The 140,885-nt window shown below is 32.9% G+C and overlaps 12 protein-coding genes and 2 long non-coding RNA genes across 33 annotated transcripts; 2 read left to right on the top strand and 12 right to left on the bottom strand.

Annotated features, from left to right (window-relative positions):
- Positions 1 to 14,344: 14,344 nt before the first annotated feature.
- Positions 14,345 to 15,633, bottom strand: LOC126666788 (nuclear transcription factor Y subunit B-3-like). Its single transcript, XM_050359654.2, has one exon. The coding sequence runs from the start codon at positions 15,148 to 15,150 to the stop codon at positions 14,608 to 14,610; it is 543 nt and encodes a 180-aa protein (XP_050215611.1). The 5' UTR covers positions 15,151 to 15,633; the 3' UTR covers positions 14,345 to 14,607.
- Positions 15,634 to 19,831: 4,198 nt separating this feature from the next.
- LOC126669142 (DEK domain-containing chromatin-associated protein 3) lies at positions 19,832 to 27,806 on the bottom strand. 3 transcript variants are annotated; one of them, XM_050362500.2, is made up of 12 exons: positions 27,693 to 27,806; positions 24,904 to 26,891; positions 24,764 to 24,797; positions 24,098 to 24,177; positions 23,908 to 23,967; positions 23,671 to 23,781; positions 23,181 to 23,261; positions 22,998 to 23,075; positions 21,699 to 22,164; positions 21,495 to 21,613; positions 20,900 to 20,930; positions 19,832 to 20,270 (listed from the first exon to the last, which is right to left on the bottom strand). In XM_050362500.2, the coding sequence occupies exons 2-12, from the start codon at positions 26,821 to 26,823 to the stop codon at positions 20,110 to 20,112; spliced, it is 3,141 nt and encodes a 1,046-aa protein (XP_050218457.1). In that variant the 5' UTR covers positions 26,824 to 26,891; positions 27,693 to 27,806; the 3' UTR covers positions 19,832 to 20,109. The 3 variants fall into 3 exon arrangements, with proteins under 3 accessions (XP_050218457.1, XP_050218459.1, XP_050218458.1); XM_050362502.2 differs by having other exon boundaries at positions 24,904 to 26,860; positions 27,693 to 27,795; XM_050362501.2 differs by having other exon boundaries at positions 24,904 to 26,884; positions 27,693 to 27,793.
- A 6,052-nt stretch (positions 27,807 to 33,858) lies between these two features.
- Positions 33,859 to 35,994, bottom strand: LOC126670436 (uncharacterized). 2 transcript variants are annotated; one of them, XM_050364164.2, is made up of 3 exons: positions 35,663 to 35,994; positions 34,443 to 34,599; positions 33,859 to 34,321 (listed from the first exon to the last, which is right to left on the bottom strand). In XM_050364164.2, the coding sequence occupies exons 1-3, from the start codon at positions 35,665 to 35,667 to the stop codon at positions 34,043 to 34,045; spliced, it is 441 nt and encodes a 146-aa protein (XP_050220121.1). In that variant the 5' UTR covers positions 35,668 to 35,994; the 3' UTR covers positions 33,859 to 34,042. The 2 variants fall into 2 exon arrangements, with proteins under 2 accessions (XP_050220121.1, XP_050220122.1); XM_050364165.2 differs by having other exon boundaries at positions 34,443 to 34,543; positions 35,663 to 35,992.
- Positions 35,995 to 39,391: 3,397 nt separating this feature from the next.
- On the bottom strand, positions 39,392 to 45,061 carry LOC126670221 (cysteine synthase 2). 3 transcript variants are annotated; one of them, XM_050363900.2, is made up of 6 exons: positions 44,796 to 45,061; positions 44,308 to 44,382; positions 43,517 to 43,660; positions 40,825 to 41,214; positions 40,507 to 40,742; positions 39,392 to 39,967 (listed from the first exon to the last, which is right to left on the bottom strand). In XM_050363900.2, exons 1-6 carry the CDS (start codon positions 45,012 to 45,014, stop codon positions 39,745 to 39,747), a joined length of 1,287 nt encoding a protein of 428 aa, XP_050219857.1. In that variant the 5' UTR covers positions 45,015 to 45,061; the 3' UTR covers positions 39,392 to 39,744. The 3 variants fall into 3 exon arrangements, 2 of the variants coding, with proteins under 2 accessions (XP_050219857.1, XP_050219858.1); XR_007638685.2 differs by having other exon boundaries at positions 39,875 to 39,967; positions 40,448 to 40,742; XM_050363901.2 differs by lacking the exon at positions 44,308 to 44,382.
- An 18,169-nt stretch (positions 45,062 to 63,230) lies between these two features.
- On the bottom strand, positions 63,231 to 66,527 carry LOC126669829 (two-pore potassium channel 1). 2 transcript variants are annotated; one of them, XM_050363393.2, is made up of 3 exons: positions 66,199 to 66,527; positions 64,188 to 65,127; positions 63,231 to 63,730 (listed from the first exon to the last, which is right to left on the bottom strand). In XM_050363393.2, the coding sequence occupies exons 2-3, from the start codon at positions 65,087 to 65,089 to the stop codon at positions 63,577 to 63,579; spliced, it is 1,056 nt and encodes a 351-aa protein (XP_050219350.1). In that variant the 5' UTR covers positions 65,090 to 65,127; positions 66,199 to 66,527; the 3' UTR covers positions 63,231 to 63,576. The 2 variants fall into 2 exon arrangements, with proteins under 2 accessions (XP_050219350.1, XP_050219351.1); XM_050363394.1 differs by lacking the exon at positions 66,199 to 66,527 and adding an exon at positions 65,746 to 65,852.
- A 2,364-nt stretch (positions 66,528 to 68,891) lies between these two features.
- Positions 68,892 to 78,491, top strand: LOC126668888 (meiotic recombination protein SPO11-1). Of its 9 annotated transcripts, XR_008790042.1 has the most exons (19): positions 68,892 to 68,993; positions 69,093 to 69,192; positions 69,307 to 69,380; positions 69,460 to 69,561; positions 69,808 to 69,881; positions 70,543 to 70,559; positions 71,013 to 71,082; positions 71,155 to 71,191; positions 71,783 to 71,830; positions 71,922 to 71,980; positions 72,288 to 72,319; positions 72,437 to 72,542; positions 72,699 to 72,819; positions 72,898 to 72,961; positions 73,066 to 73,175; positions 73,557 to 74,185; positions 74,345 to 75,275; positions 76,193 to 76,301; positions 76,382 to 78,491. XR_008790042.1 is itself a non-coding variant. In XM_050362107.2 (16 exons), exons 1-16 carry the CDS (start codon positions 68,933 to 68,935, stop codon positions 76,423 to 76,425), a joined length of 1,119 nt encoding a protein of 372 aa, XP_050218064.1. In that variant the 5' UTR covers positions 68,892 to 68,932; the 3' UTR covers positions 76,426 to 78,491. The 9 variants fall into 9 exon arrangements, 3 of the variants coding, with proteins under 3 accessions (XP_050218064.1, XP_050218065.1, XP_055960422.1); XR_008790041.1 differs by lacking the exon at positions 76,193 to 76,301; XR_007638379.2 differs by lacking the exons at positions 76,193 to 76,301; positions 76,382 to 78,491 and having other exon boundaries at positions 74,345 to 75,418.
- A 170-nt stretch (positions 78,492 to 78,661) lies between these two features.
- Positions 78,662 to 80,483, bottom strand: LOC126668891 (uncharacterized). 2 transcript variants are annotated; one of them, XR_007638391.2, is made up of 3 exons: positions 80,061 to 80,468; positions 79,643 to 79,883; positions 78,662 to 79,311 (listed from the first exon to the last, which is right to left on the bottom strand). It is a non-coding gene; the product is annotated as an uncharacterized LOC126668891 (long non-coding RNA). The 2 variants fall into 2 exon arrangements; XR_007638390.2 differs by having other exon boundaries at positions 78,662 to 79,883; positions 80,061 to 80,483.
- A 510-nt stretch (positions 80,484 to 80,993) lies between these two features.
- LOC130014687 (desmethyl-deoxy-podophyllotoxin synthase-like) lies at positions 80,994 to 82,885 on the bottom strand. The gene is made up of 2 exons (XM_050362101.2): positions 81,843 to 82,885; positions 80,994 to 81,771 (listed from the first exon to the last, which is right to left on the bottom strand). Exons 1-2 carry the CDS (start codon positions 82,743 to 82,745, stop codon positions 81,148 to 81,150), a joined length of 1,527 nt encoding a protein of 508 aa, XP_050218058.2. The 5' UTR covers positions 82,746 to 82,885; the 3' UTR covers positions 80,994 to 81,147.
- A 6,263-nt stretch (positions 82,886 to 89,148) lies between these two features.
- Positions 89,149 to 91,207, bottom strand: LOC130014684 (premnaspirodiene oxygenase-like). The gene is made up of 2 exons (XM_050362104.2): positions 90,180 to 91,207; positions 89,149 to 90,029 (listed from the first exon to the last, which is right to left on the bottom strand). Exons 1-2 carry the CDS (start codon positions 91,077 to 91,079, stop codon positions 89,406 to 89,408), a joined length of 1,524 nt encoding a protein of 507 aa, XP_050218061.2. The 5' UTR covers positions 91,080 to 91,207; the 3' UTR covers positions 89,149 to 89,405.
- Positions 91,208 to 101,803: 10,596 nt separating this feature from the next.
- On the bottom strand, positions 101,804 to 103,567 carry LOC126668884 (desmethyl-deoxy-podophyllotoxin synthase-like). Its single transcript, XM_050362103.2, has 2 exons — positions 102,665 to 103,567; positions 101,804 to 102,427 (listed from the first exon to the last, which is right to left on the bottom strand). The coding sequence occupies exons 1-2, from the start codon at positions 103,565 to 103,567 to the stop codon at positions 101,804 to 101,806; spliced, it is 1,527 nt and encodes a 508-aa protein (XP_050218060.1).
- Positions 103,568 to 109,972: 6,405 nt separating this feature from the next.
- LOC126668890 (uncharacterized) lies at positions 109,973 to 117,101 on the top strand. Of its 5 annotated transcripts, XR_008790117.1 has the most exons (7): positions 109,974 to 110,194; positions 110,532 to 110,625; positions 112,350 to 112,410; positions 112,509 to 113,274; positions 114,722 to 114,840; positions 116,836 to 116,906; positions 117,012 to 117,101. It is a non-coding gene; the product is annotated as an uncharacterized LOC126668890 (long non-coding RNA). The 5 variants fall into 5 exon arrangements; XR_008790118.1 differs by lacking the exons at positions 116,836 to 116,906; positions 117,012 to 117,101 and having other exon boundaries at positions 109,973 to 110,194; positions 112,509 to 112,604; positions 112,674 to 113,274; positions 114,722 to 115,586; XR_008790116.1 differs by lacking the exons at positions 116,836 to 116,906; positions 117,012 to 117,101 and having other exon boundaries at positions 109,978 to 110,194; positions 112,509 to 113,084; positions 113,155 to 113,274; positions 114,722 to 115,586.
- Positions 111,069 to 113,217, bottom strand: LOC126668883 (desmethyl-deoxy-podophyllotoxin synthase-like). Its single transcript, XM_050362099.1, has 2 exons — positions 112,315 to 113,217; positions 111,069 to 111,949 (listed from the first exon to the last, which is right to left on the bottom strand). The coding sequence occupies exons 1-2, from the start codon at positions 113,215 to 113,217 to the stop codon at positions 111,326 to 111,328; spliced, it is 1,527 nt and encodes a 508-aa protein (XP_050218056.1). The 3' UTR covers positions 111,069 to 111,325.
- Positions 114,725 to 117,510, bottom strand: LOC126668886 (cytochrome P450 71D445-like). The gene is made up of 2 exons (XM_050362105.2): positions 116,617 to 117,510; positions 114,725 to 115,348 (listed from the first exon to the last, which is right to left on the bottom strand). The coding sequence occupies exons 1-2, from the start codon at positions 117,508 to 117,510 to the stop codon at positions 114,725 to 114,727; spliced, it is 1,518 nt and encodes a 505-aa protein (XP_050218062.1).
- Positions 117,511 to 122,150: 4,640 nt separating this feature from the next.
- LOC126668887 (cytochrome P450 71D445-like) lies at positions 122,151 to 125,053 on the bottom strand. Its single transcript, XM_050362106.2, has 2 exons — positions 124,093 to 125,053; positions 122,151 to 122,960 (listed from the first exon to the last, which is right to left on the bottom strand). Exons 1-2 carry the CDS (start codon positions 124,975 to 124,977, stop codon positions 122,337 to 122,339), a joined length of 1,509 nt encoding a protein of 502 aa, XP_050218063.1. The 5' UTR covers positions 124,978 to 125,053; the 3' UTR covers positions 122,151 to 122,336.
- Positions 125,054 to 140,885: the final 15,832 nt, after the last annotated feature.

Raw genomic sequence — 140,885 nt, 5'->3', positions numbered from 1 at the left:
CGCGCCACCTGCAGGGATATTCTCCCACGTGAGCATAACCGAATTCTGGGACCACTGGGCTCACAGCCTGCCAGCAAGGCAGGTTTGTCCTTAAACCCTAACTATAAATAGAGGGTTTAAGGACAAACCCTAGGTAATTCTCTTTTTCTCAACTGAAAACTCACTCTTTTCTCTTCTTCTTCTTCCTCTACTTCAATACCTTACTTGAGCGTCGGAGCGAACGTCCGGTGACCCCCACCGGAGTTCCTTCTGACCTCTGTTTGCTTGTGGTGTGCAGGTCGGAAAAGCTTGGATCCTGTTTGGTGATTTATCAGTTATGCTCACGTGGGAGAATATCCCTGCAGGTGGCGCGGTTTGTTAGGTGTGTCAGAGGGAACATTCCTCACGTACCTGTCAGAAGATCTTCTGTGGTCCCAGGATCCGGTACACGAGTGAGCGCTTCTGGGCAGGACCTCGGAGCCCGGTCAAGCCTTGAAGCCCGGATAACTTGGGAGTCAAGTTATCATGGTTCTTGTATCTGAGAGTAGCTCAGAGCTCGGACTAGATGGTCCAGTCTTTCGGACTTAGGAGCTCGGAGCTCGGCCTGGGTCTGATTTGAACCTAGCTCAGAGCCCGGATAGGATCATTGGTCCGACCTTGTCAGGTATGATTGTCTCGGATGATGTTTGAATTTCCATCGATCCGGTGACCCCCCAAGTCATGTGCTCTATGATTTCGAGAAGGTCGGACATTGTTACCAGGTCGGTGAAATGCTTGACTTAGTGATGTTCGTTCCTGGCGAGGTTGCTTCGCCCCTACTAGATGTGCTACGTTATCACTAGTCCCCCCTCAGTATGTCGGATATTTATGTCCGAGCTGGTAGTCTGTACCTAGGTCTCAGGTCACGTGATTTTCTTATGGTCAACTAACTCTGACACCGAGCCGTATGCCAGGGGGAGCAGCTGGAAGTGATATGGTGAGGTGAAAGGACCTGTCCTTTCGAGTTGGTGTGCCTGACAGCTGTTTGGGTGTGTCCTGGATGGCGGTTGCGTTTCTATGCACGTTTTAGCCACGTGTAAAGCTGTTATTGCTGGTGCGATTTTCTAGGAGACGCCTTGAGTGAGGAGAGAGAAAAAATTGAATGCGTGCCGTTTCATTTTTCCCTCTCTTTCTCACTTATATACTTTATTTGTTCAAAGTTTTTAAACTTTCCAACTTCTCATTTCTCTGTTTTTCTTTCGTTTTTGGCGAATCACTGAGTCTTTGTTCTTCGTCTTCTCCAACTGTCTGTACTCATTTTCCGGTTGCTGGAGTTTTTACTGTTGCGTTTACCTCCTTTGCCGACAGATTCTCTGTGTTTGCACTCATCTTCTCCAGAATTCTTGTTCTTCATACAAGTAAGTGCCTCTGATATGTTTGCTTGCTAGTTTCCTGTTGTGATTTCTGGCTTTAATGTCTGCGTTCTTAGTGATATTCAACTGTATGCTGTTTTTGATTTCCTTTTTTCTTGTGGTTGTTCCTGAGTTAGCGTATCTGGTTTTGCTGAATTTTGTTTATTTATTATGTTTTTTGTGTTTCTTATTTGGCGACATGGATTTCCAGAATTCTGGAGGTTCATGCGTGTTCTTCGTGTTCTTGTTTGGGGTATGAATTTCCAGAAATCTGGAAATTCATGTTCGTTGTTTTCGTGTTTCTGATGGTGTCACCCTCTAAAATTTTCTTTTGATTCGCACTTTTGAGTCTTAGCTAGTTTATTTTTGTTAGTGAAGCTTGTCTCATCCGAGCTGGTTTCTGTGTCTCTAGGTATGTCGGGTGACCCATCAGATCGCGAGGAAGGGGTGGGTTATGATGATAATGATCAAGGGACGGCTGAGGCGTCTGTTGAATTTCACGTTGTTCGCTCCAGCCGAGCTAATTTCTCGGAGGCGGAGGAGGTGGGGACCTCCCGACCTCAAGTCTCGAAGAAAGCAAAAGGGAAAAGCACGACTATAGATGCTAGTGGCCGACCTGATGACCGGGATATCGAAGTGTCTCGGTGCACTAGTGGGTTTTTGGAGGCCGTGAGGGCCACTTTTGGTATCCCGGTGGAGTACCAGCTGTCCCTGATCCCGGAGGGGAAAAAACTGAACGACGTGCCTCCGAAGGACATTATCATGCTGACCCTGGAGCATCTCCAGTCCGGAATCCGCTTTCCTATCTCGGAGCAATACAAGCGGTTAAGTAATTATTTCGAAGTGCCGCTGTCTCAGATTCATCCGAACGGAGTTCGGCATTATTCTTGCTTCCTGGAGTTGTGTCGGCAGACCGGGGTGGTAGATTCTATGCGACTTTTTTGCTGCTTGTACCATATGTCGTTAAAAGACCGGAATCACTTCGCGTACATCCGGTTTCGAGGAGAGAGAGGAAAGAGGTGGTAGGAGGTTTAGTTACTGGGATAACTTACTCCTTAAGGGACTTCAAAGAGGATTACTTCCAGATCAGCCACCCGACTGCTTTTGAGGGGATGGTGACTACTTGGCGGGACAAGTGTTATAAACCGGATAAATGGTTCCATATCCCTGCCCCTCTGGAACGGGCTGATATTATTAAGCTTCGAGATGCTGCTCCCGCGGGGGACAAAGCTCATGCTGATGATCTTTGTCCGAAGAAGTTTTTTTATAACCTTGCTTGTCTTTATTTTGATTATTGTTAATTGTTTTCTGCAGTGAATAATATTGATGTGGCCAAGCTTGCTAGTAAGAAACGCAAGAGACCGGCAGCCCGAGCTGCCACTCCGGCGCCCCCGTCTGTTTCCAAGGTTGCTGCGGATGCGACCTCGGCTCCGCGGGTTGCGGGTGATAAAGAGGCCCCGGCGGCTGGTATTCATGTTATCCCGCTTCGGGTGCAGCTGCCCGGAGGGATTGAGGTTCCCCCTACTGCGGAACCCGTGGGGGATATTCCGTTTGTGGACCTAGGGTCGGCTGAGACCGTGATGGGGCCGAGGCGAGCTGAGGAGGTTCCCGAGGGAGGAGCTCCTGGGGGAGGTGGCGAGAGCGCTCACAGGCCTAGGCGCGAGATCCCGGATCTGCCGGAGATTTCTTCTGATAAGAGCACCACCGCTCCTGGTCCTCAGACGATAACTAGGACCAGCTTTGCCGAGTGGGTGAGCCGTCATAACGATGGGGCCCGCCCGACGTTGACCGAGCTGCCCATTGCGGGGGACGTAGCCCGGGTGACCACGCTGCCCATAGACCTGGCCCACTACAAGACGCATAAGCCCGAGAACCTATTGGCTGCGGTCTCCTCTCTCTGCCTTCAGGTATTCTCTAGTTTTACTAAAATTTTCTAAGTGTTTGCTTTTATCTAGCCTTTAGTCATGTTTTGTTTGTATTGCAGGCTGCGCAGATGTCTTACTTGGCTGATCAAAACGCCAATAAGAACGAGGTTGACCTTCTTCTGGCCAAGGACCTTCTGCTGTCTGTGAGATCTGATCTCCGGGATGCTGAGAAGCGAGCTGCCGAGGCGGAGAGGAGGGCCTCGGAAGGGGCTTCCTTGGTGGCAAGTTTAGAAAACCAGCTGAAGGAGTCCGAGGACCGGCGCGCCGAGGACTTGGGAGTCCTGGAGTCTTTGCGGAAAGATGTTGGTCGGCTGGAGACCGAGAAGGCTGTTGAAAAAGAAGATTTTTCAAAGCAGCTGGCTGACATAACTCGCCGGAATGAGTTGGCGAGCAAAGGGCTCCGGGACACCGTGGACGACCAGAAGAAAAAGCTGGAGGAGGCCACCAAGCGGGTCGGGGATGCTGAGGCTAAAGTTGCCGAGTCGGCAGCTCGGGAAGAAGGTCTGTATGAAGACTTCCGAAAAATGCTGTATATCGGGGAGGTCCAGGCCGGGGAGTATGTGAGAGGCCGGTTTGGAGCCGACGTTGATGTTTCGGACTTCAAACTGGACGTGCTGGAGCTGCATCGCCGAGCTAAGGAGCTGCCCGAAGATTATGACATGCCAGCAGATATCGAAGATTATCTTGCTGATGATCAAGACCAGGGGCCGAACTGATGCAGCAGTTTATTACTTGTAATAGTTGAACAATTTGGTTTTTTGTTTCATAGTTTTGAACAATTTTTCTGTGCCTTTGTAAATTTTTGGGCTTTGAGCTCTCTTTGCCAATTTGAATATTTTTTGCAAAGTTTGATCACTTTGGCCTTTGTATATATATCTTGTTTTTTACTTGCCGGTATGCCTATGTTTCCTTTTTATCTGAATGAAGTTTTTCCTTTTGAGAATTTTGACTAAGTACGTGACAACATGTTTTTCATAGCTAACTTAGCTTAGTTTCCGAGCTGGTTCCAGTAGTGTAAATTTTCTAGTTTCTATGTTGTTTTTATACATGGGCCCTTGACTCAGACTTGGGATAAAAAATGCTAGGGTAGGTTCTTGGTTGTTCATAGATCGAGCTTGATCAAGTTGCTCGGCGTGGATAACCTGTTATCTCTGGATGACCCGGGATTATCATAGCTCGCAGGTGGCACATAGCCCGTGGGTGGCACATAGCCCGTTGGTGGCACATAGCCCACTGGTGGCACATAGCCCGTAGATGGCACATAGCCCGCTGTGGCACATAGCCCGTAGATGGCACATAGCCCGCTGTGGCACATAGCCCGTAGATGGCACATAGCCCGCTGGTGGCACATAGGCCGTAGATGGCACATAGCCCGCTGTGGCACATAGCCCGTAGATGGCACATAGCCCGCTGGTGGCACATAGCCCGTAGATGGCACCTAGCCCGCTGGTGGCACATAGCCCGTAGATGGCACATAGCCCGCTGGTGGCACATAGCCCGTAGATGGCACATAGCCCGCTGGTGGCACATAGCCCGTAGATGGCACATAGCCCGCGGATGGCACATAGCCCGTGGATGGCACATAGCCCGTGGATGGCACATAGCCCGTGGATTTTTTACCGAGTAGAGTGCTCGGGTTTTGGAAAAGACATGAATTCTTTTTAATCTTTTTTATTCATTGAGGGGAAAAACTTATGTTTGAGTTTTACAAAAGCCTAACTCAAAGATAAGTGAAAAAACCCCTAGGTACCTCGAAAATGAAAACAAGTAACTATTGATAGTATTTCCGAAGAACCTGGGAGTTCCAAGTTCTCGGGAGCACTCTGCCCGACATGTGTGCTATCTTGTAAGCTCCTGCTCGCCCGACCTCAGTGACTCGATAGGGGCCTTCCCAATTGGGTTCGAGCTTTCCCACTCCAGCGTTTCCCTTAGCGATGTCTGCCCGCCTCAGGACCAGATCGCCAACCTGGAAACTCAGGGGTTTAACTCTCTTGTTATGATACTTAGCCATTCTTTGTTTGTATGCTTCAATTCTCAGCGCTGCTTGCTCTCTTCGTTCTTCCAGCAGGTCTAGGCATAACTTCTGTTCTTCTTCGTTCTTAGCCTCATCAAAGAACTGGACCCTTAGAGTCGGCATCCCGATTTCCACAGGTATCATTGCCTCGCACCCGTATGTCAAAGAAAATGGGGTGTCTCCTGTGCCTGCCCTTGGCGTGGTTCGGTAAGCCCATATGACCTTTGGTAGCTCTTCCAGCCACTGTCTATCGATCTCCCCTAGCCTGGCCTTGAGCCCTTTTAGGATCGTCCGGTTGGTTACTTCGGTCATCCCATTGCTCTGCGGGTGAACTACTGAAGTGAAACGCAGGTCAATGTGCAAGTCGTTGCAAAATTCCTTGAAGGCTCGGCAGTTGAACTGCTTTCCGTTATCAGTTACCAACGCTCTGGGTATACCGAAGCGACACACAATTTGCCTCCAGAAGAAATCCCGGATCCGAGCTTCTGTGATGGTGCTCACTGCCTCTACCTCGATCCACTTTGTAAAGTGATCTACTGCCACTATCAAGAACTTTTTCTGCCCCTTGGTTGGCGTGAAAGGTCCCAGGATGTCAATTCCCCAAGTTGCAAATGGCCAAGGACTGGTAATAGGACACTGCTCTGTAGTAGGAGCATGTCGGATGTTCTGGTGCCTCTGACAGTTTTCACACTTCTTTACTATCTCCTCTGCTTGCCTGACCATTAGAGGCCAGTAGTAGCCCTGCAACACTGCTTTCTTGGCCAACATGCGAGGAGCTATGTGTGCCCCACAAATACCTTCATGTATTTCTCTCAGCACATACTCCCCTTCCTCAGCTGTCAAGCATCTCGACCACGGATGGGTGAATGACTTTCTGTACAAGACTCCGTCGAGGAACGCGTAGTACGGAGCTTGTCGCAAGATTTTGTAGGCTTTATCTTTGTTTTCTGGCAGAGTTCCATCCATCAGGTAGTGGGCTATACCTTGCATCCAATTTTCCAAAGGCTGAGTTAGAAAAATGGTTTCATGGTTGTCGATACTGGAATGCTTTTGAACAGAGAAATGGACCCCCGGTATCTTTTCGTTCACTGTTGCTGCTTTGGCTAGTACATCGGCCTCTTGATTTTCCAAACGAGGAACTTGCTCTATCACCCATTTTCCTCCGAGCTCCTGAATCTTGTTCAAGAAGAACTTGACTCTGTCCACGTATCTCCTCATTTCCGAATCCCGAGCTTCAAAAGTACCCAAGATTTGGCAAACGACTAACTGAGAATCACTCCTTATTGTTACGTGCTCGGCCTTGACCACGTTTACCATTCTCAATCCGATCAACAGAGCCTCATACTCCGCGGCATTGTTGGATGCCGAGAAATCGAATTTTACCGAGCTTCGGAGTGTGACTCCGTGAGGGCCTTTCAAGACTACGCCTGCCCCAGATCCATCCAGATTTGATGCCCCGTCGACTTCTAATACCCACCGTAGAAGTTGTTCGTCAGGTTCCTCAGGTTGGTCGCTTGCTGTGGTCTCGGCTATGAAATCTGCCAATACTTGTGCTTTCAGAGCCGGTCTGGGCTCATATCGGATGTCATATCCTCCCAGCTGGACCGACCAGCTGACCAGCCGTCCCGACATCTCTGGCCTCTGCAGCGCCTTTCTCAGAGGTTGGTTCGTACGTACTACAATGATGTGAGCCTCGAAATATCTCCTTAGCTTTTCCGCCGCCACTTTCAATGCCAAAGCAAATTTCTCAATTTTTGGGTATCTGACCTCCGGGCCTTTCAAAACCCTGCTGAGATAGTAAACTGGGGTTTGCAGACCCTTATCCTCCTTCACCAGGACTGCCGCTGCTGTCTCGTCATTCACCGAGAGATACAAGTATAAGATTTCCCCGGGCTCAGGTCTACCTAGCACCGGGGGTGTGCTGAGGTAAACCTTCAGCTCCTCAAAAGCTGTGTTACACTCCTCTGTCCACTTGAAATTCTTCGTATTCTTCAGGATTTTGAAAAATGGCAAACATCGTTTGGCCGAACAACTCATGAATCTTCCCAACGCCGTTATTCTTCCGTTCAACTTTTGTACTTCTTTCACCGAGCTGGGTGCTTTCATGTTCATTAATGCCTCGATTTTCTCCGGGTTCGCCTCGATGCCTTTCTCCGAGATGAGGTGCCCTAGAAATTTCCCCGAGCGTACTGCGAAAACGCACTTTTCTGGGTTCAGCTTGAGGTTAAAACCTTTCAGCTTTTCAAAAGTTTCTGCCAGATCCTCTGCATGTTCCTCGATCCCTTTAGATTTCACGACTATGTCATCCACATAAACCTCGACATTCTTGCCCAGTTGATCTTTAAAAACATGATTCATGAGTCTTTGATAAGTTGCCCCAGCATTTTTCAAACCAAAAGGCATCTTCTGGTAGCAATAAGTCCCCAGGTCCGTTGTGAAAGCTGTCTTTTCTTCGTCATCTTTACTCATCGGGATCTGGTGATATCCCTGAGAAGCATCTAAGAATGCATAGACCGCAAATCCGCACGTCGCGTCCACCAGTTGGTCAATGTTTGGCAGAGGAAAACTGTCCTTTGGGCAGGCATTGTTTAGATCGGTGAAATCTATACAAAGCCTCCATCTACCGTTGGACTTCTTGATCAAAACCACATTAGCCAGCCACTCCGGATAATCTACTTTCCTGATGAATCCAGCTTTCAAAAGCTTTTCCACTTCGTCTCGGATAGCGATCTGTTTCTCCAGAGAGAAAGTTCTTTTCTTTTGCTTGACAGGCTTGAATTTAGCATCCACGTTTAACTTGTGCGAGATGATCTTAGGGTCTACCCCCCCAATATCCTCTGGCTTGTTGGTAAACTCCTCCACATACTGTTTTATCCGAGCTATGATAGCTTCCCGGTGCTCGTTTGGCCAATCTACCCCCAGCTTTACACACATCTCGGATCCCTCTGTGAGTTCAATTGTTTCCAGGTTTTCTCGGGGTTTCTGAGCTTTCTTCTCTCTGAGGAGCAGCTCCGGTGTATCGATGTTCATCGTTTCAACCGTGCTGCCCATAGTGGCCATGTAACATTGCCTAGACAGGGTTTGGTTTCCCCTGATAGTTATAACCTCGTTTTCCACTGGGATTTTCATCATCAAGTAACGAATACTAGTCACTGCACCTGTGCTATACAACATAGGTCTACCAAGAATACCATTATACGCAAGAGGCATGTCAACTATCATGAACAGTGAACGTACCTTCCGTGTTGGTTCCGCCAGGACTCCCTCTGTTCCGTCCTCCTGAGGTGTTTCGATGCCGAGCTCCAAATCTAGCTCGACCATGCCCTCCGGGGTGACCGGAGCTCCCCCCAGCCCCAGGAGGGGAATGTTCACAGGTTTGAGGTCAGTCTTGGATCCTCCCATTGTCAAAAAAACTGACAGAGTCAACAAGTTAACCGAGCTACCATCGTCTACCAGCAATCGTTTTACCCATTTCGATCCAATGATGGCTGATACAATCAAAGCGTCTTCATGAGGAAAATCTACTCCTTTCGCATCCTCTGGCCCGAAAACAATGTTAGGCCATGGCGACCCGGTAGATACCGACATGACCATCTTTTGCTTTTTCTTTCTGCGTTTTCGACTGTACTCAGATTCCGAAGTTCCTCCTGAGATTGTGTTAATTACCCCCGTGACCTGTGTCTTTTTTGATGGGGATTGGGCTTCCCTGCTCCCCCCGGGCTCTGACCTGACCGAGTTGACCCTCGTATTTCCTCGGTCTTGGCCCTCCTTGGCCACGACAAAATGTTGTAATCGCCCCTGGCAGACTAACTTGTCTATCTCACTTCGCAAACGTCCACATTCCTCTGTTTCGTGGCCATAACCATCATGAAAATCACAGAACTTGGATCGGTCTCCATCTTTCACTAGCCTCGGTGGATAACGAATCTCTTCGTTGTTGTGCTTGATCCAGGATAGAATCTGCTCCCTCGGTGTGTTAAGTGGTACGTATTGTCTCGGTACTCCAGCTCGATCCACATATCCTTCCGTTCCTCCTCCAATACTGAAACTTGGCTTAGTACCAGGCCCCGTACTGGGCGGACTGGTTTGAGCATTGAACGGCTTGTTACCCCTGTACCCCGAAGTCTCGTTCAGAGGCCGGTACCGATCTTGACTACGGTTAGATCCCTGAGTATTCTGCGTTTTACTGGGAACTGGGCTAGCCGTCCCGTAAGACTTCCTCTGCCTTTCCTCGTCGAGATTGATATAATTCCAAGCCCTGTCCATCAACTCGGTGTAAGTGTCGACCGGGTTGGTGATCAGGCTGTCTCGGAAGACTTGCATGCTGGTGTTATCTTTCATAGCATCGATGGCGGTATCATCGTTCAAATCTTCTATCATGATTGCCTCGGCATTGAACCGAGCAATGTAAGCTTTCAAACTTTCTCCCTGCTTTTGAAAACATTTCTTCAAATCACTGGATCTTTTCTTTCGTTCGATGCTCGGGGCAAAATGAGTTTTGAAAGCCATAGCGAGCTCCCTGAAACTAGTAATAGAGCCCTCCTTGAGGTTCTGGTACCACTTTTGCGCCGCATCACTCAACGTTGAAGGGAACACTTTGCACACCGTGGCGTCCGAGACACTTTGAACTCCCATGGCAACCTGAAAGCAACTTAAATGAGTCATGGGGTCGGATTTACCGTTATATCTGTCAATGGGCGGATATTTAAACTTATCTGGAAATGGGTCATCCCATATAGCCTTTGACAAAGGGCTAGCAATGCCACAGGTAGTAAAAGGTCGAGACTCTGCCTTGTGCCCCTTGTGCCTGTCCAGCTCGGCCTGGACCAGACGAGTAACTTCGTCATGCAAAGTTTTCTGATGCTGTGACGCTGCACCCGAGCTGTGAACACTTTCTGCCCCGTTTCTCCTGACCGGTGGGACTCCTGCCCTTGCGGTCCGCAGAGGATCTGCCTCCGGGTCTGGGTCTCCCCTCCCCAAACCAGCGTCACCGCGCTGTGTCCCCGGTGGTAGATTCTCGTCTTGCACCCCCTCCCTTCGAGGAGGAGGAGGATCATTCCGACCTTCGTCTCTCGGAAAAGGGCGATCATGCCGACCTTCGTCTCTCGGCAGAGGGCGATCATGCCGACCTTCGTCTCTCGGCAGAGGGCGATCATGCCGACCTTCGTCTCTCGGCAAATTAGTGTCACGATTATCTTCGCCTCTCGGTGCCTGATACTCTGCGGGGCCCCTAGGTCTGGGTCGTGGGTGATCGCTCCGACCTTCCTCTCTCGGAGGACGACCATCCTGAAACTCAGCAGCTTGGGGTGGAGGGGCCACGGGGGTGGCCGAGGGATTGTAACTTGGGTAATACTGGGACATGACTGCAAAATGCATCTGCTGGGCCTGGTGCAGTTGGCGAGCCATGTATTCTAAATATTCTTGAGCTTGTAAGACCGCCGGAGGTATATCCTGCCCAGAAGTTGTTCCTGTTCCCGTAGCCACCAGTGTAGCGTCTACCGGGAAGTTGAGTTGAGTGGGAGACAAGGTATTGTGGAGGAAACTCTGAGGCACGGTGGTTCCTGGGGTTGATAAGTGGGGGTGACTTGCATCTGAAGCAAAAGGGTTCGCCCTAGGATAGTTTTCCAACCCATATAAAGGCACAAATCCAGCTCCACTGCCGGAGGCCCTGGATCCTCCCACCTGAGCATTCGCCGGAGGAGTTAAACCAGTGATCACAGAGGTCCGACCACTAGCAGAGACTCCACCAACCAAGTTAGTGTCGGTAACCGTAGTTCCCAGAGGATCTACCCTGTCCAAAACAGGATCATCAGCCATTGTTTCTTGTCAAGATCTGATCAGCAACGTCAAGAGAACCAGAGTAGAACAGGGGAATACAAAACGAATTCCCACAGACGGCGCCAAGTGATGAATCACCAAACTAAATCCGAGCTGTAACGACCTGCACACCACAAGCAGACAGAGGTCAGAAAGAACTCCGGTGGGGGTCATCGGACGTTCACTCCGACGCTTAAGTAAGATTTGAGGTAAAGGAAGAAGAAGAAGAGAAAAGAGAGTGCTTAGAGTAGAGAAAAAGAAATTACCTAGGGTTTGTCCTTAAACCCTCTATTTATAGTTAGGGTTTAAGGACAAACCTGCCTTGCTGGCAGGCTGTGAGCCCAGTGGTCCCAGAATTCGGTTATGCTCACGTGGGAGAATATCCCTGCAGGTGGCGCGGTTTGTTAGGTGTGTCAGAGGGAACATTCCTCACGTACCTGTCAGAAGATCTTCTGTGGTCCCAGGATCCGGTACACGAGTGAGCGCTTCTGGGCAGGACCTCAGAGCCCGGTCAAGCCTTGAAGCCCGGATAACTTGGGAGTCAAGTTATCATGGTTCTTGTATCTGAGAGTAGCTCAGAGCTCGGACTAGATGGTCCAGTCTTTCGGACTTAGGAGCTCGGAGCTCGGCCTGGGTCTGATTTGAACCTAGCTCAGAGCCCGGATAGGATCATTGGTCCGACCTTGTCAGGCATGATTGTCTCGGATGATGTTTGAATTTCCATCGATCCGGTGACCCCCCAAGTCATGTGCTCTATGATTTCGAGAAGGTCGGACATTGTTACCAGGTCGGTGAAATGCTTGACTTAGTGATGTTCGTTCCTGGCGAGGTTGCTTCGCCCCTACTAGATGTGCTACGTTATCAAGAGGTGTAAATAATATTCCACCTAGTTATGATGATGCTCCCCACAGTGGATCGCATAATTCAACATGATATTTCAGAAATTATATACATGGAAGCTGCTGCTGAAGCTTCAGCACATCATCTTCCTGTTCAAGTTGACTACTACATATTGGTAATTTTTATTCGCAGTTCTTCAACGCTTATCTTGTTACAATTATAGTCCCTAAACTTTAATTAGTAATTATATTCTCCCTCAATTTTAATTTTAAATTTGTATTTTCTCTGATGTTACTCTACTCCAAACTTATTTCTAGCAAATTCAATGACGTTGCGGCTATGTGTTATGAAAAAAGAGCATTGACATGGCACTACGTCGTGAAATTATCGATTCGTATAAAACTTTATATGGCTGCCACGTCATTAAGTTTTAATAGAAATGAAACTGGAAGGACGTCGTGAATAATACGTATATAATTAGAAGTTAACAAAGAATATAATAATAAATTAAAATTTAAAATAATTGGAAGATGGATAAAAATTGAGGGAATGTAAATAAAATTTACCCCCTCCATTTTTTGGAACAATACATATCATACCACTCAACTTTTACAATCTAATCGGATGGAGTGAGCAGTGATGTAAAAATATGGGTGGAATCACTGTTCAAAACCAATGAATCATCAACCTACTTTTCACAGTTCTTCGTCTTCTTCTATTATTTAATCCACGTCCAAATAATAAAATTTTATATCTTAAATTCAAAATCATTACAAAACAACGCAACAAGAAAAAAAATACTTCACAATTCAAATTTTGTGTTATTTAAGTAATTAAAATATTATTATATATCCGATAAAAACATGCTCAACCTAGCGTATTATAAATTTATAAACACTAAACATAAGATCTTTTTTATATGTAACAATTTTTTTTTATGAAAATTAGTAGCAACAAATAGAAAAGAGACATTTTAACAATAAGGTGCATTTATGTGAAATATATTTAATTTTATAAAGTAATTTTATTTTTGTATTAATATTTCAATTAAAAATATTTAGAGTTTTAAATTTGTTTTTTTAATGAAAATTTGCTTATCTTTTTTAATTAATTTTTTTCCATAAAAATTAAGAAAATATTAATTGTATTGTTTTAGTTAAGCAATTATGTAATTTGACTTTTAATTTTATTAGATGATCTGCGAATATTATTACGTATATCTTGTTGTATGTTAGGTCGGCAGAAATGCATTCATAACTTTTATAATTGCTTTCGATACGGATTAATAAACATTTACTGTAAAAAAACTACTAACAATAATTTAATTATACAAAATTTAAGTTGAGGATCATATACTATCATTTGTGAACATATAATGTTCTTATATTTAATTTTTTTTAATATGCTGTTATATGTATTTTACATATATCATACGCCCTAAGTTAGAGATGCATATAAAATAATTACTATAATATAATAACATCTCCTTTTGTCAAATAAATTATTATTACTATTATTTAAAAAATTTATCTACAATACATGCGCGCGTACGTCTATTAAAACAAGAGTTAAGTACCCAAGTCAGTAAAATAATCTTTTTTTATTGAACAATACATCGTTCGGTCTATTTTTGGGCCGAACGATACTTTAAGTGACTTTAAAAAAATAAACGAAATAACATATTTTTAGACTGAACGACAATGTCGTTTAGCTCAAACTTTTCAAAAATATAATAATTCGATCGTCTTTAAAATAATTATTCGGTACTCATTAATCTCTAAGATTTCGACCGGAATGGGACGATAGTCCCACCTCACCTCCTCCCATTTTCGTCTCTAGATGCGCATGTTCTTGCTCAACTGTCTCATTTTATGTTAGGTCGAGAGAAACACAACCATGATATTTTATAATTGCTTTTAATATGGCTTACAAAAATTACTATACTTTAAAAAAAACAACTGACAATAATTTAACTAAATAAAATTTAAGTTGATGATCTCTTTTTTAATTTCATTTGTGAGCATACTAATAATTTTAGATTTCGAAAAAAAAAGAATAAAATATGATACAGATTTTACATAAAAGAATATCTCCTATTTGTCAAATAAATTACTACTATTATTTAAGAACTTATCTATAATACGCCAAATATATAGAAAATAGTTGAATATTCAATAACAATAAGATTACGAAAAATCAATGAGCTATATCTCAAATGTTATAAGTATTAAGCATCATTCTGTAAGGTTGTTAGTTTAATTACTTTCACAAACGTCATTCCTTTCCAATTATCGAAAAAAAAATTAGAAATATGAAGGCAAAATCAATTAAAACAACATTCTAAGTACCCAAGTCATTTCAAAAAAGAAGTACCCAAGTCAGTAACATAGTTTAATTAAAACAACAAAAATGATATACAATACACAATTATCCTATTATATGATTATCTTTGGCTTTCTATCACCATATATCTATATTTACATGTATATACACATAATGCATCGAAGAAATCTGATTACTTACAAGAACCGTACACGTGTACATCATCTGATGATATTGTACCTCATCAGCCAATCAAATCACAGTAACATGGGCCAAGATTATCACACCCAGTTCCTAACAAACAGGCCATCAATAAAACCTACCTGGGCCTACCCAAACTAGCACCAGGCCCACTATACTCCGGCCCACCACCACCACTCATCTGATTAAAGTACCCTCCACCGGAACCGTACACGTATCCTCCAAAGCCACCATATCCATCAACACCATACCCACCTCCATTAGCAGGCGCGTCCTTATCACGCACTACAGCATTCTTCTCCCCTTCCATTTCTCTGAACCTCTGCAAGTAAACTTTCAAGGGATCAACGTAATCCTCAAACCCTAACGTAGTCATTGCCCACAGAAGATCATCGCCGTTGATCGTCTTCCGCTTCTCCCGCTGACATTTGTCGGAGGCTTCTCCGGTGACGAAGCTGATGAACTCCGACACACATTCTTGAAGTGTTTCTTTAGCATCTTTGGAGATTTTAGCGTTCGCCGGAAGCGCTTTCTTCATTATCCGGCTAACATTTGCTATCGGTAAGAAACGGTCTTGCTCTCTCGGAGATAACACGTAGTCATTGTTTGATGAGTTCGTCGGGTTTTGAGTTCCTCCTGACTCGTTGTCCGAGTCTGCCATAACTAATACGTATCAAGTTTAGGGTTTTTTTTTTATCGTAGAGACTGATATTATTAAAAATATATTTTGAGGAGATGAAAACTATATATTACATCAAGAAGAATGGAAGAATTAAGATCAAGAAAGCTATATTTTCTTTGATGAAGTAAAATCAAGAAAGCTTAAAGAGATTAATCTACGTAACTATAGGGTTAAAACAATTCGGAAATGATATTTTAGACACTAAATATAGAGATCGGAATCAAGAATCGAATCGAATCGAGCTCTATATACAGTTTTGGCAGTGACACTGAAAATAAATTTAAATAAACTACAAAATGTTTAATTGCAGAAAAATAATAACTGATCAAAGCAAAATTACTGAATTTAATGCAGAATGACTTACAAGAAATGTAGAATTAATTAATTCTCCAAATATAATATACATACATACTCACGTATGTATATATATTATCACAAGAACACGAAGATAATTTACGAGCTGAGAAAAAGATTTAAAAACACGAATTTTAATTGGAGAAGTGAGTGAGAGTAAATTATGGGAGCTGATATATAATTGGTTGGATCAGTTTAATAACTAGTGCAGTTTATCACACGTGGCGAGCTATACACCGTTGTTTATCGATAAGTGGGTTTTTTGTACCTTCTGCTTCTATGTCACACGATTGATTTGGTTGTTGTAATTTTAACCGTTGATTATGCATATGGCGCTTTATGTTTGTTTTTCTTTTATCCGCTGAGAGGCTAACAATATATACTTGTTTATACTGAATTTTGCTAATTTTAATGTTTTATTTATTTAAATAAACTAACATCTATGTGTGATGCAAATTGATAAGTACAATTACGAAATTGTTTTTATTAATTTTTTGATTAAATACTATGCCATTTTTTTATGTCAAATAATTTCAAAAATATTGATTATAATTAAATTTAATATGTTCAATTTATTTAGTATTAAAAAATATTAGATAATAAACTAGATTTAGAGTTTGTCGGAGTTTCTTTTTGGATTCACAGAAAAACTTTTATAATTTTTTGAATTAATTATTCAGTGTCTTTTTAAATCTATTTTCCTCAAACAATAGTTTTAAAAGCTCAAAAAGTTAATTTTTTTTAAAAAAAAAAAAAACAATCTAAAGTGTAAAGTAGAATAATCAAGGATTAAAAGCTTAAGTCATGCCATGCATGAAAATAACATAAATATTAAAAAATATAGAATTAATCTCAAAAACAGCAATAATATTTTGGATAGGTATATATATTCTTGCCTTGTCATGCATGCAACTAGTTAGCTAGAATAGTAGAATGAATGTGTGGAAAATTAAGTCATGAAAGGTACAATTCTATTCTTTTATAAATGCGTCTAGACAGATTATAAATACATATACAAGATTATGACCCTTCCTTCTATTGTATTATAAGAAATTTTTATATAGACTCTCTGTATATATCACCTCATTTGCGATAAAAACTAATAGTATTATAATATATATTATTAATAAATATAAAACGATAAACTAAATTATAATATCATTGTCATTATATTCACAAATAATGCGGTGTACAGAGTCCAAATTTTATAGCCGGTTTTTATTTTAGGTGTCTCAAATTATAAGTTTATTTTTATTTTTAGAAGTTAGTTAATTAATTAAATAAACATCTAAAATATCACTAATTGAATTAGTTATGTTCAACCAAATTTAAATGAATTATAATTTAATAACACGATTATTAAAAATTTAATTTCTCTAAATAAAATAAGTTAATTTATATAAAAAAAATTAATGCGGTATTACTATTATCTTTTTATATTTTCTCCTCTTTTTAATATATTCAACTATAATTAATAATGATATAGTATATGACAACTACTCATTAGAGTTATAATCGAGTATCTATAATTTGAGATAAAAAAAAAACTTGAAATAGTGCTTATCAATATGAAAAAAATTATATAAAAAAAAAGACCTGGACATCTACCATTATACTCATAATAATCGGCCATACTAAGCTATTCATAATGAAAAGAAGCATTTACTTAATTATATATTTTTATAGTTTTAATATTAAAATAGTAATTTTATATGCATTTTATGAGTAATTCTATATTATTATTTAATAAAAATATACCGGAGTGTTGAATTATTTATTTAAACATAAATATATAGTTAGTAAAACACTACAACAAAAATGATTTATTGTAACATTAACGAAATGTTACTTAATGCTAAATAAGCGTCGTTTGAAATTTATACCAACATTTTTCACAAATGTCATTAGAATGTTACATTTTCCGGTGTCGTACTAATGATTGTAAGTTGAACGAACCTTTTTTTTAATACAGAGTTCATGAAGTTTTATGAAGGAGTTCCAATTATAAGACGACAATTTTAAATCTTGCACACTCAAGCCGTGTAGGTCTTTTGTGGTAGGTAAACTTTAGTCTCAAGTTTTAAACCACTTCATACACGAGTATGGTTTGAACCCGCAACCTCACTTGATGTCGCAATGCCAAATAAAATATATATTTTTTAGTAAAAGTAGCCTCCATTTATTCGATTATTTTAAGCTATTTTTGAAATTAGATTTTAAAAAAATCATTTTCTCTTAAAACTCATTTTCATGTGATGCCGAACATAAGTTTAGGTTTGTTAATTTTGGCAACATATATTTATCTTAAAGAAGCAAACCAAACTAAATCCTTTATTGTTCAAAAAGGTATCATTAAGTTTACCATGTATAATCTGCAATAAAAATAGTTTTAGAGCTTAAATTTAAAAAGAAAACGAATTGAAATTTTGGAGAATCAAAAACAACTTTGATTGCTAGACAATAATTAAAATACAAAACATCATTATCAGCTAAACACAAGTTGACACTTGACACGCATGTGCTGCTTAATTCTGATTAGTTATGATTAATATAATTAGACATTTTGATGATTAATTAAACAAGTGCTCCACTGCTAAGTGGAGCATTAGTCTTGAGTAGCAAGATTTTGACATTTTATTTTTAAATATATTTCTAGCTCCCTGTTTGTGGGAAAGTAATAGTAGCTTTTTCTCTAGTGACTTTTGAATGTCAGAAATTTTACATGATACGTTCTCAATACTTAAATATATAAGCAAACTACTTTGAAGCTCTAATATTTATCATAATTCATATTTACATCCATTTTGTATCGGATCAAACAATGTATTTCTACAATTTTTGATAATATAAATAACTAAAATATTATGTTAAATTTTATAATTTCATTGTTAGACGAATAAATATGATCCATAATTTTATCTTATTCAATGCTTTAGTTCTTTTTTGTAAAACGTTTCAACAACTTAATTCTTGTCTTTTTTAATCATAAATATTAATATTTTTCATTTACATAAGATTGTTAATGGAATTAAAACTTAAAAAGAGCATTGTTAGATTTTAAAATAAGAGAGATCCAAGTGTGAATTATAATAAATGTAAGAGATATCTAAATAATAGCGCATTCACTTTTTTCTATTATAATCGATAGGAATAACAAAAAAAATATTTCCCCTAGTTCTTAATACTTGCCGTTTTGAACTATTTCACATAAATTAAAAAAAATTAATTTATATATTTTTAATAAATTATCCATATCAATTATTATTTTTATGTTTATGTTTAATTATTTGTTTACTCTTGCTAATATAGTTGAAATTTGTTTAAATAACAACAAATACCCTTTTGATATCCAAATACGATGAGTATCATAAACTAAATTTATTCTCCAAAGCGACAAATATTAGGACCGGCGAGACCAGTGGCGGATCTTCTTGAAGACATGGAGGGGTAATAGCCCCTGCAAATTTTTAAAAAGTTACTAAATACTACCTTAACTTTTTAGTTTTTAAAAGTAACTAAGCACTGATTTATCTCTTTAACTCTTAATAATACACCTAAACAATCTCAACCTTCCATTCTCATTAAGCCTAATTCATCCAAAACCTTTCATTAACACTGAGTCTAATTACCATCTAGAACCAATACAAACGAGCAAGTTTGTATTTTATTTGTCTTTCTTAAAAAAAATAAAGGTTAGAATTTATGTCTAAAAATTTTTGTATTTATAATTTTATTTATTTGTGTTTAAATTATATTTTTTAACATTTAATTTGTATACATTTAATCTGGCCCCCCCAAAAATTATAGTCAAGCTCCGCCACTGGGCGAGACTATTCGTTAATAACTAATCATGCTTGATTATAATGCCCTCAATCAAACGCTGTGTTAGTCATGTAATTTGAAATGATATTAAGACTAGCATTAATAGTCTTCAATTGCTTAAAAATTAAGTTCGACTTCCTTTACTTTTTCTTTAATCATAATGCTTGGATGACAAGGGCCAATGTCGACCATGAACACAGCCCTCCAACCCAACCCGTTTTGACACTCCTAGACTCGACCATGGAAAAGACGGTGCAGTAAAGGCAGCGGGGGTGGAATTGAGGCAAGACGGGCTATCATACTTTGGCTATCAATTACCGGCGTCTCTTTGCCCCTTCCTATATCTTCATTGACAGGACCAAGCAACAGAATGGTATTAAATTACACTCAAATTCAGTGCACGTAAAGACGGCCAGCTCGGATCAACTGCAATCTCCAAGTTAACTCAGATAAAAATTGATTTGAAACGTTAAAAACTGTTAAATACAGGGGCAAAAAGTTCTCTACATATGAAGTTAAGGCGTACATACACAGTATTAGCTATCCAGCAATACAATTCCTAATAAATACTAGCTTCTGTAACCCCAAAAACAAGATAATGAAAACTAGTTTTGCCCTGCCAGCGAATTTAACACCAACAGTTAATTATATGGACAGACTAAACAGTTATATATGTAAGCAAAAGCTACGTAAAAACTCGGTTGATAATTCTTAAATAACTGCACAGTTTTCTTGCAATAATAATTATACAGGTTTCAGGCTTCAGGCTTCAACCTCTTGATGTGAAAGCTGAATTTCATCCTTGTCAGCATCATCTTCTCCATCTTCATCCTCAGCCGCATCAGCTAATTTGGTGAGCTCATCTTGAATGATTAGTTTAATGGACGACTTTCTTGACATGAGATCGGCATTAAATTGCTTAACTGAAATGCAACCCATCAACTTTTAAGCAAGGGATAAAATCACAAGCTTTCATATTCTACGCAACAACTTCCAAAACAAAAAATTTAAAAAGAAATTATTTTCATTTGAAGGCAATTACTCCCCGAGAATGTTTATGATGTTCCGATCCTTTATTTAGAATTTATCTTAAGACTAAAAAAATTCCGGTCATTTCAAGCAAAGCAAAAGAAACTGCAACACCACCATGCAACTTTCTTCCCACAAAACCACCCGTACCCAATTCAGTAAGAAGCTGCTTCAGATTTTATCATTCCAAAGTTCTAGTCTGTCATACATGCAATTCATCAATCATAATCACTTGCTTTTCCACTAAGAGTCATTTTTGTTCTTCTCTTTTAAAGGATTAACTTCAATTTATAACAAGAGATATGTGTGCTTTCATCTTTTAACTCTCATTAACATACCGGTCAATACTTTCTAAATATTACAAAATCAAGAGCTATGTTGACCCAAAACATTAGAATCATTAACAAAAACCTATTAAATGCATCTACCATTGGCCAGCAGACGTAATGTTTTAAAGTCCATTCACTTAGAGACAAAAAAAACCACAAAATTTGTTCAAACAGCAGAAATGAAGAACACATACCAAGTTGCTTTAGAATGTCGGTGAACGTAGCCTGCAAAAAAATATACAAATAAAATTGCATAACGAAACCAATTAAAGAACTGGCAAGCACAAATTGATAATCTATGCCAATCTGATCCAGAAAATAAATAGCAGATTAATAAGATGCACTTTCAGAATATTACAAAGACAAGTCACAGCCCTGCATGAAACACAAGTAATCTGAATTTCTTTAAAATGATAAAACAAATGGTTCAATTTCTACTCTATTAGATAAGCCTTGGTGGCTGGTGCATATCAATGTTTTGCCAGTTTCCGAGCATCATACAGTGAACAATATATCTTGGGATAAGTAATGCTGCTTCACGGAACAGTAGAGGAAGCATTTTAGGAGTATGCAACCCATTGGTTTATAGCAACTCTATGCAAAGACAAGAACCAAAGTTCAGGAATTGCCTAGGACCAGATCTTTATAAATTGTTTAGGAGAATCACAGCAGCCATGACAAAAATGCTATCAGGAAAGCTACCTTAAATGGCCTTTTAAGGGTGAAACCAGCTGGCTTCTTTAGGTCAAGTCACTAAAAGAAGTAGTTAATTAATATTTTAGATCTTACCGTATTGAAGTCGACCTCCTTGAGAATTTCACAAATGGCATCTCTAAGATCATCATTAGATGGCTTCAGTTCCTCGTCTTTCACTTTAACCTTTTCCTTACCTTTTGTAGCCTTTTTACCTTCAAATGACGAATAAGTTTTAGTATGCTTTTCATAAAAAAAATTCAACACTGCAGATTAACCAAAGAAACAAATGAAAATTACGCGTTCTCTCCTTGGCAGGCGACTTTTTAGGAGGGGATGACTTTTCCTTCACTGGTTTTCCAATTTTCTTCTTCCTTGAAAAAACTTTCGGACTAGCATCACTGTCATCATCAGCTTCAGAGCGTTTTGATGAAGATTTTTTAACTGCTATTTTTGGTGGAGGGCTGGATTTACTGGAAATAATTACACTCTTCTTGGTATTGGCTTTTTCAGCAGATGCCTTCTTTATGGAGGAAGTTTTTGATCTCTTGCGTTTAGCAGTATCTTCTTCAGATTCTTGTTCAGACTCAGTTTTTTCTTTTTCGGACTGTTCGGACATCTCAGCATCAGATTCTTCTGCAACGCCATTTCCGTTTTCCTCTTCTACCATATCTTCTTTTTCTTCATCATCATCCTCTTCCTTTTCTTCTTCCGTCTCATCTTCTGAATCAGTTGTTTTTGAGGAACCCTCAGAGCGTTTCCGACTCTGCAAAATTCATGCATATTTGTAAAAGATAATAACAAAACATATAAATTAATCTTTATAAAGATGAAGAAAGAATTATCAAATTGGAATAATCAAGCTTTGGTTAGTAGAAGCAATGATGGTACTTCAACTCCAACTTACACTTACTGTACTTGGAATAGATTTGAGAACAGCACGATAGATATACAGCACAAGTAGTGCAAATTGCAAAATCTAATACATATACTCTATCCATCTCATAACGATAGAAAAATATACTTTCACAAGTATTGAGAAATTAGTTAATTATAGTTAAGTACTTAAGATTATTATAATGTTCTCAAAATACCCTTTTAATTTTTTAAAGTAATAATGATTTAAAAAACCAAAGCTACTGTATTTAATATATATAATAAGTTCAGATGGGTAATTTGATAATTTTGTCTTCAACTAACATAAAAAGTAGCAAGTGTTTCTATCTCTATGCCTTTATGGAACACCAAAAGTAGTAATTTTTCCAATTTTATGAGATGGAGGGAGTATAAAGATAAGTTCTTCATTAAGTTTGACAAAGGGCATCCAACATTTTGCAAGAAATATCAAAATGTAGGGAAGGTCTTATACTCATTCACACTTTGATGTAGACATCTAAAGAAGAGAAGAAATATTTGCAATAACAGCTGAGAGAATAATGATCTCTCATCTCTTCCCAAAGAAGCGCAATGGGTTGTCCAACACAAATTATAAAACAAATGGAGGCAATAGCTTTTCTGCTTTATAATGAGAATGTACAATACATTTCCAACCAGATATAACAATAAACCATTAATCTAACAGTACCAAAAGAAACAGACCTTTGATGAGCGTTTTGAAGATGCGTTCCCAGAGGCCGAGCTTTTGGTTGCCCTCTTCCGCTTTTTGCTTTTACTTGCCTAATGATGATATATAATAATGTCACAAGAAGTAGTCACCAAGCTGAAATATTGTACATCTTAGAATGTTTAACTTATAAGAAATGATAAAATAGCCCAGCAAACCTTCTCTCTTTCTGCAAGTAGTGCAGTAGTCGTAGGATGAGGGGCCACCAAAAAGTCTATCAGTTTTGCAACAATATCTTCCTGCATGCACATTTAGAGATCATCAGAAACACGTCACTGAACCAAACAGTCGAAACAAAAACAAAACGGAAGCATAAATATTTAGGCACAAACACAACAAGTTAACTGCAAGATCACGCCGCTGCATCATAATAATAGTAGAGAACAAGCAGATGGCAAGTGAAAGTATAATGCATATTACTAGTCACTGGAGCTGCTAAGAATTGTTAATTGAATCATTTCCCAGTTTGTCTTCATGGTTGTTACTTAAAACAGACATACACAGTAGAAAATCATTGTTAAGCTAGTTTAAAATAAAATAATTAAATCTGAAGCTCAGAAGTTAGCAGAAACCATGGAAAACTATAATATATATTTGGACACATTAACAGTTGATGCCTACAATGAGATAGAAACTTTATTAATGCACCTTCTTGGTGGTAGTCTTGGCAATTGATATATCAAACACATCACAGAATTCCAATAGTTTCTCTTTGTTACACTTGTCAAATTTCTCTCTCACTTTACTCTTTTGCTTCTCCTGCAACAATGACGAGACCATATAGAAATTTAATCAGGATACCAACAGCAATCAGAAACCTCCTCCAGCCCTACAAATACTCAATACATAGAACCTTTTTTTCATAAGAAACAAAATATACGTCACCTCATTTTCACGCCAAACAAATCCAGAAAAGCGAGATACATTGCTCTTGAACTCAACAGCCTGCAACAGCAAGGAACTGAAGTTGCATAAGGGAAAGGTAGAGAAATACCATCAATGTGCTTTTGCATCCCATTGACAAATATTATAGAAAGTTAAATATTATGTCTTTGCTAAAAGTAAATGAAATTACCTTCCCCCTTCTTCCATAAAGAATTGTATGAAGCAGCCTGACGTTATCATCATTCTTTTTTCTGGATAACTTAAATGCAACTGAAAAATCAAAAAGATTTCAAGTTCAGTACAGTAATGTAAAACAGATTGGTAATTGCATCTGAATAAGTTTACCACTTCTTTAGTAATCTATATAACATCACATTATGATTGAAACTTTCCCAATTCATACACAAGTTTTCCAGTTCTGATAAACCTAAACCCCATTTATAGAAATAGCAGCGAGAGCATTGATTATGATGGGAAGTTCCATAGAAATAAAACTAAATAAAAGGAAGCTATAATCAACAAAATATCTTCTGAACAACCATCAGAGTATCATATACATAATGTTTTTTTATTGGAAATTAGAACACAACCATCAATGCTTTGGAAGTTAATATCTGAGAAATTGCCGTCTTTACTTCCCATCAGTTGCTTATCTGGCCAACTAAACAATTGAGCTACCCATTTGAGCTATATTTCAGACTTCCAAACCTTTCATTACCCACATAACCAACCCACACCGATGCATCACTACAGGTGAACATACATAACCAAAACTGAAGCACATTGATGATTAAACTATGAGAGAGCAAGAGCAGCCCTTAACAACCAAATAAGCATGAACAAAATGCAACCGTACCGTTAGGAATATCTTTTAGAGGCGTACCACTGCCCTGCAATTTCCAAAGCGGAAAAGAATTATTAAATTACCGAATGGTAAATAAGTCGTTTCTTAGGAAAATGGAATCCATAAAAAAAATTGAAAAAGACAAAAAGCACCTTCTCGATGTGGAATTCTTTAGCAGCATCTTTGTCAATAGTCGCTACCAGCCTTTCAACCGATTTTCTCTCACGCTGCGGTCTATTAGTGGTAGGGGTCCTTGGCTCTAGATCCTTCTTTGCTTCCACCACCTTCTTCTTCTTTTCAGTTTTGGACCCACGTCTCTTTCGTTTCTTGTTTCCATTCCGCCCCTTCTCTTTGCTTCCTTTTGCCTTCTCACCTTTCTCCTCGGATCCATCAACCTCCTCTTCCAAGTCTTCTTCAGAGTCGTCCTTTTCTTCAATCTCTGTATCTTCCTTTGAGCCAGTCGCTTCATCAACTGCTTCAGTTTGAGTTTCTTTCTTTTCTTCTTCTTCAGGCTCTTCCTTTTCTTTGACTTCTTCTTCCACATATTCTTTTTCTTGCTCTTCCAAGTCTTCTTCAGAGTCGTCCTTTTCTTCAATCTCTGTATCTTCCTTTGAGCCAGTCGCTTCATCAACTGCTTCAGTTTGAGTTTCCTTCTTTTCTTCTTCTTCAGGCTCTTCCTTTTCTTTGACTTCTTCTTCCACATATTCTTTTTCTTGCTCTTCTACCTCTTCCTTTTCATTCTCTTCTGCTTGTTCCGTTTCTTTTTCTTCTTCTTCTGCTCCTACCTCTTCCGTTTCCTTTTCTTTCTCTTTCGCCAAATTCATTTCTTTTTCTTCCTCAACTTCCACCTCTTTCTTCTCCTTTTCTTTCTCTTCTACCAATTCTTTTTCCTCCTCTGCTTCTACCTCTTCCTTCTCTTCCACCAATTCCGTTTCTTTTTCTTCATCTACGTCTACCTCTTCCTTCTCTTTTTCTTTCTCTTCCACCAATTCCATTTCTTTTTCTTCATCTGCTTCTACCTCTTCCTTCTCCTTTTCTTTCTCTTCCACCAATTCCATTTCTTTGTCTTCCTCTGCTTCTACCTCTTCCTTTTCTTTCTCTTTCACCAATTCCATTTCTTTTTCTTGCACTGCTTCTACCTCTTCCTTTTCCTTTTCTTTCTCTTCCACTAATTCCATTTCTTTTTCTTCCTCTGCTTCTACCGTTTCCTTTTCCTTTTTTTCCTCTTCTACCTGTTCCTTTTCTACTTCCTCCTTTTCCTTCGCTTTCTGTTCCACCGGTTCCTGTTCTTTTTCTTCCTCAGCTTCTACCTCTTTTTTCTCTTCCACCGGTTCCTTTTCTTTTTCTTCCTCTGCTTCTACCTCTTCCTTCTCTTTCTCTTCCACCTGTTCCTTTTCTTTTTCTTTCTCTGCTTCTACCTTTTCCTTTTTCTTTTCTATGTTGTTTCCATTTTCTTCATTCACCTTGGGGTCTTCATCCATCTTCTCAGTGCCACTTTCCCCATTATCAACTTTATCTGCATCCATGGCTTTCACTTCATTATTTTCCTCTTCCTTATTCCCAATTACAACTTCAACAGATTTATCTGGTCCAGCACTCCCATTTTCTGCTACCTCTTGAACTTCAGTTGATGTTTCTTCCTCATTATCAACTTTATCTTCATCCATGGATTTCACTTCATTATTTTCCTCTTCCTTATTCCCAGTTACAACTTCAACAGATCTATCTGGTCCAGCACCCCCATTTACTGCTACCACTTGAACTTCAGTTGCTGTTTCTTCCTCATTATCAACTTTATCTGCATCCATGGCTTTCACTTCATTATTTTCCTCTTCCTTATTCCCAGTTACAACTTCAACAGATTTATCTGATCCAGCACTTCCATTTTCTGCTACCTCCTGAACTTCAGTTGCTATTTCTTCCTCATTATCAACTTTATCTGCATCCATGGCTTTCACTTCAATATTTTCCTCTTCCCTTTTCCCAGTTACAACCTCAACAGACTTATCTGGTGCAGCACTCCCATTTGCTGCTACCTCTTGAACTTCAGCTGCTGTTTCTTCTTCACCCATTAGCAGTCCAATATACAACAGAGATCAAACTTCAGACCTGCCAGTAGAAATCTTTTTACGCCTTAAAGCTGTATTCACGCAAAATAAAAAAAAGGACTCAATTAGAAAAAAGGAAATAATCATTCACAGATCAACAAAAAAGAAAAAAAACGTGCACCTAGAAAAACTAAAATCAGAGCCTTACTAACTCCTTGGCAGAGATTTATCCAAAATAATTAGAGGTCAGAATTAGCTAGGTAAATTTCTAAAAAGAACATACAAATGCCATGATATATATATATATATATATATATATATATTAATTAAAGGTTAAATCTTCATACAATACAACAACAGCAAGCAACAATTTTCTTTTCAAAATTCAAGTGAACCATATTTGATCTACAGCCCCACCCACCTAAAATAATTCAGTAGAAAATCCCCATAAAAATATAAGCAAAACATTTAAATTAAAAGCAGAAAATAAAGGACTGGCCTGTATAAAACAAAAAAATGAAGTCAACAGATCATATAAAATTCAAAAGATCTACAAGAGCTTGAACTAATTCATACAAAAAGGAAATAGTACAACGAATCAGAATTCTGCATACTTTGCAAATATCTTTACAGAATGTACAAATTAAGCTAAATAAAGACTACAAGTACTTAAATTAACCTCAATTTAGCCCTAATTACAAGTTCATAATAAATTCCCCTCGATTATTAAAGAACAAAAAAACTAAATTCAACTTTTTTTAAGAACCCTAAACTTAAACCACCAATTCCGTACTACAATGAAATTAACAAAAGGTCAACTAAAACCCGACAAGATAACAATTCAGCTGAAATTAGAAAAACGAAATAAATTAAGACAAAATTGAGGAACTTACAGAGATTTTACAAACCCTAATTTCTTCGATTTGGAAAAACGAGCTCACTCACTCACTCTCTCAGCTTCGGTTTTTCGTTAATTGAAAGTGAAATATTGAAGAAAAAACAAAAGGAAAATAAAATGGGAATTTTATAGGACGGACTTGAAATGCGGATTTAAAATGCGATTAAATTACACGTAGGATTATTGAAGAGTTAAGTGCTAGACGTGGGGAGTGTGAGGATCGAGATTGGGGTAAGTGATGGACGGTTGAAAGTTAGTGATGGTGGGAATACTGTTAATGGACGGCTGTGATTTGAGATTCGACCACGTTTCGTTTGCTTAGTAAAGTGAAGTGGCAACATTTTTTTTGGAAAAAGAATAATAAATTGGCATCATTTAGGATGAGTGGGATCATCCAAATGGATCATAAATCATAATCTCGTTATTAGTAGTTTATATTTTATAACTTCAATAAATCCTTTGTTCTAAAAAAAATCTATAAATCCATAATTTGTAATCTCTAAGTTACTCCATAATATTATTTTTAATCTATAAATCCATAATTTGTAATCTCTAAATGGATTATAAATCCAAATGGAGTATTTTTTATTATTTTTTTGGATCCATAATATTTACTGCATCTAAAAAATGATTTATAATACTTGTTACTTTAAAATATTAAAAGAGCATTTATTGCTATTCTCCATCAACAAATAATTTAATAAAATTAAAAATATTAATCAAATGTAAAAATAATAGTAATAGTTCCTATGGATAATTTGATAAAAAATATATTTAAATCAAGACATATTTGTTATTTTTTAATTTATGTAAAATAGAATCAACCGAAAGAAATAATTTATTAGTTAAAGAATTGCTTTCAGTTAAATATAAAATTAATTTACTTATTAAATAAAAATTATTCCTTCTGATTCATAACGTTTCTTCACTTTGAAGTTAAAAATTTAGTCCACGATGAAATTATTTCTTCGGACCATAACATTTGTTGCTATTTTCAAGTTTATTCCTATGAATAAACAACCTTGTGAAACTAAGGAAAATAATCAAATATAAAAGTAATTGTAATTAAATATGAAAAATTTAATAAAATATATATAAATCAACACATACTATCTATTATTTTCGTAATTTGTATGAAATAGTCAAAACGACGCATATTATGTAATGTAGGGAGTATAAAAATTATAAAATTAAATAAATTTACATTTCAGATCCATAATAATAAATTTATTTTATTTTATAGGTTGTCTGTATTTCTTTATTTTGAAATAATAATTAAATTTACTCATTAAAAAAGAACATATTGCTATATTTATAATTATACGAGTCAATAATATTTATGAATGTTAAATTAATTTCTTTTAATAAAAATAATATTGAAACTATTATTGCAATCATATTATTTTTAGTACATCAAAAATTATATTAAAAATATAAAAAATATTTATTTATCAAATACTAATTTACCAAAATCATACAAGCAATCTGACATTACAAAAATAATAAAAGTGAGCAAAGGGTCAGTGTTATTAAAATCCAACCTATTTAAATGAAATGAAATTATTTAATTTTAAATAATTATATCAGCTAAATTAACCAAATTAATTAAAATCTAATTAATTTAATTAATCAAAATCATAATGATACAAAGCCAAATTTATAAATTTTGTCTATTTATTTTGTTATTAATTCGGTTAAACTTATGAAAACATAAAAAAACAATTCTTAAAAACAATTTTAAAAAAAAGCTAAAAAGTAATAATTACTTTTGTTAACTGATTTGTGGAACTCTTAGTCGGAGTTGAACTAAATTTTTTATTTATCAAGTTAATCACATTAATCAAACTAACCGAATTTTTGCTCACTCCTACTTAGAAAATATGCCTAGAGCAAGTCAACAAGGACGTAAAAATGATTTGGTCTGCATAATATTATTTGCATGGAAAGGTTGCAGTTAATTTATTTTTACCTTACTTTGTTCATTTAACCGTTTGATGAATGTGATAAAAATTCATCCAACTTTGATAGGTGAACAATGTAAGATTTACTTTGCTAAAAATAAAATAACCATAGAAAGACTCATTTTTTGCAACATGTAATAGAAATTAGTTTTCTACATGTGCCTATATCGTGAATAAGATCTCAAAAATGAAAAACTTTTAAGAGCTTTTTTATATGAAATACTGTTTTTTCTCCAACATTTACTTTTTTACCACCCTTTCTAAATCTTTACATTTCATACCAGTTTTTTTACCACCTTTTTTAAATCTTTACATTTCATACCAGCTTTCTTTTCTTTTATATTACTTTTTGCAAACTTTAGTTTTTATATTAATTCACATTTTCCATCGTTTTCTTTCATCATTTTTAATTATTATTTTCACCATTATATTCTTGCACTTAATATTTATCACATATTTTAATTTCAATTTTTTCAATTTTTTTTATTTTTTTGGATTTTGACTTTTTTTTACTGCTGATGTTTTTCGTCAGTTTTAATATCAACATGAAATCAACACGAAATCAACATATGTATTAAATTCACTAATTTAAATTGGGGTATTTCTATTAAATAGCACCACCTTTAGCGTTTTTTGCGATTTAAGCCACTACTACAAATTGTCTCAATTATTAGCCCAAACTTTCCAATCTTTTTAATTATTAGCCCAGGTCCCAATTCCGGCATCTGAAATCCCACGTGGCTCGCCGGATTGCCTTGTCAGCGCCAGCGTGGCCTCTTTATGCGACGTCGTTTTGGATTATTTCTACCAAATAACACGAACTACCATTTTGTCTCAAATATTAGCACAATCTTTTAAATATTTTTAAATTTTAGCCTAAAATCTGTTTTCAGCTATTGGAATCCAATGTGCACATTTAAGAATAACTAATGTCGTTTCATGTGTTTCACATTTGGCTCGCAGTGTGACTCGTCAAATTATTAAATAATATTTAAAATAATAGTTAATTAGGAATAATTTATCTTATATAATACTTTGGATGATTAATTTAATAGTTTAACATTTTAAATTGATAATAAATTTTATAATCATATATAAAGAATTTAAATAAAAAAATCAAATAATAATTAAAATATTAATTTTTTGAAAGTAGTTTTCCTTATTTAGAGTTTTATATGATTTACATATAATTAAAATAGTAATTGTTAAATATTTATAATAGTTTATTTTAATTAGTACTCTAAACAATTATCTTAATATAGTAGTTTAATTTAATTAGTACTTTTCTAATAATTATCTCAATAATTTTTAATTAATAATTATATTTTATAAAGTGAAGAAGATAATAACGTAAATGTGCCTGTCCCTCCCCCCTCCCCCGTGGTTTTATACATAGTATTAGCGTTTCGCCACGTGTTACAAATGTGAGCGACACTTACATGATCCGTTATTTAAATTTTAAATTAATTAAAATATTATATATAATATTTTATTTGTAAATAAATTATTATAATTATTTTTATTTAAATATAAACTATGCCACGTTTGTGATATTAATTAATAAGACCCCTTATATATAATATTAATTTATTATTATCACATGTTACGCACATGAGCGACATTTTTATGTCTCGTTATATGTATTAATGTTAATTAAGATATTTACATGAGCCGTTATTTAACTTTAAAATTAATCAAAATATCAAATATAATACTTTGTTTTTAAATAAATTATTTTCATTTACAATTAAAATTAATTAAAATATCAAAATATAATATTCATTTTTAAATAGTAATTGTTTGCATGAGAGCGACATTTATATAACCCGTAAATATATTTATACCAATTAAACTAATTTGTTGCACTTATATGACCCATTATTAAGATGAAGTAGATGCTATTAACTCAGCTACTAATTTATTGTACTTATATGGCTTGACAGTTGATAACATACATAGCATTCAGTAGCTGTGAATAACAATTGATAACATACATAGCATTCTGTAACAGTTGATAGTAACATAGCATACATAGCATTTAGAGTTTGTGACTTTATGGTTGTGATTTTAGGATTGTAAATTTATAACTGTGACGTAGGGTTAGTTGTGATTCCAATAGCCGAAAACAGATTTTAGGCTAAAATTTAAAAATATTTAAAAGGTTGTGCTAATATTTGAGATAAAATGGTAGTTCGTGTTATTTGGTAGAAATAATCCAAAACGACGTCGCATAAAGAGGCCACGCTGGCGCTGACAAGGCAATCCGGCGAGCCACGTGGGATTTCAGATGCCGGAATTGGGACCTGAGCTATTAATTAAAAAGATTGGAAAGTTTGGGCTAATAATTGAGACAATTTGTAGTAGTGGCTTAAATCGCAAAAAACGCTAAAGGTGGTGCTATTTAATAGAAATACCCCATTTAAATTTTTCAATCTTTTTTTGCACTAATTTTTATTTTTTAAACATTTTTGCAATTTGATATCAATATTTTTATTTTATTTCACATATAATGTGTTCTTTTTCGTTAATGTTAAATCAAGTAAATATCAACATAATATCAACACAATATCAACATAAGATCAACATTGTAACATTACAATAATTTAACATCATTATTGTCTTCTTCACCGATGATAAAATCAACAAAATATCAACCGAAAATCAACACAATATCAACACTGTAATATTACAAATAATTCAACATCATTATATGTCTTCTCCTTGATGCTACCATATCATTTCTAGTCTCAATTTAATTTAATTTAATTTTTTTAGTTGATTTCACAGACAATATTATCTTATTTTTCAATATTAAAATATAAAAAAATCAGTTGATATCAACATAAAGTCAACATAAAATCAACAACATTGTAACATTACAATAATTCAGCAATCAATTATCGTCAAGAATTTGTTTTGCAGAATAAAAAAATGCAGAAACACAAAAAAATGCAGAAATAACAGAATTTTATTCTATAAAATCACAGAATTATTCTACATTACATAAAATGAGTTTAGATTCTTTAAATAAACTCTTTATACATGTTTGATGGTGAAAAACAGTAATAAATAAACAAATTACAGATCTGAAAAATAAAAGAAAGAACAAAAAATTTCAGATCTGAAATCAAAACGATAAAAGAAAGCTAACGGCGAGACGAAAGCGGAACGACGAAAATGGAACAGCGGAGGCGGATTGATGCAAAGAACAAAAGGTGAGTTGAGAGAGAAAGGATAGAAAAATCTGAAGAGAGAGTTTTGTGCTATTAGGGTTCTATTTAGATGAATAGTATAAAAGTAATAAATTCTTTTTTATATGGTAGTTTTAAAATATCAAACATGAATCAGTATAAAAGTAAATCAAACTTGAATGTTGGTTATTTGAGTAAAAAGCCCAACTTTTAACCCGCCCACAATAGCGCATATGCATCTTTAGCAGAGACATGAACTAGTCGAGTCAAATTGAAACGCATCGAGAAGTTTTTAGCGAGTATTTTCGAGCTTATCAAAAACTCACAAGTTTAACGAGTTTGACTGAATCCTATTGTTATTTAGAAATTTAAATCAAACTAAATTATTCAACAATGTAATAAAAAAATTAATAATACATTTATTTATATGTAAAAATAAATTTAAATTATCCATAATATATTTTTTTAACAAAAAATATATAAATTAATTTTTCAAAGATTAAAAATTAAAATTTAATATATCAAATTAACATATAAATATATGAACGAGACTCGTTTACTAAACAAGCCTTAAAATTTCAAGCTCAGGTCAAGTTTATCAAAAAGAGTTTCGCATAGCTAGCGAGCAACATTGAAATCAGTTATACCCCTAATCATTAGCCAGTAGCTATTTATCTGAAATTTTACATATGTATAAGTTGTGATTAAATATAGAGATTTTTTAAAAATAAAATAAATAGTAGCATTAAGAACTTTTTAATCTCAATCAATTGACCAAAACAAATGTGCTCAAAGTTGTAGCTGTGTGTTTATCATCCTATAATTCTAATTTTAACACTTCAAGTTTTCTTTTTTAATTGAACAATTCAAAATTCTGATATTGGAATTTATTCCTCTTCTAAAAATTAATTAAACAAATCAAAAAGGTTCGAAATTTAAAGCAAGAGTAAATAATTCATAGGTTTTGCATGTTAGTACACCAAAACAATATTTGCTTTTCACTTGTACGTAGGAAGCATAATTAGACCTAGCATTTCCATTTATATTTTGCATAAGCAGCAACAAAAACAAATGGTGCATTTGATAATCCATTATTGTCACAATACATACGGATTCAATAAATATCAGTATATCCAAATATGTGAAACTTGCAATAGATTTAGACTAGATAAGAGAAGGTACCAACAAGAACCTCATTGAGAGGACCACTTTTCAAACTCTGATTCATGGCAATGTTGGTCTAACCAGTCTCGAGGAGAGCCTTTTGACACGTTGGCATTTCCCCTCCCAGCGCCCACGAGGTCTCGCAAATTTTCTAACTTATTTTCCCTTCCTGCTCCAGTAGTTCGCCTATCTGCTTCCTTCAGTTTCTGCTTGAAACGCTGTTTACGACCAGATGGGTTCAGATCTTGCAGCTTTGATTGAGGAGGAGCCCCGTGAGGTCCTAGGTATATGTTCTCTTCCTTTTTGGTCTGCACAAACACAATAACCAAATATATTGGTTGTAGTTTATAATCGTCACGGTAAAAAAATGTAACAGCCAAATCAAAAAGTGACTTTTGAGCAAATAAAGCTATAATTACTGCAGCTGACCTTCGGAGAAGGAGGTTTTGAAGGTTCTACTTCAGAAGCATGAAGTGTACTCCAATCTGGGTCTTCTATTCCCAAACTTGGTAACACAAATCCATCGGTGTCTAGCACACAGCATTCCAGTTCAGAGATTTCGAGTGAAAAAGGTGAATCTTTAACTCTTAAAAGAAAATAAAAGACACAGATGCACAAAACAACATCAATGAGATTTGACAAAAATATCTAGCTCCCTCTCTCTCACTCTCTTTGAACAACTCCGCATCTGAAAGATCGACAAATTCACCTAATGTCTCAAAAAATTGGGTTAAAAAGAAAACACATTCAGTTCTTTTGTCCCCACTTCCCACAGGTTCATGCCATTCAAATGGCCATAGCATAATAGTAACAAACAAGGTAAACAAAAATAGACAGGATAAGGACTTGTTGGCCTATTATTCTAACACCTATACAAGTCATTACAGGGAGAATGGATCATTTAACTATATCACTAACTTGACAACCATTTAGGAACGTACATCACCATTTAAGGACTTATATATCCAATGTAATGAAGTGCTTAATCATGTTTGACATACAAGAAACCTCTAACAGATGCAAATTTTTCATCGTAGAAACCAGACTACCAACTTCATTTGAAAATGAATGCATAAAAATGGGGAGGGGGGAAGCATGCAGGGAAGACACTGAAAAAATGAAACGGAGGACAAAGTAATGCTTGTAATGTATCCATACAGTCTCTATTTGTCACAAAAAGTTCATCAATTATAAGTCATAGATAACATGTTCAAAATGCGTATATGTAAATGTTAGTTGCAAACACTGTCCAGTATTACAGCTGATGGTAAACTATTGACGAAAAGACAGTTACTAATTAATGAAACAAGTCAATGAAGTAATCAAATTCAAGATACTCAAAGATGAAGTCCTTGTAGGTCACCCGCTTATTAATTGTTGCACCGCGTCATAATCATGAGAAATAAGCAGTCTTTTAAACAAATAAACTGCCTCAATAACTACAAAATAATACTGCCAAATCAAATTCACTTCCTGTGTATCTGAAAATAAAGACTTCGCAGCTACTAAAACTAACAAAACAAAGACACCAATCTATCAAAACTAATAAAATCATAACATAACCAATAATACAATTCACTAAAAGCACAAAAAAAACTCAATAAACCATAAAAATCAAACTTTTTACTTTTGGGAAAAAAATTAAATACCCCATTCATCTGCTTGATCATTGAGTGGAAGAGAATTATCCAATTGAGAGGTGTCCATGAGAAACGCTGACGATCATCGATTTTAATGGCAACAGGGCGCTAAAGCCCAGATTTGGATTAATCAATCAAAGATCAGAGGGATTTTTTTATTATTATTTATTATGAAATCCAACGAACAACAAAATTTATTATTGTATGTAGACAAAAATAGAAACTTAACTGAGAATAAATACAAATTGAAATGTCAATTAAAATTAAAAACCCTAACCCTAACCCTAAAGAAGAATAGTACGGAACCAGAAACCTCCTTTTGGTTGTCTTTTGAGCGAGAGGGTTGTCCCGTGGACCCGTGCACAGCTGCTCTTTGATTTAGGGGAAAAGGTTTGTTTATGCCCTTAATGTTTATCCTAAGACCGGAATTTTCCCCGACGTTTGATTTTGGTTGAAATACACTCCTGGCATTTCAAAACTGATCTATCTATGCCGTTATTTTTGACGCGGTTAAATATTTCAAATTTTCCGTCATCTCTTTTCTACGTGGATGATGACATGAATGTCATGGCTAGTACAACTAAGCGCAGGTTTACTTATGCCTCTAATGTTTACCTCAAGGTCCGGATCTGCCTTTATATTAAACATTATTTTATAAAAATTAAAGATTTTTTTTTTTAAATTTACACTCCGTAACTTGGGCGAGTTCATCGAAATAAAAGTTGATATAAATACTATAAGTAATTCTTATTTAATCTCTAATTAACTTAATTAATTATAATTATTCTAATTTAATCTATAATTATAACCTAATTGATATTCTTATTTATCCTTTTTTTCTAAAAAAATAATTAATTTTCTTTAAAATAAAATTTGGTACTCATTGAAACTACATTTTGAAAACATAATATGACATCCACCCCACCATGGTTCCCACAAAACTGAATCGAATCAAAAAAAAAATTGAAACAAAACGAACTAGAAGGGTCGGTTAATTTTTTTTGTTCGGTTCTATTTCATTAAAACTTTATTAAAATTTTATCTTTATAATCAATTCGAACCGAAAAAATAACTTTTTATAATATCAAAGTAAACCAAACCGAATCTGTTAGTTCAATTCCATTATCCGATTCGGTTGTTGCACACCCCTACATGCAGGCAGTGGAATGCAATCAATGTCTGTTTACAGTGCCTACTTTGAACCTGACCATCTTATTTCAACAACTCCATTAGCTTGTCTGAAACACAAGGCTAAATGTTGTCTCCTTGGCATCAATCCAAAAAATATAAAACTCTTTGAAGTAATGGGATTCCATCAAGAGGGGCATGCACTAGCACAAATGACTGATATCATTACACTTTGATGCTATAATTGCAGACAATACAAAATGGGTCATCATTACTTCTTACTGTTCTCGTTTGAGCAACCGGTTAACCGGTGGCAGAACTTGTGATTCGAAGTAAAATGATTTAAGTAGCAATTTTCCATCTCGACTTATAAGTATGGATAATTAGTATATAAATTAATTTTATAGACAAAATTGTCACACTAGCAATAAAAAATCTATAGTGCGGATGTAAACGTAACAAATTTTAAATTAGGAAACATGTCTACAACAATAGTATTATCACATTGAGCAACAATTGATAGTTTTTTTTGGATAATTGGGGAGGAGGGAGCGCTTGTGGGAGGATTAGAACCCACGACCTTGGCATTTGCTGCCCAGCGTTTATACCATTTGAGTTACAGCTCGTTGGTAGCAACAATTCATAGTTATTGATGTAAGTTATTTAGAATGGGTTTTTATTTGTTGCCATATGGGTAAAAAGAGAATAACAATGTGAAAAAGACATTGTTAAGAAGGATGAAATTTTTTTGGTTGGTGAGTTTTAGGTGTTGATGGGTTCAGTGGGGGAACCGAGGTGGGGCGACCGTCGCATCCGGTTCCAAAATGATCGAGACCATAGAAATACCAATCAATCATTTTAAAGACAATCGAATAATTTTTTTAAAATTTTAGTCAAATAACATAATTAACATATAGTTCGGTCTAAAAGGATAGCCGAACCACATATGATTCAATCAAGAAACTTATTTTTCCCACCTGCACAAAAATTGTAGTTTGGCCACTAGATGGGATCCATGGTGTGGCATGTGGAGAGCACATATGTGATAGATGTTATACTATAGCACATGGATATGGTCATTTTAGAGCTTAGAGATTGAGAAATGATCTCTATTTTGTTCTTTTCAAGAGAATCAGAGTTACTCAGCAGTAGCAGATGAGAACAAACAAACAAACAGTTTGTGTTATTTAAGAGATAAATAAATTAATTCTGAATCAAAAGTTTTATATTATCTCTCTTTTCTTTTATTATCTCATGTCAAGAAGCTGTTTCTGATCCCTGAAAACAAAAATGAAAAACTCAAATGAGAGACAAATCTCTAATTTCAAGTGTTTTCTCAAACTCTCATTACTTTTTTTTGCAGTCCTTGTCACTAGTTTAATCTTTATCTGTTTTATAAGCTGTTTTGGGTTCTTTAATTTTCCTGCTACAGTCTCTATTTTGCTTTTGTCAACTATTTTCATTTTTGCTTTAAAGAAAAATGTGACTGTTGTTGAGAATCCTGCTCAAGATGAGGGTTCAATGTGTAGCCCAAGCAGCTTACTTGCAGAAGAAGTTAGTGAACTGAAGCCAAGTTCTGATAATGAACTGGAAGCTGCTACGTTTTGTAATGCTGCCGAAAAAAGTGAAGTCAGTGAGTATCAAGTTGAGTCCATGGATTTTCCATCAGCTAGTGAGAGTAGTGATGGCTTCTTAGCTAGTGAAAATTTTGATCTTGGTTGGATGAATTTCGATAATGTGGGTAAAACGATCACTGATTGTTCGATTTCTGATGATGATGGTGGTGAAGATGATAATCTCATTGAAATCAGTTTTCCAGATAGTAGTTCGTCCGAAATGAATGAAGATTCGGAGGAGAAACTGCAGACGGGTTTAGCAGAGTACTTTTCTGAATCCGTTTTTAGGCAAGATGGACTAATGGAGTTATTAGCAGAGTTCAATGAGGTGAATGAGGAGGAGAATTTGATTGAGATTGACCTTTCTGTGGGATCCATCAAAGGTTCCGGTTTAGAGATTCAAGGATAGGCAAGCAAAGGCGGCAGGCGCCTGGCGAACCTTAACGGCCAATCACCGTTAGCTTTTTGGCATCATCTTCATATTAATCATTTCATCCTGCCTCTTCTCCCGTCGCCAGTCGTTTTAAATTTCTAATTCCGCCACTAAATATTGTCATTTTTTGATTCTGCCAACTAGACAAGCCTGTATGTAATGTAAGAGTGCATTTTTGTATTATCCTTGTATTTTATGAAGCTTCTGCAGATTATAATTAACTTGCCTTATCTTAAAATGTTTCGGCATCAAGTGTTATATATTTTCAGCAAATTACATATTTAGATTCTGCTCTATCACCCTTTTTAAAATGGATCCCTCCACAACAATTTGTATAGATCGAGTCCTTACATTTTAAAGTTTGTAGGCGCTAAGTCCCTCTATTACAAAAAGCGTTAACAGTGTCAAATTAGGCCGGAAAAAAGCCGATTGACGGACTTAATTTCAACAAAAATAGAAGTGCATGAACCCAATATTCAAAATAAGATAATGTAAAAAGCGAATAATAAATTTATCTAACGGCACAAGAAAACTGTAATTGCGCTAGAATACAAATATGGATTTTGCAAATGTTTGTTGAATATCCATCAAAGTATCATAAGTTTGTAATTGTTCATACATTCATCAAAGTATTGTACACAGAGAACACACCAGCACTGAACATTTTGTGACCAATGCCATTTCAATTTCAATATGTCAAAATAATAATCAGAATAAATCTACAGAATCATGTTCCTGGCTAAAACTAACAGTTATCAATCTTCAATAAAATATTGTATAAATCATGTTCCTGGCTAAAACTAATAGTTATCAACCTAATTTCACTGCTTAATTATCTAACTGCCAAAATTTCCAAGTCAAACCTTAAGAGGACAGTCTGAAAAATCGTAGTTGTAGCTGCAAAGCTCAAATATTTATTTGATACCTAGAAACTCCAATCCAGTAGCTGTGGGCGTTAAACCGTGCTGTGACAGATACTCGGCGCTGTGAAACTTACTTAGATGCCTCATCCCACTATCGCAAAGAATGGTTACAATTGTGTGACCAGGGCCAATCGACTGCGCAACTCTAACAGCCCCAACACAATTCATGGCTGAAGAACTACCCAAAAAGAGGCCATCATTCTTCAGAAGAAAACTGAAAAAGTCAAGTTACAGTACACACTCAGAAAATTTTGTTTGGATAATGATCATTGAAACAGCTTTTGTTTAGACATAGCAAGTAAATTAACAGGGATAACTCCTGAAATATCATGGTCAGTAGTCGGGGTGTGCATTTAGTTCAAACCGGACTAAAACTAGAAATTTAAATTTTTTCAAAACTGAACCAAATTTATAAAGATCTAAGATATTTCAAACCAAAATAAACCAAACCAGTCAGTTCGATTCGGTTTCAGTAAACGAAACTGAAAGGGAACGATATTAAGCACTGAAAGAAGTCATTTCATTGAAAAAGCCAAAGATAACAGAATCTACAGATATTCTAGAAGATTTTAGGTTAACGAAAACTATCAATTAGTTTCTAATAGGAGTAAATAAGAAGTCAAACAAAGGAAAGATTCAAAGAAGACATGTTAGGACATTGGCACATCATTTATAGGTGATTATGCGTTCTTACTGCTTGGCGAAAAGGAAAAATGGCTCGAAAGAGATCTCAAGCGCAGAGCAAGGGCTCACCTTGACATTTCCACAGCCTCCTTATCTGTGCCTCTAAAAGCACCATCAAGTTTTGCCATCATAAAATTATCTGTTATTCTATTAATTCCTATTCCTTCTGTTATCGTGTCAAATGGATTCTTCAGCCTTTTTCCTTCAGCCTCCTCTTTAGAGTACATAACCCCCCTTGTTATCTTATTGAACAAACCAGAACCAGGAGGATCTATAAGAAAGCACTTGATGTTTGAATTCTTTTCCTGTAGATAATGTAACATGTATTTACGATACTATCCTAAAAATATGTAATACTAAAATTTTAAAAAGGGAAAAGAGTTTAACCTTTAGAAACCTCGAAACACCAGCTACAGTACCACCGGTGCCTGCAGCTGCCACAAATGCATCTAAACTACCCTTAGTTTGTTCCCAAATTTCACGCCCAGTGCCCTCATAATGGGCTCGAGAGTTTGCCAGATTTTCGAACTGGTCAGCAAAGAAGCCGCCGCTGCTATGTTTTGGGAAAACTGAACCCTGTTTTTCTCCTTCAGATAAGTACCCGTTAATTTGTTTAGGATCTTTGCCATCAACTTGATCATAATTCCTACACTCTGAAGCTAACTCGTTTGCTTCCTGTGCCCGTTGCCTTGCAACATTTACGAAGTGGTCTTTGTGGGTAATTGATACCGGTCTTACCCTTTCAACAGTAGCTCCCAGTGCTTCAAGAATTTGAGACTGGCAAAAAATTTCAAACCAAACCAGTTTCAAGTTTTTTGCAGCACATAAAAGACGTTTAGAAAGAAAGCTGAGAGAAATGTGTATCAAAGATTCAAGTGCATCAGTCTCTGTGTGTCATACGTAATACACATGCACGCCCTTATGCACAGAATAGAAATACACAAGCACAAAGAAAAATATTTGAATAAATGCTTAGAAACTTTTTGTGTTTATTTTTGGTTCTACTACGGACCTCATAAAACTGCAAACCATACAGGTATCCTTGCATTACAACGAGAACATTCAGCCAGGAACTAAGCAGATTTTAGACATTTCCTTAAAAATCTATTACACACATATTTTTTCTCCTAGTCCATTTTATTTTGGATTACAGCCATTCAACCATATAAGACAACTTAGACAAGTAAATTGTTATGATCAGCTGTTTTATTACAGCTGTAATAATAAAGTTCCCATTTTGTTAGCTAATATCTAGACTCTTAATTAGGAATGTTTAGTTTTCTATTATTTAGGAAGTATTATTTATGCTTATTAGGAATCCATATTAAGTAGGGATTCTTTTCCTTTTGTAGTTTAAATTCTTCTCTATTTAAAGGGGAAGATTATATTCAATAAAGCAATCAGTAATTCAGTCACAAATTAAAGAAAAGGAGAGTTGGTGATCTCTTGAACAAATCACCATTATCATCTCAAAAAATAGGTTTATCGAAGAACAGGAAAAACAAGGGAAATCGACGAGATTTTCCGAGTAATAGACCTGTGACGAGATCCTATTCGCGGGACCATAACAACTTGGTATCAGAGCCGGTCGTCATGAGTGACATAGAAATTTTAGCAGCCAAATTGGATGCTTTTATGGAACAGATGGCTACACGACAACGTGCACTAGAAGAGCAGGTGGCTGAATTATCAATTTCCTTTCGGGGAAAAGGCAATGGATCTGGAAAAGACAAGGCTGAAGTGCAAGAGAGTGAAATCGGTGGCTGCAGCAGAAGTTCCGGACATGGAGACAAATCTGATTCGCAATCTGGAGGATTTATGGTGCCCAGGTACTCCAAGATGGAATTTCCTACTTATGATGGCACAAATGATCCATTAGGATGGCTAAAAAGATGTGAGAAATTCTTCAACAACCAAAGAACTGCTGAAGGAGACAAGGTAGGCCTAGCTGCTTTCCATCTTTTGGGCGAGGCACAATTGTGGTTCGATCAAGTAGAACAAGAGGAGGCTGAACTGAACTGGGGGAGATTTAGGGAATGTTGTCACATTCGATTTGGACCACCTTTAAGTAATAACCCTCTTGGTGAATTAGCAAATTTGAACCAGACCGAATCAGTGGAAGACTATCAACACCAATTTCAATCCTTATTGGCAAGGACTTCAGATCTTACACCACGTCAACAAGTGAATCTTTTTACAGCCGGATTGAAAGAAGAAATCAGAATTGATATTGAGTTCCAGCAACCAGGGAATCTTGGAATTGCCATGAATTTGGCTCGAGCGTTAGAGCGTAAGCAAAGAGTTTCACAAGGAACTTTAAACTCACGAGCAAATATGAGTGGGCCCATTACCAAACCCTATAATAATGAACTTGTTGCGTCTGTTAACAGGAATTCAGTTGTACAAGGCAACAATTTTGAATCAGCTTCCAACATAGGAAGTAAGATGGTTACACCACCAATTAAGCTTTTGAGCAAAGCTGAGATGTCAGAACGAAGAGCAAGAGGGCAATGTTTTAACTGTGATGCACTCTACTCTCCAGGACATAAATGCAAGAGACTTTTTTGTCTTTTGTTATACGATCCCGAGGAAGAGGGAACCTTCCAATCTGAATGCTAGACTGGTTCGAGCTTGAGGACAAGCTCTTAGTCGACAAAGGGAGTAATGTTATGATCAGCTGTTTTATTACAGCTGTAATAATAAAGTTCCCATTTTGTTAGCTAATATCTAGACTCTTAATTAGGAATGTTTAGTTTTCTATTATTTAGGAAGTATTATTTATGCTTATTAGGAATCCATATTAAGTAGGGATTCTTTTCCTTTTGTAGTTTAAATTCTTCTCTATTTAAAGGGGAAGATTATATTCAATAAAGCAATCAGTAATTCAGTCACAAATTAAAGAAAAGGAGAGTTGGTGATCTCTTGAACAAATCACCATTATCATCTCAAAAAATAGGTTTATCGAAGAACAGGAAAAACAAGGGAAATCGACGAGATTTTCCGAGTAATAGACCTGTGACGAGATCCTATTCGCGGGACCATAACATAAATGTATACTCAAAATACAATATATCCAAACCTTCTCAATAGCAACATCATCTGGGATGACCACGTGGCATTTGCATCCATAAGCAGGAGCTACTGTAGCGAGGCTGATAGCAGTGCTTCCAACACTTCCCTCGGTCACTACTCCACCTGGATATAACTTGCCAGATGCCAAAGCCTATACAGTGCGAAAAAGTTGAAAAAGATATACAACTGTTACAGAAATTGTTAACCATCTACCATTGCACTAGTAGTCGTCTAGGTAGCACCAGACACAGGAAAATGAGACACTTGGACATGGACATGGACATGGACATGGCGAAACAGTGTTATTTCAAGGTAGTACCGTAGTAGTGCTTTTTTTATCAATATTAGTAGTAGTACTTTTGCATACTAATGAACTTAGGCTTTTCTCTTTTATCATAGTAATGCAATTTTAAGACAATTACATTGCTTACGAATTTTGTGGTAAACAGCATAATGAAAACTCTGGGCTGTAACCATCAAGCTCTGAATTCACAAAGAAGTCTTTTAGACAAAATTCACACAGAAATTTCAGCTGTCATATAAGATTTGCTGAAAACAGGTGTATGATCCAACTTAAAGCTTATACAAAGATTAAAAAACAGTAATACATTCATTTTACTCAACTGTTTAATTTATAAATATCAGACCATATATTTCAGTAGCATTTTGTTGAAAGAAAAGGATTCTTTATGATTGACAAACAACACTTAAAGCTATCAACATTTATATGATTGAAACTAGAGAGCTCAGCAGGCTAAAATGATCACAATTTAACGAACCAGAGATGCAAAAGTGTACCTCTTCAATTATTTTGACAGCAACCCTGTCTTTCACACTGCCTCCAGGATTCAAAAACTCACACTTCCCAAGAATCTAAACCATAAGAGAAAAATATAAAAAAGCTTCCAACCAATTGTTATAAACTATAACTATGAAGGGATGAAACGCTGATCAAAGAAGCAAAAATCTCAAATTATGAAACAATTGGTTTGAAATAAGCTCATGAACATAATAACTCCAATCAATCAAATCAAAGAAAACCCATAATTTGATCAAAATCATAACCTATCAGGTAGCATGAAAACGCACACGGGAAAACGCGACACTTGGACACATACAGTTTCGTGTCCGAAATGTTCTAATGTCCAACACTTTTAATTAAATGAACTGTCCGTGCTACCTGGTCTATCACACCTTTAACAAAGTTCAAAACTTTATTGCACCAAACATATACTAATGACAATTGAGAAAATACCCAGATCATAAATTGAAGAACAAGAGCTTACTTCACAGCCAGTAGCATCAGAAAGGCTATTAATTCTGATCAGAGGAGTATTGCCAACAGCATCGATCAGTCCTTTTTTTGATTTATTTTTCAGATCATTTTTAGAATTGGCGAAATGGGTAGCTTTCTTTGAGGTGAAACTGATAAATAAGTAGGATAAAACGGCCATAGACACAGAGACGGCAGCTACAATGGCTCCTGTGTCTTTCACAGGCGCCATTGTTGTGGCGGTTACTGCTTTAGACCTCTGATTTGTACACACCAAACCAGGCCCGAGTCTTTAAGTAGTTGTTAACGGCTTACCGTTGGAAGATAGAGGCGGTCTCTGTGGATGGGCTTGGCCCAATCTACTAGTTGAATGCTTTTAAAAGCTTTTTAAAAAAACAAATTGCACTTTATATTATAAAAATATAAAATACTTATAAAAATACTTATCAATTTTTTCATTATAAAAATACTGACATATTTTTTATATTTACAAAAATATTAATCTCTCTCTCCTCTTTATCTCTTTGTTTTCTTAAATTCTAGTTTCTTCGTTACTTTATCTTCCTTCATATCCACTATCATCATCAATCTTCACCTTACTAATCATACCACCACGACATCAACTCGCCACTGCCTTTGCAGTCAGCTCGCCGCCACCACTATCAGCTCTCCATCGCCGTCGACAACACTTCTATCTCGCTGCTGCTACTCGTCCTCGGCCATATTTGACATTAGATTTAAAAAAAAAAACAATATATTGTTTGAATTATATATAAAATTAATAAATTATGTATTTATATGATTCAAATTGTATAACTATATCAAAAGGATTATATCATATTTTTTATTTGAAAAAATACAAACAAGTATTTCATATTTAAAAATATTCAAATAAGTCATAATAAATATTATTATATAGTTTCTATGTAAGTCTAATAGAAGAGATCTCGTATAGTTAATAAGAGATCTAAATCTATTATAATTTAAGGTGAATTCTATAGTTTATTTTATAACCATGCATATTGAAAATGTATAGTTATTTTTAATTTGGTGATATAATGATTGGTGTATATAAATGTATATATGTTTGCAGGGAATTCCTGAAAAAGGGTAATGCTCGTATTATAAAGAAAATGTTGCTGGATTTTAGTTAGGAATTTATGTTAAAATAATATTTATTACATACTTTTATAGATTTTATACAAATAATAAGTTTTTCATTTTTTTAGGATTATTTCCTTGTGAAGGTGCTGTTGCGTCTCAGTCTCAGTCGGGAGATGGTAATTCATCAACTCTAGGAGCCGTTGACGAGAACGAGTTGTTTTTGGCTCTCAAGGGGTCAAGAAGCAGCGGATCTACATAATTAGTTCAGCTTTCACGTGCTACATTGCATCGTCCCAGACCATTTGAATGCGTTACGGCTCCTCACAGACACAACAATAGAATGAGATGGGGTCAGTGAGGAGATCAAGCAGTGCATACAGAGAAAGGTTGACGACCAGGTCGAGTAGCGGTTGCGTGTTATAAAAGCTAGCGTGGACGAGCAAATTGGCGAGCGGGACCGTGCTGAGCTGGAGAAGTTGATGACTACACTGCCATTAGGTCTTCGCCCGCCTTTCCCCACACCCTACCAAATGATGACGACTGTCACGACCCAATTTCATGAATCGCGACCGGCGCTAGGGTATGGGTAATGTAGTACCGAAACCCGTAGCTAGCCTTTCATTTAACACATAAACACATAACCTGCAGAAAACCAATGCTCGGGGGCAACCGAGACTTCAGCCTAAAACTAGCAGTTATAATATTCAACAGTTAATATAACATGCTCATTCAATTCCGAGTCTAAAATAGATTCATCATAAACCAATGTAAATAATATAGCATGCCAAAGCAATATAACTAGTCGAACCAATCCGACAAAAATATATAATAATAATAAAGACGTCTAGTTACTACTGCGGTCTAAGAATAAAACAGTTTCACAGTTTTACTAAAATAAAGGGAACCTCCGAGGAAATAAAGAATCGGAGAGCAGCTGACTCGCTCATATCATAACCCTGGAAAAATTTGGGAAAACAACGGGGTCAGATATACTGAGATGAGTTCATACCACTATTTACATTTATCAAGTGGAAAACCTTTAAAACCGTTTAAACATTCAATAACAACATTACGTATAATAGTTGGAACCCTAATCCACAATACTAAATAATTTCCATAATCCAGTAGGCCTGGTCCCGAGAGCTGAGCTGCACCGAGTTACCACCGACCATTCTTTATCAATAACCAGAGTCCCGAGAGCTGAGCTACACCGAGTTACTCTACTGGTCCCGAGAGCTATGCTCACACCGAGTTACCACCACATATCACATACCTTGTCTAGATCAATACCGGTGCGCACACAGTCCTAATGATGCCCATTAGGTAGCATGTTCCAACTAAAAGCCATAATGGAAAAACAGTTCGAAATATACATACAATATATATTTATATATTAAAATAACAATTTACTTAATAAAGCGGTAAATAGTAAGTACAAACTCACTGCTTGCTAATCCACGTGATAACTCCTGACAAGCAACTTAGACTCGACTCGCCTCAAAAACACGAACAGCCGACGAGTCTAAACACAAATGCAATAGTTATTAAAACGGACCCTAACTCTAAAGATTACTAGATAACACATAGGACTAGCACAAACAACAAGTTAAGGTAAAGCTAATTAGAGTAAACACAATACTCAACCCATTGTACAGTCAACACAATACAAGCCTATTGAGTTCTCGCTTTAAAGTCCGTTTCGAAAATATTATTTAAATACTTATTTAATAATAAATCACTTCAAAATTCCAATTAGTGGGTTAGCCGAGTTACCGATAACTACCAAGCTAACCTCACATGCCGGGCGACCCAAGTCTAGCCCGATCCCAAACATTTTATCAATACATAAATCAGAGTTTATATTCCAAAATAACTTTGATAAAATATTATAAACCATAGTTTATAATTATAAAAACAACCTTGATAAAATAATAATTAAAATTAAAACGGAACTCAATAGCTTTAAGATAAAGTAACCCGAGTTACAAACCAAAAACTTAATTAAATAAGTTTTTAAAAGTTTAGGGACTAAACTGTAATTTAGCCGGTGATTTAAAATTGACAATTACCCAAGTAATTATTCGCTTAAAATATAAAGACTAATCAATTCATATTAAAGCCAAATATTCAAATTAAAAATTTATAATACAACTATTGTTTTCAAATATTATATTAATATCGAATAAAATCAGATATTAACCATTTTTTTTAAAACCTAAATTAGATTCATCAGAATTTGCATTTCAGTTCGCTAGTTTCAAATCCTAAACAAACATAATTCAAAATCCTAGAATTCGATTTGAATTAGGCTTATTGAATAAATATAGGGACCAAAATATTCCATTAAATATTAACAGTTTAAAGTAAATTAAAAATTAATATTCAAATAAAATGTTGATATTTGATCAAATCACATTATTAAATATTACAGACTATTTGAGGCCGTCAAATTTTTTAAAATATTTATATTAAGTAAAAATAACTCCACGGCATTCTTAAATGAGGAAAATTATTGAAACATAAACACGTTGTTAATAGCCATTATTTCAAAGCAATAAGGAGTTAGATTTGAAAAGCCATAGGCAGAAGACAAAATTAATGGACATGCAAATGTATACCAATTCTCTTTTTAAATGAAAAGATATAAATATGGTGATGACATGATAAATTGACATGATCAGCTAAGATGATTTATGAAAATTACAATCATAAGAATGAAGGTTTAGCATTACCGTATTGTGACTGCACACCAAAGAAACAAAAATAATGGTACACAATAGCACTGTCCGCCGTAATAAAAAAATCAGGTTTGAGAGTCTCTTTTTGTTTAGACTAGGGTTTTAAGGGAACACATATATATAAAGACAAATTAGAATTTTGTTTTAAAAATTAATCTCCATCGTTATCTTTTTATTTTATTTAATTATCATGTTTATTTTAAAGTTAACTTATAGTCATACTCGTTTATTCTATTTAATTATTTTATTTATTTAAAGGTCAATATCTAGTTGTACCCGTGTATTTATTTTTATTATTATAATTATTTCCATGGACGTTACACTACAAATGTTGAATTGCTATAAGGCCCACAAGTGACAACGAACCAAACTCAGAGTATATTCAACAAGTTAAACGTAACAACCGAGGCACAAAAAAAATCAACCCAACGACATAATTTATAACAAAAAAAAAAAAGGAAAAAAAAACACGGGTTATTACATTCTACCCAACTTATTAAAAATTCGTCCTCGAATTTAAAACAAAACTACTGACGTATAACATAGCGAAAAGTTCTTGAAACAAGCTGAACAAAACGCACCTAACCATCATGAAACCTCAAAGTATTCTTCCACTGGGTAATTACAAAAGCAAAACCATAAAGTATGTTAAGCCCTATTGAGTTCTATCTAAAAACATAATCCGGAAACTTTTTCAAACCATCTTGTAAAACAACTTAAAAGAAACAAAATGGTATTTAGCCGAGTCAACAAAGACTTCCAAACTTACATCACGTATCGGGCGACTCAAGTCTATCCCGACCCAAGAAAACCACAATATATAAACCAATGTTTAAAATCCAGAAATTCATTTTATAAAACAACTTGAAATTTGAAAAGCAACGAAACTCAGCATTACTAAACTATTCAACAATTTTCCATATAACGATCAATCTCAAAGATCACTAAATGCCTTAATGCTAACTTCCCCTTAATCATAAAACAATAACCTTTCCAGTTGGGAGCCACAATTACTCTTTACCGGAGTGGTTTCCCAAAACCATCTCGAAACTCATCTAATACAAGATCAAGCACCAAACTCGACTACCGTTTTTACAACTCTAAATCCTATCATCAAACAGGAATATTGAAAAACACCAGTTGATAAATTCTTGCGTTCAACAACACTTAATTACTTCCACTTATAAAATCTCGATAACAAAATAATCGATAACAAAACCTAATAAACTTCAGATAGTATTTCGGTTCCAAAATAAACATTATAATAACCATCTAATCCTAACGATTAGTACCAACTCAATAATACCATTAACTTGTGAATCATAAAACACAAAAAACTCATATCGCAATTCAAAAAAAAAAAAACGAATCTCTCTCATGATAACAAAAATTTCTATATCAGTGATAAACAATATCCATCAAATGATTCGCCCAATCACTCAGAAAAATATCGCTACGACTACACTGAAGATTGACTGCATCTGACAGCTTAAATTTTTTGTCTCTCACAACAACTGTTCAACCATGATAAAAACGATATACAAACATTACGATAACACCATCAATTAACAAAATCGATCAACCAATATTGTTGTCGAAACTCACCAAACGCAATCATTAATTCTCAATCCAACTAACTCATATATCCTAATCAAACTCAAATTCTCAAAATTATTCTATCAATTGACTATAACCTCGTATACATTGAAAGATCGATACGACCAGTTTACTACGACCGGATTGCTAGTTATGCTCAAAACCAACCCCTGAGGGTATAAAATCTTTTAATACAAAAAAACTTTTATATACAAATTTTCCATCCTGTTTAAAAGACTCTACGTCTTACACCTCCTTTTCATTCAAAATCGAAATATACATACAATATATATTTATATATTAAAATAACAATTTACTTAATAAAGCGGTAAATAGTAAGTACAAACTCACTGCTTGCTAATCCACGTGATAACTCCTGACAAGCAACTTAGACTCGACTCGCCTCAAAAACACGAACAGCCGACGAGTCTAAACACAAATGCAATAGTTATTAAAACGGACCCTAACTCTAAAGATTACTAGATAACACATAGGACTAGCACAAACAACAAGTTAAGGTAAAGCTAATTAGAGTAAACACAATACTCAACCCATTGTACAGTCAACACAATACAAGCCTATTGAGTTCTCGCTTTAAAGTCCGTTTCGAAAATATTATTTAAATACTTATTTAATAATAAATCACTTCAAAATTCCAATTAGTGGGTTAGCCGAGTTACCGATAACTACCAAGCTAACCTCACATGCCGGGCGACCCAAGTCTAGCCCGATCCCAAACATTTTATCAATACATAAATCAGAGTTTATATTCCAAAATAACTTTGATAAAATATTATAAACCATAGTTTATAATTATAAAAACAACCTTGATAAAATAATAATTAAAATTAAAACGGAACTCAATAGCTTTAAGATAAAGTAACCCGAGTTACAAACCAAAAACTTAATTAAATAAGTTTTTAAAAGTTTAGGGACTAAACTGTAATTTAGCCGGTGATTTAAAATTGACAATTACCCAAGTAATTATTCGCTTAAAATATAAAGACTAATCAATTCATATTAAAGCCAAATATTCAAATTAAAAATTTATAATACAACTATTGTTTTCAAATATTATATTAATATCGAATAAAATCAGATATTAACCATTTTTTTTAAAACCTAAATTAGATTCATCAGAATTTGCATTTCAGTTCGCTAGTTTCAAATCCTAAACAAACATAATTCAAAATCCTAGAATTCGATTTGAATTAGGCTTATTGAATAAATATAGGGACCAAAATATTCCATTAAATATTAACAGTTTAAAGTAAATTAAAAATTAATATTCAAATAAAATGTTGATATTTGATCAAATCACATTATTAAATATTACAGACTATTTGAGGCCGTCAAATTTTTTAAAATATTTATATTAAGTAAAAATAACTCCACGGCATTCTTAAATGAGGAAAATTATTGAAACATAAACACGTTGTTAATAGCCATTATTTCAAAGCAATAAGGAGTTAGATTTGAAAAGCCATAGGCAGAAGACAAAATTAATGGACATGCAAATGTATACCAATTCTCTTTTTAAATGAAAAGATATAAATATGGTGATGACATGATAAATTGACATGATCAGCTAAGATGATTTATGAAAATTACAATCATAAGAATGAAGGTTTAGCATTACCGTATTGTGACTGCACACCAAAGAAACAAAAATAATGGTACACAATAGCACTGTCCGCCGTAATAAAAAAATCAGGTTTGAGAGTCTCTTTTTGTTTAGACTAGGGTTTTAAGGGAACACATATATATAAAGACAAATTAGAATTTTGTTTTAAAAATTAATCTCCATCGTTATCTTTTTATTTTATTTAATTATCATGTTTATTTTAAAGTTAACTTATAGTCATACTCGTTTATTCTATTTAATTATTTTATTTATTTAAAGGTCAATATCTAGTTGTACCCGTGTATTTATTTTTATTATTATAATTATTTCCATGGACGTTACACTACAAATGTTGAATTGCTATAAGGCCCACAAGTGACAACGAACCAAACTCAGAGTATATTCAACAAGTTAAACGTAACAACCGAGGCACAAAAAAAATCAACCCAACGACATAATTTATAACAAAAAAAAAAAGGAAAAAAAAACACGGGTTATTACAACGACACTACACATTTGTAGTGTCGTGTGTGTAAAATTTAAACACTTGGCTATATTTATATGTTTTTATTTTTGTAAACTTTTGACAGATTTTATATTACGGTTTGATTATATCTATTCATAGTGTGTCGTGTGTATGAATAGTGCATGTAACAGATTTCAATTGGAAGGAAAAAATACGAAAAAACGACGGAAACTGGAAAAATACTATCGACAATTCAGTATCATTGCCCACGGAAATTTAATTCTGGCAATGGGAAATCCATTGCTAAAGCCCAACAAAATGGAGACAAAATTTTGGACTTTTAGCGACGGAACGGTAGTCGCTAAATTAGAAATATATTGACGACTTTAGCGACAGACATTTTCGTCGCTAAAACGTCTTGTAGTGGTCAGTGAATGCCTATCAAATTACCGATGGATATCAGATTTATCGATGAGATTTTCATCGGTAAATTTAGCGACATAACATATTTTTAAGTCGCCAATTACCGACGAAATTTGTCCGTCACTTCGTCAATAAACTATATTAGCGACGAATTTTAGTTGTTTACCGACGGATAAACACTTTATTTTTAGTAATGTTTTTTCTGTGTGGGATGATTTGCCTCCAGATTTCATTGCTAACATTTTGCTCTCTAAAGCTTATATTATCCCTTAAGTTTAAAAAACAACACTAACTAATGATGGATTGTATATATTATGATAATAAATTAGTAAACAAATAAATTACTACACTTTTCAAAAAACCTTTCTTTTCTCCCTAAAAAACCCTAGCCATCTAGAGTTTTTTTTCTTATTTCTTCTCTGGCAGCCGTTAATGGTTTGATTTTGTTGTTGACGGTATCTATCCCTTTATATATGTTATTTTAATTTCATAGATATAATAAATATCCAATTCATTTCCATTTTTTTCTTGATGGATTAAGATTTATCAACGAAACGCAATTCAATTAACAAGGAGCAAAAATAAATTGAATTAAGATCATCAAAAATAAAATGAAATCGTTTATGAGTTATATTAAGTTTATTTATTTTTCATTATTTGTTTGTTTTCTAAATATTTTATTTTATCTTTTCTTTGTGAAAGGTTTGTTATTCTTTTTCTGTAAAAAGTTTACCGTCTTTTTTATGAAGGAGTTATCAAGTGATGATTGAATCCGATGATGTGAGTTTGTGGGTGATGGATGAAGTTTGATCGAAGACTGCACTTAATTAGCGAAATAATTAATAATCATTTTTTTTGTAAGTAAGATCTCCGAATCAGACAGCATGTTGTCTGTTACATGTCAGGTCATAAGATTTTGTTTTTGAATTATCCCGAATTTTTTAATAAATATAACTGTTTCATATTCGATTTAATAAGATTTGATAAATTTAAGAAAAAAATTGCTACACACGTGGCAATTAAAGTCCCAAGAACCAGAAAAACAGAAACATTCCAAAACTAGCTAGATTCCTTATAGCATCACATTATTTCCATGTATACAGAATTTGAAAGAAAAATAATCATCAAGATTTGAGTTGGAGGGTGACATGGTGACACTTTGTCGTAAGAATTTTAGAGAAGTTCGAAAACCACTCATAATAATTTATATCTACGAATCAGACATCGTATGTATTGGTAAAAAAAAATACTTGTTCACTTTAAAAGTTATATTCTTAAAATATAACCAAATTGTTTAATTTCGTATCCATGATAAACAAATATTTTTAATTTAGCAATTTTAACTAAATTTAATCTTTTTTGATTGAAATATCTTTTTTTTATCATTAAAAATATTAATTGGAATATAATTAAGATACAAATATGGAATTGAATTGTTCAGTTAGAACTGAAAAAAAAAATAACAAAAATAATTTTAAATAGGCTTTTAAATTTAATAGTTAGCTATAATTAAAATATATTTATTAAAATTAAATATATAATTAAAAAGAAAATAAGTAATGTAATTGAATTAAAATAATTTTTTTATTCCTTTTGGATGAATAGATCAGGAAATGACTAGGATGCTTTTCCTGATCTTGAATAAACAATTTATTTATTTAGATTTTCTTTAAAGTCAGAGGTCACAAGAAATACCTATTTAAATTTGAAAGGGTTGGGAATGGAATTATTCTCATCAGGAATATTGCATATACCACGTTACATCTTATCTTCCGTCACAACCTTACAAAATCCTTGGTTAATCATTTACATAAAGCTAAATTATTATTATTTTATCTAATTTATGAACTTTTTCTACTTTTTAACTATTGATTTGCCAAAGTAATTTTTCTTCTTTATACAATATCAGAAACACCCGCTAAAAGTTTAAAACTGTTAAAATTGTAAAATTACGTGATTATTTAATTTTACTAAGACATGTCAGCTTATAAGTATAGAACAATGACTTAACCAAATTATTTACATTTCAAATTATAAAACAATGTTCCAAACTACTTGTAATTAGAGAAAGTACCAATTCCGAGACGCATACGACACTCTTCTGGTTAAAGTGAGATTATGGGTTAAAAGCACACTCATGTTTTAAACGTCGCGGGATGGCGGAAAAGCGCCACATAAAATCTAACATAATTATCATTTAAATACACGCAATATAATTATCGTATAGACTACACATGGCACACATGTCCTTATCGTCCTATTCATATGTATGAATAAATAGATTTAACATGAGATATTTTGTTACTATATATAGGGGCCGTTTGGATCGCCAAAAAAAAATGAATGGGAATGGGAATGAGAACGATTCTCATTGTTTGTATTTGTTTTGTCAAAATGTACTAGGAAATAGGAATGTGATTACCCCTTCAATGGAAATCACCTATTCCCCCTATCTCATGGGAATGGACTTTTGGGAATGGAAATTAAAATTTAACAAAATATTTTAATAATAAATAATCAATATATAATTGTTAAAAAAATTATTTTTAAATATTTATTTTATAAAATATACTTAAAACAATAAAAAAAATTAATTTTTTTTAAAAATAATTTTTTAATTTCTTAAAAAACAAAATTAAAAAAATATTTATTTTTTTTATAAAATTTTTTTATATACAAAAATATTTAAAAAAACAAAAAAAAAGTATTTTTAATAAATAATAAATAATTTTTTTATTAAATTTTATCCTTTCTCATTCCCACACTAATTTTGAACCAAACAAAAAATAAAAACAATCATTCCCATTCTTTCTCATTCCCATTACCATTCCGATTTCCAACCTTGAACCAAACGGCCCCTTATAGCTTAGACATTTTTAGTTATAAAATTAAAGTAAAATACAAATATGGAATAAATTAAATATTATGAATGAAAAAGATTCAAAAAATTAATAATCAAATAGATAGAAAATCTTGCCCTAATCATAAAAAGTAGAAATAAAAATAAGATGTGAAATTTAGGAAACAAAGTCGGTTCCTCTACATCAACAAAACGACATAAGACATGAAACTGAGCAAAAGTTGCCAAAAAAACAAACCCTTCAAAGAATCTCTCTCTGCACAAGAAAAAAGAAAACATAAAACCATTTAATTCTCTTTCATTCTTGAATACCACTCAGTTTTCTTCTTCATTTTCTTGAAAAACCACCGCCGAAACCACCATGGAGATTCAAGAAACGGTGATAAAGTACAGATACCATTTAATCTTTACTCTTATTTTCGCCACCATTCTTGTCGGTATAATCTTTATATCGCCCAGTTTTATGACAATCTTGGCATACTTTTGGCCTTTGTTTCTCTCCACAGCTCTGTTTCTTGCTGCTGTTGTGTTCTTCGGCAAGACTTCTTCTTCGCCGGCTGCTGAATATTCCGGTGATAAAGCTGCCGAAGGTCTTCTGGATTATGTTGCTGCTACTGACGATCATCATCATCATCATGAACAAGAACAACATGAACACAACCAAGTAGTTGAAAATTTCAAGAATGAGTGATATTTGTACTCTTTTTTTCTAACTTTTTCTTGAAAACGCTTTTTATTCAGTTTGTAGTTGACAGAATGTTGGACTGTAAATCTATTATCCATGGGAAGATCAGTGATTTAGTAGTAGTATAGTAATGGTGATTTTATTTTTCGTTAGCTATTTATGATGATAAAACTGATCTTTATCTCTTTATCCTCTCCTTTTATTTATATTTATTTGTTAATTTTAAGATTTCAAGAATTATTTTGTGTTTTTTTTGGATTGAATTGGTGGTGGACATGCTAGTGTTGACACTTTTGTTTACAGTGCACATACTGCGCACCGGAGAAATTACTGTATATTGGCAGAGGTAGTGACCGGTTAATTTTTAGTTACGTTGTGGGGCTGGATGAAAAAGTTGTGTAATTTTGGGTTATGGGAAAAGGGGCAAATACGCCCCTTATATTTAGGATCAGGAACAAATATACCTCTAAAATTTAAGAAGGGCAAATAAAGCTTGAAAAAAGGGGCTAATAAGCTTTTCTCCTAGAGGGCTTGTTAACATTGTTTGCGCCGAGTGTAAATTTTGCTGACATGGCGAACATAAATTCTATATGGCATTTTTAAATACACGCCTTGTATTTTTTTAGCTCTCTTTATAATTAAAAAAAATAATTTCAAAATTAAAAACCATAAAATTTCATATTCAAATTAATTAATAATCATAATTTAAAAGACTTCGATTTTACTTTCACGTAGTAAATTAGAATTTTTAATTGATTTAAATTTGAAATTTTATAATTTTAATTTTATAATTGTTTATTTCATTATAAAAATAGCTAAAAAAATATAGTACGTGGATTTATGAATGTCATATAGAATTCACATTTTTTATATCAGTAAAATTTACACAATGTGCACATACTATTAACACACTGTTTAGAAGAAAAAAAAGACTTATTTGTCTTTTTAAAGACGTTAAAGGCTTATTTGTTTATTTTTAAAGATATTAAGAGCTTATTTGTCCTTTTTAAGCTATTAGAGGCATATTTTCCTCTTATTCCTTTGCGTTATTCATTATTGGAGTTGCTAAATTATTATTACTTTATTTTATGACAAATTTAATTAATTTTAGCTTTATTTATTTAATTATGAAGAGTTTTAGATAAGTCTCAATTATTGAGCGATATTTTTAGATTTAAATTAATTTATATTCAAGCAGGATAAGACTAATCAGTGGCAGAATTAAGTTGAAAAGTCATCTCGTTCCGATTCTGAAATTTTCAATATCGATGAATAACGAATAATTATTTTAAAGAGAATTGTTTTTTTAAAGATGAGCCAAACAATGTCTTTTGGTCTATTGTTTTTTTTTTAAAAAAAAAAATCAAACAACGTGCGGTTAGGTCTTAAAATATAGCTGAACAAATGTCGGTTCTAAAATTTACGAGACCAGAGAGCACCAATGCTTTTCATGTCATAATTCAAAAATTTATGTTCCTAATTTTGGTCACCACAAGATGATTATTCTTGTTAAACTCTATTTTGAAGATTTTTCATTCACCGACTTGCATATATTGAGTGATCTGATTCACATGAACATTTATAATGTAAGAAATAGTTGAGTGGTGATCTGGCTAGCCTTGCAATCAAGATGGTTCAAAATAATAGACATTTAGATTATTTATTTTTGAAAATCGGTTTTGTATTAATTAACTAGCTGGTAAATCAGTCATTATAAAGCGATTAACTTATGCAGGAACAAATCCCATCCAAATAGCAAATTGGTCTCTATCTCTAAATGAGATGGTTTGTTGCATTTCCTGTTTGCAAAGACCAGCCCCCTACGGAGGTTCTCATTCACCATATTCGCGCAATCCTGACCAATTAGCCCTACATCATTACAAGGCAATAAATTTTTGTTGAGACTTTCTACTACCACCTTCGAGTCTGAATAGATCACAAAAAGAGTTAGATTCTATTGTCAGCCTCTCCATCACTAACCCCATCTCGACTTTTTGTTCCCTTGTTGTTTGTTGCAGTGTATTCTTCAACATATTGAACCACCCACTCCAGCAATTGACCCACAGGCTTTGCATTCTGCTTAAATAAAGTGCAGTTTCTGTTCTGCCAGATCAACCATAGCAAACCACAGAAGATTACGAAGTTTTCTTTATCCAGGGTGTTATGGGCTTTCAAAATGAGATTCTTGTGTCAATGCTCAATTGTGTTTTTTATTGAAAAAAAAAAAGAAAAAAAAATTAAATAAATTGATTCTTGTTAAATAATTAGATTTTATAAATTTATAATTTTTATTTATATTTGTATAAAAAAATTAACTAAATTTAATTTAAATTGTTTTAATTTATTGGCTTAATTCCTTAAAAAACCCCCACCTTGCACTTTTTCTTCGTTTATACCCTGACCTTGTAAAAACACCATTTGTACCCAATTTTGGGTTTTTATGTTTCATCTCTACCCAAAAGCATTAAATTGTACTTTTTTCATTTGGAAAAGAGTTTAAAACATACTTTTTTCTATTTTAAAATATACAAATAAATCCTTAAACTTAAAAAATAATCAAATACATCCAAATAATTAATTAATTTTTTTAATTTGATAAAATACTAAAAAATTAAAAAAAATATTATTATTTTTAATTTTTTTGTCGGAAATATTTTTAAAAAAGTTGAAAAAATTAAAAAAATTCGAAATATTTTTTAACAAAACTAAAAAAAATTATTATTATTTTTAATTTTTTTGTCGGAAATATTTTTAAAAAAGTTAAAAAAATTAAAAAAAATCGAAATATTTTTTAAAAAAACTAAAAAAAATTATTATTATTTTTAATTTTTTGAAAAAGATGGTATTTTTGTACTATTAATAACATTAATATCTAATTTGTATATAAGTTAAAAATGAAGGATTGTTTTAAACTTTTTTTCAAATGAAAAGAGTACAATTTAATGCTTTTGGGTAGAGATGAAACATAAAAACTCAAAATTGGGTACAAATGGTGTTTTTACAAGGTCAGGGTATAAACGAAAAAAAAAATGCAAGGTGGGGTTTTTTTAAGAAATTAAGCCTAATTTATTTGACTAATATTAAAAATAAAAAAAGTATAAATTGCTAATAGAAATAAAAATAAAAGACTATATTATAAGATTTTCAAATAAAAACAATAAAAATATAAAATTGACATACGTAAGAGTATCTCCATTGCATGTTGTATTTTTATACTATTTTTAGCACAAAATAAGATAAAATTCTATATATAGCATATATGGGTTTTTTTCCAAAAAAATTGCCACAGTAAAAAGTTATTCCCAAATAGTTCGTGGGGCATGAATCCGCAAGTCATACTTGCGGATTCATGCATGAATCCCCCTTAATCTTAATTAAGGGTGAGCTAAACTGGTTTGGGTGTGCATTTAACCCACTCTTTTCTATTTTTTTTTTAAATTATGAATTTAAAAAATAAAAACTTTTATCCCTTATTTAATTTTAAAATAAAATATTAATTTTTAGAGTGTTTTCGGTTTAAATTTTGTAATTTGCAAATATCGGAGAAAGTGTCGAAATTTTAGAAGTGGACAGCGTACTATTTTTTATCCCTTATTTAATTTTATCCCTTATTTTTTTAGCGTACTATTTTTTAACGGCATTTTTAGTATATTATTTTAATATTTAAAAATATTAGAAAACCCTAATTGTTAAAATTGTTGATTTATTATTTAGTATTTGTAAAATGGTAGGTATTATAATTGTTAAAATTGATATTAAATAAAAATTATTAATAAAATGCTAGAACCAAGTATAATTTAAAAAAGTGTTATAATTTATTATAAAATGTTAGGGATTAGTCAATTTTAGAAGATTTTTTCTATTTTATTTAACTTTTAAAAAATATTAGAGAATTATAATTGTTAAAAGTTAAGTTAATTATATATTTTTAGTAAAATGTTAGAAATAATTGTTATAATTATTTATTGTTAGTAACATGCCGTTAAAAAATAGTACGCTGTCCACTTTTGAAATTTCGACGCTTTCTCCGATATTTGTAAATTACAAAATTTAAACCGAAAACACTCTAAAAATTAATATTTTATTTTAAAATTAAATAAGGGATAAAAGTTTTTATTTTTTAAATTCATAATTTAAAAAAAAAGAGTGCTTAATTAAGATTAAGGGGGATTCATGCATGAATCCGCAAGTATGACTAGCGAATTCATGCCCCAGGAACTATTTGGGAATAACTTTTTATTGTGGCAATTTTTTGGGAAAAAACCTTAGCATATATTATTGAAATGCACCCCATTATAAAATGCTAAATTAAATGCTAAAATTATAATTTTATAAGTGATTATTATTATTGATGACAAATCTGTAAATAATTTATATATAATAAAATTTGACATATGTTAAATTTTCTAACAAATTTGGAAAAAATTTTAGCATATGCTAAATTTAGCACATAAAATAGAAGTGTAATGAAGATGTGTTTTTTATACTAAATTTTAAAGGGTTAATTCCTAAAAAAATCACGAAATTTCATTTTAATCATGACCTTTAAAAGTTGCCATTTAAAGGCACGAACTTTTATTTTGTTTCAAATCTATCATTTCAATATATTTTTGTTGACTAAATTCTTCAATAAACCATTAATTAAAGACCCAAATTATAAATCGATATTAAATTTTATTATCTTTTAGTTAGAGTATATATGATTAGGAATTTTTAGTTCGATAAAATACACCGGATTTTACTTTGGCGATAGATTTGAAATAAAATGAAAGTTCGTGTCTTTAAATGACAACTTTTAAAGTTCATGATTAAAATGAAATTTCGTGATTTTTTTATAAATTAACCCAATTTTAAATTATAGCATTGTGAAGTATTTTTAGCATTAGAGTGGAGATGCTCTAAGATCCGGCGTTTTTTGGTATTTATTATTGGCATTTGAGAAAATATTTTCTTTTTCAATCGTATGACTAATAAATAACACACTGCACACAACTACACCGGATTGTAGCTACGGACAAAGAAATTAATTGAAGGGTCAAGATTTTGAAAGTCGAGACACTTGTACGGTGAATGTATGCGTCAGCATATCGTGTAAAGTGTCCATAATCAGCTGTGCTCACGTGCTAATGTCTAGTATGGCTGATATTCTTGGACATCAGGGACGTTAGATTCATTTTTGTGTGTGTGTCAGAACAGTGATATGATAGTCAATGGACGATTATGATTGTGCTTCTAATGATCAACAGCAGTGGAACGGAATCAATGATATTGTTTTATAATTATACCTTTATTTTTTTAATTTTGCTATATTATCCATTGTTTTAAATTATTTTCCACAGTTCGTAATATTTGTTATTTTAAAAAAATAATAATATTTATTATTTTATAATATCAAAATAACATTTTTTTATTTTTATCTTTATTGATTCATTGAAAAAATACAAAAAATAAATAAAGAATTATAATCATAAATATCAATAGATTTTTAAAAAGATTAATTTAAAAACGGTACTTATAAATTTAGATATAATTATTAATTTCTTAATTTATGTATTGTTAATTCAAAAAAATAATATATTAATCACATTTTTTTATTCAATTAAATTTTATTTCATTTTATATATGCATGAATTAAGTAGCAATTTGCTTTTTAACATGTAAGTAATGGATATTTAGCATATAAGTTAATTTTGTAGATAAATTAATTATAAAATTAATAATTATGGTAAATTAATTCCATTTTTGTAATTTATTTTTTCAATTTGTAAGCTAATTGCCTTCAATTTTTAAGCTATTTTGCCAAAATAGAAATAATTGATCATAACCAACACTTTTATAATTAATTTGTATATAAAATTAATTTATATACTAATTGCCAATTGTTTGCAAATTGAAGGAGCAAATTGAAATTTAAGTCTATATATATAGATTCTAAGGATGGCAATGGGAGAGGATTCCCCGTTTTCCGTGGGGACTCGCCCCTAATGGGGCGGAAAATCCCCACCAATTACCCCCATGGGTACGGGGATGGGGGAAAATCATCCCCAACCACGGAGATGGAGAGGGGACGGGGAGCATAGTCTCCACCCCATGGGGATCCCCATCCCCGTCCCATGGGGATCAGATTTATATTTATATATATTTATATTATATTATAAGTTTTAGTATGTTATTTATAATTTTAAATAATTTAACATAATTTCTTTTATTAGTTTCTATTTAGTTATAAATATATAATATTATAAAAGGTAATAATATTTTCTATAATGATATTTTTTTCAAATATTTTATGAAAATAATAAAATTATTTATAAATTATATTTAATTGTACGGAGAACGGGGATCCCCATAAGAATGGGAAATCCATGGGGATGAAGACGGGGATGATTTTATCCCCATTAATTAAATGGAGATGAAGATGGGGATTCTCCATAGACGCGGGGATGGGGATGGGGATAGCTTCCCCGTCCCCACCCGGCCCCATTGCCATCCCTTATTCGTTGAGGTGAAGTTAGGTTAGTATGCAGTGGGTCCACTTCTGGTTTTGGTAAAGATGCTTCTCCTAGATCTGATGCCGATGATTAATTTGCTTCAGGTTTTTGTCCCATCTTCTAATTTTAAAGGTTATTAATGTTATCATAACTTAACCCCCCTATCAAGGGCTAGATTAATTTAGCTAATCTTATTACTTCTTTATCAATGTCCTGGAACTCAAATCGTCTAATACTTAAATGAACGAGTTCGAATTCGATTAATTTAGCATCTAAACAATTAAGTATGAACCATTCTCGAGCTAAATATAAATAATTTAAATTTAAATCTCGAACTAAATACGAACATTTCATTCATGCAACAAGCTGCACTGTTCAAATATACTATGGGTAGCTCTATAAGCATGAACCTAGTTGACCAATGCAAAACAAAAACAAAGAGTATGACCAAACCCAAGTAGTAATTTAAAAAGTATAGTAATATTGTTTCAAAATATGAGAATATTTCCACTTGGTCACATGGATAAGTTAAAATATAAAGATTACATCAATTTATGACACATTCTAATTCTTACACTTGACTTGTAAAAGAACAAAAAAAAAAAAAACAGTAAAAAAGAGCTAGAAACCTATTTTTTTTATTCGACGTGGGATATGCAGTAAAATCCAACTCTTCGTAAACTTTAGCAATATGCAGATTCAAAGACATGATATACATATACATCCTAAAAATAGTGCATAATAATGAAGATATTAATTTTACATACAAGCCGTCGAGCTCCTCTTGAAATGCATTGACGATCAGATTCAGCTGTTTGATTGAGAAAGAACCAAGTCGGATACCGATAAGGTACCTGATTCATCCACATCAAGATTCTCAAACTGTTCCATTACTACTGAGATATCATCTTCTGTAATCTTGCCCATCTCTTTAAGCTTATATAAGATAAACTCAGCAACCCTGTCCATTTATGCAAACATAGTTAATTAACTATAAAACATACTCTTCTAGGTTACTAAAAGTGCATTCGGTAGTTCGGTTTGATTCGGTAGTAAAACTATCAAAGCTGCTTAGTTTATGAAGAAAATAAAAGTCGAACCAAATTAAAGGGCCAAGTTCGGTTTGATGTTCGGTTTTACCAAAATATAAGATATTAAATTTAGAATTCAAACCTAGGCCAAATTAAAATATGTTATACATTTTAGCATGTGAACACGTAAGAAAATTGTATTATATATAATTATATTTTTTCGGTTTTTTATTTTTTCATTTTTTTAAATTAAAAGCCTAACCGAACTGAAATTTTAAAAAATGTAGACATAAAACGAACGACCATTTCCAGTTTGGTTCGTTTCATTTCTGTGCACACCTCTAGGTGCTACCACATAACAAACAATTTATGAATGAACCTACTTACCCAACAACTCCATCATTGTCCATGTCAGCTGCCTCCAAATCTACACTGGTAGTCTTTCTTGTAAGAACCCAGTTCACCAATGCCTTTTGCCTGGTTTCAGTGAATAACTCAGCGACATAGAGAAAAACCTGTCCTAATCCAAGAGTACTGATCAGTATCCAAAATATGCCAAAAAACCGGCCAAATCCAGTCGAGAAGCTCTCATCTCCAAAACCTAGAGTTGTGATAGTTGAACACACGCAATAAATAGCATCAATCGTCTCCATTTTCTCGACAGTAAGTAGAACTGTTGCTCCAACCATCATAAGCATTAAGAGAATTCCCATGGCAAGGTAGCACTTGTATCTCACTCTGTTGGTTTCAATGTCCTTTATGGTTTTCAATTCGCCCACTTTATTGTGCTTGTTTAAGGCTTCGACGAGCATGATTTCCTGCTTTTCTACCAGGTAATCTGCTGCTTTGCCTAATATAAGTCCAACAATTGCCATACCTGTGAAGACAAAAACACATGCGAGTATCTTCACAAAGTTAGTATTCGGAACTAAGTCCCCATATCCGACAGTAGTCATAGTCACAACACAGAAATACATAGCATCGATAATTGGATTTGTTTTTGTCCCTTCAATATCATCCCTGAAAAGGAGAAAGACAAACGTGCCGATCCCCAAGTAGCCACCCAACATCATAGAAACATTCTTGATACTCGGCTCGATTTTCCCAAAAATGGAGTTAGGACGTTGAAGTGTTCCATCACCACGAATATCTGAAAGACGGAACTCTGCTGAAGGAGCACTTTTACTCCTGCGAAGTCTCCTTTTGCTGAGAGATTTTGCATTATTAGGCAGAACAGTCGAATCCACTAATCCTGATAGCAACGGCTGGTTTTCACCATTGGAGGCCATTGAGACAGTACCACAAAATTACAAGTGTCTTGAGAGACCTAGAGTAGAAATTGTAGTAAATATGTTAAGCTACATAAACTAAACATGCAAGTCAAGCACAGCACCATCAGAATTAAATAAGGCAAGGGCGTCGGCTTCATATTAACTTTACTGTTACACCATAGTCACATTCGAGCATATTGAAAGTCATTAAAAGTGTAGGGATTTGTTGGAATGTTTAAACCAAATAGAGAGAGCCTTTAGAAGTACTGCATCAGCAATTCGAGCAACTTATTAAACAATAAAGACGCTAATTAAAACATGAAAAATCATACGTTTCTCCATATAAACATGTAATATTTTCAATTTTTCTATGCTTGGCAACTCTTATTCTCGAGAATTTCTTTATAAACCATTGCATACTTATATCTGAAGAAATGAATTAACAAAACTAGAAGGCAGACTGAATAAGAAAAACGCCAGTGAGATAATCCGTGTTATTCTACAAGTAATTTGCAACATTCAGTTTTGGTACAATCAAAATCAAAGCAAAATAATTGACATTAATGATTACACCAAAGCAAATTATTGAAAGAAAGAATAAATTCACAGCATAAAAAATTAGAACAGGAAGAAAAACCTGTATGAAACTTGGTTCTAATTAGTGTGATACATACCTCACTAAGTAATTCGAATAAAACTTCACTCTACAATACTTGAGTTTCTAAATTCATTCACAAGGAACTTAAGCATGAAAGCAGGTTTGAATCAAATTTAAATTGCCAATCAGTAAGGAAATTTCTTAGCAAATTTACAAAACCCTTGTACTTAAAATCTTACCTCTTACTCAAAAGATGAAATTTAACTTTTTTAGTTTTACTATATTCTCTTTGGCTATTAAAGTAATCAATTTAGAAAGTACTAGAAAACATGTAAAAAAAGAAATTTCCCATACCAATCCAAGAAAATATGCATTTAACTTTATATTCTCGACGTACAACAATTCAAGATTGAAAATGAAAATGTAAACATGGTTTTCAAGATTGGGGAGTTTCTTACGGTTTTTTATGGGTTTAATTTCGGAAACTTCGTAATAGATCAAGAAATTGCAGGGAAAAGAAGAAATTTACCAGTAAAAGGCAGAATTGCATCAATTCTTCAAGATTATCCGTGTGTGATCATAAAAAATTTGTGCATATGGTGCAAGATCAGATTAGATCAGCTTGTAATGACTCGTTATAGAGTTTTGTGAGGATGAGATTTTGTTCTTGTGTTGGCTATTTTTTCTGAAAATGGATCCATTGATTGGACTGATCTTTTAGTTTTAAGAATGGAACGAAGCTGGTGTGAATTGTATTTGCTAATACATTTGAAATAGCGGTGTTTTTTTTAACCACAAAAGGCAGTTTAATTAGTTGGGTACTAATTAGATCTCTTCAATAATGATGAACATATACATTGACGAAGCCGGAATATACATTAAATTTTCAGACGCTGGAAATTAAATCGTAAAATATTAGAACAAATTGCACTAATTTAAGTATTTTCTTAAAAGTACTTCTCTAAAAAAAAGTATTTTTTAAAAGTAGAGGGGCCAATGGCCTCTTTCCCACTGTCACTGAATATATAAAGTAAAATGCTATTTCATTCATCATTTGTACTATTTATAATGTTCCTTCTTACATGACAAGTTTTAATTTATTTAATTATCCAAAAGTTTTTTTTTTTTAATTTTATGATCTCGATGGATTGATTTTTTTTAATAATAAATCATTCACCAATTAATAATTTATATTTTATCAATTTTTTATAATTTTTTTAAGCTCATTATTATATGAAAAAGTACCGCGTAAATTTTATTAAAATATATAGTCAAGAGAATTATCAAATAAAAATATTTAATAAAATTAAAATATAATTACAGTAAGTAATTATAGCACTTCTTTTGCAATCTTTTGCATTGAAAAAAAATTTAGAATGCTATGCAATTATAGCATTTTTACTATTTTGTTGCTGAGTTTAGCATAAAACATACCATCACAAAGGAGATACTCTTAGCATATGCTATAATTAGTACTAAATTTAGCACATAATATAGCATATGCTAAATTTAGCACACATTATAGCACTGTATTGAAATTGTATTTTAATAATTAATATTAAATTATAACATTAGCATTTTATTTAGCATTACATTAGAGATGCTCTTACTGTTTATAAATCGAATAAGATTGACCAGTTCAACTAATTCAATTCAAAACAGTTGTCATGTTCACCTTTTTAAAAAATCAAAAATATGGTTTACTATATTAAGAGAAAATTTTAAAATTTTAAATTAGTGAAATCATAAAAATTACAGTTACTTATTTATTAATTAGAGTGTGGTTTGGTATTTTTTTTTAATGTAAAATTTTCATTAATAATAACGAAAATTACATGAACGATTTCTCAAAACATTGAGTCAACTATTCTAGAGAAGATGATGAAAGCTGTAAATCTACAGTCATCGATTAGGCTAAACTAGCCACCAAAAGTCACCCAAATTTATAGGCTAAATTAATTAGCTCTAATAATTAATCTAAATAATTAGGCTTCAACTTGTATATATGAATACACAACATATGGGATGTCCTCAGAAAGCCTAATCCTGGGACATCCCAGTAGAATGTTTTCATAATTGACGGTAGCCCTGTTCTTCAGGCGCTACCGTTTGTTCACCAATATACCCACCTTCAATCGAGTAGTCCTCCTTAGAAGATAACGCAACTGAATCAGACACCACGCCTCCATTGCCATCTTGATTTTTCAGCCAAATCCCTAACCCCTTTTTTCCTCCTCCACTGTTTGTAATGTCTTCAAACGGTAATTTTTTAAGGGAGTTTGGTAATTCACTCTTCAATTATTTAATAAATTAATCACTAATAAATAAATCTAAAGAAAGATGATTTCTATGTTACAAAATTCTAATTTTAATAAATATAGATTCCTTTCGAGCTTATTTATTTAAAAAATTAATATCATATATTTTCAAATTATATTTTAATTTAGTTATTCAATCTATTTAAAATATCAAAAAATGATAAATAACTTCATCTTCTTAAGAAAGTAATTTTTTATTTTATGAATATAAAAATTTAGAAAACATACTTATAAAATGTAATTAGTTTGATGATTTGAATGACACTTTATTTCATCGAAACTGAGTATAATAATAGAATACTAATTTGAAGATATAGTTGGATAAACTTTTAATTGAAAGATCTACAAAGAATATGACAATGACTTTTATTTGTTTATCGGATTTCACTTTACTTTTGACCATTGCAATACATGTTCATTATTTATTGTTAGAGCATCTTTAATGATATTATTTATTATAGAGAATATATTTAAAAAAAAATTATATATAAAAATACTATTTTAAATTTTAGTTTAATGCATGGGCTCTCTAAAATTATCACTTTTTTTTATAAAGATCAATCAAATCAACTATTATATTTATTGTATTTTGTTATAATTTTACTTTTTCATGTTGAAAAAGAATCAAAAAATATACTCTTAAAAGTAAAAAAATAATCAATATATCTTAATTTAGTTTTTATTAAATATAAACAATCAAGTTCATTCTCTATTTTAATTTTGTGTTATAAAGAGTTTATTGAAATTTTATTTTAATTACTAAATTTTTAAAATAAAGAGTCCATCCAGAGACGCCTTTAAAAATTTAGGGATTGAATTAAATAAAAATAAAGTTGGAGGATTCAATTAAACAAAACAAAAGATTCAGGACCCCATAACGGGTTTTGCCTGTATATATATGACACACTATACCCCGTTGCACAGAAAAATCAAAATAAAAAGAAAATGGAGGGAAATCAACGGATCTCCACAAAACACAACCATCATTTACTTCAAAAAATCAAAGGTTCTGAAAATCGATGAAGCCTTTTCAATTCGTTCTTTTTTAATTTCAAATAACTATTTTCATCAACTAATTATAATTTAAACAATTATCAAATTGTAGATTTCACCACATCGTTGGTTAGAGACATTACCGACGGAAAATCCCCCGCCATTTCCATCGATAAATTCAGGAATTACTGCATTAAACCCGATACTAACTGGTTAGTTTCATTTGCTTCAATTTGCTACGATTATAATAATTTTCAATAATTTTTTAGGGTTTTGGATGTGTAGTAGTTGACCAGTTCCAATATCTGATTGTTTTTGTGATGCAGTTTCTGCTTATCTGATTTGCCGAAAGGACAAGAAATTCTCACATTAAGAAAAGAATGCAATTCTCGAAGAATCGGTGAGTATTGTGTTGTTGAATTTATAATTAATTGCCTCTTATGCGAATAATTTAGTGGAATTTTGTGCTTAATGTTCAGATGTGTTGCTTAGAGTGCTGGTCATTGTTCAACAGCTTTTACAAGAGAATAAACATGCTTCCAAAAGGGATATTTATTATATGCATCCTTCTGTATTCTCAGGTGATTTTATACATTTTCGTTTTCTTTTTTTATGGATTACGTAGTTTGATGTGAATTTATTGAATTTTTAGGTTATAGTATTGCATATTTAGATTGAGTTATAATTGTTGATTAAGAGAATTTGGAGAAGCTATTTGTTGACTGCACATTTGACTTATTAGCTTCCCTAAAAGTTACATTAAGGAATAAGGATTTCTTTGTACTTTCTGTAGCTAATGAAGTAGTCTATTTGTTTTCACAATTTAGATCAGTCAGTTGTAGACCAGGCAATCAATGACTCATGTATCCTTCTTCAGTGCAGCCGTCACAATTTAAATGTGGTTTGTAATTTCCTTCATTTATAATGCTTAATTTAGTTATCGGGTTGAGGGAATTTAATTATTGAAGCTTATAGTGTTTAAATTGGTATCTCTTGTCGATGCAAAATTGCAAACTCAGGGGAAGGACAAACATGTGAATGGTGCGTGAATGAATAGGATTTCATTCCTTAGTATGACTGAGATAGAAGATTCTGATGTTTTATATAAGGAAAAGATTGAATGTTAAATACTTAAGCAAGAACCTATTTTTTCAATTGGTTTGATGTATTGCAAATGACTATATATAGTTGTTAAAGCGCTGCTGCGCTAGGCGTACCTAAAGCGAAAGGGGCCTCATATAGCTCGAGGCGCTAGGCGCTAAAAAAAAGCACACGCCCTAGTGAATCTAGGCGCATATATGTAAAAAATTAATATACTTGTAAGAGATACATAAATATATATAACCTGTCACTTTTTTATAAGAAGATCTAACGCAGTTTATATTAAGTAACTTGCTGTCTTTTAACCAGTCAATAGCCGTAAGATGAATGAATTTTGCTTCATGAAGGTTAGATAGAAGTTAACCGGAATTTTTTGTTTGCACTGCTCTCTGCTTGTGCTTGATAATTAAAGAGAACAACTGCTTGTGGAAAATTTACTGTTTGTTCTCTTTCTTTGTCAGGTTTCTGTTGGAAATGGGTAGGTATCTCTGTCTATTCTTCGCCTTGCATAGCTTTTAGTGTTGAATTACTAGTGTATTTCTGATGTGATTTGCAACTCTGTGTGAATATTCAAACTCCAAAGCAATTAAAATGTTTAAGGTTGATATAGTCTTTAAAGCCAGTGACTAGATCCACCATGGGATTATAGGTTTTTGAACCTTGAATCAAACTGTAAAAAAAATAAAATTAGTAACATTGATTTAACTAGTGATTTTTGATGTGACGGTCTCTATATATTCTTTATAAGCAAGGTTATTCTTTTTTTTTTTTACATTTTTTTGAATAAGATATGTATTTTTCTTGCATATTTTTTGTTTTCTTCCTCCATCTATTTGCGATATTTGGAATACTGTTTAAGAAACAGATTTAGATGAATTTTCCTTCTAATTGTCTTAATGATTTTTTTTATCTAATTGTGCCTGTTATACAGGTTGGTTATGGGTTGGCTGCGGTTTTTGGAAGCTGGACGGAAATTTGATTGCATAAATAATCCCAGCAATGTAAGAATGGATAAAATATATTGCATCAGTTGCATTACTTTTAAAAAATGATTCTATCTGATTTGGTTACAGGTGCATCCCATTCCTGTTCATGTTGAGGAAGTTGAAGGTATTTGAGTCTATCACTCAAGTGATTTATATGATATTTTAAATTTTAACTAATCTTTGACATTCATTTACTCTCTGCGACCCATGACAATAGGTCTATGGTTAACATCACATAGAAAAAAAGAATATTGTTTGTATAGTTAGAATAGTTAATTTTTCTATAATACATACCCCAAGTAATATTAGATGACTGTCTTTAAAAACTCAAATATTTAGAATCCCTGCCTGATAACAATGCAAAATTAATAAGGGTATAATAGGACACTAATAAATAAATAATAATTCCTTAAGGAAGGTGGGCTACATCTTGGAATGGACAAAATAAGAGAAGTCTATTGTCATGGGACGGAGGGAGTACCATTTTACTGAAAAAAAGGAAAAAATCTAATGCTTCTGGATTGTTTTATGTCTTTTTTAAGAGGCTAGTCTTTGGGTTTTTCAGTTAAAAGCTGTAAATTTTTCATGCATGGGATTGAAATCTCTATAAAATTGTAACTTTGCATACTGATTAGACCAATACTGTTGCCAGTGCATATGAATACATGATGATCAGCATTACTAATGACTAGTTTTTGCCTTTTATTGTGCATAGATATTGTTAGTGTTGCCAAATACATACTAGTTGTGGAGAAGGAATCAGGTGAAGTTTTTCCTCCATGATACTCTTCTCTGGAAAGAGAATTAAGTTACTTTTACTTTGCTGAACTGTTATTGTGAACCCTTGGAAGCAGTGTTCCAGCGGTTAGCAAATGACCGGTTTTGTAATGCAAACCGCTGTATTGTCATCACTGTAAGCATTCATTCTCTGTAACTCTATATTTGGATAGCTATGGAATCTACTCGATACATTTGTTTAATCAAATCAAATATATCTGACTTCATAATTTTCTTTGAAGGGTCTATTTATAAAAATGACTTCATAGTCATGCATGTGGATGCTTATAGAAACAGGCTTAGTCTCAAATCAACCATATAATACTTACACCATTTCTTTCATCCTCTAGATCTAATCCCTTTTAATGCAAATTCCACCAAAATAAAATTTCAAATTTCGTGCTTTCCGAATTTTTAGTTATTTTTGCTGTGTAATTTTGCAGGGACGAGGCTATCCAGATATTCCCACAAGAAGGTGAACTTTTCCATCCCTGAAAGAGCATACTATATAGTGATTGGACTTATGCAGAGTACACACACCACCCTCGTCCTTTACTCTTTCTAACTTCTATTCAATGGAAATGATTAGCAGGTTCTTGCGGCTTCTGCATGAAAATTTGTGTTTGCCTATCTACTGCTTGGTTGATTGTGATCCATATGGGTTTGACATCCTGACTACCTATCGGTTCGGTTCCATGGTTAGCTTCTTAATTTGTTAACGCATGATTTTGGTGTCATTGAATATCCAAGTCCATCAAAAGCCAGTATGCTAACTACTGAAAATGTGTATTGCCTACATCATTTACAGTGAATTGATTTCTCTTATGTTTTATCCCTCACTTCTATCTTGCTAGCAAATGGCCTATGATGCTAAATTTCTGCGTGTCCCTGAAATACGCTGGCTTGGAGTTTTCCCTTCCGATCTTGAGAAATATGACCTTCCCAAGCAGTGTCTGCTTCCTTTGACAGCTGAAGGTTATCTTTTTTGCTCATGAAATTGGCACATTCTGTTTGTCTGCATATCTTATTTTGGGTTCCTGATGTTTATGTTAGATAAGAGGAGAACTGAGACCACGTTACTAAGATGCTACCTGCAAAGGGAAGAACCAGAATGGAGGTACATAATATTCTGTGACATTGTACGATCTTTTGTTCCTTTTCAATATTCATGTTTATTGTGAACTACTTGCACTTCTGAAGTGATATTTCATTTCATGAAAGGTTGGAATTGGAGTTAATGCTGCAAAGAGGAGTGAAATTTGAGATTGAAGCGTTATCTGTGCATTCGCTTTCCTTCCTGTCAGAGCAGTATATACCATCTAAGATTCAAGGTGGGCTTCACATATAACATGCTTCATAATTCACATGGTAAACACTCACTTTTTGATACTTGGAAGCTGATAAGAAGTCTAGTATTGCTGATAAAAACATGTAACAGCTCATTACACCAGTCAGTTTCATGAGTGATATAGAAGATTGTTTTACACTTATGAATAAGATAATTACATATACTTTAGCATTTCATCTACCTGCTAAATTTATTTAACTCCGTTTACTAAAACAGAGCAGACATTTAAGAACCCAATGCCACGACTACAATATGAAACATAAAGAACTTTGCAAATATTGCAGTAGCAATTATGCAAATATTTTAAACTGCAATTTGTTCATTTGCTGATAACATAAATAGAACAATAGAATCGTCTTTGCAGGTTTTATTTGGCATGTGGAGGAATGTAGTGGGTAGGAATTAAGTAGAGATCATTTTTCCTCTTCACAACAGAACCAAAAACTTCATCCATGTCTAGAGTTTCTGGTTTCACTCCAGATGGAAGTTGCCAATCAAAATGGTATAGCAACTGTGCAAGTAGAAACTTGACATTAGATATGCCGAACAATAATCCTGGACACATCCTTCTTCCAGCACCAAATGGTAGAAATTCAAAATCTGTCCCTTTATAATCAATGGAGCAATCATGGAATCTCTCGGGATGGAATTTCTCAGCTTGCGGCCAGTAATTGGGATCCCTTCCAATTGCCCACGCATTCACAATTACCCTGGATTTGACTGGAATGTCATAACCATTAATCACACAGCTCTCTCCACATTCTCTTGGCAGTAACAATGGAACAGGAGCGTGTAGTCGAAGAGTTTCTTTGATGACCAACTTTAAGTAGTTGAGCTCATGGATTGGTTCGTGAACATCTCCTTCTGTTGCAAAAACCCTCCTCACCTCTTGTTGTGCCTTTTCCATCACTCTTGGATTTTTCAGCATCTCAGACATTGCCCATTCTACTGTTGTAGCTGACGTGTCACTACCGGCAATAAACATGTCCTGAAGTAAGAAATATTCTGTAAAGTAGATATCTATACAAATTTTGATTTTTTGAACTAACTGATTTAATTCTAGATGTATATTATAAAGGTAATTACAAATATGAAGCTCCTTTTATATTGTACTGACCGAAATGACTGCTTTTATATTGTCGTCTGTTATAGGGATATCAAGGTCTCCTTGCTCCTGACAATTAAGGAGGGCATCGACAAAATCTTCATCATCATAAGCGTGCGACTGTTCTTGTACCCTTTTATTTCTGTGATCATCAATGATACTTTGGTATATGCTATCTGCTGTTTGATGAAGTTTCTTAAGCCTACGCACCATTCTGCTGAACTTGTGAAGCCATTTTATGGAAGGATACACATCAGCAAGAGCAAAACCTCCAGAATCTTGTATCAGTTGCTTTGCAGTTGGTATGAAAATATCTTCTCCATTCCATATCTTACCAAATGCTGCTCTTGAAATGATGCGATAGGTCACAGCACTGAGCATCTTGCTAAAGTTGATTGGTGATCCTGCTGCACCTGACGACAAGGATCTGATAACTTTTGATACTTCTTCTTCTCTAATTGAACTGAATGACTGCACACGTTTCGCTGTTAATAGCTCGAGCATGCAAATTTTTCGCATCTGTCTCCAATAATCACCGTAAGGTGCAAAGGCAATGTCTGTGAAATTATAAGTTGCAACACTGGCAGCAGCCAGATAAGGCCTATGAGCAAAGATGACATCATGGGTTTTCATCACTTGTTTAGCCATTTCGGGCGTAGAAACGACGACATTAGTTATCTCACCCAGCTGAAGATGCATAAGAGGTCCATACTTGTTGGCTAAGTTTCTCAGTTGGCGATGGGGTAAAGAGCCAGTTAAATGGTGCATGCTTCCTATTATAGGGAGCTTCCATGGTCCTGGTGGAAGATTTGGAATTGAGCTGTTGGTTTTTGATTTCTTCCATATTCTCTGTACCATAAACATGAAGAGGAAGAAGGTGCAAAGGATAGGGAGGAAAAAGACTTGGTGTTCCATGGCAAACACTGATTTCTCAAAAGAAGAGATAATGGAGAAATTGCGGTTTATCTATATATTGAGGTCACTAATTAACTACACTAATTGATTTCAAAAATTATTAATATACTAAATAAACAAAATAAATAATCATAACAATTTTTTAATAGAAAAGTACAATGCATATTTTTATTATAAAAAAATATGAAAATTTGGCAAAATCACAATATCTCATGTTTTCCAATATATCCTAAGCTTTCAAAATTGTAAATTTACCTTATTTTCAATTTTCAGTTTCAGTGGAGTTTTTTTTTTTTGCTTTGAAGAGGTTTAAACACGTCCCTTATATTTGTCATGTAGTCTAAATAAACTATTTATAATCTAAAAATTACTAAAAATTAGACTGTGTGTTAAATATAAAAGACATATTTCAAATATCAAAAAATGGGCACAATTGAAATTAAAAATTGAAAAATAAGATAAAATTGATTATTTAAAAAGGTAGGGATATAAATGAAAAAAAGTCAAAAAAGTATTGTATTTTTGTATGATTAAACTTTAAAAATTTTAATGAAAGAATTATCATTATTAATTTTTAATTTCTCACGTTATTATTTTATTTTATTTTATTTAATTTATGAATCAATATGAAAACATCATTAATGTTGAGCTTCAAAGCTAAAAACATTAACTAATTACATTGGAAGTGATGGTACCTTACCAAAATTCCCACATTGGAAGAATAACAATTACAGACACTAATTATCCCAGAAACTGTTAGTTTGCATCGTTCTCTGTTCGTGAGTGTTAATCTAAGAGAACAACTTATTGTGGGAAACTTACTGTTTGTTCTCTTTTTTTTTTCCGTTGAAAAGGGTAGGTATATCTAATTATTCTTCGCCTTGCTTAGCTCTTATTTATTTTTGAATAAGATATATATCGACTCTCTAAAAACATTAACTTCCAATGTGGGATAATTAGTGACTGTAATTGTTATACAGGTTGTTATTGTGTTGGCTGCAGTTTCTGGAAGATGGAAGGAAATTTGATTGCATAAATAGTCCCAGCAATGAGTGGCTAAACTTCATTATATTTCAAGAAACATTAATAGTTATACATGGAATATTGATTAAAAATCAATTTATTTATTCGTTGATATTGAAGTAGTACTTATAGAATCCTCGCTGCAGGTTTTTTATTTGGCAAGCGGAGGAATATATGGCGTAGGATGTAAATGGAGTTCATTTTTCCTCTTTACTACAACGCCAAAAACTTCATCCATGTCCAGAGTTTCTGGTTTCACTCCATTGGGTAGTTTCCAATCGAAATGGTATAGCAACTGTGCAAGTGGAAACTCGACATTAGATATGCCAAACGATACTCCTGCACACATCCTTCTTCCAGCACCAAAAGGGAGAAGTTCAAAATCCGCTCCCTTATAATCGATGGAGCAATCCTGGAATCTCTCTGGATAGAATTTGTCAGGTTCCACCCAGTAATTGGGATCTCTTCCAATGGCCCATGCGTTCACAATTACTTGGGATTTGATTGGAATGTCATAACCATTAATCACACAGTTCTCTCTGCATTCTCTTGGGACTAATAATGGAAGAGGAGGGTGTAATCTTAGCGTTTCTTTGATGACCAATTTCAAGTAGTTGAGTTCCTGAATGCGGGCTTCGTCCACATTTCCATCTTTATCAAAGACTCTCCTCACCTCTTGTTGTGCCTTTTCCATCACTCTGGTATTTTTTAGAAGCTCAGACATTGCCCATTCTACTGTTGTGGATGATGTCTCGCTACCGGCTGAGAAAATGTCCTGAAGTAAGAAATATTGTGCAAATTAGATACCATACAGATTTTTATTTGTGAACTAAAGATGAAGGTAAATTGGTGTTGTAAGTACTGACCAAAATGACTGCTTTTACGTTGTCGTCTGTTAAAGGGATGTCAAGCTCTCCTTGCTCCTGATAGTTGAGAAGGACATCTACAAAATCTTCTTTAACATAAGCATGTGATTTTGCTTCTGCCCTTTCAGCTCTGTGGTCATCAATGATGTTTTGGCAAATGTTATCTAATTGCTGATGAATCCTTTGAAGTCTAGGCACCGTTCCGCTGAACCAGTGGAACAATTTGACGGAAGGATACACATCAACGAGAGAAAAACCTCCACATGCTTCTAACGCTTTCTTGACAATTGGTATGAAGATTTCTTCTCCCTTCCATATCTTGCCAAATGCTGCTCTTGAAATGATGCTATAGGTCAAAGCACTGAACACCTTGCTAAAGTTGATCGGTGATCCTGCTGCACTTGAAGACAAGGATCTCATAAGTTTTGATACTTCTTCTTCCCTTATAGATCTGAACGACTCCACGCGTTTTGCGGTTTATAGCTCGAGTGTGCAGATTTTTCGCATCTGTCTCCAATAATCTCCGTATGGCGCAAATCCGATGTTTTTGTAATTATAAGTTATAACACTTACAGCAAGGACACAGGGCCTTTGCGCGAAGATGATATCATGTGTTTTCATCACTTGTTTAGCCATTTCTGGCGAAGAAACGACGACATTACTAAGCTCGCCGAGCTGAAGATGCATAAGAGGTCCATACTTGGTGGCCAAGTCTCTAAGGCGGCGATGGGGTAGAGAGCCAGCTAAATGGTGCATGCTTCCTATTATAGGTAACTTCCATGGACCTGGTGGAAGATTTGGAACTGAGTTGCTGATTTTTGATTTCTTCCATATCCTCAATACCATAAAGATGAAGAGGAAGAAGGTCAAAAGGACTGGAATGCAAGAAAATTGGTATTCCATGGCAAAGAAAGTGATTTCTCTAGAAAATAAGACTTAATGGGACAAATTGGAGATATATTGAGGTCAGTGAATGCACAGATACTCTTTATTGTTGCTTGCTTAGTTAGTCATTTGATTAAACAAGTGCATAAGTGAGCATGATCTCATTATAATAATCCTTTCAATAGGCTGTAGATCATGCATTAATAGTTGAATTTAAAACACATTTATCATAAAATAGTCTTAAGGCAGAAAAATATAAATGGTGGCAGCTGGCTCTCGAATGAAGAAACATTTAGAAAATATGCTGTAGACTAGTTGAACATGTGATAGTGAAATAAAATAAGCTTATTATGAGTGCTAATGTATCACTCTTTTGGGATTTCAAATAAAAAGCTTATTATAAGTGATAATAGTGAAATAAAATAAACTTATACCGTCTCTTTTAAAGTGACATTTAAGTTCTACGCATATATTAAAGAAATTAATAATTAGTCTTTTTTTTAAATATCTTTAACTTATAGTAACGCTTATATAAAAAAAGAATCTTAAAATTACCTAACTATATAGAGAATCTCAAAATTACTCTACATCTGCATTGTTGCTTGTGGAGTTAGCCATTTGATTCATTCAACATGTGCAGAACTGATCAGGATCTCAATATAGTTGGAAGCATCGTATAAAAGTATATTCTGTAACGTTTCAACGGACTATAGCTAATTAAATGGTTTAATTTGATACAGAGTTATTTAAATATAGATTTAAGGTAGAAAAAGACAAAGGGTTCTCGAAATCCCATGAAGAAAGATTTTAGGAAATATGTGGTTGCATGGTTTAGATTGAAAATGGCTCAATTTAATTTATCACTCTTAATTTCCTATTTGAATAGCGAGGGATGTTAAATTTGAAAGGGTACTAAACTATACGGAAATTGTAGTATGAGTACTAAACAATTTTCTATTACAAAATGAATAGTAAACTTAGCGAAACATTACAAAAGGACTTTCAACCATGTGTTTCCCATTGATTGGACGAAGTAAGAGGCCATGTCAGCAAAAAATGACCGGGAGTCCTCTTTTTGTGACATTTTGTTAAGTTTAGTATTCATTTTATACACTGGGAGTCCTCCTTCTGGGTGCTTCTGAAATACGCCGGACTGGAGCTTTTCCGTCCGACCTTGAGACGTGTCTGCTTCTTTCAACAGCTGAAGGTAATCTTTTGCTCATAAAATTGGCTCGTACTTTATGGAGCTTTGGTTTGGTTTTGTGATGTTTTAGCTAGAAACTGGCTCATTCTATATGTCTGCATTTGGATCTTTTGTTTGGATTCTGTCATGTCATGTGATACCAAAATATATGATTAGAGAGTCTATTCACTACAGCAGACTTAGCCTATAGGGGCAGTTTAAATTGACTGTAGGGGCGGTTTAAACCGCCTCTACAGAATTTAGAGACACTTTTCAAAACCGTCTCACGTGCGTCGTTTTTCTGACCGTAGCTATGTTGTAGCGACGGTTTTTTCAGGCGCCGGGGTATGTACAAAACTAGAGGCGGTCCGTAGGGGCGGTTTTGACCGCCCCTACCAGCTTATGTGCTTTCTACTATTCCGGAAAACAATCAAGCATTACGGCAACACTGAAATGACAGCAAGCAAAGTTACCTGATGGTAATCCTGATCAGAAGCTCAAGTTAGGAGTCTAAATCAGAATGAACCACAAGTTAGCAGTCTATATCAGAATTCAATTCTGCACCTGAAAATGAGGTAAATCAGTGTAAACTGTTAACTTTAACTTCACCTGAAATTTGTTGGTATTAAATCAGAACTCAAACTTAGAAACCTAACACTAAAATCAACACATGAAAGCCTTCCTCGCCGCTGAAACGAGTTTCTGAATCAAATTCTGTCAGTAAACAAAGAAGAAATCAAGCTCAGCTTCCATTCAAAATCAGAAACAAAAGATGAAACCTAAATTCAAAATCATAATCAATTTATTAAAACCTAAAACAAAAACTAATTGAAAAAAGCTTCAAACTATAATTTAAAAGTAATGATTTCTACAAAAACCAATAGAAATTACCTCGAATCGATGAAAAAATCGATCGCTGATATTTATTGATCTCTGTATTCAATCGATGAAAAAAACCTAATCAATCGCTGAATCGATAAAAACCTAATTTCTAATCCTTGTACAAATTGAAAAATCGATCTCTGTATTTAATCACTGAATCGGTTAAAACATTTACATTGTATGAATCAGTGATAAATCGATTTGTATTTGAATGAAAAACGATTAAAGTGAAAGGGACTGAAGTAAAAACGAGAATGAGAAAAACAATCTAAGTGAAAGTGAGAATCCGTACGGGAAGAAATTTTAAAATTCCTATTTTAACCCTTAATATATATAGAGACGGTTTGAACCGTTGTTATCTACCTACGAAATACAAAATCATCTCTAATAAAGTCCTTAATTCTATTAGTGTTATTAATTAGGGGCATTAATTAAAACCATCACTATCTCTTTGCCGCTAAAAGAGATTTTTGGTGTAGTGATTTTGCAGTGACTTATTTATATACTCTCTCTTGTGATGTGAAAGAAGCTATGAAATGAGAACTTCAGTGATGTCAAATATTTCTGGCAGATTGGCAGGTTTGCATTCGTCATTCTTATCGTGAAGGAAACCGCTGTGCAAATTTGATGGCCAATCATGGTTTCTTGCATGACATTGGCCTTGTCGTGTTTGATCAAGCTCCGGAAGACGTCTTAAGTTTCATGTTAGATGACATTATGGGGGTCTCGCTCCCTCGTATGTGTAGATCTTCTTAGTTTGTTTGGCTTTGGCCTATCTTCTCATTCAAAAAAAAAAAAAATCTGGCTTAGTGTGGTAAGTGGTTCAGATTATAGGAGTGAGACTAAACATCAAGGAAGAAAGATTTTTTCAGCTAGAAGTAACTCTGTTTACTGAAACATAACAGGCATTCAAGAACTCAATGTACGTAGCAGAACGGAAAATCAACCTTAAAAGCTCATCACATTCCGACAAACACTATTTAGACAGTAAGGTCAATGCCTTAGTAACATAAATGAACACAAATAATTATACAAATGTGGCCTTATCAATCGACCGAATATCTAAAACTCCAATCTTACTAATTTCCTTGAGATTTTACTTGGCAAGTGGAGGAATATAAGGCGTAGGGATTAAGCAGAGATTGTTTTTCCTCTTCACTACAGCTCCGAAATCTTCATCCATGTCGAGAGTTTCCGGTTTCACTCCATCAGGTAACTTCCAATCAAAATGGTAAAGCAACTGAGCAAGTGGAAACTCAACATTGCTCATACCAAACAACATTCCTGGACAAATCCTTCTTCCAGCACCAAATGGAAGAAGTTCAAAGTCATTTCCCTTGAAATCGATTGAGCAATCCTCAAATCTTTCTGGATAGAATCTCTCAGCTTCTTTCCAGTAATTGGGATCTCTTGCAATCGCCCATACATTCACAATGACTTTGGATTTAACCGGAATGTCGTAACCGTTAATCACACAGCTCTTCATGCATTCTCTTGGGAGTACTAATGGAAGAGGAGGGTGTAATCTTAGTGTTTCTTTGATTACCAACTTCAGGTAGTTGAGTTCCTGGATACGGGCTTCGTCCATTTTACCTTCTCTTCCAAAGACTCTTCTCACCTCGTGTTGCGCCTTTTCCATCACTCTAGGATTTTTTAGAAGCTCGGACATCACCCATTCTACTGTTGTGGATGATGTCTCACTACCAGCAACAAAAGTGTCCTGAAATAAGAAATATTGTGCAAAGTTAGTTCCCATGTATATATAAAAGTAATTTGGTTGTTAGTACTAACCACAAGGACTGCTTTTATATTGTCGTCTGTTATAGGGATGTCCAGGTCTCCTTGCTCCTGACAGTTGAGAAGGACATCTGCAAAATCTTCTTCATCATAAGCATGTGATTTTGCTTCATCCCTTTTAGCTCTGTGATCATCAATGATATTCTGGCAAATTTTATCCATTTGTTGATGCATTTTCGTAAGCCTAGGCACCGTTCCGCTCAACCAGTGGAGGAATTTGATGGAAGGATACACATCGCCGAGAGTAAAACCTCCACATGCTTCTAACATTTGCTTTGCAGTTGGTATGAAAATTTCTTCTCCCTTCCATATCTTACCAAATGCTGCTCTTGAAATGATGCTGTAGGTCACAGCATTGAACATCTTGCTAAAGTTGATTGGTGATCCCGTTGCATCTGAAGACAATGATCTTATAAGTTTGGATACTTCTTCTTCTCTGATTGATCTGAACGACTGCACGCGTTTTGCGGTTAGTAGCTCGAGCGTGCAAATTTTTCGCATCTGTCTCCAATAGTCACCGTATGGCGCAAACACGATGTCTCTATAATTATAACTTACAAAACTTGCAGCAAGAAAACTAGGCCTTTGAGCAAAGATGATATCTTGTGTTTTCATCACTTGTTTAGCCATTTCCGGCGAAGAAACGACGATATTACTAAGCTCACCGAGCTGAAGATGCATAAGAGGTCCATACTTGTTGGCCAAGTCTCTAAGGCGGCGATGGGGTAGAGAGCCAACTAAATGGTGCATGCTTCCTATTAAAGGTAGCTTCCTTGGACCTGGTGGAAGATTTGGAATTGAGTGGCTGGTTTTTGATTTCTTCCATATTCTGAATACCATAAACATAAAGAGGAAGAAGGTCAAAAGGACTGGGAAGAAAGAGAATTGGTATTCCATGGAAAAAAAAAGTTATTTTTCGAGAAAGTAAGACAAATTGCAGAGATGTTTTGAAGTTAGCTTGTGTGCTATAGTACTCAATCAACTTGTGTATAATTTTTGCTTGTTGGGTTAGTCATTTGATTCAATTTAACAAGTGTATATATGATCATGATCTCAATATATGCCAAAAGCCTTAAATTATATAATCCTTTCAACAGACAGTAGACGTTAAAAGGTTTATATAGTTTAATACACGATTATCATAAAAAAATAGATTTAAGGTACAAAAAGACAAAGGCAGCTACGCTACAATTTTTTTTTTTTTTTAATATTTCGGCAATCAACGTTATATTTTGATAATTCAACTTTTATTTTTGTTACAATAAAAGGTTACTCATTCTTTTCAAGTTATGTTTTTCTTACATTGTAAAAAAATCGAATAACATCATATGCCAGTTTTTTTAATATATAATTCTTTATGTCAACGGCGGACTGTCATCAAGACCAGACGGCAGGGGCGGAATCAGGAGTCGAAGTCAGGAGGGTCGAAATTTTCGAGTTCGGCCATTTAGAAAAATAAAACAACAGTAAAAATAGTATAAAATTGATAACCATCACTTGTAGGGGCAGTTACAGGAAAAAAACCGCCCCTATCACTTTTAGGGGCGGTTTTTAGGGGCGGTTATAACCGCCCGTAGACGAAAAATTGTATTTTTTTTAAATTTTTCCGGTGTCCGACCCTCCTCGACCCCCCTGGATACTCCCCTGCCAGACGGAGCTATGGCCCCTTCCAAAACAAAAAAAAATCTTTAAACCTATATTATAACTCCTTAAAAAAATTAATTTTAAACAAAGTATTAGAGTCTTGGCTATTAAAAAAATGCATATGTTGCCACCTCTAGCTAGTACGTTGCCTGATGAAAATGTGCATTTTGTTTCCTTCAAATAATACGCATGTGCAATTAGCTAATTATTCCTAAGAGAAGTCTAGTCACTTCTCAATAAACTATGTATTTTGGCCGGTCATGTATGGTGGCATCACAATTAACAAATCTAAAAACGACAAAATGCAATTAAATAAACTAATCAAAATCACATGTTGGAACGGAAAAGGGACCGAGACGAAAAATCCACCGAAAATAAACAAACGGAAGCGCTAATGAAAAAGCGAACAGAAAAGACAAACGGAAAAGCGACCGAAAGAGACGAGTGGTAAAGAAGAAGAAAAAAAGAGAAAATTTTGAAAAAAAAAAGTGTGACTACAGTCGACCCTCTTATAATTAATGTACATGATGGACTGAAAATTTATTAATTATTAGAATTATTAATTTATTGAATACTTTATAAGACGTAATATTGAATTTGATTCCTTCAAATTTGATTAATTATTAGAATTTAATTTATTGAATATTAATTATTAGAGGGTTGACTGTATATAAAAATTTCATCTAAAATAAGATAAATCTTCTATATATAAATAGGATATTTTTATAAATATTTTTATTATTAGTGTACAGTGTGAAATTATGGAAAATTATGTAAAAAGTAATAAATACTTTTCAAAATAGTATATTTGACAAATAACCCTTATATTAAATCCTATAACTCAATTATTGACTAAAATATTAAACTTTATAAAATTAATTCTGAATAGAGACATTTAACCTATAAATTTAAAAATTAATTTTTTCATCTAACCGACAAATAAAAAATAACCCAAGACACAGTATTGGGAATAATTTCTTAAATGGGATTTCCTCAAATTTATTTGAACTTGAGGGGTCAATGTTCACGATCTACACCGATCATTATAAAATGAACGGTGTAGATTGATTTGATTAAAATTATACCTTTTTTATCTACATTATTCATCTTACAATGAACTGTATAGTTCGCGAACATAATCTTCTCAAATTTAAAATGAATTTGAGGGAATCCCAATCCATAATTTCTTAGTTGATCAAGAAATCTTACAATGACAAGATACAATCTCAAAAATATTTCAAGGATACTCATTAGTATATTATTCAACAATCTAATTGACTTACCGCTCCAGGGTCGAGCTTTTATTTTTGTTACAATAAAAGATTACTCATTCTTTTCAAGTAATGTTTTTCTTACATGATAAAAAAATCGAATAACATGATTATTCATATGTCAGTTTTTTTTAATATATAATTCTTTATGTCAATGGCGGACTGTCATCAAGACCAGACAGCAGGGACGGAACCAGAAGTCCAAGTTAGGAGGGTCGAAATTTCCGAGTTCGGCCATTTAGAGAAATAAAACAAGAGTAAAAACAGTATAAAATTGATAACCATCGCTTGTAGGAGCGGTTATAACCGCCCCTATAGGAAAAACCGCCCATATCACCTCTAGGGGCGGTTATAACCGTCCGTAGACAAAAAATTGTATTTTTTAAATTTTTTTCCGGTGTTCGACCCTCCTCGACCCCCTGGATCCTCCCCTGCCAGATGGAGCTATGGCCCCTTCCAAAACAAAAAAAAAAATCTTTAAACCTATATTATAACTCCTGAAAAAAATTATTTTTTAACAAAGTATTAGAGTCTTCGCTATTAAAAAAAATGCATATGTTGCCACCTCTAGCTAGTACGTTGCCTGATGAAAATGTGCATTTTTTTCCTTCAAATAATACACATGTGCAAGTAGCTAATTATTCCGGGCTTTTTATATGAAATACTGTTTTTTCTCCAACATTTACTTTTTCACCATCCCTTTTAAATCTTTACATTTCATACCAGCTTTCTTTTCTTTTATACTACTTTTTGAAAAAACTTTACTTTTTATATTAATTCACATTTTCCATCATTTTCTTCCATCATTTTTAATTATTTTTTTCACCATTATATTCCTGCACTTAATATTTATTACATATTTTAATTTCAATTTTTTTCAATTTTTTTGATTTTTTTTGGATTTTGACTTTTTTTTACTGCTGATGTTTTAATATTAACATGAAATCAACATATGTAATATTCAGTAATTTAAATTTTTCAATCTTTTTTTGCACTAATTTTTATTTTTTTTAACATTTTTTCAATTTGATATCAATTTTTTATTTTATTTCATATACAATGTGTTCTTTTTCGTTAATATTAAATCAAGTAAATATCAACACAATATCAACATAACATCAACATTGTAACATTATAATAATTTAACATCATTATTGTCTTCTTCAACGATGATAAAATCAACAAAATATCAACCGAAAATCAACACTGTAATATTACAATAATTCAACATCATTATGTGTCTTTTCCTTGATGCTATCATATCATTTTCTAGTCTCAATTTAATTTAATTTAATTTTTTTAGTTGATTTCACAGACAATATTATCTTATTTTTCAATATTAAAATATAAAAAAATCAGTTGATATCAACATAATATCAACATAAAATCAACAACACTGTAACATTACAATAATTCAGCAATCAATCATCATCAAGAAATCGTTTTGCAGAATAAAAAAACGCAGAAACACAAAAAAACGCAGAAATAACAGAATTTTATTCTATATAATCACAAAATTATTCTACATAACATGAAAAGAGTATTAAATTTTTTAAAGATACTCTTTATACATGTTTAATGGTGAAAAAACAATAATAAATAAACAAATTACAGATCTGAAAATAAAAGAAAGAACAAAAAATTTCAGATCTGAAATCAAAACGATAAAAGAAAGCTAACGGCGAGACGAAGGCGGGACGACAGAGGCAAAACGGCGGAGGCGGAACGACGAAAATGGAACGACGGAGGCGGATTGATGCAAAAAACAAAAGGTGAGTTGAGAGAGAAAGGAGAGAGAAATCTGAGGAGAGAGAAAATAATCTTGTTTATGAGGGTTTGTGCTATTAGGGTTTATTTATATGAATGGTATAAAAGTAATAAATTCTTTTTTGTATGGTAGTTTTAAAATGTCAAACATGAGTCAGTATAAAAGTAAATCAAACTTGAATGTTGGTTATTTGAGTAAAAAGCCCAATTATTCCTAAGAGAAGTCCAATCACTTCTCAATAAACTATGTATTTTGGCCGGTCATGTATGGTGGCATCACAATTAATAAATCTTAACACCACAAAACGCAATTAAATAAACTAATCAAACTATAAAAAATTTATAAATCAATAATCACATGTTGGAACAGAAAAGCGACTGTAAAAGATAAAAAATCCACCGAAAATAAACAAACGGAAGCGCCAATAAAAAAAGCGAACAGAAGAGACGAACGGAAAAGCGACCGGAAGAGACGAGCGGTAAAAAAAAGAGTGACTATATTAAAATTTTATCTAAAATAAGATAAATCTTCTATACATAAATAGAATATTTTTATAAATATTTTTGTTATTAGTGTAGAGGAGAAATTCTTAGGTAGACTCAGTCCACCACGTCATTCGTGAACTAACCCTATCACATATTGACACGTCATTAAAATGATGGCAATCTTATAATATTACTATCCAAATGTGTAAATAAGTAATAGACGAATTTACAAGATTGTCATTATTTTAATGACGTGTCATTATGTTATAGGTTAGTCCACAGATGACGTGGTGGACTGAGTCTACCTAAAAATCTCTCTAGTGTAGAGTGGAAAATTATGGAAAATTGCGTAAAAAGTAATAAATACTTTTCAAAATAATCTATTTGACAAATAATTCTTATATTAGATCCTAAAACTCAATTATTGACTAACATATTAAAATTTATAAATTAATTCTGAATAGAGACATTTAACCTATACATTTAAAAATTAATTTTTTCATCTAACCGACAAATAAAAAATAACCCAAGACACATTATTGGGAATAATTTCTTAATTGGAATTTCCTCAAATTTATTTGAACTTGAGGGGGTCATGTTTACGATATACACTGTTCATTATTGATTAAATTAAAATATTATTTTTTTGATCTACATCATTCATCTTACAATAAACCGTATAAATCGTGAACATAATCTTTTCAAGTTTAAAATGAACTTGAGGAAATCTCAATCCATAATTTCTTAATTAACCAAGAAATCTTACAATGACAAGATGCAATCTCAAAAATATTTCAACAGTACACTTTTGGTATATTATTCAACAATCTAATTGACTTACCGCTCCAGGGTCGTGCTTTTACTTGGTAAGCTGAAAGTAATCTTGAATCATTTTGCATTCAAACACACATAGTTAAATGGGATGTAGACTCGGTGGTTGATTTGGTGTGCAGCAGCGGCGGCGGCAGTAGAAGAAGAAGGGAATAAAAAAAAGGGTGGATTAGGCTAATTAGAGTTTATTTGAGGATAATTAGGTTCATTAGTGTTTATTTAGAGTTAATTATGTTTTTAATTAAGGTGTTAATTAGAATTTAATTAGGATTTTAATTAAATTAATTCGAGTTAATTAAGATCTCTCCCCTTCATAGTCGGACGTGAAAGTTTGCTCTCATTTGGCTCAATTAGTTATACTAAATAGAAATTGAAAGAATAACTTAATGCTTTCCAATTTTAAAATCGCTAAAAAAACAAAGATTAATTAGAGTTAATTAAGTTTAATTAAAGTTAATATTTTTAATAGTAACTCACTCTCTTTTTTCGTCAGAGGGGAACGGTTTGCCAAAAATTGGATTTTTCTATACGGTTTTCCTACAATGACTTTTTAATACGTCGTGCCGATTTCAGGGTGAATTGATCCTTTGCTAAAAAATAATCAAAACAAGTTGGTACGATTATTATTGTTAATAGGAGTGTTTATCCCATATAACGGATGTGCCACGTCATTATTACAACAAACCAATAAGACTTTGCGATATAAATTTTTTATTTATTACTTATTTTTTTAATCATTAAATATTCACATGACAAACGCCTCATTGGTTTGTTTCACGAATGACGTGACACATCTCTTGCGTTGTATAATTATTCTGTTAATAGGATAATTATAAATTCGTTATGGACTTGTTAGAAAATGACAATAGTAGAATAAATATTTTATTATTTTGGTTTTGAACCGGCTATAACTGAAAAATAAATATTTTTTATCAGGTAACATTTAGCTAAAGAAACCGATAGACTTAGAACAAAGGATCATTTTACCCTCTTAACTTTATATAAAATGTCAAAAAACAGAGTCTTACAGTATTTTGACAAAAGAACCAAATTTTTGTACATTCCGATTATTTAACTCTATAATTTATTTAAAATGATAATGTGAAAAATGTTATCTCCATATAAATATTTAATGCATTTAGTTGATAAAAAGGGAATCTGGATTGTTTTTTTTTTTTTAAGAGACTAGTCTTTTGGCATGTTTTTGGTTAAAAGCTGTAAATTGTTCTTGAATGGGATTGAAATCTCTGTACAGTTGAAACTTTATATGCTGATGAGACCATTGCTGTGTTCAGTCCATATGAATGCTTAAAAGGCTTAATTTCATTGCAAATTGACAAACATTGTTTTAGCTCGAACTAGAATTAACTCTGTTCACTGAAACAGAACAGGAATATAAGAACCCAAGCATAACAGACAAATCAACCTTAAAAGCTCTTCACATTTACACAAACAGTATTTGGACAGTAACATAAATGAACATGAACAATTATGCAAATGTTGCCATAGCAATTGACCAAATTTATAAATCTCCAATGTGCTCATTTCCTTGACGTTTTTACTTCGCAAGCGGAGGAATGTATGGCGTAGGAATTAAGCAGAGATCGTTTTTCCTCTTCACTACGGCTCCAAAAACTTCATCCATGTCGAGAGCTTCTGGATTCACTCCCGAGGGCAGTTCCCAGTCAAAATGGTATAGCAACTGTGCAAGTGGAAACTCGACATTAGATATGCCGAACAATATTCCTGGACAGGTCCTTCTTCCTGCACCAAATGGGAGAAGTTCAAAATCTGTCCCCTTATAGTCAATGGAACTATCACGAAATCTCTCTGGATTGAATTTGTCAGCTTCCGGCCAGTAATTGGGATCCCTTCCAATCGCCCACACATTTACAATGACCTTGGATTTGACTGGAATGTCATAACCATTAATCACACAGCTTTCTCTGCATTCTCTTGGAAGCAATAATGGGAGAGGAGAGTGTAGTCGTAGAGTTTCCTTGATGACCGACTTTAAGTAGTTGAGTTCGTGGAGTCGTTCTTCACGAACAGTTCCTTCTGTTGCAAAGACCCTCCTCACCTCTTCTTGTGCCTTTTCCATTACTGTTGGATTTTTCAGCAGCTCGGACATTGCCCATTCTACTGTCGTAGCTGATGTCTCGCTACCAGCAATGAAAGTGTCCTGAAGTACGACATTGTGAAAATTAGTACACGCGTTTTATAATCCAATTTGACAGGATTCTGAACTTTATTAAGACCAGAATATTAGTACTTACAAATAGAATCAACTATAGCATTATCTTATCAAAGATGAAGGGATAGATGTACTGACCACAAGAACTCCTTTTATATTATCGTCTGTTATAGGGATATCGAGGTCTCCTTGTTCCTGACAATTAAGAAGGACATCTACGAAATCTTCTTCATCGTAAGCATCTGATTTCGCTTCTGCCCTTTTAGTTCTGTGATCATCAATGATGCTTTGGTATATGCTATCTGCTGTTTGATGAATTTTCTTAATCTTAGGCACCATCCCGCTTATCCAGTGAAGTAATTTGATGGAAGGGTACACATCAGAAAGAGTAAAACCTCCAGCTGCTTCTATTAGTTGCTTTGCAATTGGTATAAAAATTTCTTCTCCCTTCCATATCTTGCCAAACGCTGCTCTTGAAATGATGCTATAGGTCACAGCATTGAACATCTTGCTGAAGTTGATTGGAGATCCTGCTGCACCTGAAGACAAGGATCTCATAAGTTTCGATACTTCTTCTTCCCTTATTGATCGGAACGACTGCACGCGTTTTGCGGTTAGTAGCTCGAGCGTGCAAATTTTCCGCATCTGTCTCCAATAATCTCCGTATGGTGCAAATGCAATGTCTGAAAAATTATAAGTTGTAATACTTGCGGAAAGGAGAAAAGGCCTTTGAGCGAACGTGATATCGTGTGTTTTCATCACTTCTTTAGCCATTTCAGGCGAAGAAACGACGATATTACTAAGCTCACCGAGCTGAAGATGCATAATAGGTCCATACTTGTTGGCCAAGTCTCTAAGGCGGCGATGTGGAAGCGAGCCAGCTAAATGGTGCATGCTTCCTATTATAGGTAACTTCCATGGACCTGGTGGAAGATTTGGGACTGAGTTGCTGCTTTCTGATTTCTTCCATACTCTGATCAATACCATAAAAATGAAGAGCAAGAAGGTCCAAAGGATTGGGAAGAATTGGTATTCCATGGCAAAGAAAGTGTTTTTTCAAGAAAATAAGACTCTATTGGTTGATCGACAAATTGCAGATATATTGAGATTAGTAAATGCATTGTTTATATTTTTTGATATTTCACAGATTTCTTATATTTTTTTGACATTTCACAGATTGTTTATATTGTTGCTTGTTTAGTTAGTAATTTGATTTAAGTAGTGCATTATTATCGACCATGATCTCAAAATATGCTCAAAGCTTTGAATATTATATCCTTTCAAGTTTCAACAGCATATGTAGATCATTAATTTTGTGCTCTATTATTAAATTTAGGCTTAATTACTTAAAAACCACCCACCTTGAATTTTTTTTTCGTTTATACCCTGACCTAGGAAAAAATTCATTTATACCCTGACGTATGTATTTATGTTTCATCTCTACCCCGAGGAACTAAATTAACCTCTTTTCATTAAGAAAAAAGTTTAAAATAGTTCTTTATTTTTAACCTAAACTAATTAGAGATTAGTTAGAAATGGATTTTTCTCTAAATGAAGGACTATTTTAAACTTTTTTTTAAATAAAAAGAGGTTAATTTAGTGTCTCGGGGTAGAGGTGAAACATAAACACATACGTCAGGGTATAAATGAACTTTTTCCTAGGTCAGGGTATAAACGAAAAAAAAGTTTAAGGTGGGTGGTTTTTAAGTAATTAAGCCTTAAATTTAATACACGTTGATCACAAAATAGATTAAGGTAGAAAAAGACAGGTTGACAGCTTGCTCTCCCTATCCCATGAAAACAGATCAAAAAAATTAGGCCTAATGGCTAAAAAAAACCCCGACCTTTTAACCCCTTTTCAATCCTATCCCGACGTTGAAAACTGGTCAATTTTATCCTCCATTGCATTTTTATGTTTCAATTGTATCCTGAAATATTGTATTGACGTTTTTTTCGTTTGGAAAAAAATTAAAAAACGTTCTCCATGTCTAGCATATATTAATTGTATATGTTGAAAATTTATTTAGATTTACTTAAATTAATTAAGAAATTAAATTAGTTTTAATTTGATTATGGTTTTTAGTTAGTTTTTAAAAATAAAAGACTTTATGTATACTTTTTTGAATGGAAATAAATTTAATTTTATCTTTAAACTTAGTTAATTAAATAATTTTATCATTTAAATAAAAAAATTGTGAAAAATTAAAAAATTAGGGTACAATTGAAACGAGAAAATATAAAATAGGGTAAAATTAACCGGTTTTTAACGTCAGGATAGAATTGAAAAGGGGCTATAAGATCGGGGTTTTTTTGAAGTATGAGGTCAAAAAATTAAGAGGTATTTTCATCCATAGTTTCTGTTTATTTTTCTCCCTCCAACCAAAGGCCTTTAACTTCGATTCGTGACAAAAAAAAAAGCCTATGATGTTTTATTAAACTAGTTTCGCTTTACGTGCTATGCACGTGACTCGTAACGTAACTCTTCAATGAATATATTAGTAAATTTAGCATAATTATATTAATTTTTTATTTATAATTATTAAATTAGTTAAGAATTTTTGTAAAAGTAAATATAATATATTCAGTTATAAATTTATTTTCCATACTGAATTTATTCTTCTTTTAGTTTTATAATAACCATCATTAAATAATTAACTTAATTTTATTAATTTCTATCTTTAAAAATAATAAGATAAAAATTTAAATAATAATATATTGATCAAATACAATATTTTAATTTTGTAGTTCATTAAACTAAAAAATAGGTATTCCTACTAATTTGGAGACAATTTAGTTATTTTTTACATACTAAAAACTAAATTGGAGATAATTTAGCTACCTATTCTAATTAGAACTTTAATTACAATAGTAATTAATTAAATAACTAATTAGTTAATGACTATAAAACCTTTATTTAGTAGTAAACTGAAAAGGATTATTCAGTAAATTTGCCTGTCCCCCCATCCGTATAATATAGATTTATAGAAATATTCTTTCATCTATTTTTTACTGATAATTGAGGCTTACGTGGAAGTTAAAGCATTATAAAAAAACTATAAAAAAGAAAAAAAAATTATGTGATAATTTCTCAAAATACATGTTTTGACATTTTATTTACAATTTTACATTGCAAGTTTTGACTTTTTTTGACTTTTTCATTTACGAAAAAATATCTTTTTTTAATTTCATAAATACCTTTTTCGATTTTCAATTTCGGTTTTTGGTTTTTTCACCGAACCGACCGACAATTTTTTTATATAGTGTAAGCTTAGTGTATATATAGTGTTAATTTTTATTTTTTATAGATTTTTTTCCTGAAATTTTTTATTTTATTTTTTATAGTGTAACAGTAGTGTTTTTATGGTGTTTATATAGTGTAAAATTAGTGTATATATAGTGTATAAGTAGTGTATTTATGGCATTTTGTAGTGTTTTTGTGGTTTAACCATGAAACACTGCAAATACACCATAAACACTGCAAATACACCAGAAACACTGTAAATGCACCATAAATATATTAAAAAACGACAGAAATACACTATTAATACACCAAAAATACACTAAAACGTAAATATATTATAAAATTATTACACCATAAATCAACAATTTCTTTACAAAATCAGTAGCAATAAACAAATTTATGAATAAGAGAAGACAAAATAAATAATTATATGAATAATAGAAGAATTTTATAAACAAAAAATTATAGATCTACAATAATTTATTTACAAAATATTTAAATCATTACAAAAAAATCTAAAAAATTACACAAATCTAAAAACGAGTCGAGAAATCCATAGCGTGAACGGAAAAGACGAACGGACTAGCGCGAACGGAAAGGACAAACGGAAAAACGACCGGAAACGACGAGAAATTCATCGGAAGTAGACGAACGGAAGCGCGACCGGAAAGACGAACGGAAAAATAATCGGAGGAGATAAATTGAAAATCAAATGAAAAAGAAGAAGAGAAGAAGAGAGAGAAGAGAGAGAAAAGAAAAGGTGGCTATGAAAAAGTTTAACCTAAAATGAGATAAAACTTCTTTATATAATAGGTATTTTTTGTAAATAAGTTAGCTTATTAGGTAATATAGGATAAAAGGAAAATATGGGCCAAAATGGTGTAAATACTTTACCCAAATCAGATATTTGGAAAATAATTTCAAAAATTATTTCATCTATTTTTATATTTTCAATTTTTTTTTATTAATTTAATCTTATATATAAATTGTTAGTTTAAATAGTATAAGAAAATAGTTAAGTTGTAACATTATCTTGTAATATTAACTAATTAATTTACTTACTTTATAAAAAGTATACATTTATAGAAAATATATATATCAGGACCTCATTTCCATATATCAATTGGTGTGGTGTTATTGAATTTAAATTAATTGCATTTTATGTGAATAATTTGGTTAAATATTGCTCCAATGTTCTGGTGTGTTGCTTAGAGTGTTAATCATTGTTCAACGGCTTTAATTATAATATAGAGTAAACAGGCGTCTAAAGCGATTTTATTCTTTTTCGTTTATTTTTTTGGTGGATTATAAATGTATTCAATTTTCAGGATAAAAAAATTGCATATTTAATGGAGTTAGGATTGTTTATCAGACATGCTAACTCTAATTAAGGTTTTCTTGGTGCTTTTTGAAGCTAACTAAGTATCCTCTGTTTGTTTTGACAATTTAGATCGTAGACCAGGCAAATAACGACATATTCATCACAATTTAAATGTGGTTTGTATTTTCATTCTTTTTAATGCTTCATTAATTAAAGTCCCTCAAACAGATAGCTAAATGAAGCATTAACTCGAATGCGGTTGGTCTTAGCAACCACAATCTGTCATTTACACCCTACTATTACTTTTTACTAATATGACAATGAAATTTAAGCAGATATGAGACCTATTTTTTTTATCTTTTTAGCACCGGTGACCGAAAAACGGCTAAAAACACTTGTTTTGCATATTTGCTAAAAGTCAAGACACAAATTTAATTTAAACTAAAAATCATACATTAAATTTCTTCAGGAATCATTTATTCTTATAAGGCCTATACTACTTTGCTTAAATTTCTTTAGGAATCATTTATTCTTACTTTGCTTAAATTTTTTCAGGAATCATACTCTTATAGGCAACTCAGGCTACAAGTTTGCTCGTTCTCGTTGAAAATGATTTAGTAGAATGTCAATTAGTTCAATAGCTCAACTTATTACACCAGTCCGTCTGAAGCTTCCTTGAGGTTGTTGGACTTATTTAATTAATCCAATTATGGCCCATGTGACTTATGGCTAATTCTAACAGTACGGGCCCAATGTGATGGTTGTTGGGCTTAAGGGTTAGAATTAGGGTTTCAATCCCTTCACCTCTCCCTTATATAAAGTCACCTTAAAGTGAAAAGAAAAACACGTACAATACAAAAAAAATTACAGCAGTTTTCTAATCATCAAGAAAACAAGAACGGTTAAAGGAAGAGAGGCGAGAAATTCGTTTATTGATCGAAGAAGAAGGTTTCCGCAACAAAGATTATCTTCGATCTATCCACTAAGGTTTGAAAACATGGAACAAGGTATGTAAATATATGGCTGAATTAAATTGCGTTATAGATCTTGCAATTATTTGATTTAGGTTAAAAGTATTTTGCTTACAGTTGGTATCAGAGCAGTTATAACGCTTTTGATTCGCCATGAAAAGTTTTATTCGTATACTACCATTAATAGGTGTTTAGGGTTTTAAATTTCTAAACACATTAAAACTTTTGATTATTCAAATTACATGAATCGATTTTGTGATTTGATATAATTGCTTGTTGGTAGTAATTGTTTGAATTGATTTTTTAAAGTGAAGATTCGCAGTTTTCGTCACTACAAATCAGCTGACTTCAAACAGTCATAACTCTTTGTTCCGAATGAGTTACGGGAGCTATAATATATTTTTAAATACTGATTTGAGTTTTCTAGATGGGTTTTTTCCAGTTCTCGAAACAAAATTGATTTGACAGATCAAAACGAGTGTTTTGTAAAACTGCTGCAAACTGAAAATTTCAGATTTATTAAAAGTTTTGATTTGCACATGTTTTGATGCTCTAATCATATTAAGACGTTATAAAATTCTATAAACCAATAAAGTTGCTTATTTACAGCAAGTAAAGATTAGGGTTTATAATTTTATAATTAAAGATTATTTGCTAAATTAAATGTCTATGTATTGGATAACATGTTAGTCACCAAAGTGGCCGTGTTAAAGGTTTTAGACATTTGATTGTTAAAGTTTATTTTATTGAATGTCTAGATATTGAATAGCATGTTAGTCACCAAAGTGACCGTGTTGAAGGTTTTTAGACGTTTGATTATTAAAGGTTATTTGCTAAATTGAATGTTTATGTATAGTATGGCATGTTAGTCGCCAAAGTGACTTTGCTATAAAATCTTTAACATTCAAATGTGCATATCTCAATTGTTTATATTAATTGATGCTGTTATATGACATTAAGGATAAATTGAACAATTGAGTTCATAAACTATGACGCTATGAGGTGACCCAAAGGTAGACCATTGCTTATAGTTAATGAAATTAAAGAGATAAATCATCATATTTTTTATAGAGATCATGTTTCAATATGTGAAAATATTGTTGAAAAGTATTTATTTACATGATTCTATCACATGAAAGTTTTACACTAAATTTCCAAAGAAATTGTGTCTTGGTTAAGTATGATGAATTATCTGTTAAAGTTTATTTATTTGGCATCATTATGTTTTATGGTTATGTGTTTAAGGATTACCCAAAGGTGAACTTAAATACATTATTAAAGTTTATTATAGTTTGAATCTGAATCATGGTTAACTCAAAGTATTAAAAGTGTGAGCATGTGTAATGTCTTTGCAGCTACTACTAATTTGTTTGCTATGGGAAATGGAGTAGTCAAGTTCAATGGACTTAACTATGCTGACTGGTCTGAACAAGTGCTTTTTCAGCTGGGCGTTATGGATTTGGACCTAGCCTTAGTTGTTGAAGAACAACCTGCAATGATTACGGAAGCCAGTACCGAGGATGAAAAATCCTACTATGAGGCTTGGAAGAGATCCACCAGGTTGAGCTTGAACTTGATGCGAATGACGATGGCGGAAAATGTCAAGCCATCAATGCCCAAAACAGAGGATGCAAAGGAATTTATGATGAAGATCAAAGAGTACTCCCAATCTGACATAACTGACAAGTCAATTGTTGGGACTTTGATGAGTGAGCTGACAACAAAGAAATTTGATTGGTCACAGCCCATTCATGATCATGTAACAAGTATGGTGAACCTAGCAGCAAAGTTGAAGACTTTGGGTATGGATGTGAGTGAGTCATTCCTAGTACAGTTCATCATCAACTCTCTTCCATCAGATTTTGGCCAGTTCCATGTGAATTACAACACACTTAAGGAAAAATGGAACCTTCAAGAAATTAAGGCCATGCTGGTTCAAGAGGAAGGGAGATTAAAGAAGGTGAAAGGAAACTCAGTTCACCTTACATTCCATAATGAAGGTAGCAGCAGTAAGCCTAAACCAGGAAAGAAATTTAAGAAGAAGGTGAAGACCTCAACAACTGTTAATGAGGGTCAGATCCAAAAGGTGCCCAAGTGCTACTTTTGCAGTAAGGAGGGACACTTCAAGAAGGATTGCCCAAAGAGAAAAGAATGGTTCGAAAGGAAAGGTATGTACTATATTTCAGTATGTTTCGAATCAAATCTTATTGAAGTTCCTAGTAATACATGGTGGTTAGATTCTGGTGCAACTACTCATGTATCTCATGTTACACAGGGATTCCTTTCAATCCAGCCCATAAACGGAACTGAAAAGTTCTTGTATATGGGAAACAGAATGAAGGCACGAATAGAAGGAACTGGGACGTATAGATTGATCTTGGATTCTGGCTATCACCTAGATCTTGAAAAGTGTCTCTATGTTCCTGGATGTGCTAGAAATTTAGTTTCTGTTGCAAAGTTGGATGTTTTAGATTTTAACTTTAAGATTGGAAATGGTTGTTTTTCTTTATATAAACACAAGTACTTTTATGGTTCTGGTACTTTAATTGACAGTTTATATCGTTTCAATCTTAATGTTGATTTTGTTGAATCCTTGTTTCATGTTGATCATAGTATTGGTAGTAAACGTAGTGCACATAATGAATCTTCTGCTTTCTTATGGCATCAAAGATTAGGTCATATATCCAAAGAAAGGTTAATGAGGTTGGTGAAAAATGATATCCTACCTCAGTTGGATTTTGTTGACTGGGAAGTGTGTGTGGATTGCATTAAAGGTAAGCAAACCAAACACATATCAAAGAATTCAGCCACAAGAAGCAGTGAACTGCTTGAATTGATACACACTGATATTTGTGGTCCTTTTGATGCTCCATCTTGGGGTGGTGAAAAGTACTTCATCACATTTATTGATGACTTCTCACGGTACTGTTATGTGTATCTACTGCATGAAAAATCTCAATCAGTGAACACTCTAGAAGTGTTCATTAATGAGGTGGAAAGGCAACTAGATAGAAAGGTAAAAGTGGTGAGGTCTGATAGAGGTGGTGAATACTTTGGAAAGTTTAATGAGAATGGACAATGTCCAGGTCCATTTGCAAAGTTCCTTGAAAATCGAGGCATTTGTGCACAGTATACAATGCCTGGTACACCACAACAAAATGGTGTATCTGAAAGGCGGAATCGTACTCTTATGGAAATGGTTAGAAGCATGTTGAGTAACACTAATGTTCCTTTATCCTTGTGGATGTACGCATTAAGGACAGCTACATATCTGCTTAACAGGGTTCCTAGTAAGGCAGTTCCTAAGACTCCTTTTGAACTGTGGACAGGAAGGAAACCCAGTTTAAGGCACCTACATGTTTGGGGTTGCCCTGCAGAAGTGCGGCTTTATAATCCACATGAAAAGAAATTGGATGCAAGGACAATTAGTGGTTACTTCATAGGATATCCTGAAAAGTCAAAAGGATACAAATTTTACTGTCCTAACCATAGTACGAGAATAGTTGAGTCTGGAAATGCTCGGTTTATTGAGAATGGGCAAATTAGTGGGAGTGGAGAACCACGAAAGGTGGATATTCAAGAAACTATGGATGAATCATTAATATCCAATGTTTCTTCTCAAGTTGTTGTTCCTATTGTTGTATCACAGCCACACAACATTCAAGAACAACAAATGAATTATCCAAACCCACATGATGAGAATATCAATAATGAACCGATTGACAATATGCAAGTCGCGGAAGAGAATGTGGAACCACATGGAATAGAATTGAGGAGGTCTGAAAGGCAAAGAAGACCTGCTATTTCAAATGACTATGTGGTTTATGCACTTGAACATGAATGTGACTTAAGTATTGATGAAGATCCAGTCTCATTCAGACAAGCCATGGAAAGTAACAATTCTGAAAAATGGTTCAATGCTATGAAGGAAGAACTGAAATCAATGAGTGATAATAAAGTCTGGGAATTAATTGAGTTGCCAGAAGGTTCAAAACGAGTCGGTTGCAAATGGGTCTTTAAGACCAAGCGCGATTCAAATGGCAACATCGAAAGGTATAAAGCCAGACTTGTTGCTAAAGGTTACACTCAGAAGGATGGCATTGACTATAAAGAAACCTTTTCTCCAGTTTCTAAAAAGGATTCTTTAAGAATTGTTATGGTTTTGGTAGCTCAGTATGATTTGGAGCTTCACCAAATGGATGTAAAGACCGCCTTTCTGAATGGTGATTTAGAGGAAGAAGTGTATATGGATCAACCTGAGGGTTTTGTGACCATAGAAAAGGAAAAGTTGGTGTGTAAATTAAAGAAGTCAATATATGGACTAAAGCAAGCTTCCAGACAATGGTACCTTAAGTTTAATAGTACCATATTGTCTTATGGTTTTGTAGAAAACACTGTTGACCGGTGTATCTACATGAAGGTTAGTGGGAGTAAGTTTATCATACTAGTCCTGTATGTTGATGATATTCTTCTTGCTGCAAATGATGTTGGGTTGTTACATGATGTAAAGGAGTTTCTCTCTAAAAACTTTGAAATGAAAGATATGGGTGAGGCATCCTATGTGATTGGAATAGAAATATTCCGAGAAAGATCACAAGGACTGTTGGGACTGTCTCAGAAAAGCTACATCAGCAAAGTTTTAGAGAGATTCAGAATGGATAAGTGCTCTGCAGGGATAGTTCCAATTCAGAAAGGGGACAAATTCAGTGAAATGCAATGTCCAAAGAATGACTTGGAACGTAAGGAAATGGAAAATATTCCTTATGCATCAGTAGTTGGCAGTCTGATGTATGCTCAGACATGTACTCGGCCAGATATCAGTTTTGCTGTTGGAATGTTAGGCCGATATCAAAGTAATCCAGGAATGGAACACTGGAAAGCTGCAAAGAAAGTTCTTCGGTATTTACAAGGCACTAAGAATTACATGCTCACGTATAGGAGATCAAGCAGTCTTGATGTTATAGGTTACTCAGATTCAGACTATGCCGGATGTGTAGACTCTAGAAAATCTACATTCGGTTACATGTTTCTGCTTGCAGGTGGAGCAGTTTCATGGAAGAGTGGTAAGCAGTCTGTCATTGCTACTTCCACTATGGAGGCCGAATTTGTGGCATGCTTTGAGGCCACAGTTCATGCATTGTGGTTGCGGAACTTTATCTCAGGGTTTGGTATTGTCGACAGTATAAGCAAACCGCTGAGAATGTATTGTGATAATTCCGCAGCTGTTTTCTTCTCTAAAAATGACAAGTACTCTAAAGGTGCTAAGCATATGGATTTAAAGTACTTGTCTGTTAAAGAAGAAGTGCAAAAACAGAAAGTGTCAATTGAGCATATAGGTACTGATCTGATGGTAGCGGATCCGTTAACTAAAGATTTGCCGCCCAAGACATTTATGGGTCATGTCGAACGTATGGGTATTAAGGACAAGTCCTTGTTAACATGATAGTTATGAAGTATATATACTTTATGGTTTTGTTTGCTCATATTACAGTGACATTTTGATGATATCAATTATGGTTGTGTTTTTGCTTTGTTCACTTGTTGTTTGTATTATGGTATACATTATGGTTTTCATAATGACAGGTGGTGTCTGTAAAAGACAATAATAGTTGAGGCTTACAGTGTTCCTCAAATTATGGTTTTCTTTAAGTTGGATTGTTGCGTAATACATGGAAGGGATTATGTCGATTAAATGACTTATGACCATCATGATTCCAACAGTTTAACTTAAGTAAAGATGATGACTTGAAATGTTCAACGTAAAGTGCGCATCTTAAAGTAGTTGTATCATCAAGTCGTCTACATGGGTCAAGTGGGAGAATGTTGGACTTATTTAATTAATCCAATTATGGCCCATGTGACTTATGGCTAATTCTAACAGTACGGGCCCAATGTGATGGTTGTTGGGCTTAAGGGTTAGAATTAGGGTTTCAATCCCTTCACCTCTCCCTTATATAAAGTCACCTTAAAGTGAAAAGAAAAACACGTACAATACAAAAAAATTACAGCAGTTTTCTAATCATCAAGAAAACAAGAACGGTTAAAGGAAGAGAGGCGAGAAATTCGTTTATTGATCGAAGAAGAAGGTTTCCGCAACAAAGATTATCTTCGATCTATCCACTAAGGTTTGAAAGCATGGAACAAGGTATGTAAATATATGGCTGAATTAAATTGCGTTATAGATCTTGCAATTATTTGATTTAGGTTAAAAGTATTTTGCTTACAGAGGTTACTTGGCAAGTGGAGGAATGTATGGCGTAGCAAGTAAATGAAGATCATTTTTCCTCTTCACTACAGATCCAAAAACTTCATCCATGTCAAGAGTTTCTGGTTCCACTCCATTGGGTAGTTTCCAATCAAAATGGTATAACAACTGTGCAAGTGGAAACTCGACATTAGCTATGCCGAACAACAATCCTGGACAGACCCTTCTTCCGGCACCAAATGGGAGAAATTCAAAATCAGTCCCCTTATAATCAACCGAGCAATCTTGAAATCTCTCTGGATAGAATCTTTCAGGTTCCGGCCAGTATTCGGGATCTCTTCCAATTGCCCACGCATTCACAATCACCTTGGATTTGACCGGAATATCATAACCACTAATCACACAGCTCTCTATGCATTCTCTTGGAAGTAATAATGGAGCAGGAGGGTGTAATCGCAAAGATTCTTTGACGACTAACTTTAAGTAGTTGAGTTCGTGGAGTCGGTCTTCATGAACATTTCCTTCAGTTGCAAAAACCTTCCTCACCTCTTCTTGTGTTTTTCTCATCACTCTTGGATCTTTTAGCAGCTCAGACATTGTCCATTCTACTGCTGTAGTTGACGTGTCAATACCGGCATTGAAAATGTCCTAAAGTAAGACATTGTGTACATTAGATGAAGAACACAAATTTTGATTTATGAAGAAACCGAATCACTTCTGATATAATTTTGCACATGTAGCCATCTGAGCTAGTTGATATATGTTTTCATGTATTATAATTTCTTTTACATTCAATATTGAACTATACATTTTGCCTATTTTGAACTATGTTGTAAGTAAAATGATTAGTATAAATGTTTGGCCTGAAGGGATAGATGTACTGACCACAAGGATTGCTTTTATATTATCGTCTGTAATAGGGATATCAAGGTTTCCTTGCTCCTGACAGTTGAGAAGGACATCTACAAAATCTTCTTCATCATAAGCACCTGGTATTGCTGCTGCCCTTTTACTTCTATGATCATCAATGATGCTCTGGTATATATTATCTGCCAGTTGATGAAGTTTCTTAAGCCTAGGCACCGTTCGGCTCAGCCAGTGGAGCAATTTGATGGAAGGATACAGATCAGCAAGAGCAAAACCTCCAGCTGCTTCTGCCACTTTCTTGGCAATTGGTATTAAAATTTCTTCTCCCTTCCATATCTTACCAACCGCTGCTCTTGAAATAATGCTATAGCTCACAGCACTGAACATCTTGCCAAAGTTGATTGGTGATCCTGCTGCACTCGAAGACAAGGATCTCATAAGTTTCGATACTTCTTCTTCCCTTATTGATCTAAAGGACTGCACGCGTCTTGCAGTTAGTAGCTCGAGCATGCAAATTTTTCGCATCTGTCTCCAATACTCTCCGTATGGTGCAAATATGATGTCTTTGTTATTGTAAGTTATAACACTTGCAGTTACAAGAGGAGGCCTATTAGCAAAGATGACATCATGGGTTTTCATCACTTGTTTAGCAATTTCCGGCGAAGAAACGACGATATTACTAAGCTCACCGAGCTGAAGATGCATGAGAGGTCCATACTTGTTGGCCAAGTCTCTAAGGCGGCGATGGGGTAGAGAGCCAGCTAAATGGTGCATGCTTCCTATTATAGGTAGCTTCCATGGACCTGGTGGAAGATTTGGAATTGAGTTGCTGATTTTTGATTTCTTCCATATTCTGAATACCATAAACATAAAGAGGAAGAAGGTTAAAAGGATTGGGAAGTAAGAGAATTGGTATTCCATGGAAAAGAAAGTGAATTTTCAAGAAAATAAAACAAATTGCAGAGATGTTTTGAGATTAGTGAACTTATGATTCATTTAACAACTGACAGCTTTGAATAATATAGTAATTCTTTTAACCAACTGTTGATCACTAAATGGTTTAGTTTTATACACATTTATCATATTGCAGATTTGAAGGTACAAATTAGGGCTGTAAATGAACGATAAAAGGTCGGTTTATGTTTGTTCGTATTTTAAATGAACCGAGGGCGGACTTAATTTTATATCCATTTATTTAAACTGACTGAACATAGTGGTGTTGGACTTTACGTTTACGAACACTTCATATATTAGCTCATTTAATGTTCTTGAACAAACTCGTATATAAGCTCGATAAAAAGTCCGCGAACATGCTCGTACAGAAGTCCAATAAAGAGTTCACGAACAGCCTCATATAGAAGTTCGATTAAGAGTTCGCGAACTAACTCGTATTAAAATTAAATACAAAATATATTTTTAGTTCATTAAAATTAAATAGTTTTACTAGAAGTATGTAGTTTTTATTTATGTTTCGGATTATTGTTTATGGTGATTATGTTTTTTTTGTTAATGATGTCTGGTAATTGTTGGTTCGGTTTATCAGTAGTATTTTAAAATTTATTTCTTTAGATAATTAGTATGTGTTTAAAAAATTAATTATTCAATATAATTTTTTAATGTTCAGCTCGTTTTCGTTTGTTTAACTGCTAAATAAGTGGAATTTGTTTTCGTCCGTTTAGCTGTTAATTGAACGAGCTCATGAACAAGCTCGTTAAGTACTAATCAAGTTTGTTCGTTTACCAGCTAAACGAACGAATATGAATTGAACATAAACACTATAAATTTTAAATGAGTTGAACATGAACACCTCCGTTCAAAGTTCGAAAGAATATAAACCGAATATGAATATCTTTTTCATGTAACGATCTGGTCATAAACACCTTAAAATTCGGCTCGATTCGGTTTATTTACGGTCCTAGTAGAAATAGACAAAGATTAAAGCATGCTCTCGAAATCCCATGAAGAAAGAAAGAAAAAAGGGACTCTCAAAATAATTGTAAATATAGCTTTTGACTATTCTATTTGCAGCCTTACTTATTTGATCAAAACGAATCTATATACTATATCAATAATAAAATCGTGAGCCATTATTTTCCATGACTTATCACCCACTCTTTATCAATTACCTCACTATAAATTCAACATTTTTATTTTTCAGGACTCTTTTTCCAGTGCTGTTATTTTCATGACTCTTCTCCTATTCTTTATTTTTTTTTAGAGGATTCTTTAATTTTATTAACAAATTCAAAAATGCATGTAATTTTTCTTCCTCAATTAATGAGGCCCATTATTCTCTATTTAAGTTTCAAAACTCATATACTTTTGCTCCTCATAAATTCATTGATGCTAGATTAAGGTTATGTATTTTTAATTTTTCTTAAAATTCATACTCCCAACCTAAATGTTTAATTTAATTTTCAATAAGCACGTATATTCCCTTCTTGGTCAGAAATTTCAAGCAGCCTACAATCAATGTTAAATTCTATACCTTTTTTCTTTAATGAAGATTGAATGAGAAAAATATCACTTGGACATCTCAGTTTGGCTGGCACCTCCTTAATTAGTATTTCATCATCTGACTTTTTCACCCAAAAGAACATTATTAATAAAAACCAAATCAATTACAAAAGATTAGTTAGAAACCAGTGTTTTAAAGGCCAAACCGGTGAAGCCACCGGTTCTCGATTCAACCGGTAATCGGTTCGACTTCGGTTCAATGATTTATTTTTTTAAATAAAGATATTAAAATTAGCGATGGATTTTTCCGCCGCTAATTTTTTTTGTCCAATTTGACCGGTTCAATTATTGGTTTGTCCGGTTGGATTCCGTCCAATCCGGTCCAACCCAGCTCGACCAGAATTTTGGTTTTTTGCTGTTTTAGAACCGCATAACTGATCGAATTCCGGTTTGACCAGACAATCCGGTCCGGTTTTTAAAACACTGTTAGGAACTATACTACACTTTAATGGTTAAATTCTAGACCTCAATTGCCTCTTTATTGCTGCCAACATCATTGAAACATAAATTCTTCACTGCTATTAAATTAGAAAATAGAAAGGTGAAGTTATCCGAAAAACAGTTCTACAAGGTGGACTTAATGACATATTTGTTTATTTTGCTTCATGCATTCTAGTCATTTAATCTATATTTAGTACACAACCCTTACTTTGCTTCGGGATTGACAGATAATCAATTAATAAATGCTTGGTATGCTTTAATTAATGATCCAATACTGTCTTGAAAAACTTATATAGTTAACTATTCCGGTGATAGCAAATATTGATTATAAACTTATTTGGATTGATAATGCAAAATAAAGTATAATTCAATATATATAATATAATACTGAGAAAAAAAAAATATTTATTAATCCAAATTTAAAATATTCTTACATCATAAACTTTATATAATTTAACAATGATACATATATCATCAGAACACATCTAAATTCCAATTAAAAAAATACATCAAAAAAATTAAAAATAAAAGAGGAACACTCTTGTGTAGAGAATGGAGGTCATAGGCTCATAGCATAAGAGGCTTTTGAGATGATCTGCATTAATATATGCGGGTATAAGAAAAAGAAAGAAAAAAGAAAAAATGAAAAAAATAGTAAATGATGCATGAATATAACAAAAGTAGTGCACTTCAAGAGGAAAAGTTGCTAAAAAATGTTGGACTGCAAAGAATAAAATAAAGGGCAATGCTATTTGGCCCGAATTTCAGTGGACACAAAATGACCAGAATAATTATAAATTGCAAATCAGTCTCTTTATTTATGATCTTTCTAATTGTACTCAAATATGCACAAACTTTTAAGTGTACTAGTAATTACTCCAAATAATGGCACGGCAAACAAAGAAGACATCAACATGAATATTTATAAACGGAAAACTTCATTATCAGGTTCTTACATTATTTCTTTTTATTTTAAAACACCCTTATATTTGATAATTTTAGTAAGTAGTCCCTATATTATTAATTAAAAATATCCACATTGTAAAGACCAACTGAAATAAAAAAAATTAAAGATTTTACAAAAATTTGAAAAATAGTGTACATTTAATATATTATATTTTTACTTTATACAAAACATAGCCTTATTTTAGTAGTTTACAGATTGTAAATGATTATGAAAAAGTAAAAATTATTTGTGAAACATTTGAAAATAGGAATAAATTTTATCAAAATTAAATATTGAATAATCAAAATTATAAAATATTTAATTTAGTAGAGATCTAGATATATAATTTTAAGAGAGACATACTAAATTATAGTAACATATTCAATAAAAGAAAATTTTAAATAATTCAAAAGCAATAAATAATGATAATATGTCGTCATTGTAGATAAGTAGAATACAAAATTAACATTTGAGCTAGAATAAAAAAAATAAATGATCAAGTCAATGTGTGTGCAAATTAGGAGCATGAACAAATCGAGTTGAATCTAAGCTAAATTCAAATTCAACCTCTCGAATCTCAACTTGTTATACAAGCTTGATGTCCATCTCAAACGATATCTGACTTGAGGTCAATAAAAAATTAAGAAAAAAATATCACAGTCGATGTATTTTAATGTTTTTTTAAATAAAATATATACTTTAATCAATTAAAATGATATACATTTAAATAAACAAATAAAAAAATAATATAATAATTTTTTTTTACTTTATGTGTGTAAGAGGCTCGTGAGTCTCGCAAGTCTATTAAATTGATCCACGAGCTTGACTTGAATTTTTTAAAGTGATCTCGAATAACTACATGCTATACATATAATAATTTTATAAATATAAATATTAAGGCCATAATAGATTTTAATAATTATCTTATAGTTTTTAATTAATAATTAAATTTTATAAGCGAAAAGGGCATTAACGTAAATGTGCATGCTCCCTCCATCTGTATTTTTATATATAGTATAGATTAAATTCTAATATAGATTCAAATAATTTTGACTCATACCAATATAAATTTAATATATTGGATGATAAAAATTAGTTTCAAGCTGGGCATAAGCCGAGGGTGAACTTGTAGTGAAAAAGGAGCAAGTGAGTTCCAAAACCGTCCTGGTGTGTCAGGTGTAGGGAACATTCCTCACTCACCTGTCAGAGGATCTTCTGTGGTCTCAGGATCAGTTACACATGAGTATGGATCGTTACAAAGTCTCGGAGCTCGTCTTTCCGATCTGGCTAGGCAGAGCTTTTATATTTCTAGTTCCGAAACTCGAAAAGAACCTCTGATCTGACGTTGTCTAATGTATACATCCGAGGTGATACTTCGACATCCTCAGTCTGGTGACCCCCCAGATCACGAGGTCTGTGAATCTGGAGTGGTCGGGTCCGACCTATGAAGGTCGTTTGCATTATACGTTTTCGGGCTCAAGTATTTGGTCGGAGTGTCCTTTGCTTGCCACAACTCGGGGTCAATCCTTGATACTAGGTCGGTAAAATGTTTGACTTAGCGATATTTGTCCTTGGCGAGGTTGCTTCGCCCCTACTAATTATACTACTATGTTATCAATATAGTAATTAAAAGAACCAATTTCATATCAATGTTTTTAAAAATTAACTTATTAAAATGGAATAAAACTAAAAATAATGATTTATTATTTCACATGATTTAATCTTTAAATGACATATTTCAATTTAATACTAAACTGTAAATTATTCATTTATAGTTGATTATAATAATAAATTTAATTTAACTAATTCCTTGTCATTAAATTATAAATTATTAGTATAAATTTAAAGCTTTTTGCTCTTTTTAATTAGATTTTTTAGAGTAGAAATATTAATTTCAAATTATTACAGCATTATGTTTTATTACTACTACTACTAATAATAATACTATTATAACTGTTATAATTATTAACTAATGAGCTTTAAAATTTCATGCACTTATTAATATTTTTTCAAAGTAAATGATTTAGTAATAATTAAATCCAAATTAACTTAATAAATAATGATATGTTTAAATAATTATATTTGGAAAAAATTTGTATTTAAATAAACTAATGATTTTTGTATGACTATAATTAAGTTTTTAAGAAAAATAATAAATTAAAAATTATACAATACAAAAAAAAATATACATTAATAAGAAATAAAAACCTATCACTATTATTTTGCTGCACTTTTCAAAAAATTATAAATTATAACTATAAAAGGGGTCACAGAGACAAAAATAAAGAGGAGGTACTATAGGGATATATTAGCCTACTCATAAATTGTGGAGTGTAAAAACCGAATTCCAAAAATATTTGAATTATGTTGCTTTGTTTCTATAAATGGACTTTGACCGAAAGTAATAAATGTTTCTTTAGCTAAATAGGTTTTTATTTGCAGTGATAACCTTATTATGTTTTTAATTTCAAAAGAACCCCTTCTGGCCAAATTGTGGCCATAATTTTCGGGCCAAATAGATTTTCCCTAAAATAAAATAACTTAGAACATTAGCTCCCCAGAATATTCCAATATAGATTTGAGTGATGAATGACCCAAATTAAATACAAATTGGATTGCAAGTCAACATAAATATTTGTAACATTATCACAAGGTAAGAGAATCAACAATCTCATGATCAATTCTTAAGTTGTAATTTAAACATATATAAACAGCTAGATGATTTCTTGAAATAAAAAAAAATTATTATATTAGCTGAGACATCTTTGACAACATAACTAATGTCTCAATTTTTTGATATACAAACTTTCTGAAAATTGATATTACTAACCTTTAAAACTTCATCATGTTTTCTTCCAAAAATGATAGTATACAACTTTTTACACAATTGAAAAATAGGAAAATGTAAATACTCAAAGATCAACGGAAAAACATATTACAGAATTCTAAGGGATAAAAAATTAACATAAAATAGGAAAATGTAAATACCCAAAGATCAATGGAAAAACATATTACAGAATTTCGATAGATAAAAAATTAACATTAAAGACCAAAATTTGTACTAATCTGCAAATAGATATGAGATGAAGCAAAACAATTTTTGAAGTTGAAATTTGGATCTTTATATCCATCGTTATTCATGTGATTTGCAATTATAATATAAATTTTAAAATTTATCAATGTCCGTTGCTGATTTTCATTTTTTGACAAATTGAAACACGACCAATCATGCAACAGTAAAAATGCTAACGTGGTTGTATATTATAAGTACACGTCAATGTTTCCTTTTATTTCGGTGTTTTGATTTGCTAAAAAATGGAAATTAGTGGCCCAGATTGTCAAGTTTCAAAATTCGTGTTATAATTACAAATCACGCTAAAATTCGTGATTTAATTTGTAATTAACTATTTTTTAATACAATGTTTTTAGGAAAAATCCCATGAGTTTAGTAGCACTGAAAAATTAAAAGAAAAAAAGAATGGAGGGAAATTAACTGATCTAAGAACACACACACAGCCACTGTTTCTTTAAAAATTCAAACATTTTCAGTTCATTCTCTTATTCTCAAAATCCATTTTCATCAAATAATAATAGCTTCATCATCTAACTAATTGCAGGTTTCATCACACCATTACTGCTAACTGGTTAGTGTCGTTTCCTTTTTGTTACAGTTATTATTGTTAATAATTTCTTAGGGTTTTGAGATTCGATTTTTGCTCATCTGATATACCAAAAGGACATGAAATTCTCACATTAAGATAATAATGCAATGCTTTTAGAATAAGTGAGTTAGGTTATTTAACTTAGTGTTCTTGAATTTAATATAATTGCATTTTATGTGAATAATTTGGTTAATTATCGGTTTGGTTCCATGGTTCGTTTCTTAATTAATTCACGCACGATTTTGGTTTCATTGAAATTCAAGTCAATCAAAAGCCAGAGTGAATTGATTCCTCTCTTCTTTTGATGCTAAATTTCCAGGTGTCCCAGAAATACGCCGGTGTGGAGCTTTTCCTTATGATCTTGAGCAATATGACCTTTCCTTGGCAGAGTCTGCTGCTTTCAACAGCTGAAGGTAATCTTTTGCTCGTAGAATTGGCTCATTTTATATGTTTGCATATGGAGCTTTAGTTTGGTTCCTGATGTTTATGTTAGAATTGGCTCATTCTATGTGTCTGCATATGGATCCTTGGTTTGGTTTCCTGATGTTTATCCTAACGTACTGGAATGAGATCGGTCTTAGCAACCGTGATTCTGTCATGTGATACCAAATATATGATTATAGAGTCTATTTTATGGTGACTAATTTATATACTCTCTCTTAGAAACTTCAGTGATGTCAAAGAATTCTGGAGTGCTTTCGGATTAGAAACTTTAGCGATGTCAAAAATTTCTGGAGTGGTTTTGGATTGTAGGAATGAGAACACGGGAGTAGCTAATTTTGGTGCTGTCTTCCTTGATCCTTTTTCCTTCTTTATTGTTAATATTTCCACTCCAAAAAGAATGGAAAAAAATAGATTTAAGAAACAAAATGAAACTAAAATACCATTGCAAATTGACAAACATTCTTTTACCTAGAAGTAAGTAACTCTGTTCACTGAAACAGAACAGGAATTTAAGAACCCAATGTAGCAGAACAGACTTAAAAGCTCATTACTATTTAGACAGGTAGGTCAATGCCACATTTACATAAATGAACATAGACAATTATTCAGATGTGGCCATAGCAGTTGACCAAATATATAAAACTCCAACTTACTCATTACCTTGAGATCTTACTTAGCAAGTGTAGGAATGTATGGCTTAGGAATTAGGCAGAGATCGTTTTTCCTCTTCACTACAGCACCAAACTCTTCATCCATGTCGAGAGCTTCTGGTTTCATTTGAGAAGGAAGTTCCCAATCAAAATGGTATAGCAGCTGTGCAAGTGGAAACTCCACATTAGCTATGCCGAACAATAATCCTGGACAGATCCTTCTTCCCGCTCCAAATGGGAGAAATTCAAAATCTGTCCCTTTATAATCAAGGGAGCAATCACAGAATCTCTCTGGATTGAATTTTTCAGCTTCCGGCCAGTAATTGGGATCCCTTCCAATGGCCCACACATTTACAATTACCCTGGATTTAACTGGAATGCCATAACCGTTAATCACACAACTCTCTCTGCATTCTCTTGGAAGTAATAATGGGACAGGAGCGTGTAACCGTAGAGTTTCCTTGACGACCAACTTTAAAAAGTTGAGTTCGTGGAGTCGTTCTTCATTAACAGTTCCCTCAGTTGCAAAGACCCTCCTAACCTCTTCTTGTGCTTTTTCCATCATTTTTGGATTTTTCAGCAGCTCAGACATTGCCCATTCTACTGTGGTAGATGATGTCTCACTACCAGCAATGAAAGTGTCCTGAAGTAAGTAAGACACTGTGCAAATTAGAGACCTGTACAAATTTTTACGTGTGAAGAAACTGATTCAATCCTAATGAAGTTTTTGGCATTATCAGCTTTCCCTGTCTTTGTCAAACAACTAGCCAGCCTAAAAGATTAAGGTTATAATGGAGCATACAAGATTCGAATTCTATACATTTGGTATGGAGGCCATGATACTATGTCAAATTAATCTCTCTGGGTGCTTATTATCCTGTTGATTTACATGGGGTTGTGCAATTTGAACGGGATTATGAACTTCATCAAGACCTTTAATATTAGTACTTACAAATAGAATCAACTATAATATTATCTTAACAGAGATGAAGGGATAGATGTACTGACCACAAGGACTCCTTTAATATTGTCGTCTGTTATAGGGATATCAAGGTCTCCCTTCTCCTGACAATTAAGAAGGACATCTACAAAATCTTCTTCATCGTAAGCATCTGATTTTGCTTCTGCCCTTTTAGTTCTGTGATCATCAATGATGTTTTGGTATATGTTATCCGCTTTATTATGAATTCTCTTAATCTTAGGCACCATCCCGCTTATCCAGTGAAGCAATTTGATGGAAGGATACACATCAGCAAGAGTAAAACCTCCAGCTGCTTCTATTAGTTGCTTTGCAATTGGTATGAAAATTTCTTCTCCCTTCCATATCTTGCCAAACGCTGCTCTTGAAATAATGCTATACGTCACAGCATTGAACATCTTGCTAAAGTTGACTGGCGATCCTGCTGCACCTGAAGACAAGGATCTCATAAGTTTTGACACTTCTTCTTCCCTTATTGATCTGAACGAGTGCACGCGTTTTGCAGTCAGTAGCTCGAGCGTGCAAATTTTTCGCATCTGTCTCCAATAATCTCCGTATGGTGCAAAAGCTATGTCTGAACAGTTATAAGTTCCAATACTTGCAGAAAGGAGAAAAGGCCTTTGAGCGAACGTGATATCGTGCGTTTTCATCACTTCTTTAGCCATTTCAGGCGAAGAAACGACGATATTATTAAGCTCACCAAGCTTAAGATGCATAAGAGGTCCGTACTTGTTGGCCAAGTCTCTTAGTTGGCGATGTGGAAGAGAGCCAGCTAAATGGTGCATGCTTCCTATTATAGGTAACTTCCATGGACCTGGTGGAAGATTTGGAATTGAGTTGCTGATTTTTGATTTCTTCCATATTCTCAGTAACATAAAGATGAAAAGGAAGAAGGTGGAAAGGATTGCAAAGAAAGAGAATTGGTGTTCCATAGCGAAGACAGTGATTCTCAAGAAAATAAGACTCAACTTGTTGATTGATATATTGAGGTTAGTAAACGCATAGATTGCGTATATTGTTGCTTGTTTAGTTAGTCATTTGATTTAAGTAGTGCATTATTGACCATGATCTCAAAGCTTTGAATATTATAATCTCTTCAAGTTTCTACGGTATGCAGATCATTAAATTTGTGCTGTAGTATTAAATTTAATACATGTTTACCATAAAATAGACTTGAGGTAGGAAAAGACAAAAGGGACAGCTTGTTCTGGCTATTCAATAACTAAAAATGAAAAATAAAATGAAGTCATGAAGTTGGTTTCATGGCACATGTGCTTGCAGGGTTTAGATTTTAACCGACTCGATATAATATATTTCACTCTCTTGGGATTTGCAACAATAAGCTTATCATAAGTGATAGTTTAATACTTTTTCCGTTTTCTTTTAAAACAGAATAAAATATTTATATAAAAATAAATTTAAAATATATAAAAGAAAATAATGCATTTAGTGTTTACAATTTCCAGTAATTTATGTTTATTGTTTATAATTTCTATCTTGTTCCCATTTATTCTGAGACGGCAAACGAATAACTTATATTTTTCCTTTCCATCATAAATCCATATATTAGCAGCTTCCATTAACATATATCCTCTACCGTGGTAAAGTTAGGAACACTATAGTAAACAGGGCAATTCCTAGCAGACGCGAACCAGCCTATATAGCGGATCAACCGGATCAGGCAATCCATGCTCTTTATTTGTCCATCTAGCCAAAATTGTATATATTAAAAAAATGTTAGTATTTTTGTCTTAAACTGTAAGCATAAAGACTAATATAACCCTATTAATTAATAAATGTTTTATAAATTGAATCATAGATTTTTTTTATTGGAAATGAGTAAATTTGAAAGATAATATTTAAAATCACCTTAACATACTAAAAAGATAAATTACTATAGACAAATACATTTGGTGAGATGGAACGGAAAAAGTAAGAAATAAACTTACTCATTTAAAAATTTACATGCGCATATAAAAATCTAATAATTACTCTAATTTAAAGAATAAAAATTTGGATAGAAATATTACTGTTTTAAAAGATTTAAATGGTTTAACTATATTATACAGAAAATAAATAAAATATTTATTAGTATCAAAATACAGAAGTGATAAACATGTTAAACTGAAAATAATATCATGAAAATGTTGTTATAAAGGGTGGAAATAGATACTATTCTCTCCTTTATGAATTGATGAATATTATATTAAAATTTTGATTTCATTAGGATTTAACCCAATGAACAAGGGCAGAAGCTAATAACCCCAACTTAGTTTAGCAGAAAATCATACTTGAAAGAAACATCATAACAATGTCGTGAAAACAACATAGGTACATTAATACATGAAGAAATATGAAACTCTACAACATGTCATTATAACAGTTAGTTTCTTTATTTCTTTATATGAAGTAACACTTATAGAATCCTTGTTGCAGGTTTTACTCGGCAAGTTGAGGAATGTATGGCGTAGCAATTGAGTAAAGATCATTTTTCCTCTTCACTACAACGCCAAAATCTTCAGCCATGTCAAAAGTTTCCGGTTTCACTCCATCAGGTAACTTCCAGTCAAAATGGTAAAGCAATTGTGCAAATGGAAACTCAACATTGCTCATACCAAACAATATCCCTGGACAAATCCTTCTTCCAGCACCAAATGGAAGAAATTCATAATCAGTTCCCTTAATATCAATTGGAGAATCTTGAAATCTTTCTGGATAGAATTTCTCAGCTTCTTTCCAGTAATTTGGATCTCTTCCGATTGCCCACGCATTCACAATTATTTTTGAATTAACCGGAATGTCGTAATCGTTAATCACACAACTCTCTCTACATTCTCTTGGAAGTACTAATGGAAGAGGAGGGTGTAATCTTAGAGTTTCTTTGATTACTAATTTCAAGTAGTTGAGTTCATGAATGCGTGATTCGTCTACATTTCCTTCTTTCCTGAAGACTTTTCTTACCTCTTGTTGTGCCTTTTCCATCACTCTTGGATCTTTCAAAAGCTCAGACATTATCCATTCTACTGTTGTTGATGATGTCTCGCTACCGCCGGAAAAAACATCCTGACATAAATAGCAGATAAAATATGCATACATAAGACTTATATCTATAAGGTATGATCTAAGAGAATGAATGCAGATTTAATGTCTTAGTGGTACCAAACTTTTGTCGTATGTTTCAGTTTGATACTAAAATTATAACTCGTATCAAATTGGTACCAAATTTTTATTACAAATGATGGTAAATAGTGACCTTCCTATTTGATAATATGGTGACTGAGTGAAGCATATATTTAAACTATGTTTTCATGTCGATTGGTATACTAGTTATCATCTGACAATGACGTCCATAGGTAGATGCCTATGATAGACAATTGTTCACTTTATAAATGTAAATTCATAAATGATATCATTATATAGGATTTGATAATATAGTTGTCCATTTTTATTGTATTTTACTTTTTTCTTCTTTACAAAATCATATCAGTATTATATTTTACATGCCTCATAAAAAATTATGGGTTAACTACTTCATGTTATAACATAGGCTTAATTCCTTAAAAAACCTTCACCTTGCACTTTTTTTCGTTTATACCCTGACCTTATAAAAATACCATTTGTACCCAATTTTAGATTTTTATGTTTCATCCTTACCCAAAAGCATTAAATTGTACTCTTTTCATTTGAAAAAGAGTTTAAAACATACTTTTTCTATTTTAGAAAATACAAATAAATCCTTAAACTTAAAAAATAATCAAATACATCCAAACAACTAATTAATTTTTTTAATTTTATAAATAATAAAATAAATTAAAAAAAATCTGCAACTAACGAGGAGCCACCGCTCCTTCTCCAAAAGTGGAGAAGGAGCGAGCTGCTCCTTCTCCAAAAGTGGAAAAGGAGCAGCTGCTCCTTCTTCACGGAGAAGGAGCGGCGGCGGTTCCTGAAATAATTTTTAAAAAAATTAAAAAAAAATAATTATTTTTAATTTTTTAAAGAAGATGGTATTTTTGTACTATTAATAATATTAATATCTAATTAGTATATAGGTTAAAAATAAAGGATTGTTTTAAACTCTTTTTCAAATGAAAAGAGTACAATTTAATGCTTTTGGATAGAGATGAAACATAAAAACTCAAAATTGGGTACAAATGGTGTTTTTATAAGATCAGAGTATAAACGGAAAAAAAATACAAGGTGGGTTTTTTTTAAGGAAATAAGCCTATAACATAAGAGTATATGAAACAAAATCTATAGTAGCTATTTAAATATGAATTGAAATATGGGACAAATGTTTGTAGTGTTTTTAACCCGAATAGAGATGCACTAACCAGGATAACTGCTTTGATGTTGTCGTCTGTTAAAGGAATTTCAAGGTTTCCATGCTCTTGAAAATTCAAAAGAACATCCACCAAATCTTCTTCATCCTTACCACCAGATTTTCTTGCTGCCCTTTCAGTTCTATGCTCATCAATGATATTTTGAAATAATTTATCTATTAATTTTTGAGCTTTCTCTAATCTCGATTTCGTTCCATCGAACCAATGAAGCGCCGGAACGGAAGGATACACGTCAAAAAGGCTAAAACCTCCTGCAGCAACTATAAATTTCTTCATAGTAGGTATGAATACATCTCCTCCCTTCCATATCTTACTGCATGCTGCTCTCGAAATGATACTATACGTCACTGCATTGATCATATTGCTGAAATTGATTGCTGATCCAGCATTCGAAGACAAAGATCTCATAAGTTTCGAAACTTCTTCTTCCCTAATTGATCGAAACGACTGTACGCGTTTTGCGGTTAGCAGTTCCAGCGTGCAAATTTTTCGCATTTGTCTCCAATAATCCCCGTACGGCGCAAATGCAATGTCTGTGTAATTATAAGTTGCGACTGTCGTAGCGAGGAGATGAGGCCGTTGAGCGAAGGTGATGTCATGGGTTTTCATGACCTGTTTCGCGTATTTAGGCGAAGAAATTACGATGCTGGTGATTTCGCCCAATTGAAGGCGCATTATAGGTCCGTATTTGCTGGCTAAGGTTCCTAGGCGACGATGTGGTAAGGCTCCGGCTAATTGGTGCATGTTGCCTATTAGAGGTAGCTTCCATGGGCCTGGTGGAAGATTTCGAGTTGAGATTTTTGATTTCTTAAGTGTTTTGAATAAGATGAAGATGAAGATTATGAAAGAAACAAAGATTGGGAAGGAAGGGCATTGGTATTCCATGGTACAGCTGACAAATTGTTCAAAAAAGAGAATTTAATTGTTTGATTTCCAAACTACAGTTCATCCGGATATATAGAGGTTACTATTTAGTACTCTTAAGTGTTCATTTCAGTTCTGAAATTGTCTTATAGTGTAGTGGAATATTAGTACTACCCAAGTTTAATATTCTCTTTTGGCCAAACCCATTTTTAAGCTATTGTACTTATAAAATTTTGTTCCTCTAGTCATTTTCCAAACTTCTACCTTTAGCTAGTCTTTATACTTAATTTTTTTATTTTTTTAGAAAAAAGAGAGTGTGCATTACATTTGCCGTGAAACGTGTGTGGAACCAAATTTACATAACTAGACACGTTGAAAAAATGGGTAAACATCATTAAGGACTTGATGAATAAAAATTAATAAGAACATAGGCTGATTGAATAAAAAAAAAGAGAAAATTACAGTAAATCACCCAAAAACTCAAAAGTTTGTATAAATCACCCAACTTTTTTTTTTTTGCAAAAATCCCTCAATTTTAAAAGATTCTTTTCATCTCTACCTTTTAATAGTTGTGATTACTATTTTATCCTTATGGTGTATTTTACCTGTTGTGTTTCCATTACACCTAATAATTTCTCCTCATTTTACATAAATTGGGCCACTTCTAACCGAACCACCACCGGTCGGACCATTATTGGCCGGACCACCGCGGTCAACGGCCGGACCACCGCGGTCAACGGCCGGACCACCGCGGTCAACGGCCGGACCACCGCGGTCAACGGCCGGACCACCGCGGTCAACGGCCGGACCACCGCGGTCAACGGCCGGACCACCGCGGTCAACGGTAGTTGAACCATTACTGGTTTGTGGTCTAACCATTTTTAATGGTTGACCAATTTTAGTTAGATAATTAAAAATTAAATAAAACACCTTTTTGTGGATGAGGGCGGTCAACGGCCGGACCACCGCGGTCAACGGTAGTTGAACCATTACTGGTTTGTGGTCTAACCATTTTTAATGGTTGACCAATTTTAGTTAGATAATTAAAAATTAAATAAAACACCTTTTTGTGGATGAGGGGATTTGAACCCTTGACCTCTTACAAGGGAGTGCTTGTGCTTTGCCATTGAGGTAAAGGTTGATTGTTGTCAACATGTACTCTATAATATATGTATATAATTGATTATAAATTTAGATTAACTTATTAGAATGAAATTAATTTATAATGCAAATTAAATATCAACTAAATATCAACTTAAATTAAATTTATTATAAATTTAATATAAAATTAGTCTAATTAAATTTATTTATTAAATATTTATACAATAAAAAAATAAAATATACATATATTTATATTTTATACAATTTATTAATACATAAGTAAAACTAGTAAAAATATTTCACTTTTTAAAATTAAAAAATATAATGGTTTAGTGGTCGTGGTTGGATATGTGATAGTGGGACCCCCGTAGTGTGCGAAAACTCAATAAAAACTCAATATAAACTCAATGACGACTTAATGTCAAATCAATGATAACTTAATGTCAACTTCATTATGTATACTATTAAAAGTAATTTATAATATTACAAATAAACTAATAGTAATCTGAAAGTAAATTATTTAATTTTTTATTAAAATAAAATAAACCGAAAGTAAATTTAATATAAGTAAACTGAATATAAACTTAATATTAACTCAATGTCAACTCAATATAAATTCAAAGTAAACTTAATGTGAACTCAATATAAATTCAATATCAATTTAATGTTCACTGAATGTTAACTCAAAGTAAATGTTTTGATAAATAATTATAAATTTAAAATGAATTTTTTTTATTATATAATGTTTTTTCTTCTATAATTTATTCTTTCAAAAATAAACTATAGTAGATTGAAAGTAAATTATTTAAGTTATTATTACAGTAATTTGTGTAAATTTAATGTCAACTCAATATCTACTCAATGTCAACTCTATGGCGACCCAATATCAACTCAATGTAAATCTAATGTCAACTCAATAAACTTAATGTATTTTAGTAAGTATAATTTTAAAAATTAACTTAATATCATCTCAATGTCAATTTAATATCAACTCAACGTCAATGTCAACTCAATGTAATCCTAATATCAACTCAATGTAAACCTAATGTAAATCCGAAGTACTTTTTTAGTAAATTATTTTAATTTTAAAATGTAAATTAATATCAACTCAATGTAAACTTAATAACTCAACGTAGACTCAATGTCAACTCAATGTAAACCTAATATCGACTCAATGTCAACTCAATATCAACTCAATGTAAACCTAATGTCAATCCGAAGTAATATTTTAGTAAATTATTTTAATTTTCAAATGTAAATTAATATCAACTTAATGTAAACTTAATAACTCAACGTCAACTCAATGTAAACCTAATGGCGACTTTATGTCAACTTAATGTAAATTTAATGCCGACTCAATGTCAACTCAATGTAAACCTAATGTCAACAAAGTAATTTTTTAGTAAATTATTTTAATTTTGAAATGTAAATTAATATCAATTCAATGCAAACTTAATAACTGAACGTCGACTCAATGTCAAACTAATGTCGACTAAATGTCAACTCAATATAAACCTAATGTCGACTCAATGTCAACTCAATATAAATTACATGTCAATTCAAAGTAAATTTTTTAGTAAATCATTATAATTTTAAAAATTAACTTAATATCAACTCAATTAACATATATAATCTGTTTTGAGTTTATGTCGAGTTGATATTAAGTTGATTGTGTTTTTAATACATTAATTTATAAATCTATTTTAACTTAGTTTACCTTAAGTTAATATTTAATTAGAATAAATTATTTTAAATTTTGACAAGCGTAATATTTTATTAGTGTCTTATAATAATATATTTATAATCAACCATTTTAATAGGTTGATATTTAGTTTATATGCTTTTTTATATATTATTAAAGAGAACATGTATATATATTAAAGAGTAAATAAAGACAACAAGCATGTCTTGCCTTGGTGGTTAGGCACTTAGACATAGAGTGAGAGGTCATGGGTTCAAACCCTACCAAGAGCAAATTTGTGTTTTATTAATTCTTTTAAAATCTCACCATTATAGTTGACCGCCATTGACCGGGTGTTGACCGCCGCTGACCGGATGCTGACCTCCGTTGACCGCCGACGACCTCCGTTGACCGCCGACGACCTCTGTTGACCGGCGTTGACCGCCACTGTTGACCGCCGTTGACCGCCGCTGTTGACTGTGTGGTTGGACCGGAATCGGCCGGTGGTCGGTTGGTTAGTCTAACCAAACCCATATTTGCCACATGTCAACATTTTATTGACTCAAATATAGACCAATAAGATATTGACAAATAGTAAGGACAATATTGTCTCATTTTTTTTAATTTTGGGTTATGGGAGATTTTTGAAAACTTTTCTTTTTTTTTGAGTGATTTTTGCTAAAATCAAAATGTTGAGAGAAAAATGGAACACTATAGCACTTTTGAGGGATTTATGTAAAAAAACCCTAAAAGAAAAGGGAATAGATATATTAAAATTTGCAAGTATAGGAATTTTTAGTCATTTCCGACATGGAAATGGTTAATTACTTAACGGTGATTGAGCCATATGCTCACAATTTCCGTCTGTTCATAAAAAGACCCATTAAATAGAAAATCAATAGTACAGGGACCTATTGAATAATAAATTTTGAAAAAAATTTAAATAAATAAAAAATTTAAAGTAGAGGGCCTTTGGATGGATTCAACTTTTTTTTTTATCATTAAGTTTAATATTCCTGGTTGTTGCTCTATCATGATTTTTGTTTTTTTGGGTTAAATGCAATAAAAATATAACTTGTTTTCTAATTTTAATATAATGTTTAATTTTTACAAAGGATTTTATTTTGGGTTAATGTCATAAAAATTCATCAACTTTACCCGTTTTCTCATTTAATCACGCAGTTTAAATTTTCTCATGTTCATGCACGAAGTACTACTTTTTTCCAAATTCTTTCACGGTGCTAAGGTGTCAAAATTTCATTGGTGTAATTCGCTGAGCTGGATGTCATTTTACAACAATGAATGAGTGCCACTTCAGCACTGTGCATGAATTTGGAAAAATTGCAGTTCGTGCATGAAAATGAGAAAATTTAAACTGCGTGGTTCAAATGAAAAAACGTGTAAAGTTCATATTTTTTTTTATATTAACCTTTTTATTTTTTTAACAATTTGAATCATCGGCTAAAAATTCGGTCACTCAATTCGTGTGAATGTGGACATTGATTCTCATTTTACCATACCATGCCATTCATCTATCTATTTGTATCCTGACAACAATAAATAGAAAGGTTAACTGTAAATTAATATACAAACTTTATCTTGATTTGCAATTACAATATAAACTTTAAAACTTGACAAATTGGTACACCGGCTTTTATTTTTTTTGGCAAATTGGTACACCAAACTAGAAAAACACTAACATAGACAGTATATTATACAGTCATGTGTTGTTATATGATTGGTCGGTTAACCTACTTGCCAAAAAACTGAAAGTTGGTGTACCAATTTGCCAAATTTCAAAATCCGTGTTGTAATTGTAAATTAGATAAAGTTTGTATATTAATTTGCAATTAACTCTAAATAAAAGTTGTACACAATATAATGGAATGAAAATAGAAAAACAAATCTATTAGATAATGATCGAGTCTTGTGTATCACAACATGTATGAACGGTACCACTTAGCCTTAGGTATAAGACTCTACAACCATGTCATTAAAACAACTGATTTAAAAATCAATTCATTATTATATTGATGCAACACTTATAGAAATCTCGCTGCAGATTTTACTTGACAGCCGGAGAAAGGTATGGCGTCGCAATTGCATAAAGATCATTTTTCTTCTTCACTACAGCTCCAAAAACTTCATCCATGTTCAGAGTTTCCGGTTTCACTCCATCAGGTAGTTTCCAATCAAAATGGTAAAGCAATTGTGCAAGTGGATACTCAACATTGCTCATACCAAATAATATTCCTGGACAAATCCTTCTTCCAGCACCAAATGGAAGCAGTTCAAAATCAGTTCCCTTATAATCAATTGAGCAATCTTCAAATCTTTCGGGATAGAATTTTTCAGCGTCTTTCCAGTAATTAGGGTCCCTTCCGATTGCCCATACATTCACAATTAGCTTGGATTTAGCTGGAATGTCGTAACCGTTAATCACACAGTTCTCTCTGCATTCTCTTGGAAGTAATAATGGTAGAGGAGGGTGTAACCTTAGAGTTTCTTTGATTACCAGGTTAAAGTAGTTTAGTTCTTGCATACGCGATTCGTCTACGTTTCCTACTCTATCAAATACTTTTCTCACCTCTTGTTGTGCTTTTTCCATCACTCTTGGATTTTTCAGAAGCTCGGACATCACCCATTCTACTGTTGTGGATGATGTCTCACTACCTCCGGTGAAAGTGTCCTGAAATAAACAGCATGTAAACAATATTACATATTCATATTCATAAAGACATAATATAAGAGAATAGATGCATATTCAATTTGATAGAATCTCAATTCGTACGAAATTGAAATGAATTTACTTTATATTTCAGTTCATTTTAACTTGTCTTTTTCGATCTGGTCATATGGTGATTGGATGAAAGTATATCTTTTAGAATATACAGTTACGTAGCATAGAGGTGGCCATGGGCCGGGTCAGCCCGTGAATCGCCTTGAAACCGGCTCGGTCAAACCCAACCCGGAACCGGTCAAACCCGAAGCTGGATCAAAACCAGCCCGGAACCTTGGAAAGACCGGTTCCGAGCCGGTTACAAATCTTTTGAACCGTGAATCGGCGGTTCCGGGTCGGAACCGGCGGTTTAAGGGTCGAACCCGTCGATAAAAGGTTAATTAATTTTAATATTATATATATATATATATATATATATATCATATAAGATATATATTATATTTGTTTTAGTTAATTTTTTTAATTAACATAATATTTATAATTTGTTATTTTTCATTATTTTCTTACAATATTATCTTATAATTTGTTATTTTTCATTATTTTCTTACAATATTATCTTTGTTTGTTATTTTATTTTTAAATTATACTTTTTAAAAATTAAATTTCAATTTCACTTTCAATTTTTTTGAACCGTCTAAAACCCGAAACCGGAACCGAAACCGTCCGGTTCCGAACCGTTATGGAACCGTCACTTAGACGGTTCCGGGCCGGTTCAACTTTTTTGAACCGTGATCCGGCGGTTCCGAACCGGAACCGGCGGGTTATGAACCGTGGCCACCTCTAACGTAGCATCACCAGGAGTTGCATTCAGTTCGAAATAAACTAAAAAAACAAAATCTAACTATTTTTGTTAAAAACCGAACTGAATTAAAATTTTAATAACTTAATTCTCTAGTCAGAATAAGTTGTCAACGATTGACACATGGTCTAATTTAATTCGCAATATCTTGTCTTAAAATGAAAATTAAATTTTTAGTTCTATTTCAATTCAAATCCAAATTTTTGTAAGGCTAAATTTAAATATAGGAAAAACAAATTTGGTATTAATTCAATTTTTTTTATCCGGAATAGATGCACTAACCAGGATGACTGCCTTGATGTTGTCGTCTGTCAAAGGAATTTGAAGGTTTCCATGCTCCTGAAAATTTAAAAGAACGTCCACAAAATCTTCTTCTTCTTTACCGCCAGATTTTCTTGCTGCCCTCTCAGTTCTATGCTCATCAATAATATCTTGAAATATATTATCTATTAATACCTGAACTTTCTCCAATCTTGATTTCATTCCATCAATCCAATGCAGCGCCTGAACGGAAGGATACACGTCAGCCAGGCTAAAACCGCCGGCGGCGACGATCATTTTCTTCATAGACGATATGAAAATATCTTCTCCCTTCCATATCTTACTGAATGCCGCTCTCGAAATGATACTATACGTCACCGCATTGAGCATGCTGCTGAAATTTATCACCTGTCCGGAACTCGTAGATAAAGATTTCGTAAGTTTCGATACTTCCTCTTCCCGAATTGATCGAAACGACTGCACGCGTTTTGCGGTTAGTAGCTCGAGCGTGCATATTTTTCGCATTTGTCTCCAGTAATCTCCGTACGGAGCAAATGCGATGTCTGTGTAGTTATAAGTTGCAACGGTCGTCGCGAGGAGATGAGGGCGTTGAGCGAAGGTGATGTCATGGGTTTTCATGACTTGCTTGGCATATTCCGATGAGGATACTACAATGTTTGTGGTTTCGCCTAACTGAAGGCGCATTATAGGTCCGTATTTGTTCGCTAAGTTTCCGAGGCGACGGTGCGGTAGGGCTCCGGCTAATTGGTGCATGTTGCCTATTAGAGGTAGCTTCCATGGTCCTGGGGGAAGATTTGGAGTTGAAGTTTTTGATTTCTTAAGTATTTTGAATAGCATGAAGATGAAAATTATGAAGGAAACAAAGATTGGGAATTGGTATTCCATAGTTTAGATTTCTAAGGAAGAGATTTTAATGTGTTGATTAGCAGTGCAGTTCATCCAAATTATATAGAGGTTAGTAATCAGTACTATAGTGGAATTAAATTAATATATTCCCTAGCTTAATGTTCTTTATTACTTTATTATGACTTTTTGGGGCCTTTTACCATTTCAATATAAAATAGTTGTTCGTTTTCTCTCTTTTTTAAAATTGTGTGAAAACACTAAAGTGAATTGTTTTGAAATGGAAGAAATAAGTTTTTAATATTGTAAAATCTGATTAGTCAATCTTAATATGGATACCGGAATCCATCTTATTATATTTACTATTTTTTTGATTTTTCATACCAATCCATGTTACCAATTGATCTGTATTTAAATCAGCGATTCAAATTGTGAAAAAAATTAAAATTTATATTGTGAATAGTATAAAAACAATAAAAAAAACTGCATTTGGAATTATTAATTAAAAAAATGCTACTTATATATTTATATATAGATTTAACCTATCCTAAATTTCATGTATTTTTCATTTTTTTTTCTTTATTTTATCCCTAAATGTTTTTATATATTTACTTGATTTATGTATTTTTGAAAACATTTTTATAAAATTCTTTCATTTAGTCCTTATATTTTTAAAAATAATCTTATTAATTAAGTCTCTCGTATTTTTACAGTAGTTTTGTTTTTAAAAAAAAATTAAAAGTGTAAAAATCTTAGAATAGGTTTGGTTATATATTTACATTAAAAAACATTTTGTTGAGAGCTGCCGGTCAATGATTTGTATAGACAGTAAATCTCTAGCTTAGAAAATACATACAAGCATGATCTCATGGATTAGGTGAATTATATGCTATTTTATTATACTTCGTTGAGTTTTGTTGCCTTTTATAATATCTTACAATATATGTTTGTTTGGTTTGTGGAATACACAGAATATAATAACTTCTTTTTTATAAATAATGTGTATATGAAAAAGTCATAAGAAATGGCAAAAATCCGCACTCAAAGCTTTCGTATAAGCGCCATTTTTTGAATGCAAATTAGATGGTGGAAGCTAGAGCTGTTTTATTCGGTCTTCCTTTTGATAAGTTGATTTGTGAACGGATGCTTTAAACGTGGTAAACAGATTCTCGAATCCTTTGCAAGCTGTTGATTACCTGCAGATGATCATATATAGAGGATTGTTTAGCTAACTGCGAGAGTAGAAAAATTTATTTTCAGCATATTAGTCGATCTTGTAATCATATCGTCCATTCCCTTGCCAGATGGGGTGTTTTTATGGTCGGGATTGCTCTTCTGACGAAGTATTGCTTATATGGTCAATGAACTTGCAAACGTTATTATTCATTAATAAAAGAGCTCACCTGTTTCTAAAAAAACATCTCTCTATGTTTCAATAGAGTTGTCTCTTTTTCATTGTTGTAAAATTCAAAAAACCACAATTAATATTATAATTTGTTTTTTTGTTTTTCTATTATACTCTTATCTAATATAGTCGTTCATTTTTATTTTCTTATATAAATAATAGTTTATCGGTGAATTTTAGAAATTATAATTTGATAAATCAAAATAGACAGCAATGATATAATAAATAAAGGCTTAATCACCAAAAAAAACCCTCACTTTTTAGCCCCTTTTCAAATGCACCCTGACGTTGCAATTTTGTCAGTTGCACCCTAATTCACACCTTTAGTTTTCAATTCCACCCTCAAGTACTAAATTGATCTTTTTTCATTTGAAAAAGTTAAAATAAGTCATCCATTTTTAACTTTTTATATGGAAAGAAGTTCAAACGAGTACTTTATAAGGGTTTTTATGAATTTTTCTTGAGTGAAAAAGAGTCCAATTTGATTTTGAGGGTGGAATTGAAAACCAAAGGTGCGAATTAGGGTGCAACTGACAAAATTGTAACGTCAGGGTGCAACTGAAAAGGGGCTAAAAGATGAGGGTTTTTTTGGTGATTAAGTCATAAATAAAAGTAAACAACTATATTGGAATGGGTTTAGTTTGAACATCATATTAGTGTTAATCTAGTGAAATCAATTTATATGCAATACATCTCTAAAATCCAATAGTTTTAAACCTTCGAGAATTCCATGCCTATAATATATTAGAGTTATCGGTAGAGTGACAAGCTAATTTATAGACTGGAGACTAAACACACAGACAAGTTCAGCTTGAATTAATTTTAATAAGTTAAAGAATCTGAATTTCAACAATTACATTTGAAGGGTCAAACAAATATATATAAAGGAACAAAATTAACAATAGTATTTGGTCATTTAAGATTCATTAACCAATAACAAGGCAATTTAATTGAAGTTTAAATTACGAGGTTCATCCGCATGTTTTACTGGCCCGGATTTATTTATGAGAAATTTTTAGGTGAACTTAGTCCACCACATTAGATTATGAACCATCCATATAATATGTAACGCATACCGTGATTATTTAAAGCAACCAATTAATAAAAGACACATTTATACCTACTGTTTCTAACTTTTGGAGTTCTATTCCTATGAATTTTAATTTATGATCACCAAAATTCATATCATTTATTTATTTATTAATACCATTTGAATAAAGTAACGGGTAATAAAGTATACAGATCGATCATAAGCTTCATGGTTTTGTTTTATGAAACAAAACATTAAAACGACAGCTAGAAGAAGAAGAAGAACAGAAGTCTATTACTATTATTAGAAGAAGTACATTCAGACTGAATGTGGAAAGTTTAAAGTTTTCGTCTTATAGTTGAGATCCGTTCAAGAAACCTAATGGATCTTGTATCAAAACAAAAAAAATACATATATTACCAGTTGTTTAGTACTGTTAGTTCTCTTAACAGAACTAGTCATTAGATTATTAGCTCAATAGGAAATAGACATGTGTCTGTAATAAATAAAACACAAGGTCAACGCGATACTTAAATTTGTGTCTCGGAATCAAATAAACCCATTTTAATTTTTGTGTTTTCAGAGTCAAATTAGTCCAGTTTAACATTTGGGCCTACTAGACCCTCAAATTTGCGTTTCAGGTCAAATAAGTCCACATTTTGAAGTGTATAATTTTGAGGTTAATTGACCTAAGTTGGTCTGGGTTCATATCTAATATCAAATTCTTCTAATTGAATCGACGATGAAATGAGTCGGCCAGATGTTTTCGACCTCTACAGGGCTTTTTTCAGGGGTTGGTTGGTTCGAACCACTATGACATGCACCTTAAAATACCTTCTCAGTTTTTTCGATGCCGACTTTAAAGCCAATACAAATTTTTCTAGCTTGGGGTATTTAGTTTCTGCGCCTTGCAAGACCTTATTGGTGTAGTACACTAGCCTCTATTCATTTTAATCTCCCTTGACTAACATTGTGGCAATGGTGTCAGTAGTTGTGGCCATGTACAAATACAAATATTCCCTAGGTTTGGCCTATCAAGGAGCGGTGGTTTTGCCAAATACGATTCCAGCTCTATAAAAGCTTTCTGACATTCTTCTGTCCAAGTGAAGTTTTTTGTATTTTTTAAAATTTTGAATTATGATAAGCATCTATTCGCTGAGCATGACATAAAACGTCTAAGGGCTGTCACCTTCTGATTCAACTTATGCACTTCTCTAATGGTCTTTGGTGCCTGTTCATTATAGCTTCAATTTTTCAAGATTTGCTTCTATTCCCTTTTGAGATATCACTGTACCCCATAAATTTTTCGGCTCTAACCCCAAAAACACCTTTGTCAGGATTGAGTTTCAAATTGTACTTCTTCAATTTTTTATATTCCTCTGCAAATCTTTAGCGTGGTCTTCCATTCTTTTAGATTTCACCATAATGTCATCAATACAAACTTTTACGTTCTTTCCTAACAAGTCAGCAAATACAAAATTCATTATCTAGTTAGTTGCTCAAGTATTTTTCAAGCCAAAAGGCATCTGCTTATAGAAGTATGTTCCCAGGTCAGTTATGAATAAAGTCATTTACTCATCATCTTTGTGCATTGGGATCTGATAAAACCCCTAAGGTGCATAAATAAATGCAAATACTTCATATCAAGTGGTGGAGTCCACTAACTGATCGATACTTGGTAAAGGATAGCTGTCTTTTGGTGTTACTTTATTTAGATTAGTGTAGTCTATACACAGCTTAAATTTTCCAATTGTCTTTGTTACCAACACCACATTTTCTAGCCAGTCAGAATAATAAATTATTCTGATAAACCCTGCTTCCAATAGCTTTTTCATTTTGTCGCGTATTGCAATTTGCTTTTCAACAGAGAAAACTCTCTTCTTCTGCCTCGCATGCTTGTACGTTGGATCAATATTCTATTTATGAGAAGCACTTCCGGGGTCCACCCCTACTATCTCATTTGGGCGGCTAGCATATTCGTTCCTCTTTTTCTCTAACTCCGCTATAACTTCTACTCTATATTCCGCATGTATTTTTTTCCACATCTTTATAGTTTTATGGTTATTTCCCCCAAGATCACCAATTCCAAATCTTCTTGGGCGACACATTTTGTATCAATTTCCTCTGGTTATATGAATTCAGGCGATTCCACCATAAAAGTCCCTGTTAATTTTTCAATCGAAGCTAAACAACAAGATCTGGTCTCTTCCTTACTTCCCGCAATTACTAATTGATTTACCTCAGTTGGTATTTTCATAATCAAATATTTGATACATGTTACAGCTCTTGTTTCATATTGCATTGGTCTACCCAGGATGACATTGTAGGGTGGATCCATATTGATAACATTGAAAATCAAATTTACCATCCGTGTTGATTCCTCCAAATTTCTAATTGGATCCTATGGTAATTTTTTTCCTCTCCTAGTTTTAGATCTAGTTCCACCTTTTTTCAAGGATAAACCGGTTCACCCATGACTCCCAAAATCGGGTTACATTCTGATTGTAATTTTTCTAGTGTTCCACCGGTCTCGAGATAAACCCTCTAGGATATAAGATTTACCGAGCTTTCTTGATCAACTAATATCTTTTTTACCCAAAATATTTCTACAATTTCTGATATTGTTAAGGCATCCTGGTGTGGTGGGTTTTTTTTCTTCTCTCACTTATCGCAAAAGTTACATTTTTAAAGGTATCCTTACTTACAAAGTCAGTATAATATTCCTATTTTTTCTTTCTTTTCATTCTATAGTTTGCCCAAGCAGAGGTTTCCCATATTGAGTATATTTCGATGACCGACTATAGTCTCCCAAGTTTCTTCGCTTATACTTTCCGAGAAAATCAGTTTCATTATCATGTCCAAATCTGGGTAAGCTCCAAAGAGTCTTTCATTTAAATCTTTCCATCAACTCGTAGTTCTTGATCAAGATGGGTGTTTTTCAATAAACTAAGGAATAAGATTCCCACAGACAGCGGTAAGTGATCAATCACTAAGAACAGGGAAGTGATCTGAAACTTTGGGACTTGAGAACAGAGAACACAGTAAAAAAGAACGCCTAAAGGGCTTTTCTGGCTCTCGCTCCAACACTTAAGTAAGTATTTGGTGAAAAGAAGAGTAAAGTAATAAGAGAAAGATGTTAGATCAAAAAGTGAGTACTTTAAGATTTAAGGATAAAGTGGTTTATATAGTGTACTTCTTCTTCATTCGTGCTTTCAGTAGTGAGGTATCCTTCTATCTTATAGGTGATAGGAGTAAAATACTCCTATATTTAGAGTGCTTTTCTGCATGCTTTCATATGTTTTCACCTCGCTTTTCTATGATAATGTATACCTTATAGCGTGTGTGTGTGTGTTTCAGAGAATCAAGAGCATTGTGGAGTGTTTTAAGACCAAATGAGTGAAGAATCGTCAAATTCGGAAAAGGGCGAAGTCTTGAAGCAAAGAGACGCTGAAATCACATTTTAGAATCTGACCCCACTGCACTCATTGATGAATTTGGACTAGTTCGAGGCTTCAAACGAGTTTCTGTTCTTCACAAGAAATAAAGTAGACATCCTAATCTTTCCAGAGGTTCAAGAACCAACTCATTTGGACGTTTCTACACCGAGTTATGAAGTTTTGAAGTTCGTGGTTGTGCAGTGGAAAGTGCGTCTCGATTCGAGACAACCAACTTAAGATGGTGTCTCGAATCGAGACACAAAGAAATTAGATTCGTGGTTGTGCAGTGGAAAGTGTGTCTCGATTCGAGACGTACTCCTTTAGTTGATTGTCTCGAATCGAGACAAGAGCAAATAAGGAATCTCAGCACAAGACAAAGGCACATGGCTTGAAGTCCACTTCCCCAATTTGGCCAAGCACCCTTTTTCATAGTTGTCTCCTATTTCCTCATTTGTAAACAGTATAAACCATTTTATCTCCTTTTTAGGTTAAGTGTGATTTGATAGAGAATTATTGTCACCTTCATTATTGTAGCAACAACTTTCCTCTCAAATTATTAGTATTGTTCTTATTGTTCTTACCAATTTTAGTAATAGATCATCATAGTTCTTTGTGTTCTTAAAGTTATTTCCAAATTTTGCTATTTTGGAAAAGTTATTTAATACAAATATTAGTTTAATTATTGAAGCTCTATTATCTAGTTCATGCTTTTAAGGTTCATTTATTATTCCAAGGTATTAAATCTTTACTCTATGTTTAATCCTTGTTATTGTTTAATTAATTGTGTTATGATGATGGTTAGTGGCTAAACCCTTTGTTTAGGGGTTGTTATGATTGCCATGTTGCTTTGATAGGTGATTAGGGTTAGGGTTTTGGATTGAGTTGGTAGTTGTGCTCCTTGGACCTAGTGCTTAGATTAAAGTGATCTCTTAATCTATGATTTGTGATTTAATTAGGAGGGCGAGAGCTAACTAATTAGATTATACCTAAGGGAGTACAAGCTTGAGACTTAGGTGCACTAGCGTGACCTAGGGCTAATTTGGTTGTGTAGTTTGCTTATTAATTGGCTTGATTGATTCTATCGAAATCTATGAGTACGAGAGTGGATTAGATTTCGGTGTTTTAATAAGGTTCGATTCTCCGCTTCCGGCTCGAGAGAGCGGAAGTGATTCCGTAGAATAGCTTGACCCGGCCTAAAATCCAATCACCTTGACCCGAAATCCCTAGTTATTACTTTGGCATGACTAGCAACCTCTAAGCGTTTTACCCTAATTGTTTAAATCTCGTGTTAATTAGTTGATTGTTTAATTAATTGTTTTAGTTAAGTAGCGTGTTTAATTAATAGTTTGTTTGTGTGTTCCTTTTAATTGAAACCAAAACCAATCTTTCTATTGCTTTCCGAATTAAATTTCACAATCAATTTCGTTCACTTTAAACCTCTAGTCTTTGTGGGTTCGACCTCGACTTGTCGAGCACTACGAGTTGGCTTTTTGCCAACAATAGGCTGAGTTGGCCTTTTCAGTTATTTTGGTGTTCGTAGCGTGGTTGGTGTGGTACATACATGTTCTCTTTATTATAGAATCTTCAGTGGTTCCCTTGGCTAATATGGTCTTCCTTTCTTTCTTTAAAAGAAATGTTCTATATGTTTCAAGCTCGACAACTTCCTTACTGATGCGGATCCGGGATGACTCATGAGAAAAACCCAGATAAAGGCCCTTTTATTCAGGGATTGGAATTCTCTTGGGCCTATTTCATTTTATTTTGCTATAATTAGCCATATTTATTTTTCTGGAGGTTGCTTCGCCCCTACAGATTATCAATTAGAGGTCTGAAAAATTGATTTAGCATATGAATTTTGATTTTGTGTGATATATATGTATCTAATATTCATCAGTAATGTTTCAGAAAAAGCGGAGCCGATTTTTAAAAGCGCACTTCCGGATATTTTATTCCTCGGAAGTCTTATTGCAAAAGAAGCATGTGGTATGAAAATTTTATTCTATTTTCCGCAGCAATCTTAGTGTTTGATCTTGTACATGTAGTGAATGATATTTATATATTTATCGATTTGGACTCGAGTGAGTTGTGTTGTGAAGCAGAGTTGGAGTCTCGGTTTTCCCGAACAATGATTAATGAATACTTTGTTGGTTTATTCTTGATGTTTGTGTAGTATTAGATTTGATACTCTTATTGTTTTAGCAGGTTGTGTCGAGGACTTTTTAAATGTTATACTGCAAAATTTTATGATTTGACATGATCATTACATGATAGTTGTTTAATGTTTTAAAAGCAAAAAAATTATAGTAAATTTTTAGGTTTACTACAGCTTTCAGAATTATCATTTCTATTTTCTAGCGCCAGTCTCAGTCCAAGAATTTGGATCGTCACGATTATAAAATTTTAATTTTTTTTTATAAACGCGTCTCTTTTATTACTTTATTAAAGTTACAATTAAACTTAATTTAAACATTTTAATATTTTTTCAAACTGATTATTCAGTTGACTCTAACTTTTTTAAAATCGTGAACCGGTGGCTCAAAATCGAAATAGTTGGTTCATGAATCGTGGTTAGACTCTTGCTGGTGGTGTTAGTGAATTTAATCAAACATCACAAATGTTTATTTATTCAATTAGAAGACATTTAGTTCGTTTGACACAGTTTATGGGGGATTTTAGTGAGAATTACCTATAATATATTAATTTGAGTAATTGAAAGAATGACGAGCTAACTGAAGACTAAACACACAGACAATTTTGGCATGAGTTTTAATATGTTATAAAATCTGAATTTTACAATTATATTTGAACTTTCAAAGAAAGAAATTGAAAAGGACAAAATTAATAATAGTATTTGGTCATTTATTCATTAAACAATAACAAGGCAACATTGAAGTTTAGGTTACGAAGTTCATCCGGAAGAAGTGCCAATTCTTTGTTTGTCTTAGCTAAGGTTGATAAAACGTTCAGTTCGATCGGTTAAAAACTAGTCGGTTTAGCCGAAATTCATTTAATAGAATTATTTTTACTATTTACTCAAACCTATTGCATTAATCAAAACATAAAAATAAAAAATTGAACCGATTTACTTGATTTGGTTATTTAAGGAGACCGGCACGTTTATGTTAACTAGTACGTACGTGATTCATAACAAAACTTGTATCAATTTATATAGAATTAAATTTATTATAATTATACTAATATATTTTATTTATAATAATTATTAAATCAGTTAGAATTTTTATTATAAATAAACATAAACATAAATATAAACTTCAATTTATTAAGTTCTAAAACTAATTGACGTTAATACTATTTACTAATAATTTATTTTATTAATTAAATTTATTAAAATTATACTAATGTATTTTATATATAATTAATATTAAATTAATTAGAGTATTTATTAGATTATAAATATTTTATAAATTGACTTAAGTATGTTATATTAATTAATTTTATTATTATAAATAATAATGTGTTTTATTTATAATTGAAAATGGAGTGGTTTCCATAAAGGTGGCTGGCCTTTCATAAAATAAAATAAAAAATAAATAAAAGACAAAAAATGGAAAACTTTGAATGTTTTTTAGTCTTCTCATTTATTATTATATTTAATAATTATAGATAAAAAAAATGGTCATAAATAGAATTGTTCTTAATTGAATAGTTAAATATAAATTAATCAGTCTAGATATATAATTTCAAGGACCAACATAAAAAAGTTATGTTATAATTCACAGTTATATTATTTTATTTAGATTGAATATAATGTAAGTGGATATTACTTACTGTAACGAAATAATGAAATGATAATTTAAATAATAATGTATTAAAATTAGTATGTCTCAGTGTAGACATGATTGTGTTAGATTTGGTAACTTTTTATATTTATTATAATATTTAAACTTATATTCACTTAATAAAATTAGGTTGTAATAAAATGAAGTAAACATAGTTAATTTATTTTACTACAAAGCATTATTAATTATTTTAATATATACTTTCTCTGATTGTTTAATTGTCTGTTTAGTCAAATAAATTTATCTATAGTATTTTGTTCATTTAAAATTTTAAAACAATTTTAGCTATTATTTTTTTAAATTTATCTCTTTCTAATAAATGATCATATAATTCAGTTTACAAAATATTTATTAACTAGTAGGATTATATTGGTATTTATTTTTATAATTTAAGATAAAAAAATTCACTTTTTTTGTAAGTACAATTTTAACTAAATAAACTATTAAAACAGAATAAAACATTAAAATAATTAATTAGACTAGGGGATGAAAAATTGGTGAAGTTAAATAGCTAATAGTTTGGCCATTTCTTTTTCAAATTTTTTGATTAATTTAATATATAATAAAACTAAATTTATTCACACTTTTATTTTAACTAGTTTCGCATTACGTGCTATGCACGTGGCTTGTAGCGTAACTCATCAGTGTACATATTAATAAATTTATTATAATTATATCAATTTTTTATTTATAATTAATATTAAATTAGTTAAGAATTTTTGTAAAAGTAAATATAATATATTCGGTTTTTAATTTTTTTTTCCATACTGAATTTATAGTTTTATTGGTTTTATAATAACCATAATTAAATAATTAAATTAATTTTATTAATAATATCTTTAAAAATAATAAGATAGAAATTTAAATAATAATATATTGATCCAATATATTATTTTAATTTTGTAGTTAAATCAAACTAAAAGATAGGTATTCCTACTAATTTGGAGACAATTTAGCTATTTTTGACATGCTAAAAACTAAATTGGAGATAATTTAGCTACCTATTCTAATTAGGACTCTAATTACAATAGTGATTAATTAAATAACTAATTAGTTAATGACTATAAAATCTTTATTTAGTAATAAACTGAAAAAGCTTATTCAATAAATTTGCTTGTCCCCCCTCCGTGCTTTTATATATAATATAGATATATTAATTAATGTAAATTAATAATGAATTGCTTCACTGGTTAGAGGTTTCAATTTTACTTAAATTATAGTCTTGGTTTTTAAATTTAAATATTTTCATTATTTATCAGTTGCGATAAAACTTATAAAGTTAATCCAATTTTAAAAAAGAAATTATGTGATAAATATATGGTCATGTTTGGATTTTGTTATAATTGGTAAAGAATGCAAAATTTAAATATTAAAAGTGATTTTATCTTTAAAATAGAAATGATATTGTACTTTACATGTTAATGTAATAGTGTTTTTTTTTAAAATATGTTAATGTTATAGTTTATCTTAGTTAAATAAAGGGTACGATAAGTAAATATTAATAAAACCAAATCCAACTAAAGAAGGTATTTCTAATTAATTTTTTATTTTATTTTTTTTAATAGTTGAAAAAGTGGAATGTTTATTAAAAAAAATATAACTCACGACTTTAAAACAATGTTGCTCTAATATTTATGCTATTTGAACTATAACTCATTGCTTTTTATGTTTCTTTTAATTACTAGTTAAAAGATTATATTATCACTGTTCTATAACTCAAATATTATAAGTATTAGACAACAGTTCTGTTAGATTGTACATTATATTTTTCTCACAAACGCTTTAATTGACTTGTTCATTTTTCATAATTTAAGTCAATCCTTAAATATTAAAATGAAAAAAAAATAAACAAAGGATCACTTTATCCCTTGAACTTGGCCTAAAGTATCAAAAACGTCCAAATTAGCAAAACGGGATCACTTTTACCCTGAACTTGTCAAATTTAGTATAAAAAACCCCCTCCTCACTCTCACCCAAGAGAGTGTACCTCACTCTCCGGTTTTAATAGGGGTTTTGGTTTTCCAAGGTGGTTTTTGATTGAAAAAAGTTTAAAATAGTCCTATTTTAAAAAAAAACATTTTAAATTAATACCTAATAATTTAAAAAAATAACAATTTCATCCTTTTAATTTCAAATTTAAAATTAGAAGTTAATCCTCCAACTTTTATTTATATACCAAATTAATTCCTAAAATTTATATTTTTTAATAAAAAAAATTAAAATTTTTAAAAAATTAAATCAGACCCATGGGTCAAAAAATTGACCTGTGGGTCTTGAAGAACAGACCCAAGTTTGTTCTATCGTCTGTTCTTAAGAGAACAGACTTTCCCTCCTCGCCGGAAAGTAAAAAAATTAAATTTTTTTGGATAAAAGTTCAAAAAGGCCCCTAGATTTATTAGAATTTAATTGTTATTAATTAGTGTTTAAATGTGATTAATTAGAGTAAATTAGGTTTAATTAGAAACACTCTCTCCAATTAAGTGCCACGTCAGCATAAGGGGTGTCTTTGTATCGGTTTTAACAAGTTTATGGTAAAAGTGATCCGATTTTTCTAATTTGGACGTTTTTGATATTTTGTGCCAAGATGAGGGGGTAAAGTGATCTTTGTTCAAAAAAATTATACTGCAGACCTAACAGCTTAAGGTCACCGCAGTGACCGCACGCAGGGTGAGTAAAGGTAGACAACAATTATATTATCTGACCAAAATTAAAATAATCGATAGTATAAAGTTCTATGGAAGAAAAGGAAAACAGGAAAGTGTGAGTCTAAGTTTTCAACAAAATAAAAAATTAAGTTGTGAAGAAAATTAAAATTAAATATGAGATTATTTTAGTTTTGTGAAATTTGTTAAATGTGAAGAAATAAAAATGAAATCCTATAATAGCTTTATTCAGGTATTAGAACTTGGGGTATTGGCGAAACAAATCTCAACGTTTCATTTTTTTAGCAATTTAAGCCTAATGTTTAAAATTTTACGAAACAAATCCTAACTTTTTCAATTTTTGCAAATTATAGCCCAAGTTCTAATTTCAGTCATTTTGTCATCTTTTTTAGGCTATAATTTGCAAAATCCGAAACGTTGGGATTTTATTTGCAAAATTTTAAAACGTTGGGATTTAATATACCAATAATATGGCTGCCACATAAGCAAATAATGGGTTTGGGCTATAAAATGCAAAAATTGCAAAGGTTGGGATTTGTTTCGTAAAATTATTGTTTCGTAAAGTTGTAAACGTTGGACTTAAATCGCAAAAAAGGTGAAAGGTTAGGATTTGTTTCGCCAATACCTTTTAGAACTTCAAATATAATTAAAAATAGTAATTGTAATGTAATTCTATCTTTTAAAATTGATTCATCATATCTTTCATTTTAATTTGGGAAAAGGTTTGTGTATATTTCTAATGTTTACTCCAAAATTAAAATTTGTCCTTACTTTTGATTTTGACTGAAATACACCCCTAACGTTTCATCTCTTTCCTACGTAAATGATGACATTGATGGTACACCTAAGCAGATATTTGTTTATTCCCCTAATGTTTACCCCAAAGTCAGGATATGCTCTTAAATAAAACACTAATTTAACTTATTTTTTCAATAAAAATTGAAAAATGTTTTTAGAATTTCACAACGTAACTGCGGTGAGCTCATCAGAATAGAATTTGAGAGACTTTTTTAAAAAATTTTACATTTCGTACCCACTCCGCTCGCCTGCAAACGAGGAGCTGATGTTCCTCGTCTTCATTCTCAGAGAGGATGAACTCGTCGAAGTTCATCCTCTTTGAGGATGAACCCAGATCTAGGTTCATCCTCAGAGGTAATTAACTCACTGGAATTCATCCTCTTTGAGGATGAACCCGCTGTTCATCTTTGAGGATGAACAGTCGATGTTCATCCAAAGAGGAATGGTGTTCGTTCAGTGTAGACAGAAGTGCGAGAAAAAAAGGTGTCGGTGAACGAGTGTGAGAGTGCGGTGGTGGAAGGCTAAAATTAATTTTTTTGATTAATTAGAATTTCAATCAAGTTATAATTATATATTAAGTTAAAGATTGAATTAAGCTTACTTATGATATTCCGTACCAAGTTTTATCTGCTAAACTCGCCGGAGTTACGGAGTGTAAATTTAAAAAAACAATCCTTCAATTTTTATTGAAAAAATAATTAAAATTAGTGTTTAATCTAAGGGCAAATCCGGATCTTAGAGTAAACATTAGAAGCATAAACAAACATGTGCTTAGGTGTACCAGCCATGTCATCATCCACGTAGAAAAGAGATGACAGGAAATTTGAATTATTTAACCCCGTCAAAAATAAGAATATAAATAGGCCAGTTTTAAAACGTTTGTGGTGCATTTCATCCAAAATCAAATGTAGGGATAAATTCAGACCTTGGAATAAACATTAACGGAGGATCACTTTACCCCCTGAACTTGGCACAAAGTATCAAAAACATCCAAATTGAAAAAAGTGGATCGCTTTTACCCTGAACTTGGCAAAATTGGTACGAAAACCCCACTCCCCACTCTCACACAAGAGAGTGAGATACACTCTCCGGTTTTTAAGGTGGTTTTTTTTTCTAAAATGGTTTTTAATAGAAAAAGGTTTAAAATGGTCCCACTTTTTTTTCTTCAAAATTTAAAATTAATACTTAAGAATTAAAAAAATAATAATTATAATCCCTTTAATTTAAAACCTTATGTAACAAATTAACCCTAACATTTTATATACATGACAAACTAACCCAAAAATCAGATTTTTAACAAAAAAAAAATTAAACTTTTCTGGCCACCATTTTTTCCGGCTGTCTTCACAGATCCGTGAAGAATAAGATTTGTTTTTCACGAATCGTGAAGAAGAGATGTTCTTGACGAAGAACACGTCAAGAACATAAGTTGTTGCTCCTTGCCTCCGAGGAGCAGCATCTCCTCTTTCCTGCGAGGAGCTCCTCGCCGGAAAATTTAAAAAATTTTGATTTTTTTGGAAAAGGTTCAAAAAGGCCCTGATTAATTAAAGTGTAATTGTAATTAATTTGTGTTTAAATATAATTAATTAGAGTAAATTATGAGTAATTAGTAACCCACTCTCTAATTAAGGTGCCACGTCAGTATATGGGTGTTTTTGAGCCGGTTTTGCCAATTTCAAGGTAAAAGTGATCCGGTTTCGCTAATTTGGACGTTTTTGGTACTTTGTACCAAGTTATTATGCTTAGATAATATCCTTGTCTAAGCATAATAACTATTTTAACAAAAACGATATCATTTTCGAGAAAAAAAAAACTAAAACGGCAAGGGACTATATAACGATAAGTATAGAAAGGTGGAAAAATAGGGTGCCATATTTAAAAGAAATGCGTTTAAAACGCTAACAACTGGAAAAGTTGGAATTTTATATAGAAATAACTGATATATACATAATAGGTTGGCCAAATGACTAAAAAGGTCAAATCTTTTATAAAAGTTTCATAAAAGTTTAAAACTTTCAATTTTATCCAATTTGTCCTAAAACGCAGAATTTCGTTTTAATTATGTCCAAATACACGATTTTGCTTATGTGGTGATAAGTAAAATTACATACTTGGACATTATTATAACAAAAATATGTATTTAAGGATGATACGGATAAAATTAAAAGATGTGAATTTTAAAAAAAAAATCAATTTTTTTTAATCATTTGGCCGAATAAGTTAGGGATAACCGTATATAGTTCTAATACTTTCCGGATTGAATTGTTGCTAATATCTTGGGCCCTTTTTTTTTTTTCAAAAATTGATCAATTATTTGACCCCCCTTCATAATTGATTATACGTTCCTATTATTGTTCAATAAATTGGACGATCATATGTGTCCTTGCTTGTTTTATGAAGTGTATATACATATTCATGAATGCATTAATACATGCAATCAAATTGTTAGAATCAAACATACGTGCCCATTTTCTAATTATTGATTTATTTTTGCTATTGCTTTCATGTCTCCTTTGGATGTCCCATTATTAGAATTGGTACTCAAGAAGTACATTTCTGATTTTTATTTTAAAATTTTAAACAATTTGTCAGCTTTAGATTTGCAATTTTCTGATAAGAGGCTAAGAATGGTACTGTTGTTATGATACAGCTTTGCAATTTTGATGTTTTCTAGTGATTTTTGTATAACTATCATATTCACAATACCAATCATTTTTAGTGTACTACGATTAGGGAGAGAATTATCACATGTGAGACATGAAATTCAGTACCACTAATTATTAAATTAGACCATTATTCATCAATATTATACAAAAG

The sequence above is a fragment of the Mercurialis annua genome, linkage group LG2, assembly GCF_937616625.2.
Source record: "Mercurialis annua linkage group LG2, ddMerAnnu1.2, whole genome shotgun sequence".
In the NCBI taxonomy this organism is placed as follows: domain Eukaryota; kingdom Viridiplantae; phylum Streptophyta; class Magnoliopsida; order Malpighiales; family Euphorbiaceae; genus Mercurialis; species Mercurialis annua.
The sequence above is the reverse complement of the archived record's forward strand: the minus strand, read 5'-3'. Positions and strand labels throughout refer to the sequence as shown.

What these genes read in the sequence shown, in the direction of transcription:
- LOC126668884 (XM_050362103.2), bottom strand. Translation starts at nt 103,567, where the DNA reads ATGGAATACCAATTCTCTTACTTCCCAATCCTTTTAACCTTCTTCCTC. An exon ending in ATATAAAAGCAATCCTTGTG is followed by an intron (nt 102,428 to 102,664) that starts GTCAGTACATCT and finishes GTCTTACTTTAG; the next exon opens with GACATTTTCAATGCCGGTAT.
- LOC126668888 (XM_050362107.2), top strand. Translation starts at nt 68,933, where the DNA reads ATGGAGGGAAATCAACGGATCTCCACAAAACACAACCATCATTTACTT. An exon ending in ATTAAACCCGATACTAACTG is followed by an intron (nt 69,193 to 69,306) that starts GTTAGTTTCATT and finishes TTTGTGATGCAG; the next exon opens with TTTCTGCTTATCTGATTTGC. An exon ending in GCTTCCTTTGACAGCTGAAG is followed by an intron (nt 72,820 to 72,897) that starts GTTATCTTTTTT and finishes TGTTTATGTTAG; the next exon opens with ATAAGAGGAGAACTGAGACC.
- LOC126668887 (XM_050362106.2), bottom strand. Translation starts at nt 124,977, where the DNA reads ATGGAATACCAATTCCCAATCTTTGTTTCCTTCATAATTTTCATCTTC. An exon ending in ACATCAAGGCAGTCATCCTG is followed by an intron (nt 122,961 to 124,092) that starts GTTAGTGCATCT and finishes TGTTTATTTCAG; the next exon opens with GACACTTTCACCGGAGGTAG.
- LOC126668883 (XM_050362099.1), bottom strand. Translation starts at nt 113,217, where the DNA reads ATGGAACACCAATTCTCTTTCTTTGCAATCCTTTCCACCTTCTTCCTT. An exon ending in ATATTAAAGGAGTCCTTGTG is followed by an intron (nt 111,950 to 112,314) that starts GTCAGTACATCT and finishes TACTTACTTCAG; the next exon opens with GACACTTTCATTGCTGGTAG.
- LOC126669829 (XM_050363393.2), bottom strand. Translation starts at nt 65,089, where the DNA reads ATGGCCTCCAATGGTGAAAACCAGCCGTTGCTATCAGGATTAGTGGAT. An exon ending in GACAATGATGGAGTTGTTGG is followed by an intron (nt 63,731 to 64,187) that starts GTAAGTAGGTTC and finishes ATAAATGGACAG; the next exon opens with GGTTGCTGAGTTTATCTTAT.
- LOC130014687 (XM_050362101.2), bottom strand. Translation starts at nt 82,745, where the DNA reads ATGGAATACCAATTCTCTTTCTTCCCAGTCCTTTTGACCTTCTTCCTC. An exon ending in ATATAAAAGCAGTCCTTGTG is followed by an intron (nt 81,772 to 81,842) that starts GTTAGTACTAAC and finishes TTCTTATTTCAG; the next exon opens with GACACTTTTGTTGCTGGTAG.
- LOC126666788 (XM_050359654.2), bottom strand. Translation starts at nt 15,150, where the DNA reads ATGGCAGACTCGGACAACGAGTCAGGAGGAACTCAAAACCCGACGAAC.
- LOC130014684 (XM_050362104.2), bottom strand. Translation starts at nt 91,079, where the DNA reads ATGGAATACCAATTCTTCCCAATCCTTTGGACCTTCTTGCTCTTCATT. An exon ending in ATATAAAAGGAGTTCTTGTG is followed by an intron (nt 90,030 to 90,179) that starts GTCAGTACATCT and finishes GTCGTACTTCAG; the next exon opens with GACACTTTCATTGCTGGTAG.
- LOC126670221 (XM_050363900.2), bottom strand. Translation starts at nt 45,014, where the DNA reads ATGGCGCCTGTGAAAGACACAGGAGCCATTGTAGCTGCCGTCTCTGTG. An exon ending in CTGATGCTACTGGCTGTGAA is followed by an intron (nt 44,383 to 44,795) that starts GTAAGCTCTTGT and finishes CTTATGGTTTAG; the next exon opens with ATTCTTGGGAAGTGTGAGTT. An exon ending in CTGTCAAAATAATTGAAGAG is followed by an intron (nt 43,661 to 44,307) that starts GTACACTTTTGC and finishes CGCACTGTATAG; the next exon opens with GCTTTGGCATCTGGCAAGTT.
- LOC126670436 (XM_050364164.2), bottom strand. An exon ending in CAAAACCTCCTTCTCCGAAG is followed by an intron (nt 34,322 to 34,442) that starts GTCAGCTGCAGT and finishes GTGTTTGTGCAG; the next exon opens with ACCAAAAAGGAAGAGAACAT.
- LOC126668886 (XM_050362105.2), bottom strand. Translation starts at nt 117,510, where the DNA reads ATGGAATACCAATGCCCTTCCTTCCCAATCTTTGTTTCTTTCATAATC. An exon ending in ACATCAAAGCAGTTATCCTG is followed by an intron (nt 115,349 to 116,616) that starts GTTAGTGCATCT and finishes TATTTATGTCAG; the next exon opens with GATGTTTTTTCCGGCGGTAG.
- LOC126669142 (XM_050362500.2), bottom strand. Translation starts at nt 26,823, where the DNA reads ATGGGTGAAGAAGAAACAGCAGCTGAAGTTCAAGAGGTAGCAGCAAAT. An exon ending in TTGTTTGGCGTGAAAATGAG is followed by an intron (nt 23,782 to 23,907) that starts GTGACGTATATT and finishes TCATTGTTGCAG; the next exon opens with GAGAAGCAAAAGAGTAAAGT. An exon ending in GCCTGCCAAGGAGAGAACGC is followed by an intron (nt 21,614 to 21,698) that starts GTAATTTTCATT and finishes CGTCATTTGAAG; the next exon opens with GTAAAAAGGCTACAAAAGGT.